Source organism: Microtus oregoni, unplaced genomic scaffold (assembly GCF_018167655.1).
Source record: "Microtus oregoni isolate MIOR12 unplaced genomic scaffold, Mior012 000031F_ref0000149, whole genome shotgun sequence".
Lineage (NCBI taxonomy): Eukaryota > Metazoa > Chordata > Mammalia > Rodentia > Cricetidae > Microtus > Microtus oregoni.
In genome coordinates, this window is record NW_024543090.1 from 23,449,533 (window position 1) to 23,593,070 (window position 143,538).

The 143,538-nt window shown below is 44.7% G+C and overlaps 4 protein-coding genes and 1 long non-coding RNA gene across 5 annotated transcripts in view; 2 read left to right on the forward strand and 3 right to left on the reverse strand.

The window, feature by feature from the left end:
- Positions 1-14,354: 14,354 nt before the first annotated feature.
- LOC121465564 lies at positions 14,355-18,279 on the reverse strand. Its single transcript, XR_005976670.1, has 3 exons — positions 18,196-18,279; positions 14,705-14,796; positions 14,355-14,425 (listed from the first exon to the last, which is right to left on the reverse strand). It is a non-coding gene; the product is annotated as an uncharacterized LOC121465564 (long non-coding RNA).
- A 559-nt stretch (positions 18,280-18,838) lies between these two features.
- On the forward strand, positions 18,839-41,901 carry Eif3j (eukaryotic translation initiation factor 3 subunit J). Its single transcript, XM_041678701.1, has 8 exons — positions 18,839-18,995; positions 19,079-19,182; positions 31,309-31,363; positions 31,729-31,820; positions 36,266-36,380; positions 38,992-39,153; positions 40,328-40,401; positions 40,833-41,901. The coding sequence occupies exons 1-8, from the start codon at positions 18,953-18,955 to the stop codon at positions 40,962-40,964; spliced, it is 777 nt and encodes a 258-aa protein (XP_041534635.1). The 5' UTR covers positions 18,839-18,952; the 3' UTR covers positions 40,965-41,901.
- An 868-nt stretch (positions 41,902-42,769) lies between these two features.
- Spg11 (SPG11 vesicle trafficking associated, spatacsin) lies at positions 42,770-107,297 on the reverse strand. Its single transcript, XM_041678700.1, has 40 exons — positions 107,050-107,297; positions 103,006-103,190; positions 101,380-101,598; positions 99,227-99,419; positions 94,804-94,941; positions 94,067-94,509; positions 89,421-89,566; positions 87,640-87,766; positions 85,211-85,366; positions 84,200-84,375; positions 83,287-83,463; positions 82,162-82,233; positions 81,260-81,387; positions 80,708-80,883; positions 79,882-80,092; positions 75,967-76,170; positions 73,489-73,595; positions 71,545-71,690; positions 70,190-70,351; positions 68,615-68,681; positions 67,984-68,149; positions 63,493-63,698; positions 63,035-63,143; positions 61,597-61,756; positions 60,917-61,186; positions 59,700-59,900; positions 58,497-58,604; positions 57,084-57,246; positions 54,079-54,293; positions 52,818-53,565; positions 50,086-50,225; positions 48,968-49,166; positions 48,504-48,641; positions 48,177-48,310; positions 47,478-47,585; positions 45,370-45,538; positions 44,849-44,937; positions 44,527-44,682; positions 43,703-43,854; positions 42,770-43,014 (listed from the first exon to the last, which is right to left on the reverse strand). Exons 1-40 carry the CDS (start codon positions 107,295-107,297, stop codon positions 42,834-42,836), a joined length of 7,293 nt encoding a protein of 2,430 aa, XP_041534634.1. The 3' UTR covers positions 42,770-42,833.
- Positions 107,298-110,167: 2,870 nt separating this feature from the next.
- On the reverse strand, positions 110,168-118,375 carry Patl2 (PAT1 homolog 2). Its single transcript, XM_041678744.1, is given in 15 exon segments — positions 110,168-110,200; positions 110,202-110,292; positions 110,737-110,831; positions 112,399-112,539; positions 113,012-113,171; positions 113,301-113,434; positions 113,542-113,595; positions 113,781-113,878; positions 113,967-114,087; positions 114,453-114,687; positions 114,822-114,896; positions 115,357-115,466; positions 116,223-116,303; positions 117,423-117,634; positions 118,360-118,375. Coding segments are annotated over 15 exon segments (1,656 nt in total).
- A 21,939-nt stretch (positions 118,376-140,314) lies between these two features.
- The window catches only part of B2m (beta-2-microglobulin), a 5,876-nt gene continuing 2,652 nt past the window's right edge, over positions 140,315-143,538 (forward strand). The window contains exons 1-2 of the mRNA XM_041679040.1: positions 140,315-140,454; positions 142,884-143,162. Coding sequence (XP_041534974.1) covers positions 140,388-140,454; positions 142,884-143,162 — 346 coding nt within the window. The 5' untranslated portion in view covers positions 140,315-140,387. The remainder of the gene's footprint in view (positions 140,455-142,883; positions 143,163-143,538) is intronic.

Genomic DNA, 143,538 nt, shown 5'->3' on the forward strand with positions numbered 1-143,538 from the left:
AGTACAGAAACAAGGTCAAGTCGGGCCTGTGAACCAAAGCCAAACTCACGTAGCACTGCAGTGTGCTGACATTCTTGTGTGGTCATGGTTGTACATAAATACAAAACTTCCTCGTACGTCAGTTTGCCTAGAAGATACTGTTATAAAAAGGAATGTAGAATCATACAAACTGGGCTAAAGGTATCCAGTTTTGAAACGAGAAGAAAACTGCTGCTTCCAAATTAACTCTCCATTATGCAGCTAAAGGTCACAGCTGGGAATAGAATGTATGTCTCATAATATCCACTACTCCATTATAGTCTTAGCTGTTTCTGTGCGCCCAGATGAAAGAAAATATCTGAGGTCAGTACAGATAAAGGAGGTTAGCTTTGGGCGGTGGGCTTGATGAGGACTCTTAAAAGCTGATTAGAGTCTTGATCTGAATTCAGTTTCCTGAGTCTCAATTTTTTATTTGTAAAACTGGTACACTAATACCTACTTTTGAGTAATCGGAAGGTAAACACAAACTACAAAGCAGTCAACAGCAAGAATGGGGATTCCAAAGCAGATGGTCTTCTGAAGGGTGGTATTTTAAATAGTAACTGGTATCTTACCACACATACAGCAGCCTGGGCTATATGCATGCATGGCAAGTGCTAGGAGTTAAAAGGGTACCCATGGTTGTTGGGAGACTTGTTATGAGTGTGCTTGGTTAGGAGGTAGGTGAAGAAAGCGAAGAGGCTGGGGAAACAGCATGGGGTAGTAGGTGCCTAGCATATGTGAGACCCTGGGTTCAATTCTCAGCAGTGTGAACAGGGGGCTGGAGGGGTGGCTCAGAGGTTAAGAGCACTGGCTGCTTTTCCAGAGGTCTTGAGTTCAATTCCCAGCAACCACGTAGTGACTCAAAACCATCTGTAATGAAATCTGGTACTTAAAGGCATACATGCAGTTAGAACCCTGTATATATAATAAGTCTTTTTTTTAAAAGTGTGAACAAAGTAGGTAATACGAAGGGCATTGCCATGCCAGAAGCCATCTTGAAAGCTAAATTGAGCCAGCCCTCAGAGCTTTCAGTAACAACCATATAAACTGATACTTAGCTATTTGATGAATGTACTACCCTTCCTAAAGACAGATTACTTTTAGTGGAGAGAATGCTTACCTTGCATGCACAAAGCTCTGGATTTGGTTTCTGGCTTGGAATAAAGCAGTCATGGTGGCAAACACTTGTAACCTCAGGGTTGTCCTGACTACATAACAGGTTTGAGGCTACTGGGATACTTGAGATTCTGTCTCAAAATACTACTAGTCCTGTACATGTAGCTTATTGTAGTTCTCTTGCTTGAAATGTATAAGACAGGGTTCTATTCCTAGTACCTAAAACTAAGGTGCGCTTTTTTTTTTTAATTACTAAACCAAAGGTTTCTGTCTGCCATAAGCTTAGTGCCTATAAACAGTTCTCAGAGGACAGGAGGGGTCAAGCAAGGGAGGAGGAAGCTGCTCTAATTGCTTACTGCTGGGGAGTGAAAAGTAGCCAGCCAGGAGTTCTGTGACTCCATGCAAAGCTCTGCTTAGTGGTACACGCCTGGAATACCAGCACCTGGAGAGGTGGGAGCAGGAGGTTCCTGTTGTTGAGAGGAGCAGCAGGCTGCATTCCCGGCGCCCAGCCGCCTGGCTAGCTTATACCCTGAAATAACACACAAATTGTATTCATTTAAACACTACCTGGCCCATTAGTTCTAACCTCTTACTGGCTAACTCTTACATACTCATTTAACCCATCTCCATTAATGTCTATCGCCGTTTGACTGGCTTACCGCCATGAGTCTAACCAGCATCTGTCTCAGAGAGGAGAGCCATGACATCTGCCTGACTGCTTTCTTCATCCCAGAATTGTTTTGTCTACTCGACCCACCTAAGGGCTGGCCTATCAAAAAGCCAAGGCAGTTTCTTTACTAACCAGTGAAAGTAACACATAGACATGACCCTCCTACACCAGGTTCTCTTGCTACAGGGAACCTTTTCAAAGCCATATAGAAGTTAAGAAAGAGTATTTCCCTTTCTTCAACTGCTGAAGGCACTGCTAACACCATCAGACTGTTAAGACTGGTCAGAGCATGGTTTACTGTCTGAATCTTGGGTATTTCTTTTTTTTTTTTTTTTTCGAGACAGGGTTTCTCTGTGGCTTTGGAGCCTGTCCTGGAACTAGCTTTGTAGATCAGGCTGGTCTCGAACTCACAGAGATCCGCCTGCCTCTGCCTCCCGAGTGCTGGGATTAAAGGCGTGCGCCACCATCGCCCGGCTCTTGGGTATTTCTTGAAGACAGGCATGTTTATTCCTCTGGCTAGACAGAAATGGAAAGTTAGTCTAGAACTGGAGCTTCCTGGCATCCCCAAAAGGGGGATTTTGAGGCAGATGCTTTTTTTCCTCCACCTTATTTTTGGTGCTGGGACTTGAGCCTTGAGCATGCTAGGCAAGCGTTCTACTAAGTGAGTCCCTCTCCCCCATTCCAGAGGTTAATGTTTATGTCATGATTCTTGAGTGGATTTGGTTTGGGGTTAAAGAGTAAAAAGTCAATTAGCTGTTTATCAAATTATACAAATATTTTTTCAAATGAATCTGTTACTCAGGTCAGCTCTAAACTGGTGATCCTCCTACCTCAGCTTCCAAGTTGCTGGAACTCAGCAAGCAAGAATCACAACTCTGGAGGGAATTCTTAAAAAGTTTAAATTTGGCTGTACTTGTAACCCTTCCTATTTCTTCTTTGTCTGGTATACTCAGAATACTTAAAAGAGCAGCCTAAAGAGGCGTACAGAGCAAGTTCCAGGACAGCTGGGAATAAAACAGAGAAACCCTGTCTGGAAAAACAAAACAAACAGCCAAGAAAACCTGGATTCCTTTCTGCTATCATTTATTCGATAGCTTTAATAACAAGTCTCCTTGAACTGGGAGTTTTGAAACTTGTTTTAATCCTAGCACGGGGGGGGGGGGGGGTAAAAGGCTTATCCTAAATTTGAGGATAGATTGCATTATATAGATATAGCAAGGTTTTGTCTGAAAACAAGGAGAAAAGCCCGAGGGAAGAGTTTCTTTGTTCTGTATTGTTAGAGATCAAGTCCAGCATGCTTGGGAAGTAGTGTCCTACCACTGGGTTACACCCCCAGGCTGAAAGCACAAATTTCAATATGTTCAATACAAATTTATTTTTTTGCTGGGTGTGGTGACATGCCTTTAATCCCAGCTCTCGGGAGGCAGAGGCAGGCAGAGCTCTGTGAGTTGGAGGCCAGCCTGGTCTACAGAGCAAGTTCCAGGACAGCCCGGGTTGTTACACTGTCGAGCAGGAATAGTCAGTCCAAGATTGTTGACTTTTTATTTTCTAAGTTATACATTATAATCACATGGCATTTCATCTTATTGAGTATTAATAATACAGAGGTGATTTGCAGAGTATGGGGGATGGTGTAGTTTTGTACAATTCTATGTCATTTTATATAAAGGACTTGAGAATCCACAGATTTTGCTACCCGTGGGCTGAAGGGCCAAACCAATCTTCCACAGATGAGAAATAATTGAGCTGTTCCTTGTGATTTTAGGGTTCCCCTAGAGCAGTGGATACAGGCTCATGTTGTGGTAACCCCAACCATACGTTTATTTTGTTGCTACTTCATAACTGTAATTTTGCTACTTTTACGAAACAAAATATAAATACGATGTGGGATATCTGATAGATGATCCTGAAAGGGTCATGACCCACAGGTTGAGAAACTGTCCCAGAGAGCACAATGAATAGATCCTTTTTAAGGACTAAACAAAGGGCACAGCAGTTTTAGAAACAGCAACATGTCCACTATGGGACAGTCCTGCACTGAAGAGGTGGCCGGTGGTGCACACACTTTACATAGTACCTCAGGATGGTTAATCCTGCCAACTGGATCTAGAATTGCCCTGGGTGTGCCTGTCAGGGATTAGGCAGGTTAGGTTAACAGAGGTTAGGCAAAATTGAATTTAACTGTAGGAAGTTAAAGTCTACCAGGCCTAGAGGAGCCAACCTGGCGTCTTCCTGGCACAGCCAGAGGTCCTAATAGGTCCTAGCCAACAAGGGGCGATCACGCGATGCCAACAGATTGGAATGCCTGGGTGCTGGGAGGGTATATAAGCTTTTCCCTGTTAAATGAGTCTGCAACATCCCTTTTGCTGGACTCCCGGTGCCTCACCCCCTCCCCAGTGGAAGATGCCCAGCAACATCTGGTACCCGGGACAGGGACTTCCAACATATGTGTTGGGGTCACCTGGTCAGAGTCCTTTATTTTCATTGCAGCTGTAATTTTGGGGTTTTGCCTAGAACAGGTTCTAATCATTCCCCTCTCCTCACTTGCAATGCTAGACAGCACCCCCAATATGGTGTCGTTTCGGTGAGAAGGCTCCTGGGTGCCTTCAGCAGGTAAGAGTTGGGACCCCCAGGCTGGAGAGATGGTCCTGAGTTCAATTCCCAGCAACCACATGGTGGCTCACAACCATCTGTAATGAGATCTGGTGCCCTCTTCTGGTGTGTGAGCACACTTGCAAGCAGAGCACTGTATACATAATAAAAAAAATCTTAAAAAAAAGTTGGGACCCCCATCCTTGCCTCCTTTTGTGTCATCTGTCGTATTTGTCCACCTATTCGGTTAAGAAGGCACTTTTTTCTGTTTCGGTTTGCCCAGCGTCTCCATATAAGGGCTGACCACCCCCAAGAGGGGAAACCAAGACTTGACTCCCTAATGCCATCTGTCACCCAGAGACACTGTGTGGGCATATGCCTGTGACCTAAAGAACCACAAAAATTCCTCACTAGTCACAAAACGTAAAGATCTGATACAATTTCCCACTTTGACTATTGTCTCCCTCTACAAAATGAGTAACCTTTCCACCTCCACCCCTCCATGTCTGGTCTCTCCTCAGCATCCAATGATGAGAAGGCAGACAGTTGGAGCCCCACAAACGTGCTAAGGAGAGCGAGGCTACAGTTAAAACTGAATGTGCTACTCCCTGTCAGCTCCACTCCCGCTGCGGGAGGTTACACCTTTGTACGGTGATCTTGGAGTGCCCCAAGGTGTAGCACGATTAACACAATACTAGAGACAGATAAAGGGATTCAACCTAAAGACCAGAAAAACAAAACAGCCACTGGCTCTTACCTCTACCTCAGTCCAAAAACGGCAATTCTGCCTCCAGGAATCCCAGAATGAGACTGTGTGAGAGCTGTCTCCCCATCATTTATCCTCCTCTCTAGGGCTGGGATTAAAAGCGTGCACCACTACCACCCGGTTTCTATGGCAAATTAGTATGGCTACTGGGATTAAAGGTGTGTGTCACCACTGCCTGGTCTGTGGCTGTTTTACTCTGCGAACATCAGACAAGCCTTATTTATTAAAAACACAAATGAAATATCACTACACCAAGGGTCGCCTGCCCCTGAAGGCAGAAGTTCCCCAGCACTGTGGTATGACCCCCACAACGGCTGCATTCCCTCTGCCTTAGGCCTCAAAGGCTGACGGCAGCCTCCCTGTCAACCTTAACCAGCCCTGGATTCCCATTCTGGAAGGGGGCTGATGAGCCAGGCCCAGACTCACCTCACTTTGAACAGGTCCTCACTCAATGGGCAACCCCAGCCTGACTTCGGTTGGTGCAGTCTGCTGAGCCAGTTGTCTTTCTCAGCTGGCTATCAGCGTGTGAGGATCAAGCAGAAGCGTGAATGAACCTCTTCATTAATGTGTCAGGGACCCTTGACGTGCTCACAGGACGAGGTAACTGTCCGTTCCACCCATCAGGCTCAGATTGGCCAACAAGCCTGTTACCAGCAGCTGTCTAACTTGACCTTCAAAGCTCCCACAGCACGTACCCCGCCGGACCCGTCAGCAGACTTCCACAATCTTCTTCAATAGCCAAGGGAACTTTTTACTGACTTTCTCGCACATACCAATGAGGCAGTGGAGTGGAGAGTAGACCCAGGCCCCACTAGAGAAATGTTAATCAGCGGGCGGTGGTGGCGCAGGCCTGTAATCCCAGCACTCGGGAGGCAGAGGCAGGCGGATCTCTGTGAATTCGAGACCAGCCTGGTCTACAAGAGCTAGTTCCAGGACAGGCTCCAAAACCACAGAGAAACCCTGTCTCGAAAAACAAAAAAAAAGAAAGAAAGAAAATAAAAAGAAAAAAAGAGAAATGTTAATCAAACAATTGGTATGGGAAGGGCTTAGTGCCCCCACCCACAATGCGGTTGCAGCCGTCTGTGACGAGGACATTCATACGTGAGTACTGGCCATAAGAGATCTTGACCCCAGTAATGATCCCATCACTCCATCACTGCCCTCATGGCTTCCCTAGATGCCTTCCTTGAGGACAGGCAGCATGCCGAGGATACACCCAAGTAGACAGACCTTGCTGGGGATGCGGTAAGCCAGGCCATCTGTGGTGTGACTGCCCCTGGGCAAAACCTAGGACCTGATGACCCAGATGCAGTAAGGGATCTCATTGGGCAAAGGATTGCAGATCACAATCTGCCAAAGCACCTGCTCCTTTAAACTCCAGGCAGGGCGCTTCACGGCCCCACCAGTAAGATGAGGCTCTGATAATCCAAAACTCTATTGGACACGGCCCGTTTTTCCACGCTTCCCAGTGCTGACCATCTATCTGTTAGAGGTTTGGTGGACATGGGTGTGGATACCACCATATTGACAGAAATGGAGGCACTCAACTTCTCCCATTAGAAATCTGGGCCTACCATCAGTGGAGTAGGAGGCCAACAGGTTTCAAAACTTACCACCTGTCTGGTCCATTGGAAAGATCTTGATGGCAACAAGGGAGCCATTCACCCTATCCATTCTACAGTACTGAGAAACCTCTGCGGCAGAGACATCCTGGAAGGTATGGGTGCTGTCCTAACTCCTGATGATAGGGTTTTCTTCGCTAATCTTCAGGTCCATGAAAAGAACGGTCTGGGGGCAGTGGTGATGCACACCTTTAATGCCAGCACTCTGGAGGCAGAAGCAAGCAGATCTCTGTGAGTTCGAGGCCAGCCTGGTTTACAAAGAAAGAAAAGAAAAGACACGACAGGTTTGGTACATCGTGATTCTACACATGTGTTGCACCCCCAATTCTAAGGGCCACTGACCCTCAGAGATCCACCATGACTGAGGCTCCTAGCCTAATCCCATTGACGTGGCTCTCGAATTCAGACTTCCGGGTGGAACAGTGGCATGTGATTGAACAAAAGCTATCAGCTCTAAAGGAATCAGCTGCAGACAGCTAAAGATAGGGCACATAGAACCAAGCACAAGAAAACATAATACCCCTATTTGTTATTCCCAGGAGATCAGGACGCTACCGCCTCCTGCAGGATCTCCATGCAGTTAATGATCAAATGGAAAAAATGGGGTACACACAACCAGGCCTCCCCCACCCTAGTGCTATTCCTCCACCTTATTATATTTTAGTTTCAGACATTAAAGATTTCTTTTTTCTTCAACGCAATGCCCATCAAAATACCAGCAAAATTCTTCAAAGACCTCGAAAGAACAGTACTCAACTTCATATGGAAAAGCAAAAAACCCAGGATAGCCAAAACAATTCTGTACAATAAAAGAACTTCTGGAGGCATCACAATCCCTTCAAACTCTATTCTGGGGGAGGCAATCTTTCAGCTACTCATTACTTCACAACGGTCCCACAGAGGTGTTTCGAATAACTTGATTCCCCCACATCTGAAGACTGATAGGTCAGCTGGGCTGTTCTTTTTGTTGTTGTTGTTTTGTTTTTGTTTTTTTTTTTTCGAGACAGGGTTTCTCTGTAGCTTTGGAGCCTGTCCTGGAACTAGCTCTTGTAGACCAGGCTGGTCTTGAACTCACAGAGATCCGCCTGCCTCTGCCTCCCGAGTGCTGGGATTAAAGGCGTGCGCCACCACCGCCCGGCAAGCTGGGCTGTTTTTGCTTGGGATCGTGCATAACTGTGTTCAAATGGTGACGAGCGGTGAAGTAATCTGAGGCTCAGTTAGGACGGTAGATTGGTTCATCACACCCACGTGTGGCCATTCAGCTGAACCAGCCATGGTCTAGCTCAGTATTTCTCCCTGTACAGCTTCTCCAACTCCCTCAAAGCATGGTGGGCTTAAGAATTCTTACATGCTGGGAGGTGGTGGTGCAAACCTTTAATCCTAGCACTTAAGAAGCAGAGGCAGGTAGATCTCTGTGAGTGTGAGGACAACCAGGACTGTTAAACAGAGAAACCTTGTCTCAGAAAACCAATGGGAAAAAAAGAAGACTTCTTACGTGAGTTGGGGTATGGTGGTGCATACATAATACTTGGGACATGAAGGAAGATCAGAATAGTTCAAGGCCATCTTCACCTACATTTAGTGAGTTTGGAGCCAACCTGGTCTACATGAGACCTAGTCCCAGAAAAACAAAAACAACAGACTTTTTTTTTTTTTTAAGATTTATTTATTTACTGCTGGGCAGTGGTGGCGCACACCTTTAATCCCAGCACTCAGGAGGCAGAAGCAGGCAGATCTTTGTGAGTTCGAGGACAGCCTGGTCTACAGAGCAAGTTCCAGGATAGGCTCCAAAGCTACAGAGAAACCCTGTCTTGAAAAAAAAATTGCTATATGTACAGTGTTCTGCCTGCATGTAACCCTGCAGGCCAGAAGAGGGCACCAGATCTCATTACAGATGGTAATGAGCCCACCAAAGAGTTGCTGTGAATTGAACTCAGGACCTCTGGAAGAACAGTCAGTGTTCTTAACTTCTGAGCCATCTCTGCAGCCCAATAACAGACTTCTTAAAGAGCAGTTGGCATCTCCAAGAGCACTCTAAGTAATACAGGTAGGTCCCAGGTCACTTTATGGCTTTGGATTATGTTTCTGTATATTTCAATAATTCAAACAGAAACCATAAGGGTCCAGATTCAAGTAAGACAATGATGTAAAGATTTAACTACTGCTCCCCAGGGAGACAACACTGGAGGGGAGTTGACACACCTTTGATGATGTTACTGGGTTGCTTATACTCCACTTAGGGACAGGTCCCAACTATATCTACCTTGAAGTACACACTATTTGGAAGGCTTTTGGAAATGAGAAGAGGTCCACAGAACAAGGGACCTTGAACTACAGGTCCAAGAGCTTTAGTTAATTTGCTTCTAAGTCTGGTAGGCCTGCTATGTAATCTGGCATGATAAGACAGCAGACATGGCTTTGAGGCGCTCACCAGCTACTGTGTACTACAGCAATTTCCAGGAAAGGAGAGAGCAGCTGCACAGTCTCCCATATGCACAGCACAAGGGACGAGGTCAATAAAAGCAGAGCATCTGAGTCAGTAGAAGAGCATCCATAGCCTATAGTATTGCATATTTACATGCATCGTATATACCCAGAATTGGAATACAAAACTACACAAAGAATATTAGACATTTACTCAATATCTGTATGTTCAAACAATTTGTTCTGTATTCTTTATTGTAAGAGGGATCATTGAATCATTTGTAAGAAAATGTTTTGAGCCGGGCGATGGTGGTGCACGCCTTTAATCCCAGCACTCGGGAGGCAGAGACAGGTGGATCTCTGTAGGTTCGAGACCAGCCTGGTCTACAGAGCTAGTTCCAGGACAGGCTCCAAAGCCACAGAGAAACCCTGTCTCGAAAAAGCAAAAAAAAAAAAAAAATGTTTTGAGCGTTTATTATGTGCCAGGTACTGGGAATTTAACAACAAAGAACACAAAGAGCTCTGTGTGATGGCACAGGAGGCAGAGACAGAAGGATGAATCTGGAGTGGAAATCAACAACTACCTAGCAAGTTCCAGGCTAACCTGAACTCAACAGTCCAAGACCTTGTATAAGCCCCCTCCCCTACCTCAGACAGGAAACAAGATCATCACAGAACACATGCTGTGACAAAACCAGAAAACAGAACGAGGCGATGGAGAGCAAACGGGAAGGTGCTTTGCAGGCGCGCAGCACCCTGCATGGCGCTAGGAACTGAATTCAGGGCCTTCTGCACGCCAGGCAAGCACTCTACTAGCTTAGCGCATGCCCAGCTCCCAGGAGGGATTTCTGCAAAGGTGACGTGCAGCTTCACTGTGAAGGAGGACAGGCCAACCATGCGGAGTGTGGGTAAATAGCAGCGACTTTAAAGCTCCTAGAGAGAAAGAGTAGCCTCGGCTACAGAGGGGAGGGCAGCACAGGGGGAAGTAGAGACAGGAAGGAAAAGGACAAGAGGGAGGAAAGAATGGGCCAGCCTGTGTCTGAAAGGAGGCAGGACAGTCTATGCAAGGGCTTATTGGCCTTGTAACCCAGGCTGGCGTCAAACTCACCGTGCAGTCGAGGATGAGCTTGCTCTTCTGGGCCTCCTGCCTCCATCTCCTGTACACTGCCACATCATTTATGTGGTGTTGGGGATGGAACTCGGGGCCTTGTGCATGCTGGGCAAGCACTCTGCCAACTAAGCTACGTTCCCAGGCCAAGAAGTGGATGCTTTTCTAAAAATAAATAAGAAGTCATTGAAGAGATTTTACTTGGAAGGAAGCAATGTTATTTACTATGTATTCCTTCAGACAGTGTCTTGATATGTAGCCCAGGTTGAGCTGAAACTTGAGCTCTTTTGGCCTCTGCATCAAGATTGCTGGGAGACAGGCCTGGATCACCACAACTGGTAAAAATTAATTTTTTTTGTCATTTGTTTTGTTTGTTTGTTTCAAAACAGGGTTTCTGTGTAGCCCTGGCTGTCCTGGCACTTACTTTGTAGCCCAGGCTGGCTGTAATGGATTAATTAAAAATGCTGCAGGATCCCCAGTGGCTGCAGTGGCAGAAACGCTGCAGGTCACTGAGCAGCAGCAGTGGGCAGTGAACAGCGGTTCTGAGAGCAGCCAGTCCCAGGCAGGGATAGCATGGTTCCCCTAGTGGCTGCAGCAGGCCACGAGGAGAGACAGACAGATGGGCATGCCATGAGGCCACGCTGCAGGTCTCCGAAAGTGGATGGTCCTGGGCAGGGAGACATGTGGCAGCACGAGAGAGAAACCTTGTTTTGAAATTCCCCCTTTTCCCCTAAAAATGCAACCAAAAGCAGCCAAACTGATTAAAGCTTCTGACAATACAATGCCAGGTGCAAATACTTGGTTTATGAGGTACCAGGCTTTTCTGGGTCTTCTCTAAACCAAATTTTTTTTAAAGATTTATTTATTATGTATATAGTGTTCTGCCTGCATTTATCCATGCAGGCCAGAAGAGGGGACCATATCTCATTATGGTCCACCCTTTATTATGATTATGAGCCACCATGTGGTTGCTGGGAATTGAACTCAGGACCTCTGGAAGAGCAGGCAGTGCTCTTAACCTCTGAGCCATCTCTCCTGCCCTCTAAGGGAAGTTTTGCATAGGCTTTGTATCCATGGGAAACTCTCAGTTATGATTCACATAGGTATTCAGAAGGTATTTGTAACACAAAGGAAGGCCTAGAGGCTGTGTGAAAACTCCTGAGCCAGGTCAAGTATAGACTTCATGGCTAGTGGGGGTTACTTGCTATCCCTCTGGCACCAGGTAAGAGGGACATTATACCCCAGATCTCCCCTTCTTCCTTTCTTCAAAATTTAATTTTCGAAGATTATACAGCTTTTTTTCTATCTATCTGACTTACAATTTTATATAAGTAGGCCAAAACACATCTTAAAACATTATTGATAGAACAAGAGCAACACCTGCTCCAATAAGAATTCTGATAAGATGATTCATAGGGTTGAATGAAGCTATGGTATCTAGAAGAATTTCCATAATATCTATTCCTGTCATATCAGGTATTTTTTTTTTTTGTATAAGTCTTCCTGATTTCTTTCTGTAAATCATAGACCATTTGAGAAGAATTAGTGTGACCCATCTGTTTGGTTGAAAGCATCACCCCAGCTCCCTAACACCCCTGTCTACAAAAAGTCCAGATTGTTTGGCTGGGAGCTTCACGTGGCTCCTGGAATAAGACCCCTCCCCAGGGAGTGTGAAGACCACTCCCACAAGCTATTTAAACTGCTCCCCAGAGAATGAACAAATGGTCTCTGGGTTTTGTGTGGTCTCCCCTTTCCTCTCTTCCCCTCTTCATGCTTTCCTGGTGCCACCCAGGAGCTTTCCACTAAACATGGGCATCTTTTTTTTTTTTCATAATACAGAGTGTTTTTTTAAATATTCATTTATTTATTATGTATACAATATTCTGTCTGTGTGCAGGCCTGAAGAGGGCACCAGACCTCATTACAGATGGTTGTCAGCCACCATGTGGTTGCTAGGAATTGAACTCAGGACCTTTGGAAGAGCAGGCAATGCTCTTAACCGCTGAGCCATCTCTCCAGCCCAACATGGGCATCTTTTAATTCAGTTTAATTCTGTTCGACTGGAATTATTTGCGTTGGTGGAGAGGCTCATCTTGAGAAATACCTAACACCATCAAATAAGTCTTAACCTTATCCCGATCATATTTGCTTTCATTAAATCTTAAGAGTATAATACAATAAGAAGAAACATTCCAATCACATTTTAATCTCATCTGCTCCTTAAAAATTTCTAACTGAACCCCTAACAATATAACAGCTTGTCTTAACTCAGCTAATTCACTCACTATCTCATTATCAATTTTATTTTTTTCAGTTCATAGTTCTGATGAATATTTATGCCAGTCTCTAATGAATTCAGTAGTTTTGATTTCTTTTCCTTTTTCTTTTTCTTGGTTTTTCGAGACAGGGTTTCTATGTAGCTTTTGGAGCCTGTCCTGAAACTATCTCTTGTAGACCAGGCTGACCTCGAACTCACAGAGATCCGCCTGCCTCTGTCTCCTGAGTGCTGGGATTAAAGGCATGCGCCAACACTGCCTGGCTAATTTTGATTTCTTTTCTTTTTTTTTTTATAGTCCAGGTCTTTTATTTCTTTTTGTACATCAGGCCATGAATTCGTAGGGAATGGGCTCCAGCAGCTCAGGCTCCTTTCCGTTAGTTCTCATGAAGTGTGCTTCTCTGGGTGGAGCAGGCTGGCGCTTCAGCTGAACCCAGGTGCCCTTCTCTTTGGCTTCCTTTTTCTTCTGGTCATTCTCCTTCACCCGCTTCAGGAAGCTGTCTCTGCTCTTCGAGTGCTTGATGTGTTCAATCCAAACATTAATTCTCTTGGCAAGAATCTTACCCTTAACTTGCTTGTTTACAATGATGCCCACAGCATGCTGGGTGACATTGTAGACTCTTCCGGTTTTGCCATGGTAACATTTATGGGGCATTCCTTTTTGAACAGTGCCCATTCCCTTGATGTCTACAATATCGCCCTTCTTGTAGATTCGCATGTACGTGGCCAAAGGAACAACTCCATGTTTCCTAAAGGGCCTAGAGAACATATAGCGAGTGCCCCTCCTCTTTCCCTTTGTGTTTGTCATCTTGGCGAGTTACTGAATGATGGCTACCGCGGCCGAAAGCTAATTTTGATTTCTTTATGAAGCATCATTACAGCTATTGCTGCTGTAGTTGTCAATATGATGATCCTCAAATCAATTGCGATAACCAGTCTTGATGTGGGATTCCCTTCTGTATGCTGTGAATTTGTTTTGTTACCACTGCTTAAATTAAAGAAAATAAAGATAAAGAAGCTGCTTCAGACTATAGCAGGGCAGAATATAGCCAGGCTGGAAGAGATATAGAAAGGGTAGATGGAGTCACAGAGATGACATGTAGCTGCCAAAGTAGAAGGACATGCTGGATTCTTACTGGTAGGCAGTAGCCTTGTGGTGATACACAGATTAATAGAAATGGGTTAATTCAAGATGTAAGGGGCTGGAGAGATGGCTCAGTGGTTAAGAGCACTGCCTGCTCTTCCAAAGGTCCTGAGTTCAATTCCTAGCAACCACATGGTGGCTCACAACCATCTGTAATGAGGTCTGGTGCCCTCTTCTGGCCTGCAGGCATACAAGCAGACAGAATATTGTATAATAAATAAATAAATATTTAAAAAAATAAAAAAAATTTCAAGATGTAAGAGCTGCTGGGCAGTGGTGGTGCACACCTTTAATGCCAGCACTTGGGAGGCAGAGGCAGGCGGATCTCTGTGAGTTTGAGGCCAGCCTGGTCTACAAGAGCTAGTTTCCAGGACAGGCTCCAAAGCCACAGAGAAACCATGTCTCGAAAAACAAAAAAACAAAACAAAACAAAAAGCCCAGTATGTAAAGTTTGTCCCAGTCATCTGTCTAATTACCACAAATAAGTATAACGAGGAACAGATCTGTAGTATTCTGAGTCATTCGCCTCCCCTCTGTCACACAAACTCTTAAATTGTCCCCAGGTGGTAGGAAACACTGTCTGCTCCAAAGGCCTTGGCTTCCCAGAGGCATCTCAGCAGCTGAAGCATTCCTCTTGGCTGTGCTAGATTTTTATCAGTTTTGATGGGATATGCAATCTTTTATTTCCTGTGGAAACATGAGCATAACCTCAGCCCTGACTTAACACTTTCCCTGGGTTTACATGGACTAACCTAATTCAGCAGCTTTCCCCCATAATCCAATGTCTTTTAGCTGCTGCTATCCCTTTTTCATTAGCATTTAATTTTTTTTAAAATTAGAAGTTAGTAAGTAAAGCATTATGTATTCTATCTCTGGGGCATCCTTATATTCCCCTCTGTTTAACAAGCATCTCTTGTTAGAGTTTTTCTAATCTGTACTTTTGCAGCTGAATTTCTGTTTACTTACTTTAAATCGTAAATAGTTAAGAATCTCCTCTTCGTAGTAATTTTCAATGGGTAAATTTTTCTGTATTGCATCAAACATTCATTCCAAGGTTTCTGTATCAGAAGCAGCCAAGAAAATATCATCCTTACAATGATAAACAATAGACTGAAGAAATTGTTTACATACCACTTCCAGTGGTTAATTTTGTTTTGTTTTTTTGTTTTTTGTTTTGTTTTTCGAGACAGGGTTTCTCTGTAGCTTTGGAGCCTGTCCTGGAACTAGCTCTTGTAGACCAGGCTAGCCTTGAACTCACAAAGATCCGCCTGCCTCTGCCTCCCGAGTGCTGGGACCAGTGGTTAATTTGTAAAATATTGACACAAAGCTGCGCTATTTAACAATCTAAGAAAGTACTTTTATTGCTATCTCTTTATGGACTAGGCATTATTGTAAGTAGGCAGCACGAAGACATTTTTTTCTATTTTGTTTGTGTAAAGGAATTTTAAGCAATAAAGATCCCATAGATTGAATTATCTTATTAATAGCTCTTAGATTGGTTAACATTTTCCATTTTTTCCATTTTTGAGATTCTGTTTTATTACAAACCATAGGAGAATTTTAAGGACTGGTAGTTTCTTCAATGTGCTTAGCATCTAACTGTGCTATTACAAGTTCCTCAATCATTTTTTTCTTAAGTTAAGGGCCACTGTTTTATCTACATAGACTTTAATATCCTTTTCTGTCTTTCAGGTTCTATATGTTTAATCCATTTTACATTTTTTTCCACCTAAGATTTTATTGTCCAAAAGTTGAGTGGAGACCTCTCGAATAGGTCAATTCAGATTTTAGGATTTTGAAAAATTACAGATGTCAACTTTGCATTTAATAGGCCTCAATCTTATTGTTATTTATTTGCAATTTTAACTTGGCCTCTCAGAATTAATAACAGTTTACCAAAACACTTTTTCCCCAGTGATTTAAAACCTTTTACTTCATAATTGGAGCTGTTTTACCTTTAAGATATGGGGGCAACAATAATTGAGCAATTCTATAACCAGTTTTTATCTGCATAATCTTTTATACATAAACCATCTTTAAAAGCATTAAAACAATCTCTATGAAGAACCAAAGTTCCTCCATTTTGTCCTCCACCTCCATCTGTGTCTTGCTTATGCTATTTCTGGTAAAACCTAGTCCTCAGCAATGGCTGGGGGCAAAAGTGACAGGGTAGCCATCTGGAAAGTGCAGATAACCACAGAATGTCCCCACCTGAAGGTCAGCTGATATGAAAGATTGACAAGCAACAGGCAAGGTTTGGAAATAAAATTTGAGAAAAGTCCCTAGACATAAGACATCCAGGATTGAACCTGTCACCCCACACCCTGCTAATGTAACTTTTTTGGCTTTTTCCTTTAAATAATGGCCTCTAGAAGGGCGGGGGACCTCCTCTTGCTGCTGCTGCATCACTTGCATTGACAAAGTCCCTGCCAGCTTGTATTGTGCACATAATAAACCTTGCTTTTGCATTTCAGTGAGTCAGCCTCTCTGGCAAGTCTTTTGGGGTAACTATGGACTGGGCCCAACACTTTATAGGATTTTAAGACTCAGAGTCACATTGAGAATGAACTCAGCCTCTGTGCCTGCAGGGGGCTCAGTCTTGGTGAACTGAAGCCTTCCCTTTGCCTCCCAGCATCTTTATTTTTCCTATATTTATACTTTAGCTAGTAGAATTCCATATCTCAAAACAAACTGATAGAAGCTTCTGACAATACAATGCCAGGTACACATAGCTGATTCATGAAGTACCAGGGTTGTCTGGGTTTCCTTGAAACCAAGTTTTGCATAGGCTTTGTATTCGTGGGAAACTCTCAGTTAAGATTAACATAGGGCAGCAAAAGATATTTGTTGAGACAGAGTTTCTCTGTAGCTTTGGAGCCTGTCCTGGAACCAGCTCTTGTAGACCAGGCTGTTTTCAAACTCACAGAGATCCACCTGCCTCTGCCTCCTGAGTGCTGGGATTAAAGGTCTGAGCACCACACTGGCCAGCAATTATTTGTAACAAAGGAAGGCCAAGGGGGTGTGTGAAAACTCCAGAGCCAGGCCAGGTATAACCCAACAGGGTTTCATGGCTAGTAGAGGTTGCTTGCTATCCCTCCGGTGCCAGGTCAGTGGGACATTATACCACAACCTGGCATAAATCACTTTTTTAAGCAAGCAAACTGTTGTGCGTGGAATGGACTGTGTAGAAAGAGATGAAGAGGGAACACCAGTTTGAAGTTATAAAACTCTCTGATTCGGGTAGTGGTAATTTTTCAATTTCAGTAATGAAAGCAGAGCTACAAAAGTGGGTAGCAAATGGAGTCCTGGGGGGACAGAGAGGGCAAGAAGTAAAGGTTAGCTCTCAGGTTTTGATATGCACCATCACTCAGTCTCCTAAAACATAACCTTTCTTACTCGGAACTTCAATAAATTCAATCACCATATTAGAGCTCTCTGAAGACACAGATCAATGGGATGCGTGTATAAAAAGAGAATTTAAGAAATTTAGATCACACAACTTCAAAATCTTCAGGGCAGGCAAGTAGGATTAAGACCCAAGGGAGATCTGGAGGCACAAGTCTTCCTTCTTGAGGGTCTTACTTTAACTAAATTACGGCTTGAATTCTTCTCACTGAACTAATTCACTGAGGTTAGGGGTTGCATAGCTCCGTGGTAGTGCAAGGCTTGCAGAGGCTCCTGGTTTTATCCTTAGTACAGCAAATAAGTAATACTTATGTATTAGAGACTTTGCCAAGTGTTGAAGATAAAATTTGTGAATGACTGTGTCCTCTTCTTTGTTGCCCTCTCCTTTGCTTAATTTTTAATCCACCTTTACAAATAGATGCGGTGGCCAGGCGGTGGTGGCGCACGCCTTTAATCCCAGCACTCGGGAGGCCGAGGCAGGCGGATCTCTGTGAGTTCGAGGCCAGCCTGGTCTACAAGAGCTAGTTCCAGGACAGGAACCAAAAGCTACAGAGAAACCCTGTCTCGAGAAATCCCCCCAAAAAACAAAACAAAACAAAACAAAAAAAAAACAAATAGATGCGGTGTTTATAGACTGTCGCCTCACGATTTAATAATGCTGTACAACACTTCTTGAAAGTCCACCTTATGAAATATTTATTTTTAGACCAAAAATATGCAAGAAATGGAAACTAATGAGAATGGCTGGTTACTGTATATTTTTTAAAAAGATTTTTAAAACTATGAATATAGCCAGACAGTGGTGGCGCACGCCTTTAATCCCAGCACTTGGGAGGCAGGGGCAGGCGGATGTCTGTGAGTTCCAGAACAGGCTCCAAAAGCTACAGAGAAACCCTGTCTCGAAAAACAAAACAAAACAAAAAAACCCTGAATATATCGGAAAATAAACAACAAAATATCTAAACTAGCTCGTCCCTTAATGTCCTTACAATGGAAGTCCAGTGCCAAATGGGGAAAAAAAATGCTCCTTTTTAGGTTCTTTATCAATTTACCTATTCGATTGCACTCTTTCAGGTGAGAGCCACAAGCCTTTTAAATGCACCCGAGGAGTCACGTGGTTTCTCAAACACGAACTTCACCAGCGCCTACCGCAGGCAGCCTACCGCAGACAGGAAACTGCATCCTCCGCCGTCGTTAATGCTACCTTTTTACATCTAACCTCATAATGCTTCTTTTTGTTGCAGCCAGAGCTCTATGTCGAAATGTGTTTACATAACTATTTTGCTACTGGGTTGAGAACAAACTAGAGCATATGCCTGGCACACACCACGGAATTCCGAAATGTTTTCGTTAAAGAATCACCGTGCCGGCCTCCGGAGGCTCACGGAAAGGGGAAACCCCGAGAGATTGGGGTCAACTTCGATCTCCCGACCCGCACGCTGGAAGACTGCAGGAGGACGCCCCATCTGCTGCCTCCACCCGACGCTCCACGCCGCTCCCAGTCCTTTCGCAGCCGGCGATCTGCAGCAGACGGGCGAGCACCGCCCGACCCACGCGTGCGCACTTGCTTTCCTTCCAGGGGCCCCCGGCTGGGGCTGGCGTCTCCCAGCCAAGCGTCGCCCCGCCCCGCCCCGCCCTGCCCCGCCCGCCGCGCGCGTCGCCCGAAGGGGCGGGGCCTCGGCCGGGCGCCCAGTCAGCCACGGTCCCAGCCTGCCCTGCGCGGGCCAACGAGAACCAGCCGGGTGACTCACCTCTGCCGCGCTAACTCTTCGCAGCTCTTCCCTTCACGCACGCTCATCCCGACTCGAGATGGCGGCGGCGACGGCGGCGGCCGGCGACTCAGACTCTTGGGGTGAGCAGAAGTTCCGGCCCGAGTGCGGGCCGTGATGGCCTCGCTCCCACGCGTGGACTAACGCGACTCCCTCTCTTCCGTAGACGCCGACACGTTCTCTATGGAGGACCCGATGCGGAAGGTCGCGGGCGGCGGCACGGCCGGAGGGGACCGCTGGGAGGGCGAGGACGAGGACGAGGACGTGAAGGTAGGTGCGGGCCGGGGCGCCAGGCCGCTCGGCAGGCGCCGGCTGCGGGCTGGCGGGCAGATCGGGGGGCCCCGAGGCGCCGCCCGGGCCTGCGGGCCGTGGGTCCCGCGTGAGCGTTGGCCCAGCCGTGCCCTGGTTCCCTCGGCCGGCCGGCCATGTGGGCAGCGGGCGGCGGCGTGTCCGGCCGGACTCTGCCGAGGGTGGTGGCAGTCCGAGTCCCAGCCCATCACCGGGGGTCCGCTCCCCGGCCTGGATCCTAACTGGCGACGAGAAGTGACAGCAGCAGTCGGGTCGGCCCACGTGCAAGCTTCGCAGTCCAGAACCTCTCACCGGAACGAGCCGAGCAGATTGGAAACTCGGTTGCAATGTTTGTCCCATATGGAAAGTAGGGAGAGCCGCCTGCCTTGCCCGATTCGCGGCTCCCAGGTGTCAGTAACTTAGATCGGCTCCTTAGTTAGGGTCGGTGGCTCGTTACAGCGGTTGGATGCAAAAAAGAGCTTGGTTTTTCCTAAACTAGAATTGGAACAGTAAAACAACTTTTAGCTCTCCCTTCCCCCATCCTGCAGTAAGAAGGATGACCCCAGCGCCGAGTTAACCAGCAGGCAAGTGGACAGAAACCTAGGCCAGAACTGGGCACTGTGGAAAAGGGAAAGGTAACAGGAATTCATCTGCACAGGGATAGGCCTTGAAAAACACCCAAGATTTGGTAGTTGAAGTAGACCAGGGGCCAGTGGTTTTGTTTTTCTTTGTCTTGTAAGTTCGAATCCTGTTAACCTTCATTGTTTTTGAAAATTCCCACGGCTCATCCTACAGCTTTAGATGTCATTATATTCTGTGTTCATTAAAAAAAAAGTTAGAAAGTCTCAGCTCCATAACTGTATACTAGTGAAGTTTTCTTTTTCTTTTTTTCTTTCTTTTTTTTTTCAAGACAGAGTTTCTCTGTGTAGCCCTGGCTGTCCTGGAACTATCTCTTGTAGACCAGGCTGGCCTCGAACTCACAGATCGCCTGCCTCTGCCTCCCGAGTGCTGGGATTAAAGGTGTGTGCCAGTACTGCCCGGCCACTATTGAAGTTTTCAAAGTCTTCCGATATTTGTGCAGATAAAGTTTTGTATGGACTGGAAAATGCTTTTTCGTCCTTTGATTAATCTAGTACTTTGTAAATCCTGCTGGTGTTCAGAATTTTGAGCTCGGTAGTCATTGTGAATTTAATAGTAGTGTTTGGATTTTTATGTCTTGTCTCTGACTTTTGTCGAGTGTGTGTCCACTTTACCAGACAGCCTGAGTTTGAGGAAAGAGGTGAGGTCTGCATACATTGAAGTTAATAATGACTAATAGTTTTATTGAGTAGCCACTTGCATTTGTGTTTACCTGTTGTGTGTATTGCACTTGGGGATAATTTGTTACCAACCTTCTGTTACCACACAACAGCAGATTTTCAGTTTTGATTTTTCACTTTTTCTAGGAAGTGGAAGTTAAGACGTAAATAAAGAAAGAAGTTAGAAAAAGGAATGGGAGTAAGTTCAAAACAGGAGGGCTGGGGAAATGAGAGGAATTGGAAATAAGTTCCAGAAAGTTGTTTAAGTTTGTCTGTTATGATGCCATGTAGTATCTATCTGGGATTGTGGCATCTAGATGGTGTTGAGCCTGATGTTAATAATTCTCATCACTCACATTGTTTCTTAACCTTCCTAATGTTGTGACCCTTTAACATGTTGTTTTTAACATGTCCTCATGTGTGGTGACCCCCAGTCATAACATTATTTTTGTTGCTATTTCATAATTGCAATTTTGCTACTGTTATGAGTTACAATGTGAATATTTGCTATGCAACCCCTGTAAAAGGGTAATGCGACCCCCAAAGAGACCTCAAAGAAACAGTTGAGAGCTGTTATAAGTCTAAGTCTTAGCGCTAAATTTTAGAGACTTAAAGTAAGGTGTTGAAATGTTTATTTCCATTCTCATGATACAGTATAAGAATAGTTTGACTCCTGGCTTTTAAAATTATACTGATTATAATGTTACCTTGGCATTTTCTAGATTTGTGGCCATAAGCAAGTTATACTTTCTCAATATGTAAATAGTCATAATGAGACCTGCATTACATAGTTACTTTGTTATTTTTGTTTGTTTTGTTTTGAGATAGGGTCTCCCTGGGTAGCCCTGTATGTCTTAGAACTTACTGTGTAGACCAGGCTGGTGTTCAACCTCATAGAAATCTGCCTAGCTCTGCTTTGTAAGTGCTGGGATCAAAGGAGTGCAACACCATGAGAATATGTATTTTAAATGAGCCTTAAGCAGGGTCACCTAAATATTGATAGGTATTTAATAATAAATATTAGTTTTCAGTGATCTTTACTTTTTTTTTAATCCTATGAACATATTTAGGCTGCTAAATGAGATTTATTTTGTGCCACATTTTATTATTTCCTAAGGCCAGAAAGATAAGTATTTTCTGTAGTATTTATTTACTATGAATTTTGTGGTTTTTTTTTTTTTTTAAGATCATGGTTTTTGTTTTTGTTTTTGGAGCCTGTCCTGGCACTCACTCTGTAGACCAGGCTGGCCTCAAACTCACTGAGATCCACCTGTCTCTGCCTCCCAAGCACTGGGATTAAAGGCATGCACAACCACTGTCTGCTTTCAGCATTTAATCTTTTTGTGAGGGTATGCAAACAAGGTTTAATTTTCATGAAACCAAGTAATTGTAGTCCTTAAACAATTCAATGTGTGAATTTTTAAAAAAATATCCGAGTTTTAAAAAAATGCTGAGATGACCAGTGCCTGTAGTTTCAGTACTTTGGGGAAGTTGGGGGAGAATCTCTTGATTCCAGGAGTTTAGGACCAACTTTGGCAGTTGAGTGAAGAGTTCTATAACAAAACTTTAGAAAGCATTATTCATTTTATGTCAGGATAAAGTGACCATTATAAATTGCCAGTTTAATGTTGTTTATTTAGTTACTCGCTCTGATTGACTCTCCTTTTCAGAAGCTATTTTGTGGTGGCAAAAATGGACTTAAGTTGCAGACCTCTTAAAGGATAGAGTTTTTCCCAGTAAAAAGGTGAGAAGTGACTAGAAATGGTGCAGAGGTTAAGAATAGCAGCCTCTTCCTGAGGACCAGAGTTAGATTCCTAGAGCTCCTGTCACAATCCCTGTGGCTTTGCATCTGGAGTCTGTTCTTGTAGACACGTACATACACACTCAGACAGGCAGGCAGATACACATCTATGTATGTATATAAATAAGTGGAGCATACATTTCTGGCATTATTTACTTGAACCTTTCTTACTATTCTGATACACAGAGGTCTGGAGAGAATGTTTTACTTTGTGTATGACTGGAATGATGTGCAGAATGTAGACACAGGATTGAGCACTTAATGGAAGCAGGGACAACACAGCTTTAAAACCATTTTACTGGATTGCCTACATTCCCATTGAACAAGTTACAACTTAGGTTTATTCAAAAGATATACAGATTTTTAGAGGAAGCTTCTGACTGTGTTCAACTCTCTCAAGCATTTGTTTTGTTTTTATCTCTGTATGTTTAGTTTTTTTAGTCAGGATTTCATGTGGCCCTAACCTGGCCCTTGTGTAGCCAGTTGAATTCTGTGACCTTGAATCCTGATCCCCTTGCTTTTACCTTGAATACTAGGATTGCAGGCCTGTACAACTACCCCCAGTTGCTGACTTGGGGATAGAGTCCAGGGCAAACCAACAACTGAGTTACATCTTCAGCCCTCAGCCAGTTCTTTCTCTAGATAAATTGATTTATTACACATAATCTCAAGAGAATTTACCCAGGTAAAAACTGAGCATTAAGCAGTCATGTCCTACTCATTTTCTTTAAGGATCTATCCAAAGTAATAGTTTAAAATTTCCAGAGTAAGGGCATTTTTCAAGTATTCTGAAGAACAGGATTTATGCTTTATTTTAGTGTGTTTTTATATTTTAATTTTGAGCCAGGATCTCCAATTTGGATCTTCCTGCTTCAGCCATCCAAGTTCTTTGATTATATATGCCTGTCTCATGAAGATCTGTGTTTTAGAGAAAACACCTTCTGATACTCAGAAGGTGACCATTTTGCATAAATAGGTATGTTTTTGTTTTCTTTAAATTGGTATCTCCTAAAGCCGAGGATTGTGTCAGATTCATTGTGTACCTAAGGATAGCCTTGGACTCTGATCTCTTGGCTTGGGCTTCCCAAGTGCTGGGATTACAAGTGTGTGCTATGAGGCCTGACTTATGCAGTTCCAGTGATCAAACTCAGGATGTTCTGACTCTACCAATTGGACTATCTCCCCAACCCTGTTTTATTTGGGAAGTGGGAGAGGCAGTCGAGTTATGTAGATGAGACTGGACTTGAATTCTCCAGGTTCTCCAGCCTTAGCCTTCTGAGTGCTGGAATTACAAGTGGTGGCCACCATGCTTTTCTGAAAATTTGTATGTTGGAGAGATTATTTTTCTAAATTTTACAGAAAATTACAAATATGCAGGAGTAGTTTAATAAGTTCTTCACTGTTTCTTGATCCTCAACTGAATGAAGAGAGTGACCATCATTTTTTTCCCCAGCAGCCTGCCTTTTATGGCCAAGGCTGTCCTGACAACCCCTGTCAGTTTCTCCTGCTTTAGCAAGTGCTGAGATTATAGCGTGAAGGAGCCACCATGTCTGACCTTTGAACAGATTACTGTTAAGAAAATTCCAATCATTTCAATATTGTAATACTTTTTGTAAAATATCAGGTTTTTACTTAGCTTTTTATAACTATTGTTGTTGTTATTTTGCAGTTACTGGAGTGTAAACCCAAGTGCTTACACTTAATATGCTATCATTGGACTTCATTTTCAATCCTAAAACATAGTTTAAATTTTTTTTCCTTTTTTGTGTGGGTGCATGTGCCACATTGTATGCCTGGCAATCAGAAGATAACTTCAGAGTCAGTTATCTCAACAAGAATTTTTTGTTCTTGTTTTGTTTTGTTTTTGAGACAGGGTTTCTGTACGTAACAGCTCTGGCTGTCTTGGAACTCACTTTGTAGACTAGGCTGGCCTCAACTCACAGAGATCTATCTGTCTCTGCCTTCCAAGTTCTGGGCTTAAGGACGTGTGCTACCACCGTCCGACTCAGTGTTTAGTTTTTTGATTGTGATACTGCTCAGCCAAGAATGTAGAGTTTGTTAATAATCACTCTGAATGTAAGACAGGTAGGCATTGAGCTAGAACACAACTGAGTGCTGAACCAAACTTAATGAATTGGATTGCATGGAGTAGAATTTACTGAAACAATTACATTGACTTAAGAAAGATGATAGAACATTTATTTAACTTTCTTTCATAAACTGAATTTTTATGAGAAGTCTAGCCCTGTCGGTGCTGAGGCTGTTTAGAGCAGAAACCAACACATAATTTACAGAGTACTAAGAAGTTGTTTTTCCAGTAAGATTATGATGTATTTTGTGGGCTGGAGATATAGCTCAGGTGATAGAGTGCTTGCCTAGGATACATGAAGCTCTGGATTCCATTTCCAGCATTACAAAAACATGATTGTGGTGCCTTCCTATAATCTCAGCGAGGGTAAGAAGTTCAAAGTCATCTACTCATAGGAAGAGTGGGCTACTCTACCTTTAAAAGAAATGCGAATCAGAAAGTTTTGCTGTGTCTTAACTAAATTATTTAAGGAGAAAAGGAGAAAAGTATATGTTAGCTCCTGGGATATTGCTATGAGGCAAAAGCTGTTTAATCGCTCTTTTGAAGCTATTCCTGTTTGACAATCTATAAATATGTCTTCCTTCAGCTGGAAATCATTTTCAGACTTGAATATATTTTCTCATTGCATATGACACTCAACATTTCGGTATTGTAAAAATGGCAGAACCAGCCAACTGCTAAGTACTTTATTATAAATTTAAGTACATATATATAATATGTGTACGTATATACATACATACAAAACAAAATAAAGTATTTGTTTTGATTTTAATACTTGGTTGTGTTTGCTTAGAAAAAAAGATATTGAGGGGCAGCCGTATGCCTTTAATCTAGCACTTGGGAGGCAGGCAGATCTCTGTAAATCCAAGGCCAGCCTGGTCTACAGAGTTCCAGGACAGTCAGGGCTGTTACATAGAGAAAACCTGTCTTTTGTTTTGTTTTTGTTTTTGTTTTTGGAGGCAGGGTTTCTTTGTAGCTTTGGAGCCTGTCCTGGAACTAGCTCTTGTAGACCAGGCTGGCCTCGAACTCACAGAGATCCGCTGCCTCTGCCTCCCTCTGCTGGGATTTAATCCCTCTGCTGGGATTAAAGGCGTGCGCCACTACCATTTGAGAAACTGTGTCTTGAAAAAAAAAAAAAGATTTTTGAACTTGAAAAGCAGCCATCTCTTTGAGACAAATGATTCAATTCGAATGATATTAGGCATAGGGAAATTATAAACAGTCTCTCTTCTAAAGAAGCTGGCCATTACAGGAAGGCAATCAATGTTTTTGTTTTTGTTATAGTCTCATGGTCCCAGCTGGCCTAGAACTCCACGTGTAACAGAGGATGGCCGTGAACTCCTTATCCTCCTGTCTCCACTCTCCAACTGCCGAAATTACAGGCATGAGCCACCAGGATACCTGGATCAGATTTCTGGAGTGTCTGTTGTTTGTTTCAGTAATGGAGATTGAATCCAGGACCTCATTGCGAGTTGTGCGAATGCTGTCTCAATTGAGATATATTTCCAGTTTCTGGGAAAGGTATTTTTAATAGGATATTAATAGATTGTATCTTGAACCAAATAACACTTAGGTCTTTTTTATTTTGAAGTGATAGATAAGCTTACTGTCTATTTTAAGTGTCATGCAACACTTTTGTCATTTTATCTGAAAACTTGCCAGTGTTTACAGAGTTCTTGTGTTTACAGGATAGTCTGCACAGTTGTTTTTTTTTTTTTTTAATAGCAATTGTGGTAGGTATCCTATGCCCTACATTAAATTTTTAGGACTTGCTAATTTCGTAGCTAAAGAGCTAAAGTTTTAAAAATTCCTGTGGAAAGCTACTAAGCCTTCTTTGATAGTTCTGTGTACTCTTAAGAAAATTAATATGATAATTTAGTAGTAACTTCAGGGCAGGTTTGTTGCATGTATTTGAAGGTAATGATGATAGACAGTGACTTGCCTTTCATGGTCCTTTGTGCATTGGGGCGGGGTCACGACTCTACCTAGAATTTGTTTACAGGAACTGCCTCTTTGGCTACTAAAACCCTTTCTGGCCTGGCTTAGTGACATTGCCACAAATCCCAGCATTCTGGAGGTAGAAGTCAGAGGATTATGAGTTCAAGGCCAGCCTGAGCTACACAGCAAGACCCCACCACAATACCCTACACCCCCACTGGAAAAAGAAGGGATTCTGATAAAATGGGGAATTTCTAGGGAGCCTTCTGTTTGCATGGATGGGAGCTGGGTTATCTTTTATAGGAAACCATTTCATAATAGGGACATGGTATATAGAGTTGGTATGGATGAGCTACTAAGGGTGCTTCTCTGTGTTGAAGGTATCACCAGGGTACTGTTTATTTTCAGTGATTGTTCTCTCTTGGCTTTGTGGTACCAGACAGACTTCAAGATTTTTAAATTTCTAAACAAAATAATAGGCACCCTGAGTTTTGAAGGTGTGTAATTAATACAGTTTTATGTATCTGGGCACATTTTACATATTAGCATGTACCTAACTGTGCTTTTTTTTTTTTTTGAGATTTCCCTATGATCTAGGGGAGTTCATTCTAGAACTAATTGAAAGGACAAATATTAATAAGAGAAAGTTACTTTATATTCTGAGTCTCAGGAAGTTCTTTTGTCACTTTAAGCCACTCAATGCAAGTCCCTATATTGTTTCTTACTAAGATCATTTGTTGGCTATATCCGGATCACAGTTTTTTCTGTAAAAAGGGATGCTGCTGCCGTATATTGAGAAGAGTTACGAGAATTAGCCTTAATGTTACAACAAGAAAAAGCTCCTAGCATAATTTTGGGTGTAAAGTAAATGTTCATCAATATGTTCTGTTACTATTATTATCTCGATTTTAAATCTGCACTTACTGGAAATACAGTACCCTCCTATTTGAAGCACTGTCTAAGCAGCATATTACAGACCCTGAAATACTTGATAGTTAACTTCTGTTGGTAGCCTTTGTACTACAGTTTTCATGTGAAAACTAAGGCATAGTAGTAAGGTAATAATACAAACTTTTTTTATTTTTAATTTTTTGTTTGTTTGTTTTTTGATATAGGGTTTCTCTGTGAAAAGTCCTAGCTGACCTGGAACTTGCTTTGTAGAGCAGGCTGGCCTTGAACTCAGAGATCCACTTGCTTCTGCCTCCCCAGTACTGGGATTAAAGGTGTGCACCACCACTGCCTGGCTCTGATTTTTTTATTTCCAATTCTAATATCTTAGTTACTTAAATAATGAATAATTAATTTGTTTTCAGTCTGATAAAACTCGAAACCATGAGTTAAATTGACAAGTGATTGTAAAAATATATTTTTTACTGGTGAGTTAGCTCATTGGGTAAGAGCACTGCACTGGCTGATCTTCCAGAGAACCCAGGTTAGATTTCCCAGCACTCACTTGGTAGCTTACAACTGTAACTCCAGTTCCAGGACATCTGAATCCTCTCTGGACTCCCTGGACACACAAGTGGTACATAGGCATACATGAAGGCTGAACATCCAAACACAGAAAATAGAATGTTTTAGAAACTTATACATACACATACTTACTTGCATATGAAATTATTCCAATAGATTTTTAATTTCTTTGCTGGATGTACAAACTTGTTTTTATTGAGGTTTAGCATATATATATATATATATATATATATATATATATATATCTGCATTGATTTAGACCTGTGGTCTGTAATGCTATAAAACTAGACGCTTGTGTTTGTGTCATAGCTGTGGTATTAGTCAGCTGTTGCCTCTTGTAATGGCATTAGGGCTTCCTGCTTTGCATCTTCCCTCTGATGGCTCATCTTTAAATGACGTGTCATACTGTGCTGGTGGTTGCTGAGACTGTGTTCTACCTATAGATTAAAGCACAATTTAAATTGAGGGCTGTCTCTATCCCTGCTAAACTGGAATCTTGTAAATTCTACAGTGTCTTCAGAAAATTGTTTGACATTAGGTTTATATGTAGCTCAGTATAGAGTTAGGCATAGATAAACAGATTATAGGTCTACCTCAGAGTGCCTTGCCTGGCTTAAGGAGGCAGAGCCATAAAGGGATGAATAGTTCTTCACTTGTCTCTAATACTGTACCTAAAAATACTGTGTAATTTGATTCATTGACTGTGATTGTGTTGTAAGCAATACCGCTGGAAACAACCCATTGATTAGAGAGCAGCATCTGGTGAACGAAACAATTGAAAAGCAATGGGCGGTACACACACATAGGTAATCTCAGAATGTAGTAAGGGAAGGCAAGAGGATCAGTTCAAGGCCATTTTGGGCTATATAGGTAGACTTTGTCAAATTAAAAATAAGATAGCAACTTACTTAAGGCTTATAAATTTGAGCTTGGTTATCTTGTATTTTTAATTGGTAAGCTTTTTATGGCATTAGATAAGTGGATATAAAGGCTTATGGAAAAACAAACATAACAGTAAAAACAAAAATCCTAACAGGGGCTGGCTCACAACCATCTGTAATGAGATCTGGTGCCCTCTTCTGGCCTTCTGATATACATGCAGGCAGAACACTGTATATATAATGAATAAAAAAATCCTAAAATGGGGAATGACATTAAACACACATTATTTTATGTATGCAGACATTAAACATACCATAAAGCTTCTGTAATGAAAGCAGTGTGGTAGTAAATGGGTGTTAGTTCCACTTTAACCTCTGCACTCAGGAGATACAACAGGGTCACTGCAAGCTTTAGTCTATATGATAAGGTCTGTGGTTTTTACTATAGATAGATCAGGGGTCTAAATAAAAAAAAACAATGAAACAATATACATTCTAGAAGAAAACATGGTGAATTCTTTGGTGTGAGATTTTTTTGACTTAATGCAAATCTAATGCAAATATAGAGGTAGCAAAAGCCAGTGACTCATAGATTTTACTGTATTTGGAGGACAGTTTCATTAAGAGAGGAACAGAAAAGGGTGCCTATTGTCTCTGTTCTGTTCACTAGTGTACTGGAGATTAGCAAATACAATTAGAGGAATTAATTTGTCAGGCTGGTGTGGAGGGCCTTCTTCATATCTTCAATCTCATCACTTGGAGGCAGAGGTGGGGAGATCGCTGAGTTGGAGGCCTGCATGGAATATATAGTGAAACCCTGTCTCAAAAGTCAAGAAGTAGTGCGCCCTTTCTGTTGTTTTTAGGTGATGTGTACTGGTTGTATAGTATATCCCTTATCCAGAACACTTGGGGCAGAAATACTGCCATTTGGGGCTTTTTTTTTTTTGCTTCAGATTTTGAGGTGTATATATGTATATGTAATGGTATGGGACCCAAGTAAACATGAAATTCTTTTGTTTTAAATATACCTTATACCCATAACTGGAAGGTAATTTTATACACTATTTTAAGCATTCTGTTTGACAAAAGATCTATCTATCTGGGTCAGATGTGGAATTTTCTGTTGTTATTTTTAATTTTTGGTAGTACTGGGGAGTTAACCTAGGGTCTTGTGCATGCCAAGCAAGCAATTTATTATATAATTTACCTACTTGCTCTCTCTTCTTTTTTTTTTTTTAAATATTTATTTATTATTTATACAATATTCTTTCTGTGTGTATGCTTGCAGGCCAGAAGAGGGCACTAGACCTCATTACAGATGGTTGTGAGCCACCATGTGGTTGCTGGGAATTGAACTGAGGACCCCTGGAAGAGCAGGCAGTGCTCTTAACCTCTGAGCCATCTCTCCAGCCCCTCTCTCTCTCTCTTCTTAATTTGAAACAGGATTACTCCGTAGAGGCAGCCCTTAAACTTTGATTTACCTTTCAAGTAGCTGGGATTATATTCAGGCTTGTGGTACTAGGTCCATTTGTTGTAAGTATGGAATATTTTTCTTTCCTTCTTCGAGACAGCCCTAGCTGTTCTGGAACTCACTCTGTAGGCTGGCCTCAACTCACTGAGATCCGCCTGCCTCTATCTTCCAAATGCTGGGATTAAAGGCATTCAGCGCCCCCACCCCCACCCCAAGTATGGAATATTCTTGTGCCAACATGTTGATGATACTCGAATGTTTTGAATTCTGAAACATTGCAAATTTTTTAATTAGAGAATTATAAGTAAGGAATTGATAATAAATCTTAAGTGGTAAAATTGCTGTACAAAGGCTGGGTGTGGTAACCTGTACTCCAACCACTTGGGAAGTGGAGGCGGAAAGACCAGGAAGGAGTTCAAGGCCAGGCTAGGCTATACTGGACTCTGTCCTTCACTAATGTTCAAAGCCCAGTAACCTTTGCTACATACAAATAACTAATTATAGGGCATGATGGGAGCAAGGGAAACTTAACTTACAAAAGCAACAGAATTTACAGGAATTTACAGAATACTAGGAACAGACCCAAAGAAAAACATGTAACACTTATTATACTCCTGAGATACGAATTAGACTTGAAAAAATGGAAAGATAACCATTGGCTAAGGGCCTTACTGTTACAAAGGCTATAATACCAAAATTACCAACAAACTTGTTTGTGCAGAGTTAACCATAGAGATTCCCCCCCCCCCCCCCACATGGTTTCTCTGTAGCTTTTGGACCCCATCCTGGAACTAGCATGTAGACCAGGCTGACCTCCAACTCAAAGAGATCCACTTGCCTCTGCCTTCTGAGTGCTGGGATTAAAGGCATGCGCCACCACCACCCGGCAAACGTAGAAATCTTGTGGGAAAGAAAATGTGTAAGAATTACTAATGGAGGGGCTAGAGAGATAATGGCTCAGTGGTTAAGAGCATTGCCTGCTCTTCCAAAGGTCCTGAGTTCAATTCCCAGCAACCACATGGTGGCTCACAACCATCTATAATGAGGTCTGGTGCCCTCTTCTGGCCTGCAGACATACACACAGACAGAATATTGTATACATAACAAATAAATAAATATTAAAAAAAAGAATTACTAATGGAGGTTCTTGTCTTCAGGATAACTGGGATGATGATGATGACGAAAATAAAGAGGAAGCAGAAGTAAAACCAGGTGAGCCACTGATGCTGCTTCGTTGTTTTAAACCAAATCTCTCTGTATATTTTCTTTTTCTTGTACTTTTGTACAGCAGATTAAGTACCTACAGGTTTTCTGTTTGATTGCTGGGTCATCTAGGTAGGAGAAAAGAGTAGAGGAAATGGTGTTGTTTGAATAATCTTATTTGTCTATTTGGATCTTTGGGGATAAGATTTGAAAGGAAAAGGAAGAGTACTGGAACTTTTATCGTTTCCAGAATATCACCATAAGACTCTGAAAGCTAGGGAGGTTTTGTCTCTTCAGGTGTTCAAGTATCATATCTGCCTAAGCTACAGACTAGAAAGTATTCAATATAATTGTAAATAAAATATTTCTTTCAGAAGTAAAAATTTCAGAAAAGAAAAAAATAGCAGAAAAGATAAAAGAGAAAGAACGGCAGCAGAAGAAAAGGCAAGAAGAAATTAGAAAGAGGGTAAGTTCTGTCAGTTTCCGTAAAATGCATACAGAATTCATAATGTGTCAGTTGTGGTACAGCGTCTTAACTGGCTGCAAATATTACCTCACAATTTGAAGGGCTCTGTAAAGACAAAGTGGATATACCATAAGATAGGTGCATCCCAGAGCAAAGGGATTTTTGGTGCAAAAATCCAACCCAGAAGTCTTACATCTGAAAATATTTTCAGTTTCATCAGAACAGTTAGATTGTGCAGTGACCACACGTAATGTTTTTGCTAGCACCTGCAGTTTTGCTTTTTTTTTTTTTCTTTCAGTGCTGGGATTGAATTCAGGGCCTCATGCATGTAAGTGATCCCTCTGCCACTGAGCTGTATGCCCAGCCCACCCGCAGCTATTTCTAGTCACAGTCATACACAGAGAATACACTGAGCAAACCTTTGTCATGTCCTAAACTGGTTTTATTCTCGATTATTTGTAGCAGGATCCAGAAGTATTGTTGTATTTATTAATTTTCTTTTTAATAGGAAACATTTCATAATTCAAACTATAAAACACTTCTAATTCCTTATTCTGTCTTTCCCACTATCCCTCATGTAAACACTTGTTCCTTATCTTTCCATCACACCTTTATATTTCTGTGTGTATCATCTCCAGCTCTCTTTGAGACAGACTGACCTTGAGCTTGATTTTTCTCCTGTCTCCACTTCCCAAGTACTGAGATTATAGATATGCACCGCTAACTGGCTGTCCTTTCTTCTGTAGTTTCCACTTCATTTTTATTTACTTTCCTGTAGAAATCTTCCCATACATAACATGGAAATACCTCTAATACTTTACTTTTTGTTGTTGTTGTTTTGTTCTGTTTGAGACAGGGTTTCTCTGTGTAGCCTTTGCTGTCCTGGAACTCACTTTGTAGACCAGGCTGGCCTTAAACTCAGAGATCTGTTTGCATGCCTCTGCTTCCTGAGTGGAATTAAAGGCTGCACCACCACCCCCTTGACTTCTTTACTTTTTGTTAAAAAAAGATCTTCAAATATGAAAGTAGGAAAATAATCAGGCATAGTGGTGTATTCCTGAAATCCCAGTTCTCTGGAAGTGTGAATTACATTACTGTAAGTTCAAGACTAGCCTGGGTTGTATTGTAAGGCCCAGTCCCATAAAGCCAAATGTTGGTGGTATCCATACCTATAATCCTGGCATGTAGGAGGCAGAAAGAGGAGGATTGCTAAAAATTGTAGGCTAGCCTGGTCTATATAGCAAGTTCTAGGTCATCCAGGGCTACGTAGTGTGAGACTGTCTCAAAAAACAACAAATATCACCTAATATTGTTAATGTGTCCCCAGATTTGTTTCAGCTATTTTTGTTTTGCTTAATATAACTAATATACATTTTACCTTTAAACCTCTGAAAGGGGGATTTTTTTCATATCAGGTTGTATTTATGCAATATACCTGATATTTTAGAAAACTATATTTTTAGCTGTGTCTGTATAGCTTGTTTTTACCAGAAAGAGATGTAGCATGGGATCTGCATCTGTGAGATGCAGCTCATTGATGGAGTGCTTGCTCGTGTGAAAGGTGCTATGGTCAGTCTGCTTTATGTGGGGGAGACAGTGTCTCTGTGTAACTCTGTCTCTCCTGGGATTTGCTCTGTAGACCAGGCTGGCCTCAAATTCAGATCCACTTGCCTCTGCCTCCAAGTGCTGGTATTAAAGGTGTGTGCCACCATGTCTGACTCTGCCAAAAAAATAATTCTTTGTTTTCATATAAACTTGTTAATAAGGTTTTTGTAACTTGTGTTTTACTCAAGCACAGTAGTTTATTGTTTGAGACTTTTATACTTGTATATAATGTGTTTAGTTGAAACCCCTAGTTCCTCCTGTCTTCCCCATTACTCTCCTTCCCAACTTCATATGCTGTTTTTAAAAACTAAAGAGTCTACTTGGTGCTTCCAGTGTGTAGATGGGTACAGGACCATCTACAAAACCCTGTGTTCAATCCTTCGCACTTCATAAAACAATGTGGCACTACATGCCTATAACCCCATTGCTTGAGAGATGGAAGCAGGAGGATAAGAAGTTTGAGTAATCCTAAGTTAGGTAGTGAGCTTGAGACCAGCTCGGGGGCAGGGGGCAGGGGAGGCTGTCCTTATGCTTGTTCACACCACCACCACCATCATGTATGGTACACACATATGAATGAAAAAACATTGAAGTTTCAAGCAGGTTGTGGTTCTGCATGCCTATAATCCCACTGAGAGAGTTACAGGTTTGAGGATAGAATAGCCTGGAACAGAAGAGATCATGTCTCAATAAAGAAGCAAACATTTGTAAGAGCTGTGCATGGTGGCGTGTACCTGTACTCTCATCCCTCCTTACTGTATGAGACTATCTCAAAAGAATTTAGGAATCAAAAAACAAAACAACCAGAAACAAAACTATAACGTGTTAAAGAATAAAATTTAAAGCTCTGAAGTGGAGTTTAGGGTTTGTTTTGTTTTCCGAGACAGGGTTTCTCTGCGTAACAGCCCTTTCCGTCCTAGAACTCTGTAGACCAGGCTGGCCTAGAACTCCCAAGTGCTGGGACATGCACCACCACCACCTGGCCAGGTTTTCAGACTTTTATATTAGTCTCCAACTTGAGGAGACCTTGACTTGAGTGTTAGTTTGTCTTAAGCCTGACATTGAGATATTTTCAGTTTTGATCTTTGTCTAGGTCTAAAGACACTTGGAAATATTCCATTTTTCTTTTTTTTAACCTCTTTACATTTCCACTTCATGAACAAGGAAATGTGTTTTCAGGGGCTGGAGAGATGGCTCAGTGGTTAAGAGCATTGCCTGCTCTTCCAAAGGTCCTGAGTTCAATTCCCGGCAACCACATGGTGGCTCATCTGGAATGAGGTCTGGTGCCCTCTTCTGGCCTTCAGACATACACACAGACAGAATATTGTATGAATAATGAATAAATAAATATAAAAAAAAGAAAAAGCAAAAAAGAAATGTGTTTTCAACATGAAAATTTGCATAGGTGGGAACATGCAGGTGCTTGTATTATTCCCCAATAACTGTTATCTCTTGAAAAGACACCAGCTGCTATCTACCCTTTCAGAGTGCTGGGGGGATAAGTGAGAGCTTTACATTACTGAGGTGTCATGTTGGTTTACATTTAGATTACATGTTAGATTACATTTGTAACTCTAAAATAAAACTTTTTCTAATGGTTTGAAAACATCTTTAATGTCTATGTTGCCAAATGAACAGTGTGTTAAATATTCTGTAGTTAATGTCACTAGATTTACTTGCAATTATAAATAGTATTCCAGTGGATATCTTTGTGTTCAGCTCAGGTTTCTCCACCTCCTCCCATCCCATTTTATGTGTATTGGTGTTTAACTTGCATGCTTGCCTGTCTATCTACCACTTAAGTGCCTGGTGCCCTTAGAGGCCAAAAGAGCACATTGGATTCCCTCGAATTGGAGTTGTAGGTGGTTGTGAACCCCCGTATGGGTGCTGGGAAGAATTCTTGGTCTTCTAGAAGAACAGCCAGCGGTAATCTTTGCCACTGAGCCATCTCAGTGCCTCCTCTCTTTAAAAAAAAAAAAAAAGGTTTATTGTTTTTGAGTGTCTTGTGTGTATGTATATTTGTACTGTGTTCATGTGGTACCTGTGTATCTCCTGGAACTAGATTTTTAAGTTACCATGGGGGTGCTGGGATTTGAACCCCTGTTCTATGGAAGAGCAGCTAGTGCTCTTAACCACTGAGCCATCTCTTCAGCCCCCTGCCCCCATCTCAGGTTTCTTAACACAAATATTTATTATAGAATTGATGAAAGCGGGGGCTGGAGAGATGGCTCAGTGGTTAAGAGCACTGGACATTCTTCCAGAGGACCTGGGTTCAATTCCCAGCACCCACATGGCAGCTCACAACTATCTGTAACTCCAGTTCCAGGGGATCTTATGTGATACCTTCACACCAATGCACATAAAATAAAGTTAAATAAATTATTTAAAAAAAAAAAGAATTGATGAAAGCATGTAGAAATACTTTAAGATGCCCGATAGAGGTCTCCATATTCTAGAAAGGTTGCTCAATGTCTGTTGTGGCATCCTGTGAAGAGTGCCGTTTCATCTTACCTATAATTTCATCCACTCATTTTTGACAAGTGGATGGGGAACTAAATAGCCTCTACCTTCCTGGGTTCAAATATTACTCCTATTATTGTGTGTAAGTTGTTTTACCTCTCTGTGTCTCCATGCTTTATTTAATTATCTATATAATTGAGATATGAGTATCCTTTAAAGTGTTTAGAAGAGTGCCAAAATACAGTAATCATTTGTATGATTACAAGTATGTGCTTGCTTCTTTGTGTAAGTGCTGATGACATAAAATCCATACAATATAAAAATATACTCTGTCTGCTATAAACTTGTCTTTTACAAGTGAAACTTGTGTTTCATTTTAGTTAGAAGAGTCTGAAGAACCTAAAGTGCTAACACCTGAAGAGCAATTAGCAGATAAACTTCGGCTAAAGAAGCTACAGGAAGAGTCAGACCTTGAATTAGCAAAAGAAACTTTTGGTAAGATGGTGGTGCAGTGTTGAACCACTCCAGGTGAAAAATTCTGCCAGTCTTACTGCCTTATCTGTGAGAGATCAAAACTGTTTTTAAAGGACGCACACATTCTAATTGAGATTAGAACTCTGTTTTAAGCTCTTGTTTATATATTTAAGATTACTTGACAAAGTATAGACATGTTTTCAAATTTTTTGAGTAATATTTTATAGTATCATAAATATATATAACATCATTTGTAACACATGCCCGTATTCCTAACCCTTGGAAAGCTGAGACAGGAGAGTCAGAAGTAGTGGTTAATTAGGGCTATATAGCAAGAAGGCCTCCCAACGCCCTCCGAAAGATGCCAGTAGACCAGTAAAGTGTACTGTTGCCTAAACTTATGAACTGGATAGATTCTGCTGTCTATGGCTTTGAAATTGAAATACCCAACTGTCTTTGGTGATATCCTATTGCCGTAAGTCCAGATAGGACTTGGACAGAGCAGGTTGGTCCATGTAGAATATTCAGTTTTGGCTTTGCCTTGTGTTCAGGGTTGTTTCTCTTTTTTTGGCCTTCATAATACCCTACCTTTCAGGGCCATCATTTATCTTACAGCTTATATAGTCCATCATCAGGGAAGTCAGGCAGGGCAGGAACTGAAGCAAAAGTCATGGAGGATTGCTGCTTACTAGCTTGTCCCGTAGGGCTTGTTCAGTCTGCTTACTTACAATTCCCAAGACCACCTGCCCAGGGGTAGCATTGCCCACAGTGAGCTGGGCTGTCTCACATAAATCAAAAATCAAGAAAATGTACTGCAGGCCAATCTGGTGGGGGCATTTTCTCAGTTGAGGTTCCCGCTTCTCAGAGGACTCTAGTTTGTCATGTTGCCATAGAACTAGCCAGCATACCTAAGGAAGAGTTAAAAGAAATAGAGAAATACAGACTACTTCATTTGTCAAGTTTGTCCTTATCTGGTGTGAAAAAATTCACCAACCCCTTCTCTAGAACAAAGAGGCTTGCTTGTTCCCCTTTAGGAAAGTGTGTTCATACCCTCAATGGGTTTCTAGCAGTGTTGGCTGTAACTGTGGGTGTTCCTCTCTTCAGGACAGCCCATGTGTGTATACTCAGTGCAGAAAATCTCATGGGGGTACCAGTTGCAAATTAAGAAATGGAAAATGAGCTAACAGTCACTATCTGGTTAATAGGAATTGAATTTGTGGTTTTGCTAGATCATTATTTGACATTGAAAAAGATATGTTAAGAAGCATACATACTTTTAACCTAGAATTTTAGAATTTAGATTATTTTTCTCTCAGGTTTTAACACATGGTTACTTCTGTTTAATTTTTGGAGTTAGCTAATTATTTTTATCATATCCATCTCCTTATCCTTTCCCATCTTTGTAAAAAGTTTTGTTTTTACATTTATTGGGTTTCTGTACCCAAGGATGCTTGTGGAAGCCAGAGGACAGCTTGTGGAGTTGCTGCCATGAGGGTTCAAGGGATTGATTGAATGTAGGTGGTCACACTTGGTGGCCCCCCATCCCTTTTGTCTTTCTTGGACAGATCTTTTGAGAGCATCCTTCTTTGAACAGCTAGTAAATTCTGTGGATTCCTTTTCTAGTTACAGCTTTTGTTTTTGAGACAGGGTCTTTGTAGCTCTGACTGGTGTAGAACTTACTATATAGACCAGGTTGGCATGGAACTCAGAGAAATTTGCCTCTGCTTCCTGAATGCTGGGATTAAAGGTGTTTCTAATACTTCAGTTGGAACAGGAATCAAACCCCAAAACAAATCCATGACACACACAGAATTCAAGATTTTTAGTTTTTAGTGCAGGGGATTGAACTCAGGGCTTCATATAAGTTAGGCAAGCACTATGTGTTGTGAGTAAGCTACATTCTCAGCCCCTATTTAGTAATTTACTGGTTGGTGGTTTTCTTTTTTCAGACAGGTTCTTGCCAGGCTGGCCTTGAATTCTTCATCCTCCCAAATGCTGGGATTATAAATGTTTGTAACTACTCAAATTCATATGTTTTTTTTTTATTGGTAGTAGTTGACAGTATTGTAAGCAGACAGTGATGGGTTTGTTATTAAATATGATTGTTGCCTAAAATAAAAATGGAAGAAAATGCTAAATTGGAGGTCAATAAAATTCAAGATAAAATAAATTTTTTTTAATATTTGAATTTCAGAGGCACCCTTCTGAATTCTGTCCAGGAACTCTCACTGGCCCAGGTTAAAAAGTTCAGTAGTTTAAAAAGCTTCCTAGGGCTGGAGTGGTGGCTCAGTGGCTAATAAGCCTGATAACCTGAGTTTGATTCCCCAGAACCCTCATTGGTGGAAGGAGTGAAAGTTATCCTCTAATTTCACATGCAGATGGTGGCACATGTTTTTATAAAGTTCTGCTTTAGAGTAAAACAGATTGTTTAGATAGCAGCTTGGTTTATGAACTTTAAAGTTTTTGTTACGGGGAGGAACGTGTGGAGATCAGAAGACAGTTTTGTGTCCTCAGTTCTTTCTCCCCATCTTTACATGGGAAGCTCTTACCCTGTGAGCCATTTCTCTAGTCCCCATTGATGAACTTAAAAATGTTTGTATCTTCCTAATGCTTCAGGTCTTCTCTCCTGCAGGTGTTAATAATACAGGTTATGGAATAGATGCTATGAACCCATCTTCAAGAGATGATTTCACAGAGTTTGGAAAGTTACTAAAAGATAAAATTACACAGTATGAAAAATCACTATATTATGCCAGTTTTTTGGAAGCCTTAGTTCGAGATGTCTGTATTTCATGTAAGTGATGCTGATTTCTAGCCCCTTTTGTTAAGATTATATTGTAAACATCATACTTGGGAAAGTTTTTTTTTTTTTTAGATAAGCTTTAATGCCATATAATGTAGACTTTTAGGATTTCCTTTTTAGCAACTATTTTTGGAATGTTATCCAATTTGAGTATTTGGGGGTGGGGCAGGCTGCTTTCATTGTTGTGTAGGAGCTTCTCAAAAGAGATAGCTGATTTATGCCTAGCAAAGCAGGTCACATTGTCTCCTAAAGGACTACAAAGTATCTTTAGAGGGAATGGACTAGGGGCTCTTTGGGACTGTTGATTTTACAAGTAGGGTTTGAGATGCTATCCAAATTGCCCAACAGAACTGGTGCCCTTAATGCTGGGACACCATACCAAGAATGTCTGAGGGGCTTGGGACTGGTTGCAGAGTGTCAAAAGGCTCTTGAATTAGGAGTCATAGTTTGAGGAATGATCAGGAAGCAGGGGTCAATGTAGGTAATGATTACGCACAGGTGGGTTTTCATTTTATATGTATGTATGTACTGTTTTTCCTGTTTCTTTTGTGGGGGGCTTTCTAACCAAACCCTAACATTTTCTGTATCTAAGAACTGATCTACTACTGTTTGTCCACTACTAAAAGGTGTTGTTCCTGGGCTAGAAAACATAGTGGGGGGCAGAGGCCTATCATTTGTGTGTTTAGTTATCATTTCATATTCTATGTAGCTGCTACTCAGTGATTGTAGAGGCTGTGGTTAGTCTCCCCTCTGTTTAGACCGAGGGAAGACAGTAAGAAGCCATGCAAACACTAAGGAATTTACAAACATTGTTCTTTTGTTTTCCAAGACAGGGTTTCACTGTGTTTTGCTGTCCTGGCTATACTGGGTCACACTCTGTAGACCAGGCTGACCTGGAACTCAGATCCACCTGCCTCTGCCTCCCCAGTGCTGGATTTAATGCGTGCATCTGGCTAATTAGAGTTCTTATACTCATTGGGTTGACCATTTTACTTTAGTGTGCTATAGACTGAACAGTTACTTACCTGTTTATTTATGAAGGAGAAACTCATAGTTGTTTTAATAAAGGTACCTAGGTTACAAATGTAGGATATCTATTTTGATTTTATTTTTTAAAATGCTTAAAAATTGAAGTTTATTATTATGTCTCTCTCTTTTTTTAAAGTGGAAATTGATGACTTGAAAAAGATTACCAATTCATTGACTGTGCTTTGCAGTGAAAAACAGAAGCAAGAAAAGGTAAGAGCAAGCTGTACAGAGAAATGCTTTATGTTAGGGTGGGGCTGTGGGCAGAGTTCCCTCAACACAGTAAAGAGCCTGTTGAAATTTTAAGTTAGAACAGAACAGCAGTGTGGTGTCTGTTGTCTCCATTCATAGACATACTTGCTTTCTTTTCTGAGACAATAAAACTTGCTGTAGCCTAGCTGAGCGGTGGTGGCACACACCTTTAATCCCAGCACTCAGGAGGCAGAGGCAGGTGGATCTCTGAGTTTGAGGCCAACCTGGTCTACAGAGCTAGTTCCAGGACAGGCTCCAAAGCTCTGTCTCGAAAAACCACCACCACCAAACCCCCAAAATGCTGTAGCTTTAACATCTCAAGGGTTTGCTGTGACAGGTGAAATGTTCGTAGCATACAGGTTCATGAATTTTAACTCTTCCTTCATTTTTAGCAAAACAAAGCCAAAAAGAAGAAGAAAGGTGTGGTTCCTGGAGGGGGATTAAAGGCCACTATGAAAGACGACCTGGCAGACTATGGTGGATATGATGGAGGATATGTACAAGACTACGAAGACTTCATGTGACATTCTATCTTCTCCTGGTGTCTTCTTTCTGTTGCCCACAATCCCTTCAACATGTAGCACAACTTCCTTTCCTTTCAGTTCTGCCAAATGCTACAATCAGAAGTGCAGTATCTTTCGTGCTGGTTATTTTAACCCCTTGACACTCAGGTGCTAATGAGCAAATGAGGGAACTTGGATCTTGTTGCCAAGGGGTTAAAATTGGGAACTTCAATTGCTACTAAATCATAGTTTAAAAACAAAACAAACCTAATAATGTTGTCATTGTTGCTATCTGACTCCATAGCAGCAGTCACTAAATTGGAAACAAAGGTCGCAACATGACAAAAAATTGTGTAGTATTTACCAGCACCATTCAGTAATACAGCCTTAACCATACCTCCTTGAACTACTTCATAACTTGTCAAGAAGAGCAGTTTGCAGCAAGCAAGGGCATGTGGGATGCACCTAATATTAAAATTGCTTTGTCTAAAATTTGAGCGTGAGGATATTAAAAACATGTTGTGAAGAAGACTGCTTATCTCAGAGTGAAGATACTGTGGCTGAAAAATACTAGTTTGATACTTAAGATTTTAATGACCAAAACCTTTCAACTTTGAAGCTGAAGAAGGTAAACCTCTCCATTGTCACAGTGCCAGTGGTGGACGCTCCAGTGCATTGACTGTCTAGTTATTTATCGGCCTATTTCTACTGATGGAGGACTTCAGATGGGGGAGGGAACTGTTTCTATTTGCCTGATTCAAGTGTCTGAGAAACAAATCTTGTTCTTCTAGGCTGCAACAGAAAAACTTAACAGGGTTTTGGCATTTCCTTTTCTTTATAAAACATACTCAGCAAACTGCACCAGTTAACTACAGTTTGGTAAATTGTTATGTTAACAATTATGACATCTGCAATGTTTTATAAAGCAACTAATTTAATAAAATCACTATTGTGAGGACTTAAATTTTGTGTTACCTCCCAAGAGATAGTTGAGTACAGGATGCAGCTCTTGGGTAGAGTCTCTTTGTACTCACCAAGGCTTAATCAGTGCCTGATGTAGTTACAGTTTTGAAGCAGGAATGTTTGGGGTCTTTAGTAGAGCAACAGATACCACTTTCCTCTTGTTTATTTGGGAAATTATTTTGTTTAGATGCTAGAGGCTCAATTAAGTACCTTAGGACTATTTATTTGGAGTATTGGCGCCTACTACTTATGTTATTGCTGTAAGCATAAGTTGGGTGATCATTTAAGTCATTTAACCAAATTTGTGGGTTTTTTTTTTTGTTGTTGTTGTTCCTCATAATTGTCACTAGGTCAAAAATGTTTTTAAATTCTCTTCCCTAGGCAATAGGAAGCTCAAAGCTCTGTAGAGCACTAGGTGGAGAGCAGGACCGTCTAAATGACTTGAATTAGTGAAAGGGCGTGACTGCACAGCAGTAATCACAATAGATACTGTTGAAGGCAGACCAGGGCTGAGATCTCCTGAGCAACCACAGCAGTAATCACAATAGATACTGTTGAAGGCAGACCAGGGCTGAGATCTCCTGAGCAGTGATGACAGACACTGATTTAAACCTATTTTATTATAAAAAAGATCAGTTTCTAACTCATGAAAATGTATTACCTGTTCCTTAACTGTGTAAATAAGATTAAATTGCTTTGAATCTGGAACTTGCAGGCACAGGTCCTCTTTAATCATGACCGTTCTCCTAATGTGGAAGCCATTCTAACAAGTCTTTGACCTTATACCAGTTTTCCCTTCATTCCTTGTAGTCATGATTGGTGTGATACGCTGTGTTTCTGGGCTTCTCACCTCAAGCGGGGAGAAAGATCTTCAAATACTTTATTGCCATATAGGTACAAAAAGCAATAAGGCATCTTTCAGATCTTCTAAGCTGCGAGCATATCTTTAAGACAGCATCCTGTTTGAGGGTCCTTCAGAAGCACATTTACAATTTCAAAAAATTTGTGTTCATATGCCAACTTGTAATGCAAGTAGATGTCTTCACAATATGAGAGTAACTTCTTCAGGTTTTCTGTGACCTTGTCGGTAGGCTGGTGTTGTTTATATCTACACAAAAATATGTAAAGTACAGGTTAAATACTGTAACAACAACGGGGGGGGGGGATCAGCTCTGCCACCATACAGGAGTGTTGTAGCTTAGGAAATTATTGAACTAGTATTAGATTAGTTAATTAAGAGCAATTATGTTGCTGGGCAATGGTGGCTCACACCTTTAATCTGGGAAGCAGAGGCAGGTGGTGGATCTATGTGAGTTTGAAGCCAGCCTGGTCTGTAGAGTGAGTTCCAGGACAGCCAGGGCTACACAGAGAAACCCTCTCTTGGCAAAAAATAAATATGTCAGCACCTACCTTAATTAAATTTAGTACTACTGCAAGAGACAACTTGCTGGAGTTTCTGGCTCACTATCAACTTTTTCCTTTTTTCCTCTTTTCCTCTTTTTTTTTTAATATTTATTTATTATGTATACAATGTTCTGTATGTATGCCTGCAGGCCAGAAGAGGGCACCAGACCTCATTACAGATGGTTGTGAGCCACCATGTGGTTGCTGGGAATTGAACTCAGGACCTTTGGAAGAGCAGGCAATGCTCTTAACCACTGAGCCATCTCTCCAGCCCTCCTTTTTTCCTCTTTTTTTCCTTTTCAAGACAACATCTCCATATGTAGCCCTGGTTGTCCTGGGACCCACTAGGATTTAAAGCCAGTGCTGGGATTAGGGTCAATTTAAGTACTTACTTTTTGGAAATGTCTTCAAATATACTGGGTCTTAGTAACTTATGCTGCTTAAATTCTTCCAAGTAACCAAAGTCTCCTTTAAGAATCACTTGTTGGTAGAGAACTTCAGCCCAGTCAGGAACAAAGTCATAGGCCTCAGCTACAATAGAAGCCTTAAAAGGACGGAAATGAAGGGAGGGGATGTTAGAGCCTATGCTGCAGAAAACTGAAGGCACAGTGTTAAAGGTATCAGGTTGCCTGGTGTTGCTCTCCTCTCATAAAGCCCTCTCCAGTAACTTGTTTTTAGTCTTCCTCACAATGGACAATAAAACCGCTGATGTGAAAATTTATTTTCATAACTCAACTGTGGGGGAAGCAGGAAAGCACTGATGCTGGGCCATTTGTGCCTTTTGTTGTAAAGGGCAAGACCCAATCTCCGGGCAGTCTTGATTCTCATCGCTAACCCGCAGGCTTCATTCCATGGACACCATCTGAAAGACTGTTAAAAGGACAAGCCAAGGAATTCTCTTCGAACCATAACTGCCAAACATCAAAATTCTCTAGCCTTTGCCCAAATGATGCGCTTGAGATAATATGCCAGAGAGTGCTGGGAGTGTGCCTTAAATGGTGCCCACATTTGTGAAGACCTTGTCTGATCTGAACCACTACAAAACACATGCACATCTATCTCAAATTGCCTCTTCTCGATACTATTAGACAGCTAAATCAGAATAAGTAGTTTGCCCTGGGTCTGTCCCTAATGCTGAGACCAGTTACTCAGCCTCTGGACACCAAGGGGAAGACACCAGGATTACACTGGAGTACCTGTCACAGAGTGTTTGTACCTGGTAGAACCTAGGTAGAGCCATGATACAGTCCATTAGCTTCTGCTGGCCCAAGTTGATTAGCATTGTGTTCTGACCAGTGTTGAGAAAGTGAATCTGCAGTGTTATCAGCTTAGTGAGCCGGTTACAGTGTAGGGCTTGTCGCACACAGGAGTCCTGAGGAACAGGTGGAGGAAGCACAAGAAGAGAATTTTATTACCATCTCTTGTACTCAATAGTGACCTCTGCTTGACCCATTACACACTCCATCTTCACTTGGAAGAGCCCAAGCCAAAGTAATTCCTACTAGTCCGGAGGCTGGGCTAGAATAACTCTTGGTTACCTTGGCGTAACTCTCCGCCGCATCTAACATCAGAGTCAGGGCTTTAAGCAGGAGCTGTTTGAGTTGGGGTCCATCCTTGAGGCTTTCCTCTGTAAAGGATACTTGCTGTAAGCTGGGCGGTGGTGGCGCACGCCTTTAATCCCAGCACTTGGGAGGCAGAGGCAGGCGGATCTCTGTGAGTTTGAGACCAGCCTGGTCTACAAGAGCTAGTTCCAGGACAGGCTCCAAAACCACAGAGAAACCCTGTCTTGAAAAAACCAAAAAAAAAAAAAAAAAAAAAGGATACTTGCTGTAAAGCTGAGTGACCGACCCCTCAGGCCACTCAGTGTGGCAGGCCAGATGAGAGAAACATCCTAAGTATGTGTATCCATAGGTACGTTTCACTTGGGCAAGAAATGTCCTAAGGTTCAAACTCTTCTGTAAACGGCCATCTCCCGCCACCAGGGCTGCTCCCAAGTCTTTCCCCTAAAGAGCTGGCCGGGTTAGTGTGAGCAGGGCCATGAGTGCTGCAGCTCACTCACCCCAGGGCTGGGACTCAATCAGCTTCAGCTGGATACAAGCCGCCGCCTCATGATTCTCCCCTATCTCCCGGCACATGCTGAAGCACAGGGCAATCATATTGTGCTTTTCGCTGTCTCCAGGGCGGCAGCGTTTGATGTAGTCTAGCAAGGCTGTCTTCAGGGTGCCAGTCTGCCCAGGAAAAAAGGATATTTAAGTTCTTAACCAGGGACCACAGGGGAGGATCAACTGAGTCCCTTTGTTTTATACTGCTCAAAATGCCCAAAGAAAGGTAAGTGACGAACAACAATGGACTGTGAGATCTTAGGCTGTCTAGGGGATAAACAAACAGACGCATCCTTTGGGAGGACAGCCAGTTAACCTGACCATGAAGGCAGCCCTGGAAGCACACACTGACCTACTATTGTGTTTGCTAGGACTCTATCCTAAAGACCCAAGTGTGAAGGTGAGTGTAGCAGATTTAACAGCTTTAATTAGAAGCAGTTTGAATGCTCCAAATAAAGGCTAAGAATACCTTGTAGCCATTAAATTGCTGAAGGGAGTCTGTTTTGTTTTGTTTTGCTTTTTTCAGTTAGGGAATTGAACCCAAGGCTAAGCACATGCTTTAAACACTCTAACTGTGGCCAGACTACCTTGACTTGGGAAATAGCCACAGCGGACATTATAAAAGGAGAACCTCAGTCATCTTATTTTCAAGGCATAAAATTTTGCTAAAATGTAAACTATATTTTAAGGTACACGTGCAAAGAAAGGGGTATGTTAGCAGTGGCTCTCTCCAGATGGTGAACACTGAGGACTTTCGTATTGTTTTCTAAATGTCTTATATGGAGTATGTATTACTTTTGTAATCAGAAAAAGTTATTAAAATAATTTTAAATGCAAAATGCTTCAGAAGAACACATTTAAAATCTGGGGATCCTGAATGGACCTGTGTCGGGTCTTGCTCCTTTGCCGGCAGCAGGATTGTCTGGAAACAGCCTAGAAGAGGTTTTTTTTAAAACTTTGTATTTTTTGACAGAGGAAATAAAGACAACCCACCAACCCAAATGCTTTGTAAACAAAAGCTATATGAACGACACCTCGTGTCATAGCATGTAAATGGGGCTGGAGAGGCTGGACCCAGCAAGCCAGGCCTCTGTTTCCAAGGCTTTTTCCTGTTGTCACAAATGGGTCTCTGGTCCAGGTTAATGCACTTGCTTCCTACCTTGGTAATTGCTTTTCTTTTCTTTAGTGTTTTTTCATATGTGTTTTGATCCTGTTCTTTTCTCTCCAACTACTAGATCTTCCCTACCCACCCAACTTTGTTTTCTCTGAAAAACAAGAAAACAAAAACAGGCCAAAAAGAAAGTGCCAAATGAAAAGCATGGAGTTTGTTTTGTGGTGACCAACATTTCTGAGCGTGGATCTGGAATGTGATTGATAGTACCCAGAGACACTCCATAAAAGCAGCTTTTCTCTCTCCTAGAAGGTAGCAGTTACAAATAACTTCTTGTGGGACTTTATGTCCTTTTCCCTTTTGCTGTGCTGGAATTCTGTCTGGTTTGAACTGGGGCTGGGCTGGCGCATGCCGCCAGTCTCCGGTCCCTAAGTGTATCAGCCCTGATGTGTCTGGAAGACACCGGTTCCTTGCAGTCATCTACTCTGCCTGGCTTTTAAAATCATCCTGCCTTCACTTCTGAATTAGATTTCTGAGCCTTTTGTCAGAATAGAGACCTGTTGCAAGGAGACTTGTTTGTCCCGGCCGCTTGGCTAGGCTGCAATGGCTCTCAGCACCATAGTTTGTCTGGAAGAGAAAAACAAACCCCCCAAAAAACCAAACCCTCTAGTGGCACTTCCGCACAGCCTCAGCACCAACAAACCACTTGCAGGGTGGTTCTCGGGGTGTTCTTGTCAGAACAGATGCTTTAAACAACAGGGAGGGGCTGAAGGCTGAGATGAAAGACAAATATTTTCTTCAGTGTTCATCAATATCATGACCTAGTGTGAACTCTAGCTTAAGTCACTGGTGGTAGTGTGTACCCTGACCTCACTGAACATTCTAGAGACCTACACAGATACATTCCCAAGAGCAGGTTAGACTTACATCCTGAGCTCATTACTAAACACGTACCGGATCTAGCTTCTTCCTCATCAGAACTTCAAAATAGTGCTTTTGATGCAGCAAGTCAAATATGTATGTCATCTCATTGTACCTTCCGATGCCGGTGAGGAGGCGTACCTGCGGGAAAGAGCATTGAGCTACTGAAGCCAGACCACTACCATCGCCCAACACAACATGGTGAGAATGGTCAGGCTGTCTGCAATGTTTCATTCCCTTCCAGTCACCCAACTGAGGCTTCTCTGGATAACTGGAAATGAATCTTTGGGATGTCACTGTCACCCCTTCTCGGTCTTTTTTTAACTGACTACCAAGTGCTATAAAACCTCTCTGAGCAGGTGTTTCCTCTTGTTGCTTCTCATCCCCCTGGGATCCATTTTACTTACCCACATGGTCAGAATTTGCAGAGCCGTAAGGGGCTTGAATGCTTCGTTTACACATCATGCCTAAACCCCTGTTTGGGGGAGAAGCAGTTCTTTTTCCTAGAAAAGTTGACTTCCCTGGCAAGAAGCTATAGTAGCCCTGGGGCATGATGGGACGTCTTGCTTTCTGCTCTTTTGGGACACTTCTTTAGACAAATCAACCAGCAACCTGGGGCTGAACTGTCTGGCCAGTGATCAGGAGATGTGGGGCTTCTGACGGCAGAATTCCCTGAGGCCCTATTAGCTGTGAGCTGCCTCAGGGTGAGGTGGGCTTGAGGGGACTACTTACCACCAGCCCGTACTCCTCCTTGGGAGCCAAGTGGTTGTCTGTAAGCATCCGGGCGGCCTGTAGGACTCTGATGATGCCCTCCATGTGGCACGTGGAGGTGAAGCAGTGGTGGGCCAGGATGAGGAGCTCTGTGGCTGGGTAGTAGGGTGTGGAGAAGCTGGGCTTGTAACTACTGTTGACTTTGGCTTGCCAGGAAAGTAAAGGGCCTGGCAGAGTGTCCTGTCTAGAGAGCGCTCATCCTCTGACAGGTTTAAAATTTAACAGCAAAAACTGGAAGCAATCTAAAGGCACTACAACAGTACAAAAGTTTGGATTATAAAGACTTACTGCAGGACAGCTCCCCGTGGGGGACAGACGGAATCCTGTCCAGCAACTTCATGCCTACCAGTGTGCGGTCTTGACACACAGCAGTTAGCTGAACAAGTGTTTGGCTTTCCTCTGCTGGGTTGAGAGGCTGCTTTTCTCCTGCACAGAAAGATGAGGAGACTGTCACTGAGTTTGCCCTAAGAGAGCTGCAGGAGGTCCACTCTGTCCAGGCCCGGCAGCGGGTGAGTATGCTGACAGCTCTGTCCATCTGGCCTTGTGGGTCAGGGGCATTCTTCAGAGGCAGAGCTAGTCTAACCACGGTCATAAAACAGTACGGAGCAGGAAGAGGAATGTAAAGGATTTTTCCCCAAGAATCTGTAATCTTGATAGAGCAACATACAAGCTGTGTATGATTCTAACATTCACATCTTTCTTGCTGGGAAACAGTGCTGTCTGAGAGGCTGGGAGGTCTGCAGAGAAGGCACCTGTTCCCTCCGATGAGGTCAGCAGCTCTCGGGTCACCTCTTCAGCCACCAGTTCAGCCACAGTGTCCGGCTCCAGGCCTTGGGTGCTGATAAAGACCTGGGCTTGTCTGCATCGGTCAGGCCGCTGAGAAGCCAAGATTGTTCGCAGCATGGCTTCACTGTCCCTGGCTGCAACATCAGAATAGGAGCAGCCCAACTCCTAAGTGGAAGATAACAGAGCAAAGTCATTGTGAAACAAAAAGTAAACACACAGAAATGTGCAGACCACTGCTGCCTGAACTTAGCAATTCCAGAAGATCAGAAGCAGCCAGCAGCACGCCTTTGAGTCCTGTCACCTCACCAAGCCAGTCCCTCACCTCGTGTCGAACGCTCATCTTTTCAGTCATACGGTGTAAAGGAGTGGACGTGAAAGAGCCTTTATTGCTCCCGGAGCATGCGCGAGGCCCGAGTTTGCAGGGACCCCGTCTGAGCGAGCGCTGTACTGCTCAGCTTCGCTTCCCTGCTTCGCTTCCCTTAGGTCTTGCACTTGTGGCTGTTTCCCAGCCAGTGCAGGGCCACACACAAATCCTGGCTGCTCTGGGTTGTTTTGGAGTAGGGATGGAGGAGACAGGGTCTCCCTATACAGCCTAGGCTGGCCTCAAACTCCTGGCAATCCACCTGCCTCGGTATCCCAAGTGCTGGGATTAGAGGCTTAAGCCTTCTGTCTTTATATGCATCAAATGTCATATACAATGTTAATTTATAGAGCAAAATCTTACCCCTGAAGTCTAGAAGGAACTCATGTTCAAATCAGTGTTTATAGAGAAGAGCCAGGAGCCCATGGGAGTTAAATATCTTGCCCCACCTTTCTGTTTGCCTGAGCTACAGCAAAGACTCAAAGTGGCCTGGCATCCTCCCCACTAGTCCCCAGATGGGTCACCATCTTGACAAGGGCCTGCCGTACAAGTCATAGTTCTGTTTTCTTGTGGCTCTGGGGTCTAGGGACCCTGCTCATGCTAGGCAAGTACTCTCTCCCTTTCACAATTATCATTTGAAGAACTCCTACTGCAATGTCCAAAGTCTACCCCAGCTTCCCACTTCCCTCTCAGACAGTGCTCTGTGGGCCCCCTGGCACACACCTTGGCAAGTTCATACAGACAGAGGACCTGCCGGCAGTAGTTCTTCCCGCGGAGGCACTTGCTGGTGAGAGCGCGGAGACTCCTCGCCACCTCATCGGTAGAGGGCGCCATCATAAATGACTGACTGTCCAAACTCGAAGCTGAAAGCAAACCCAAGTCTGAAGGGAGCTTTAGGTTGCCCTCTTCCCAGCGCCCCATGACTTCATCACTTTGAAAAGAACCCCGCCCCTCACTGCCCCTGAATTGAGCTTCCATGATGCTCCTGGCTCTGGGGCCACTTCTGACAGAGCCTCACTTAAACTTCCATCACCGCCTTTCAGGAAATCCAACCATGGTTTTTTTCAGTGATCTCACTACCTCAGACTTCAAGCTTCCTGCACGCACTAGAGGTCAGCACCGAGACGCACCAGAGCCCTCTGCTCTCGAGTCCCCCTTGTGTTGCACAGACACATCTACCTATCTCCAGACCACCTCTCGACCCTTGGTTCTCACTTCAGCAGGGCTCTGCCTCCCTTCTCCTTCAAATAACTCCTCCCCAGTCTTATTCCAGGTTTTAGAAAGGAAATCTTGGGGCCAGGCATGTGGTTCAGAAGCAGAGTGCTTGCCTATCTTTTTTTTTTTTTTTTAAAGGCCTTAGGTTGAAACCCAGCACTGTAAAAATGCCAGGCCTTAGCCTGAACTAGGAGAAATGTTTCTTGCTTGGTAGAACATTTTCGTAAGGAAACAAAAGTAGACCGTGTGACACTTTGTCTCTCAGCAGCTCATTCTTAGCACGGGTGGCCCGGGAACTCACTTTGTAGCTCAGGCTGCCTTAACTTTGGAGTGATTTTCCTGCTTCAGCTCCCAAGTGCTAAGATTGTAGATGTGTGCTGCTACCCTGTTTGTGACACAGGGTTTTACTATCAATCAAACCCCACTGAAGTATGGTACATCCATCCAGTAGAACGGTCTTTCCCCATTAGAGAGCCCACTGGTCCATCCTGACAGGGTAAACATGCAGATTACTATGATAGGGTCTAACTTTTGGGGAAATGTGTTGTGTGTGCTTATACTGACATGCAGAAAAGAACACATGCAAGCAAAAGATTGGTGTCCTGGAAGCTCTGAAAAGACAGCACTGAATTTACTCTTCGTGTTCTGCATGACTGCACTCCGTCATTTGTTACACTAAGCATGCTAAACTATACTTAGAATATGAAGTACCATGAACTGAAGAAGTCTAGCATGCCTGTAGCCCTGAGCTCCACTCCCATCACATAAGTCTGCATGGTGGCATTAGCTTGTAACCCCAGCTCTCTAGAAGTGGATGCAGGGAGACTCAGTAAAGAGTGCAAGGCCACCGCTGCCCACATAGTGATACAGCCAAACAGAAAACAGCTTAAATCTAAAAACATACACTTTAAAAGTGAAGCAGGGTGTTGGGGGCATCTCTCTGATCCCCGTACTTGAGGGTAGGAGATCAAGAGTTCAAGGTCATTCTTGGCTACACAGCCAGTTGGAGGCCAGCATGGGCTAAGTCTCAAAACACAACAAACAAAGCTGTAGAAGCCCAGACCTGAGCACGGAGGTGGAGGAGAGACTGCAAGTGTCCGTCCATACATACGAGCACTCAAGCAAGTGCTAGGACCAGTTTTAGGGTAGGGCATAAGCTCCTGTGCCTACCCTCCCTTGCCCTGGCATCTAAGTTACCTCTTGGCAGTGGTGGTAGAGGCTGCCGTGGCAGCTGGAGTGAGCTGGGGGTTGGGAGGAGGTAAATCCATTTTGAATCCAGGTTCAATCCCCAGTACTGACATGGCAGCTCACAACCAACCCCAGCTTTTGTTCCGGGGTTGGATACCCTCCTCTGGCTGCTGAGGGCAATGAATACACATGGCGCACAGACAAACGTGGTCGACATATTGAGTTCTAGGCCAGCTACATAGAGAGACGCTGTGTCAAAAAAGGGTGGGGGCTGAAGGATGGCTCAGCAGTTAAGAACACTGACTGCTCTTCTAGGGAATCCCAGTTTGATTCCCAGAGTCCGCGTGAAGACTATAACTGTATTTTCACACAGTGAAAAACACCCATGCACTTTTCTTTAAAAAGAAAAAACAAAAACATTACACAATAAGGTAGAAAACAGTCCGAATGATCCAAAACACGGGAAAAAGTTTTCCTGAAAAAACCACAAACTACCAAAACTCATCCAAAAGCTAAAAGATAACCTTAATAACTGTATAATAATAAAAGGAATTAATAATTTAAAATATTCTAAAATTAAGCCTCTAGATTCAGACTTGGGGAAATAACATCAAGTCAGCCATGGCGGCTCATGCCTCTAATCCAAGCACTTGAGAGGTGGAGGTAGGAGGATGGGGTTTAACATCATCCTCAGGTACACAGGAAATTAAAGGTTGGTCTGGGCTACATAAGACCTTGGAAGGTGTAGGGTAGGGTGTGGGGGGTAAATTACAACTGGGTAAACCACAGCTGGGTTATAATATTTATATAATTTATATAATTTTAGTCAACTAAACTAGCTATCAGCCAAGCTGAATTCCTCCACTTGATCTACTTGAGCTAGTAAAAAGATGTTACTTTATTGACTAGTTAATAACCTTGTTAACGCATTACTTGGGGGAAGTTAGCGGCTCCTTAGTTTAGTGTAACTAAACATCCTAAGAGGGGGCCCCCTTCTGGAGATAGCACCGCACCATGTGGCAAAGACAGACAGGGTGTCACCCTTTACTTACTGCTATGGACTTTCCGGAGAGGGGCACTAGGGCTCTCTTGGTCGTCAGGCAGCGCAGCACTTGGGAGGAGAGCTCGGATGTCTGAGTGCAGGTCGTCCACGCCGGCCTCTGCGGACGCCAAGGCTCTAGAGTGCAGCACCAGTACCACATCCTGACTGTAGAAGTGGAAATACCGGCACACCCTGCTTGCTTCGTGCACACAGCCGCCATCCAGCAGCTGTCCGATCAGAGCATTCAGTGCTTCCTGCTCCTTCCAATTCAGTCTGTTCTCACACGTCTCTTTGGATGGAAGACCATTAAGGTCTAAGTATTTGGATGTGTTCAGAGCAGCAAGCTTGGAGAAGGAAAACTCATCGGCTAAGATATCAAAGGATAGTTCAGCGCCAGCTGACACTTGTTGAGAGGGGCCGGGCTGGGTTTCCTCCGCGCCCCCTCCACGGGCAAGCCGGGTGATGCGGCAGATCCAGGCCTGTTTCTCCAGCTCTTCCAGCTCTCCCAAGGGGACAGGCTCTTCCCGGGCCAGCCAGTGCCCCCCCAGCGTGAGCAGCAGGTGGCGCTCCTCCAGGCTGCCTGGCTCAGCAGGATGCTCACTCACCACAGGGACCTGGCTGGAGAAGAAGGAAGAGGCCACTCTGTTCGAAATGGAGTTTTTCTTAAAGTTTTCATGGCATTTTTTCCAGAAGTCAATTCTTGTGTGTTTGACGGACCACTTCTGAGTGTGTTTTAGGGTCTCCATTTCCTGGGTTAGCTGTGAAATTGAACAAAGCAGACTTCAGCTTTGCCGGGGTAAGGAAGCATCCTCCAGACATTGATGCGCTAAGGCCATGCTGGCTACAATTATGAGCAAAGTCAGAATGAAAATAGTTCTCAGTGCGTCTAAGTTCTATTTACCCTGTTCAAAGGAAAGCAGCTGAGCTTATTCCAGGGCGTGGTTCTCAACCTTCCTAGTGCTGCGACCCTTGAATGCAGTTCCTCCTGCTCTGCTGACCCCAACCATAAAATTAATTTTGTCACTACTTCCTAACTGTAATTTTGCAATTATTATGAATCATAATATAGATATCTGATATGCGGGCCATCTGACACGTGACTTCCAGGTAGAGAACTGCTGTTCTACAGGCAATGCCTATGTCAAAGAGGCATATTTTTCAGTATATGCAAAGCGTACTCACTTCTGAAGTAAGGCAGAAAGGGCTGCCCCGTCTATGGACTGCATCTCTTGGGTTCTCTGTTAGGAGCGTGAGCATCTTAAATGTTCTACCTGCTCAATGACCAAGCTGTCCACAGGCAACGCTGCTAACTCTGCCACTCTCCTGGCCACAGCAAACTGTCCATCCGCCTTCAGCTTTTCCAAAATAGATCTACACTCGTGCTGGAAATTCTCAGGGCTGTAGCTGGTAATAACCGCAGGGCTGATGGCCACAGGTGTATCCTTCAAGATCTGGCTGAGCACACACAGCTTCTGCACGTCTGGGCCTGTGTGGAAGAGAGGACACAGTCACACAGTACTGAGGAGACACCCCGTGAGGAAAGGAGAAACAGACACAGGACTTTCTTTTTTGGGTTGTTTTTGTTTGATTGATTGTTTTTTGAGTCAGGGTAGCACATAGCTCAAGCTGGTCTTGAGCTTATTAATAGCCAAGGAAAACCTTGAACTCCTGATTCTTTTGACTCTACCTCCAAAGTGCTAAGATTATAGGTGTATGTCCTATAAAAACAAGTCTTTTATTCTGATTGATTAGAGAAGCTGTAAGTTCAGTTACCTACATACTCAAAATGCCAAGTCCCATCTATCTATCTATCTATACACAAACACATATGTATCATGAATATGTATATAAATATACATATATAAATATGTACATCTGTATGTATATATGACATTTAGCATTTCCAGTGTATGTGTGTGTGTGTGTATATATATATATATATATATATATATATATATATTTGTGTGTATATGTATGCATGTATGAGTGTGTGTACATTGCAAAACCCTTAGTCAAAGTCTGGCTGAACTTGCCCAACCTTCTCTAAGAACTGGCAGAGATTAGATTAAGACATGAAATCAACATCTATCATACACATGTGGCTTTTATTAGACAGAATCTCACTTTAGTACAGACTGGCCCCAGTCTCATGGCAATTCTCCTACCTTAGCGCCTCTCTCTCTCTCTCTGTATGTTTCTATCTCATTTGTTCTTATTTCCATCCAATTTGTTTGGTCATTTGCTCAATCAAAACCAGCATCATGGAGACACAGGCTTGCAGGGCAACTACGATTGTACTGGCCGGTCCTCAGGCATGGCTACTGAAACTATATTCAGAGTGGAGCAATATTTGCTCCATCTGGTGTTTGTTTAACACAGCGGACACAGCTGCACTTCCTGTTTCCTGTTGTCCCTGGTAACATTAGGAATCTCAGAGCTGTGAGTACATCTTGATAGTAGAGAGCTTGGCTAGCACACGTGACACCCGGAGTTTGATAGCCAGCACAGCAACACAGACAAACAGACGAGCACGGATTCTCTACCAATGCTTTGTGCGGCTGGGTTTGTTCCTACTTCCAATTAGTATTATGTGAAGCCCATGCATGTCCATTTACACAGGACGATATGAGGTTATTTCTAGTGTTTGCTGCAGAATGACAGTTTGATTTAGGTAGTTCTAAAGATAGGCAACACACCACACAACGGTCACCAGCTTGGTCATGCCTTCTCTCTTTATATTATAGAAAATGCAATAGAAATATAGAAAACACGTTTTTCTTGGTTTTTGAGACATGGTCTTGTTATGTAGCCCACACTGGCCTCAGGTCTTCCTGCATCAGCCTTCCAGTTGCAAGGATTACAGAAGTAAACCACAGGCTTAGAAAAAGCATAGCTGTGCTTATAGACATGTGCTGTGGTCTGCTTTCTGTTGCTGTGCTACAGCATTCTGAGCAAACGAAACTCAGAGAGGAAAGGGTTTCTTTCAGCTCACACTGCCCAGTAGCAGTCTATCACAGAGGGAAGTCAGGGCAGGGACCGGAAGCAGGAACTGAGGCAGAGCCCATGGCAAAGTGCTGCTTACAGGCCTGCTCTTCTGGCTTGGGCTCGGACCAGAACTGCCCACAGTGGGCTGGACCCTCCCGGTCAATCAACAACCAAGACCATTCCTCATAGACATGACCAAGGCCAGTCTGATATGGGCAATTGGTCAACTGAGACAGCTCTTCCCAGGTAAATGTTGCTTGTGTCAGCTTGACAAAACACTAACCAGCACACAGTCACTAGCCCGTGCTGTTCTGGAATGCTACCTCTTAGGAACACTGTTTTCTTTCAGCCACGAGACCCGGAGCCTGGAATGTCTGGTACAGAGCCCAGCATTCTGTCAGTGTTCCGTGGAGCTCTGCTCATCAGCTGAACATCTGTGAGCATCCCGGAACAGTACAACTGGAGGACACTGTCTCTCAACAACTTGAAAGACCCAACAAGCAGAAAAGAGAAAGACAATGTCAGTTTGATATAACTGGCAACAATCTTAGAGAGCCAGTGTCTGGAGGAAAAAAAGAAAGCACAAATTGTCTCTAAAATGTTCACAATTAATTATTATTTCTGAAATAGGGTTTGTGGCCATAAGCAATGAGGACATATTACAGTTATCTGGCAGAGAGGATTACAATGATGTGTCAATATGGAGGCATGCGCACACATGCGTGTGGGACCATGTGCTATGGGATAAACCCTGTGAAGATTTGTCATTCATATTGGTTTCATACAATGCTGATTGGCCAGAAGCCGGGCAGGAAGTATAGGTGGGATGACCAGACTAGGAGAATTCTGGGAAGAGGAAAGGCTCAGTCTACAGTCACCAACTAGATGCAGAGGAAGTAAGATGAGAATCTGCACTGAGGAACAGTACCAAGCCACACGGCTAAACATAGACAAGAATAATGGGTTAATTCAAGTCAAAAGAGCTAGTTAATAAAAAGCCTGAGCTAATAGATCAAACAGTTTATAATTAATAAAAGCCGTTGTGTGTTTTGTGGGGACTGAACGGCATGGGACCGGGTATGACAGAAACTTCCATCTACAACCATGTGACAGCTGTTTAGAAGGACTGGTTGCATCACGGTGGATGGTGCTATGACAGACGACCTCAGTTATGGACATCAGTGTGATGCTATCTCTCGATGCATTCTAAAATTCTGAATGCCCCCCAAAAATAACTCTAAGATATGGGAGCTAACTTCTTGGCAGCAGCTCCAGGGCAACGCTGGCTTACCGTCGGAAAAGAGGTGCTCAGTTCCAACAAGCAGCTGGAGGAGCTTCCCCAGCTCATACTGTGTCTCACACTGCTGTGGCAGGAGTTTCAAAAGGAAACACGCCTGTTCCTTCATCCATGTGGCAGGGAGGACAGGAAGGCCCCTTGCAGGAGCTGTGTCAAGCTACAAGAAACAACAAAGGCTCAAAGACAATGGTTCACGGGAATGAAAAAGCAGAATCCTCAAATTTCGGGACAGGAAAGCCAAAAACTTTTAAGGGTATTCTCTAGTGGTCTATCACACAGGGAGAGTCTGAGCATCCTCGTCGGCCTATCACACACGGAATGTTGATATCGGGGCTATGTGTATGGAAGTTGAGAGACGCCAACACTGGGAACCATCGAGTTCCCTGGCTAAATTCTTCATATTACCAAATTAGTTTCTCGCTTGGGCCTATATCTGAGCACAGGAGATTTCAAATTCATATAATTAAGTTCTTTTAGACAGCCTTTCTTACCTCTGTTGAGAAGAGGAGGAGAATTATAAATTCCAGGTCAGTCTAGGCTACCGAGCAACACAATGTCTCAAAAACCCTCACCTGAGTAGGCATTTCCTTTCTTATTAAAATACAAAAAATCGGGCTGGAGAGATGGCTCAGTGGTTAAGAGCACCGCCTGCTCTTCCAAAGGTCCTGAGTTCAATTCCCGGCAACCACATGGTGGCTCACAGCCATCTGTAATGAGATCTGTGCCCTCTTCTAGCTTGCAAGCAGAGTACTGAGAATACTGTATACACAATAAATAAATAAATAAATCTTAAAAAAAATACGAAATATCTTATTTTATTTAATATTTAATTTTACTCTAATATTTTGAATGCCCTCCAAAAATAATTCTAAGCTATGGGCACTAACTTCGGGGCAACGCTGGACTGAGAGATGCTGAGGCGGCTCACGTGGGACACTTCAGGGAGTTAGGCCTCTCTCCAGCTTTCCACTCTGGCTCTGGGGATGAAACTGAGGTTGTCAAGCTTGCGAGGCGAACCTGCTGAGCCTTCTCAATGGCTCCCGAACCAAAACCTTTGCCTCTCCCAGGAGATAAAGTAGTGTCTCGCCTGGGCCACCCTCAGGGCCATCCCCGATTGAGAAAACGCAGCCACGGGCCACCCCTCTCTTTTTGGCGTCCGCATGCATCTCTGCCCCACTAAATGTGGCTACACCACCAGGACACGAGCGCAGCAGCGTATCATGCGACACGTCTCTGTGGCAACTACAAGTCACTGCATGCCTGCCTGGCTTCCCCGCAAGGACACACGTGACTGTCAGTCACGTGATGCACTCGCTCGCCTGCTGTCTCCCCATGCCAGTCACCAAGCACAAGAGCCAAGCCAACCAACTTCAGACCAGAGGGCGGGGCACTCCCATTCCAGCCTACCGTCTCAAGGCTTTTCTGAAACTCCACAAGCTTGACTTTGGCTTTCTCGTAATTCTTGAAGAACATACACAGTTCGTACATCTCCATAATCAATAGAAGGGGCGAATCCTTTGAAGAAGAGTTGAAATTAGAAAACCCAGAACATCAAATGCTATTAATAACAGCTTCAGAATCAAATTGTTATTTCCTTTTGAAAACAATAACAACAACAACAACAACAACAAAAAAATCCATTTCTGGTTAGTCTATAGACGTCCACTGGGTGGCGCTATGCCCCCACAAGCATTCCTGGAGGCAAAATGCTCCAGTAGCCTATCCTCTTACGGTCTCTGTGGCACCATCCAGGCTAGTAGTGGGGTTGTCAGGTCAGAAGAGAGGAATTTTGGATTAGAAAGGAGTAATCTGAACTGTAAGTGTGCCCACGTACTAGTGCACGTAAGTCTGTGTGGTTTCAGTTCTGTGACTTCAGTTTTTAGTCTGAAAATAAGGGTAATGCGCCTGGCGGTGGTGGCGCACGCCTTTAATCCCAGCACTCGGGAGACAGAGGCAGGCAGATCTCTGTGAGTTCGAGGCCAGCCTGGTCTACAGAGCTAGTTCCAGGACAGGAACCAAAAACCAAAAACCAAAAAAAAAAAAAAAAAAAAAAAGAGTAATGCCACTTCATAACATCTACGTATACATAGTTTTATATTGTGAGAACTTAATACACCAATACATATAAGTCCTCTGCTAAATAAATGTGGTATCTCTCAAAGGCCCTGGGGCTTGATACCTAACACTAAACACCACACAGTAGGTCTAATTATTGTCTCTTGATACCTAACACTAAACACCACACAGTAGGTCTAATTATTGTCTCTTGAGACCTAACACTAAACAACACACAGTAGGTCTAATTATTGTCTCTTGATACCTAACACTAAACACCACACAGTAGGTCTAATTATTGTCTCTTGATACCTAACACTAAACACCACACAGTAGGTCTAATTATTGTCTCTTGATACCTAACACTAAACAACACACAGTAGGTCTAATTATTGTCTCTTGATACCTAACACTAAACAACACACAGTAGGTCTACTATCATTTCTTGTTGATTCCGTAAGAAAAAGCCAAGGGGTGCTATGCCTTGAATGCTGAAGTTCTAGAAACACCTGGAGAGAGAGAGAGAGACAAAGACAGAGACAGCACATAAAATACCTTAATGAAAAGTTGGAAGCCTCGGATGAGGGTGTGGCTCTTCTGCCTTGTCAACACAGTTCTCCAGATAATGGACAGGTCCTCAAGGCTCCATGGATGATCCTCTACAGAGGCCTGGATGTGTCCCATTGCTTCAGCTGCAACCCTGTCCTCCACAGAGGTGACAATCCAAACACACAGACAGGGGACAGCACTGGCACCCTGTCATCGGATAAGAATGTTTCAAAAGGAAAGAACTGGGCCTGATCATACAGATGCACAAAGGCCACAGATGGGCATTCCCTCTCAGAAGAGGTCACTGTTTCTCAGTGCAGGTCACTCAGAGAGCGTCCAAACGTGACACAAACTGACGACTATGCAAGGGACCATCACATACTGTCCTGAAGAATGTGGCGGTCAAAGGCCACCAAGGGGACGAGTTCTCCAGAGAGGGGGAGGTGGATGCCTGCCCAGCAGAGTGCTCTTGTGACAGCCAGCCAGTCAGGGTTTGAGCTCTGACTGCTGGCTTCACTGGTGTCAGGAGATAGGGAGGAACCTCAGTGGATGGGACAGCCTGAGCTGTGGCAGCACGGACACTTTCAGTGAGGCTGGAAGCAGGTGCAGGAGCCTCACTATCGTGCATCCCATCCCCGCCTGTGGCTCGCTTTCCTTTCTTTCCCTTTCTTTTTCTTTCTTCTCTCTCCTATCTTGATTCTCTGTGTGTGCTGATGCCCACAGAAGCTGGAAGGGGACATGGGTGCCCAGAGCTGGAATAACAGGCGGCTCCAGTTTTCTGCAAGAGCAAAAAGCACTCTTAACCACTGAGCCAACTCTCCAACCCTTATCTCCTTCCACCTTGTAAGGCCCAGGAATCAAACTCAGGTTGTCAAGTTTGTGGAAAGTGCCTTCCCACTGGCTGTTTTTATGGTTGTTATTTTAGTTTTTAAAAGACTTAGTTTATTTTAACTACGTGTGTGCTGAGTGTCTGTGTGGGGTGTATGCACGAGCGCCAGTGCCCAAACCCAGGTCCCCAAGAGTGCAGTGTGTGCTCTAAGCCCTGAGTCATCATCTCTCTAATCTTCGTGCTGCTCTTTCGAGGCCCAGGCTAGCCTCAAACTTTCCATCCTCCTAACTTAACCATCCAAGTATGTGGGACTTCAGGCCCCCACCACAATGCTCAGCTCTGTTCTGTCTTACTGCTTTCTGGCCTCTTAACTTAGGCTTCGCGTGCCCCTCACCTGGAGACAAGCGGCCAGGACACTGAGGACAGGAGCCCGTTGTCTCACTGCCTCAGCCAGAAGCCAGCACCAGGAGGCTGACTCCTCCGAGCACTGGTGGAGAATTTCAAAGAAATCCCTTGTCTCTTCTTTGCTTTGTTGGAGTTCCTGGTGGCCCTTGTAGTCTTGGTCCCCGTCCATTTGAGAGATGGATCCTGATGACAGTTTCTCAAAAGCCAGCTTCAAGTGGCTCTGAAGGACAGGGCTGAAGTACTGGAGGAGAGAGTTCACCTAAAGGGCAGATGATTAAAACACACTCACATTCCTTTTTAGCTAGAGGGAGCGCGTGCATCACAGAAAGGCTCAGGATGGATCTTTAGGATGCTGAACTGTCAGAGGTAACCACATGCTGCTTCCAAAGTCATCTGACTTGTCTGTGATAATGTCTGGCTATCTGGCCCAGGGTGGCCTAGAACTTGTGATTCTGCCTCCTCCGTCTCCCTAGTACTGAGATGACAGACCTGAGACACCACAGTTGGTTGCTTTTGAGTGAATCTGAGTGAACTTCCATGTTCAACCTGGAATCCTCAAAACTCTACCTACGAGCACCCTCTTGTCTGATGCCTGTCTAATGAACTTGACAAACATGGCCCTCACAGCAGACAAAAACAGAAAGAACACTGTTCTGGAAGTGGGTTTACCTCTTCTGGTTGGTAGTTATGGAGTTGGCTGTGAACCAGGAACTGCAGCCAATCATTTGCCTTGGCACATTCTCTAAGGTAGGACAGGCTCAGCTTCATATTGTGGACCATGCAGAACTGTAACACTAATGCCCACTGGCTGCTGGATTCACTGGACAACCTAGAATCAGAATTGGGGATGGACAGCAGATGGGAAAATGTTAAAATATAGCTCTGAGGCCAGACATGGCGGTACGTTTCTGCACTCAGGAGGCTGAGGCAGGGAGTATCTATGAGTTTAGAAGCCAGCCTGGTCTACAGAGTGAGCTCCAAGCCAGTCAGGGTTCCATAATGAGACCCTATCTAAAAAACAAAACAAAACAAAAACCATGAAACAAACAAATAATAAATAAATAAGATGGCTAAGTGGTGAGGGGAGCTTATTGCTCCTACAGGGAACCCAGGTTTGGTTCCCAGCACCTGTGTTAGGTGGCTCCCAGCCGCCTGCAATTCTCATTCCAAGGAATCAATACCTTTGGCTTCCATGGGCACCTGCACACATATGCACAAACACACACACATACACACACACACACACACATGAACACACCTATAATATAGATCTAGTTTGAAACTTGGAAATTGGTAAAAATTAACCAGAGCACTTTCTTTTTAAAAAGGGAAAAAAGCAAAACAAACAGAAACCCTTTCAACAGGAGTAAGCATTACCACCCAGTACAGAACAAATGCTTAACATGCATGAGGCTGTGGGTTTGATCTCTGTTGTGGTAAAAATAAAAATAATTAAAATATATGCTTCTCAACACATACCAAATATTTATTAGAATTCCTAAAAACAAAACAAAACAAAAAAACTAGATGAGTGTGATGGTGTACACCTTTAATCCCAGCACTCAGGGGGCAGAGGTAGGTAGGTCTCTGAGTTCTAAGCCAGCCTGGTCTACAGAGTGAGTTCTAGGACAGCCAAGGCTACACAGACACAAGACAGAGAGCCTGTCTTGAAAACAAAACAAACACCCCTCTCTTGGGCTGGAGAGGTGGCTAAGTAGTTAAAACAATTGCTGTTCTGACAGAGGACCCTTGTGCAGCTCTAGCACCCACATGACGGCTCACAACCTTTTGTAACTTTAGTTCCAAGCGGCTGATGCCCTTTTCTAGCCTCTGAGGACACTGAACTTATGTGGTACACAGACATACACGCAGACAAAACACCACAACAACCTTAACAACCCACCACCTCTCTTGCCTACAAGGAGGAGCAGACTTCCTTTTCATCCGCACAGAGGGCATCCACAGGGAAGATGCAACTCTTTGTCTGCTTTCTGCTGGCTGAGGAAGCCCGGGATTTTGAGGAAACAGCACGACACTGGAAGATCAGCCGAACACAGGCTGCCACGGTCAGGTTGACTAGAACAGCCCGAGGCTGCAGCTCACAAACCTGCTGAAACCCTGCTGCCCAACGCTGTTCCACACGCCTTCTTCCAAAAGAACGAGCAGCTCTCTGGTGGTGGCCTTGTCACCGTCAGCAAGCTTAGTCAGCTTCTCAGCTGTGAAAAACACAGGCGAGAAAGACCCAAGTGGGCCCAGTGGCACAGCCCTGCTCGGGTCAGCCTGAGCAAGAGAGAGCACAGTGGGGCCCTATCTCCAAAAAGCCAAAAACCAAAGAAAAGGCTCAATGAGATCAAAGTCATCAAGGGTCCGGGCACGCGTTCAATAGAAAAAGTCAGGACCTGGGCATTTCTGTTCAAGTAATGAGGCTCAGGGTCATTTAAACCCCATTAAAATGACATCTAAGAAAGTGAAATAAATAATACGAACTGTGCAAGAAAGGGGGTAAGTACTGTCTCCACCCTTGCCCACGTGTCCTTTGGGCAAAACGGAACAAAGGCGCTGTACCTAGAGACTCTCTGACAGAACTGGGGTGAACGTCTTCATTTCTGCACTTGTAGCCCAGAATCACATTCACCATTTTCATGTCAACTCTGAGCTTGAGGCTGCTAAGACCAAGCAACTCTAAGAAGCACACACAGGCAGCCGCTACCGAAGGGCTGTGGGAGGAAGTGAGCCCTAAGGTGTAGGCCTCCTTGCCCACTTGCTGGATCCTGAAAAACAAAGATCAACATTACATCAGTCAGAAACATCATTTTCACACTGGCTGGAGCCCTAGCTCAGTGGTTTAAGATCCTGCTGTACAAAAGTGTGAGGACCTGAGTTCACACCTCAGAACTCACAGAACAGTCAGATGAGGGGGGGGGGGGCAGGAAGACGGCTCAGTGGGTAAAGATACTTGGTACTCAGCCTGACAGCTTGGGTTTGGTTCCCCAGACTCACATGGCGCAGGGAACCAGCTCACAGACATTGTCCGCTAGGCTAGAGAGATGGCCCAGTAGTTACAAGCGCTTACATTATTGTCGATGACCCAAGTCAGGCTCCCACACCCATGCCAGGCGGCTCACAGCTACCTGTCACGCCAACTGCAGGGGACCTGGTATCCTCTCCTGGATTCCCACCTGCACGTGTATAACCCCTCCCTACTACAGACACATAACTTAGAATTTTTTGTTTTGTTTGTTTTTTGAGACAGGGTTTCTCTCAGTAACAGCCCTGGCTGTCCTGAAACTAGCTCTTGTAGACCAGGCTGGCCTCAAACTCAGAGATCTATTTGCCTCTGCCTCCCGAGTGCTGGGATTAAAGGCATGTGTCACCACTGCCCATAAAAATAGAATCTTAAAACAAAAACTTATTTTTGATTTCTGTGGGTATCTTGGTGTACACACAGACACAGACATACAAACAGAACACATGCGCTTTTTAAAAACTGCTTCTCACCAGGCAGTGGTGGTACATACCTTTAATGCCAGCACTCAGGAGACAAAGGCAAGTGGAGTTTGTCCTCTGAGTTTGAGGCCAGCCTGATCTACAGTGTGAATTCCAGGACAGTCAGGGCTACACTGACATACCCTATCTTGGAAAAAAAAAAAAAAGAAGGAAAGAAAGAAAATAAAAAACCCATCTGCTTCTCACTAGGACAAGGAAATGAAACGATGTCAATGACAGGCAGAGAGCCTTGTATTTGATGACTTGTTCTCTCCCTTCCCCTTTTGCTCATCTGGGTTCTAGGTTACCTTATTTTGGGTACTATAACCCTATTTTTTTAATTGGGAATTTTTTGTTTTTGTTTTTTGTTTTAGAGACAAGGTTTCTCTGTGCAACAGCCCTGGCTGTCCTGGAACTTGCTCTGTAGACCAGGCTGGTCTCCAACTCAGAGATCTGCCTGCCTCTGCCTCCCGAGTGCTGGGACTAGCGGTGTGCACCCCACTGCCTGGCCTGATTGGAAAAATTTAGTAAGTGTGAAATATACTCACTACACATTGCCAACGGCAACGCCAAGGTTGTGGGATTTTTTATTTTTCTTCAGAAAAGTTGCTTTCTCTGGGGAGAAACGGAGAGCCAACAAGGTGCCAGCGGGACCAGTGCCATCCGGATAGAGGTAACACTGTAACTAGCCAGCTGCCCTGTCCCCTCTGCAAGAAGGAAGACTGCACACTGCTTATATTTCTGAGTTCCAGCAAAAGTTTTATAAGAGAATTCGCAGCAAGGCGTTTTTGTTTCTCCAGACCTGCGTTAGTGTACCCACTGAAAATAGTTTCCTCTCCTAATCCCTTGTATTCTGCAGTAGGTCTTAGTTCTTCTCTGCTGTAAGTGGGCTATTGGTAAGAATATGATAGCTAGTTTTGTGGCTGGTTCCTAACTGATAAGAAGCCACCAGAAGCATCATCTTTTAGAGAAGAGGCCGCAGGAAAAGATGAGGGACACAGCACTTCTCGTCTGCGTCAGCACAAACACTCAAAGCTGTCACTACAGTGCCAACTGTTTCACAAAATATGTCCCCAGTCCACGGGACCAGCGTGAGTCGTACTGCGGCAGCTTGTCGGGCCGATTCAGAGTTCAAAGCCCTAAGACTCCTCCATACAAGGCACAGAGATGCGCTGTTAACAGCGGCTGTGCTCCCATGACCAATGCAGAACGCAATCTCAGAAGCACAAAACAATACCCCATCCTTGCCAAGATGTCTCTGCAAAAACGGATCTTGAAAAGACGTCAGTGCTCAGCACACTGCCACGCGGTCACAGGAAACACGGCCCTGTTTCTATCAATGAGAGTTTAAACAACAAAATGCTCCACGACACCCAGTTGCACTGGTCAAACTGGATTTAGCCAGTCAGCAACATGCTCTAGAGCAGTGTGGTGCTCAGTCTTCCTAATGCTAGGACCTCTTAATCCAGTTCCTCATGTTGTGGTGACCCCAACCATAAAATTATTTTACTTTATAACTATAATTTTGCTACTGTTGTGAATCTTAATGTAAATATTTTTGGAGACAGAGGTTTGTTAATGGGGTTTTAACACACAGGTTGAAAACCACTGCTCTCAGGGTAAACAAAATATCCTGCTCCCCTTGAGCCAGTGCGGCCCATAATGCTGCCAGCTGTGACTTGACAGATGGAGCAGCGTTACTGGTTTGCGTCAGATGTGGCCCAAATCAATACTTGACTCTTCTAGAAAGGTAACTGCTTTCCGAAGCTGTTTCCACAGAATGGCTGAGCACAACTAGAATACAGGCCCGAGTCAGCTGGTTAATCTGCCTGTGGGCTGCTGTGGTACCAGGAGCCCCAGGTCAGCTTATGTGGTCACACAGGCGGAGGGCGGAGGAACAGGCATGCACAGGGCGTGGTGTGAAGGCCAGAGGACTGCAGGAGCTAGCCCTCTTCCTCTGCCATACAGGTCCTAGGGTTCAGCTTGTCGGGCTCCTCACCTGTGGAGCTGTATTGTTGACCCCAGATTCTCTTGGAGCCCCTATTCAAACTCTTCAGCACTGTGGCTTCTACCTTCACCCAGCAGCCACCAAGAATTTTCAAAAGCGCTGACCTGTGCTCTGAGCATGCTACGGGTATGAGCATGAGGTGCCCAGAACATCAACACTGCCTGTCTTTTAAGATTTATTTCTACTTTATATGTACAAGTGTCTGTGCATCATGTGTGCTCAGTGTCCATGGAGAGAAAAAAAGGGCATCAGATCCTCTGGAACCGGAGTCACAGGTCCCCTGGAAGAGTGGCCAGTGCTCTTAACCATCAAGTCAAGCTCCAAGGCACATTTTAGAGGTCTCAGATGTACATTTTATATACGTAGAAAGTTTTCTAGCAAGATGTGCAAGACATTGCCGACCCTTTAATATGAAGAGTTGGAGTCCGGCCTCCTGTCTTTCACTCCCTCCTTCCTGAACTACTGAACTACATCACCAGGAAAACCTGCTACTAAAACAACGCTTAAAATGCATCCCTGTGTTAATCACAAAAAAAAAAAAATCCTGCTGTCAATTATATCAGAAAGTTCCCCCAACTCTGTATGAAGAAGAACACAGAAGACAGCTCATGCATACAAAATGCACCTTGTACAGAATCCCTCTGCTGCAGCTGCTGGTGCCTGAGCAGCTGTCATGTGACTTTAAAACAGGTCTCTCTTCAGAGTTATTGTTTTACTTTTTCCATTAGCAAATATTATGTACAATAAAGCCAAAAACTCGAAATGCAAAAGAAAGGCACAATGGAAAAACAAAGTCACTGTTGTCCCTAGTCACCTCGGTGACCTGGGACTGCTTGGAGTCTGACAGAGTCTAAACCTGAACTTGAGCTCAGCCCTCGTCAGAGAAACTTCTCTTTGCAGTTGGTGGTGATGACCACAGACTCCCAGCTGATTCATTTGCACAGGATAAGGGACGCCAGAGTGCTCAGTCCCCTTTCCTCAAGGTTCAGGGATCTATGTGGAAAGGAGCCAGAGGTGGTGGATGATGTCAAGAAAACCGTGCTCTCCAGACAGAGCAGGGCGGGAGGACATGTGAACTCACAGACTGTGACAGCGTGCCAAGACCACATAAGCTCAAGCCAGACAGAATCCCAGCTCGGAGCAGGGGAGGTGGGCAGAGTCCCATGATAGCTGAGGAGCTGCTAGCATGTGATTGTGCTGGGGGAGGGGAGGGAGAGCCCGTCTTCCTTAGCGGAGTGACACCTAGTGCACTGACCATCTGCAAAGCAGGCCTCAGGCTCAGCTGTGCTCAGTTCACACAAAGTGGGCTCAAGGGGACAGAGGGGACAGGGGAACACACAGAGTATGAAGTTGGGTAAGTAGGGAGGTGGGGACACCTGGGATATAAGGGGATGAATACGGTCAAAATGCATTCTATGAAATTTTCCAAGAATACAAACATTTAAAACAAAACTAAGGCAAACAATCACAGTGCAGGTAATGATCAGTCTCATTACTCTTTAAAATGCACAGTAAACACACATATGCTTTTCTACAGCGGAAATGAAGCTCTCAACACTTACAGTTGTTTGGGAGTCTTACTCTTGATCAACTCCTGGACCAGGAAAGTGCCAAAGGCAAACGATGGGCGTCCATGATGTAAATAATACGCATAATTTAGACGCTCCACTATGGCGTATTTACTCACCAGGTCAGGGCTGGAAAAATGTGGGAGATGGCTGGCTGTATCTGGGGAGAAAGCAAAGTGTATCAACCCTTACGACAGATAGTATGAATTTAACATCACAAGCATGGAGACAGAGGCATGATACATGATATTAAACATTAACCCCAAACTCAAGAGAAGCAGAAGCTGAGTTCCTAAAATGGCACAGAACTCAAAGATTCTTGCATCCTACCCCGGACAGCAGTGTGTGTGAGCCTGGCACATGGTGAAGGGAGAGTGGCAAGCACCTTGCTCTCTGAGCTGAGGCTGCAGCTTGGTTGGTAGAGAGCTTGCCTCACATGCATAAGGACTGGATTTGATCCCCAGAACCACTCCATCAGATGTGGTGGCAAACACAAGAAACCCAGCATTAGGGAGGTAGAGGCAGGAGGATCAGATATCTAAGGTCAGTCTGGACTATACAGCAAGTTCCAGACCAACCCATATGAGGGCTATGTGCTCCCAGAGTAAGAAGTCCCACGTCTTACCTCCTATTGCCAGTGTGTTGGCAGACTGCCAGCCGAACAATCTGCTAGGATCAAAGGGCGGCAAAGACTGAGAAAGAGGAAAAGTTAATCAGACTCAAAAGCTTATTGACCCTAAAACAAATAAGCAAAACGACAGAAAGCCCTCCAGAGGACTCTGGTAGAACCTTTGCCAGCACATGTGGGCCTCTGACTTTGATCCCTAGAACTGAACACAGCTTAACGCTATCTCTCTGAACATAAAATTCATTACAGAAGAGAGCACGAGACAGCCCCTAAGGACCAACACCCAAGGGTGGCCTTTGATCTCTACATGCACGGGCACACGTGTGCACCTGCACACGCATGGAGAGCACAGGAACAGAAAAGTGCACACATACAGAGAGCACAGTGGCATGAGACCGCAGTCCTAGCATTGGGGGGGGGGGGCTGAGGCAAGCGGGTCACTTGAGCAGCACAGTAAGATGCAGCTTTAAATAAACAAATGAATAGCCAGGTGTGGTGCACCTGCTGGCCCAGGTCCTGGGTGGTAGGAGAGGGAGGATCAGGAGCCGAAGGCCATCCTAGATTACATAGTGGGTTTGAGCGCTGCATGAGATCTTGTTTCAAAACAAAACAAAATTATGTACGTCAAGAAGAGAACAAAGAATAACATGATTTGTTTTAGAAGCTGATTCAAATGCTGGAACTCTGTACACCTTTGATCCTAGTACTCGAGACACTGAGACAGGAGGATCACTACATTGAACCAAATCTGGACAAAGCACTGTGTCACTGAAGCGTCTGGTTTACACCAATGCTACACAAAGTGCTGCAACCATGGCAGACATGCCTGCACCAGAATGTGCAGCCAGCACGAGGCTGCCTTCAGGAAATTCTTCTAAGGATTTCTGTATATGAGTGTTTTGCCAGCATGTATGTGTGCCTAGTACCTGTGGAGGCCAGCAGGGGGCAATCGGATTCCCAGAATTAGAGTTACAGATGGTTGTGAGTGGCCATGTGGGTGCTGGGAATCAAACCCAGGTCCTCTGGAAGAGCATCCAGTGCTTTAACCGCTGAGCCATCATCCAGCCCCATTCTTCGGGAAACTACAGAAAACTGATCTCGAGGGCATACCAAGTGGCATGATGGGCTTGTACTCTAGCACAAGCTGCTAACCTCAGGGTATTCCAGAAACAGACAGTTCTGGCATATTTGTGAACCACACTTCCAAGTAGCGTTAGTCCACCGCAAGAATTCCTCACATCTGAGTAGGGCAGATTTCACATCTCTAAAGAACAACAGAACTTAGGCTGGACTGAAGATACTATAAGCATATATGTAAAGAAGAAAGCCTGTTGAACTGAGATATGGGCAAAAGATGCTTCTCCACAGCCTGAGTAGGTCTCAGAGGGTCTGTACATCCTTTGAAACAGAAGCAAAATGATATGTTTCCATGCCATTCTTCTGGGTGTAGGCTCAGCTTTATCCTTCTTTGCCACGATTCCTTACCCTGAGTGTCTACAGGAGGTAGGGTTTTCTGTTTCCTGGCAAAGACCTGACTGACACATCCAAGAACCAGCTCCCTAAACACAGTACCTGAAGGAGGTGGTAGAGTGTGACATCAGAGGGCAGGACACTGGGAGCGGCGCCCTGTGGGAAGAGGGCGGCTTTCAGCTTTGGGTAAGGTGTCAAAGCCACCTTCAGGAGCTGGGGGTCCACCTTCTTCAAACAGTTCTCATTTTCTTCGTTCTGAATGACCTAAGCAAGAAGACACATTACAGATGGGAGTGATGTTTAGCATGTATATTTTAAGATGTGAAAACCAGTCACTATAGGAGATGGCTCGAAGGGAAACAGCACTGGCACTGCGGGCATCGGTTCTCGGGCCGCACGGCTGCATGACCCTGGACTAGATGTTTAACATCCAGCCTCCATTTGCTGCAAGATTAGGAGGACAGCTAGATCTACTGCTCTCAAACCATATGTTGTTTGGGGAAAAAGTCATCCCTACTCCAGTGTTTATAATATTTCTATTTAACATTCATTAATATCTTAAAAGATCTCACAACTATTACTGCTGGACATGGTGGTGCCTGCATATCGTCCAGCATTTGGGAGGCTGAGGCAGAAAAATCACTCAGAATCCAAGACTAGCCTGGGTCACACAGGGGATTACAGGTTTACTTGGCCTAGAGAGTGAGCCTGCTCACAAATAAAAGAGCTGGGCAATAACAGGGCACACCTTTAACCCCAGCACTTGGGAGGCAGAGGCCTGGGCTACACAGTTGAGTTCCAGGGCAGCCAGAGCTACATAGTAAGTAAGACCCTGTGTCAAAAAACCAAAAATAAAAACAAATAAATAAATAAATACCATCAAGCAGATGACTCCACAGTCCTTTCTTGACCTGTACCCTCTGACTGGTGGCTAAAAGTGGGTGCGAGTAGCTTAGCCATTCAAGCACAGCAGCAATCTAAGGGTAACTGCCACCGGGAAGAAACTACTGGAGAGGGGTTGTCTAGCAGCATTCTCGCCCTCTGCCCCGTCACACTGTGTGATCAAAGAGCACAGGAGCACATCCACATGTCCCCCAGAGGAGTTTATAGGGAAAGCTAAAAATTATGCTTTCAAATAAACCTTTCAAAAGGGTAAACGCACAGACACATCACAAGCCACAGACCTAAAATACATTGACTTGCAGAAGTAACCTGATCGTGATTCTGTCCTGGCGTTATAGAAAACACACCAAAGGGACAAAGAATCTCTGTCCATGCCTGAATTCTGTTTCAGCTCAGGACACAGGACCATGAACTCACCCGTTTTGTGCTCACCCACCTATGAGGACACTTGGAAGCATTCTTAGCACCAGCTAAGGTTTAGACAATCCCGGTTGTCTATGCCAAGTTTCAAATCAACCCGATTTCACCATAGTAAGTCTGAGTGTCTCCCGTACCTGGCTGACACCCCCAGGAGCATACATGGTAGTAGCGAGGGCCAGGAGGGTGTGTCCTTCCAAGAGCATACTGCTCACACTGGCCTGATTGGTGGGAATCAAAATTTGAGCATTTGCAAGGCTGGCCTGGAAGATCAGTTTGGGATCTGAAAATAAAAGGGATAATTACCAAATTGAGAGAGATAGAATTCTGAGAAAGATATTTTTAACTCTGTCCACAGTAAGAACAACTTCCTAAGTTTAAAAACAATGAAAAGACAAGTGTGTGTGTCAAACTCAAAAGATTCATCTTCATAAAAATAAAACTGTCAAAGAAAATGTAAAGGTAGCAGAGTCAAACTTCAACGTGTGACATTCTAAAGTAGTAATGCCCTCTGGACAAAGAAAGCAGCAGACATGCCTACACACAGCCCCCCCCCCCCCCCCCCGCAGCAAGGGACTCGGAGGCCTCAGGTAAACCGCATCAGCGGTGCTCCGGGGTGACTGTTTGTTGATCATCACGAATAGGCTGTGCCAGGCAAAGGCCCGACCTCACTGACGGCAACTGGCCTGACAGTAACCCTTTCAGCCAACAGCCTGCGACTCGGTAATTCTATGTGCAGAGGCCTGCGTGTGCTACAGAGCTCATTTGAAACATAAGCGACGGTTCTACGTTAAGATATATTCAAGACAATTATTTACAATCGGGAAAAAATGTAATGACAAATTCATCAAAAAAATAGAGACTGGTAAGTTAGTGGAGGGACTATTTGTCAAAGAGAAATCTTACGCCAACATTAACATGAGCGCTGTCTCATTACACAAAGGCAGTTACAAAGCACAGACGTTTCCTATGCTTCTGCACGGGGCAGGCGCCACGGGAACCAGATGGAGAACGTAAGAGCAGTCATGAAAGAAAGCAGAAAGAAACTGGAAATGTTACCGATGGCCACTTGTGGGCAGTCATCTTCCCATAAGCCCCAGGCTGGGTCTATGCAGGTTTGACCTTGGGGAAGTTGTAGGTGGCTTCCTTTGTTTGTTTATTTGAAACAGGGCCTCACTATATAGCCCTATGGCCTAGAACTCACACGTAGACCAAGCTCGCCTTGAACTCACAGAGATCTGCTGGCCTCTGCCTCCCGCGTGGTGTAAGGATTAAAGGGTGTACACTGCCACCTGTAACCCCAACAAAACTGGACACTGCATAAAAGACTGGTTGTTGACATTGCTTGATGTATAGTTGCTTACCCGGTATCTTTCCCCAGAATTTGGAAAGAACATTACTAGCTAGAATTCTTGGCGGTAAAGGGGATTTTTTTTCTTGTCCAGTCATAACCCCACCAGTTGTTTCAGCAGCTCCCTTCCAAGGACACAACAATCCCACACATACATGAGTTTTTTTCCCTTTCATTTGGAGCTCCAGACTGCAAGATTTATAGGTTCCTAGAACCTGCCTAAGGGTGGAAGGAGAGAACCTGACTCCACAAAGTTGTCTTCTGACCTCCACAGACATGCCTGGGGCATAGGGACTTAGCGTGCCAGAGGCCCTAGCACTGTAAAAGAATAGAAGGGAGGGAGGGAGGGAAGGGAGGGAGGGGAGGAGGGAAAGACTCCTAGCAGGTTTCTAGAAGGCACACCAATTCTTTGTGAGAAAGGGTGTCAATCTACCAAAGCAGGAACTGAGCCTGTGCTGCGGGTGGCATGACAGAGCGGCAGAGCGGAACACAAGGCAGACGTGATGGGAGTTTAACTGCGTAAGCTCTCGGCTCCAATTCTGACTTTTCTTGGCGGGCAAAAACCATGTTTTTTAGTTTTCTATTTCATTAGTAAAATGTGAGCCTGGATCACAGTCAGACATTTGACTACAGTCAAAGGATTAACTTAAAGGTTTGTAAGTTAAATGCCATTCAGTAGACTCACAGTTTACCTAGAGAAGACTTGTGTATTTAATACTGAACGTAATACCTGTTAAGTTACTGGAAACTTGCCGACACTGAACCAAAAATTCAAGCCAAGGATGAGCTTCATGTAGTTCTTTCTTTTCCAAAAAAGGACAATTTCCAGGGCTAAGTCTATATTTAAAGACAAACAAACAATGTGTGGGATTATCACACGGGACATGACTGTCCTGAGCACATTTGCTCAGGTGAGAGCTAGCATTAGAAAACAATTTTGGTGTAGAGTATAAGGTAGCATTTCAGGCCAGCCTGGGCTACACAGCAAAACCTTGTCTCAAAAACCCTGAAAGTTAGCTGTAGTTCAGATGCAGGGCCCTTGCCTGGCAAGTAGAACACCTTGGGCTGGATTCCTGCATGGCCACAAAAAAGAACATAAACTCTAGCACCTGTAATCTCAATGCTCAGGAGGCTAAGGCAGGAGAACTGCTCTAAGTTCAAATCCATCCTGAGCTACAGAGTGAGAAAACAAACACCTCCCTTCCCTATAATGAATACAGGCACACACATGCGCATGCACACACACACACACACGCACACGCACACACACACACACACACACACACGTGCGCGAGGAGAGAGAGAGATAGAGAGACAGAGACAGACAGAGAGGGAGACACATACAAGTATACAAAGGATGGGGCTGAGGAGGTGGCTCAGTGGTCAAAGCACTTGCCATGCGAGCATAGTGAGGACCTGATGGAGGAAGGTCATTGGTTAAATAAAAAGAAACTGCTTGGCCCTCATTGGTTAGAAGATAGGTGGGAGGAGTAAACAGAACAGAACTCTGGGAGGAAGAGGAAGTGAGCTCAGACTCCACAGCTCTCCTCTCGGGAGCAGACGCCTCAGAGAGACGCCATGCTCCCGGCTCCTGGGCAGACACAGGCAATGAAGCTCCGACCCAGGATGGACGTGGGCTAGAATCTTCCTAGTAAGACCGGTGCTCACAGATTATTAGAGATGGGTTGATCGGGATATCAGAATTAGCCAGTAAGGGCTAGAGCTAAAGGGCCAAGCAGTGTTTAAATGAATACAGTTTGTGTGTTGTTATTTCGGGTAAAGCTAGCCGTGCGGGCGGCTGGGGTGCTGGGGACGCAGCCCTGCCACCCCTATTACTACAAGGACCAGAGTCCAGGTTTCTAGAAACCCACATAATTACAGCGTCAGAAGACAGAGACAGGAGATTCCCCAGAGCAAGCTAGCTAGAGAGACGAGTCATATTGGTAACCTCTGCATTTGACTGAGAGACAGTGTCTGCTATACAATAATAAGAATCTGAATTCAGATCTCCAGTGCCCACACAACAATCTAAGTGACTCAGCAATCCAAAGCCTCAGCTCTAGAGAGGTAGAGATGGGGAATTGCCTAGCGTCCATTGGCCGGCTGTCTACCCCACCAGCAAGTTTAAGGTCCAATAAGCGATTGTACCTGAAAAAGTAGGTGGACAATGACTGAGGACATCACTCAGTATCAACATCTGGCCTCCACATGTGCATATGTGCCCACCCATCCACATGCACACACACACTGAATATGTATATATATATATATGTGTGTGTGTGTGTGTATGTATGTATGTATATATATATGTATGTGTATATATATATATATATATATATATATATATATATATATATATCAAAGACTACATCTAATGGTGCTAATACTGATCCAATAACAATTAGCAATGGTCACAGACAGGATTCTACAGTTGGTTTTAAATGAACATATGCTGATTTATGTAAATTTATCTATATAAACCTACCTTTTAAAATTAACTCATTTTATAGTGGCTATGAAATTTAAGGTTTCTTTTTAGAATTCTCTGAAGAGAACCAAGAATTGCTAGTTCAGTCTATCTTTCTGCTAAGGTCTCTCCTTTTAAGCGTTTAAAACGAACATGCTTTTCATTCTATCATTTTTCCATGCAGCGCTGGTGAATGACTCCACGGCCTTGCACACGATACACAAGGGCTTTGCCACTCACTGACGTCCCAGACACACCATTTCATTCTGATCTCAAGTGATCTGAAAGGCTAATAAGATGCTAGACTCATGTCAACAAACACACATGTCTTTAGTTGAATATAATCCTGAGATCACAGATGTGCCAAGTGTGGAAGTGGAAGAAACTACTTCCAAAGGATCAGTTTCTCAACACTTAATGCTTTCTCAAAGCAGTTCAGGAGCCACATGTGACAGCTGCTGCCTTTGACCCCACAATTTAGGAGGTAAAAGCAGGCCTCTGTGATGCTGTGGCCAACTTGGTCTACACAGTGAGTTTCAGGGCTACATGGTGAGACCCTGTCTTAAAAACAAGACCACAGCAGTTCATGTAGGCACACGGTGCAAATTTGTAATCCCACCACTCAGGCAACACAACAGGAAGGCCAAGAGTTCAGGCTTCTCTTGAGACCCTGCCTCAAGCCCCCACTCACCCACCCATGGAAGGAGGACATGGGCACGGGAGCCGGCTCACAGGGCTCACCTGTAGTAGTCAAGATAGACGTAGAGAAGGTGCTGCAGGCTGTGCTCCACACAGTAGAGGATGAAGTGGGCGTGGAAGTCCCACCCTCCCAAGGGGCTGGAGCTTCGCACGGGGAGGGTGTCCTGCATGACGCCCCCAATCCGGCTGAGTCTCAGGAGGAGGAGTTCAAAGTCTTCGAGTTCAGATGCGAGAAAAACCCCGTTCCTGTGGGGCAGGATTGAGAGAGGAGACGTTAAACCCATTCCTGTGGGACAGGGCTGAGAAAGGTTCAAGTTAACATGTGTCCACAAAAGTGGCTAAGAAGCCATAGTGGTTAAATAGACACCAACTACTAAACAAGGATGGAGGTCTGCACTTAAATATCACCTTTCATTAATTCACTACTAAATACATCAAAACTGCCATACAAAAGGATCATGAAACACACGCACAGAGTTAAAAGAAATACTATATAAGGGCCACAGTGATGGCTTGGTGGTTAAAACACGGGCCACTCTTCTGGAGGACCCGGGTTCGATTCCAGCACCCACATGGAGGCTCACAAACATCTGGAACTCTAGTTCCAGAGGATCTCATGCCCTCTTCTGGCCTTCATGAGCACCAGGAACACAGGTGGTGCACAGACACACATACAGGCAGAATACTCATGTACACGCAATAAAAATAAACTAATATTTTTAAAAATTAGATATTTTGAAACTAGAAATACCACATAACTGGCACCCTGATTATAGACAATTGTGCTTTGGAAGCTACTGCTGTATTCCTTCCTGCTGCAAGCCCTACAGCAACCTATCTGACTTTTGTGGTAACTAATTCCTACCTTTTAATTCACAGGTTATAACTACAATCAACCCCAATAATATATGGTTCGATTTTGTCTACTTTGAACTTTACACTAAGAATGAAGCACTGAAAATGTATATTATTCTCTGCCCAATTCTTATTTATTTATTATGTATACAATATTCTGTCTGTGTGTATGTCTGCAGGCCAGAAGAGGGCACCAGACCTCATTACAAATGGTTGTGAGCCACCATGTGGTTGCCGGGAATTGAACTCAGGACCTTTGGAAGAGCAGGCAATGCTCTTAACCACCGAGCCATCTCTCCAGCCCCCCCCCCATTCTTTTTTTAACTCTCTTTTTATTTATTCTTTATGTCTTTCACATCATGCCTCCCGATCCTACCCATCTCCTTCCCTGCCCCAAAATAAAACAATATAAACTTTAAGAGAAAAAAAAAAAAGGAAAGGGACAATTTCATCATGGAAGCTGCAGTGTGACACCGTGAGTCACGCGGTAAACCCCTTTATCCATACAGCTTTACATGCAGGCGAATCACAATCACTGGTCTGGTTCGAGGCCCCGGTCTCTGCTGCACCACTGACACTGGGCCCCCACTCAGACTCTTCCTTTGCTTAGTCGACTTTCTTATAGAACCCAGGGCCACTGCCCAAGAATGACCCCTCCTCCACAACGGGCTGGGTCTGCCCCCATCAATCACTAGTTGAGAATATGCCCTACATGCTCGCCCATAGTCGATCTTACGGAGGGAATTTCTCAAGTGAGGCTCCCTCCTCTCAGATGACTCTACCTTGTGTCAAGTTGACAGAAAACTAGTGGCCATTTGTGCTTCCTTTTAAGTGAAATATCCAAGAATTGGTTCTAGTGGCCTCTCTCCTCAGACCTAAGCTCTGCTCTTTCCCTGCTGTGGTCCTGGACGCTCACCTGTGTGCTGTGATTTGCCCAGTCAGGAGCGAAGAGTCAGGGAGAAGGGACAGAGTTAGCCTGGCTCTGCAGTAGAGACTGCAAGCTGCCCGACACCTCCCTCTGAGGATCCTGACCGACAGTTCTGGTATCAGGTAACTGCTTCTCTGCTGCCTGGGACATTTGGGAAGCAAGCCTCCTCCTTCAGGCTCTTATGCGTTCTGACATAATGTTTGCTAGACGTCTGCTCATTTCTCACAGTGCTGCTCGCGAGAAGACCACCATGCTCTGGGGACCACTCTTGTCGCATATAAACCGGTCGCACATGTCCAAGTCTCTTCTCTGCTCTCACTCTGTCTTCCCTGTTTAGAGTGAACTTTGCTGTCTTTAGGACAACTTCTTTCTACAGGTTTGTGACCCACATTTCCACACATGCATTTAAAATCAGATTGTTCCAACCCAAAGCAAGACCCGCTGGAAGTGCTCCTGAGCCCACAATGTAATGCAATGTGGCCGTGGGCTCTTCTTGTTCCAAATTTAAAGACAATGCTTGTACTTTTTCACCATTTGGACAATGTTGGCTAGAATGGTTATTTTTAGACACCAATATTTTAGGGTAAGGGATTTTGCATCTATTTTTAAATTGCTAATTTTTCTGAATCTAATGAGAATGGTATGCTTTTCCTCTTTAATATAATTACATAATAGGTATTATGATCTTTATTATTATCAATTATTATTATCATTTTGGGTCTTTCTACATAGCTGTTGCTGTCTTCGAAGTCAGTATGTAGACCAGGCTGGGCTCAAACTCAGAGATCTGCCTGTCTCTGCCTCCAGAGTGCTGGGATTGAAGACATGTGTTGCCATGCTCAGCATAAATCAATTTTTCAATTCATATTAAAACAGATAAGTTAGTTTTTTAAACAACCAAATGCTAAGGCAAATATTTTGATCATATAAATTATACAATATCTCATTTTTAGTAAATGAGAAGAACATTAATACAATGAGAACAGAGGCCGGAAAATCAGATGCTCAAGGGCTCCACTCCATAAATGAGAGGTTTAGGCAATGCTCTCCACTTCCTGGATCTGACTGCACCTTCACGCTGTGAGGGCGGAGAGCATCAGGACATCCCCAGCAGGAGTGGAAAGGAACACGAGTGACAGTGGGAGACACATGCTGATGTGCACACCTAGCTCTCCTCATAGGAAGACAGATAAGACTGAACCACGTGAAAGCTGACAGTCAACTACTTTGGACACACACAAACGGCAAGTTCACATGGTTAGATCTAACACAGTTATCTTTATAAATGAGCTAAAATCGCCACTCAGCTCTGTGTGTCTTACTCCCACAGTCCTCTGCAGCCCGCTGGGCTGTGTCTTACTCCCACAGTCCTCTGCAGCCCGCTCGGCTCTGTGTCTTACTCCCACAGTCCTCTGCAGCCCGCTCGGCTCTGTGTCTTACTCCCACAGTCCTCTGTAGCCCTCCTGGGCTCTGTGTCTTACTCCCACAGTCCTCTGCAGCCCGCTCGGCTCTGTGTCTTACTCCCACAGTCCTCTGCAGCCCTCCTGGGCTCTGTGTCTTACTCCCACAGTCCTCTGCAGCTCACTCGGCTCTGTGTCTTACTCCCACAGTCCTCTGCAGCCCGCTCGGCTCTGTGTCTTACTCCCACAGTCCTCTGCAGGTCAAGGCCATGCAGCAGAGGTGGTGACATTATCTTGTATTATTGTGCAAGAAGAGTGGATACAGCCACAGGACACCTCATCTTGGGGTTTCTAACTCTGTCTCCTGCCACTTGCTCCTTAGAGTTCTAATGACAATTCTGCATCAGAGATCACTAAGTAGCAAGTTCCAGGCCAATCTGGGCTACCTCACAAGACCCTGTCTCACAACAAACAAAACAACACAAGGCACAAAATGTTGTAGGGAGAACCTGCAGCCGGAGTTTGAGAATGTCTTCACCACCATGACATTAAACCACACCCTTCAAATGCTACGTTATGAAGCAGCCCCGCACTGACCTGCGGTGATTTAAAGGGGGGAACCACACCTGTGCAATCACACACCTGTGAACATACACACTGGACACAGCCTGCAGGCACCAGGGAAGCATTCTGCCCCTCACCATCATTATTATTTTTTAAAATTTTCCTTTCTTTTGTTTTCCCCATTGGACTTTCGTCTCACAGTTACAGTACCTGGCCAGCTTGTCCAAAATCTTATTCCTCATGTAACTGTTGCAGCAAGTGTTCTGATCAATGACATCAACGCTCAGAGGAGGCCACTTGTTCTGCTGAGGGGGCCCGGTCTCCTGGGTCTGAAATTCTTCAATCCACAGGCTAATGCTTGACCAGTCATGGCGAGCCGTGAGGTATCTCCAGAGAGCGTCCGGAGAATATGCTTTGTATTCTACATGAAGAACAAGACAAGAGCCTTTAAGAGCGCAGTGAACTGTGGTCACTGACTATGTAGTCAAAGCATGGTGTACGCAGGCCTTTACTAATGTAACAGTCTTCTCTGTTAATCTTCTAGTCGACACTACAGATGCGAAGAGGGAAGGTTCCTCCCTGCAGAGTCTGAACGAAACAGGCACCAAAGTTGCCCGCTTTCTCCTCCTCTGCCACACAGAGACTCAAGCTAAAACAGAGGCATGAATCTGACGCTAAGACTTTATCACTGCTCACCTAGTTAGCTACGCTCCAGAGCTCGGTGTGATACTAATTCCCAGCTTATGTAAGAAACTCAGAGGCTGTTTGGACAGAGAGATGTCACTCCAAAGCTGGAGTGATAACACTGCTTTGATAATATCCACTCGCTGAACCTCGTGACTTTTTCACCACCACAGTGTAAATCCATTACAAAAACCTTGTAAACAAGAGGTCTTAACTCATGGCTGAACTTTAAAGAAAGTGAGCCTCCCCCGCCAAAAGGAATTCTCAAGTAGAGACTTCCAAATATTAAAACATTAATGTCTAACTTACTCCCCGTTTAATATGCTCACATTTCAGGGGCTTTTGTACTTACCTTCTGGACTTATCCTGGGGAAAAGGATGCATTCTTGTGTTTGCTGATCCCACCAGCGAGCCCAATTCAGTGCAATCCTATGGTCCTTTTCACTAAACTCATCTATTCGATCACATTTGAGGAATGTATCCAAGACAGATTTGTGCTTCAAATAGTCCTGTTCCTTTATCCAATAACTAAAAACAGTGAAATTTCATTTATTTATTTATTTACACACACACACACACACACACTTTAATTTTTTTTTTTTTTTTGTATTTGTTTTTTCGAGACAGGGTTTCTCTGTGTAGCCCTGGCTGTCCTGGAACTCACTCTGTAGACCAGGCTGGCCTTGAACTCATACTGATCCACCTTTCTCTGCCTCTGAGAACTGGAATTAAAGTCATATGTCACCACTGCCCTGCCTAGCTGATGCCCCTCTTTAAGATACAAATTTTACCTTCTTGAGAAATGACTACTTATTTTCACAAAAGCAAAGTTGCTCACAATTATTACAAACAACGCGCTACCCACAGCCTTCTCCATTGTTACCTAGGGGACTAATGAGCCTACCTGGGGAAGGAGTGCATCTGAACATTTTCTTGGAAATGTCCTGAATAAAACTTCTCAACTTGATGAACAAAGTCTATAGTTCTTCTTTCTTTTTCAGAAAAACATTCTTTTCCTTTTAAAATTTCAACCTTGGATAAAAAGCAATTAGAGCAATTACCACACAAAAATCAAAACCATTGACAAAACAAAAGCCATTTTGTTTTGAGATTAAATGCCATTTAATAACTGCATGCTGGGGTAGAATGTAGCTGGTAGAGTGCTTGTTTGGCATGCCTCAGGCCCTGGGTTTGGTCCACAGCACCACAAAGAAAGAGTGGGGGGAGGGGGAAGAAGAGGAAGAGAGAGGGAGAGAAGGGAGGGGAAAAGGGAGAAAGGAGTGAGGGGAAGAGGAGGAAATTGTATTCCACATTAAAAATTTTTCTTTCCATTATTTGATTTGCATGGCACACCTGTGTGTGTGTGTGTGTGTGTGTGTGTGTGTGTGTGTGTAGGAGCTGGGTTCTCTCCCTCTACCATGTGGGTCCCAGGGACAGAACTCAGGCTGCCAAGCTTGCCAGGAGCCTTTATCTGCAGAGCCGCCCGCCAACCCTCTAAGCTGCATTTTAAAGTTTTTATAAATTTTCCTTTACCATAATGTCAAATATCAAAATACAATCATTAAAAAAGGATTATCATGTTTCCTCAACTCATGTTTCCTAGATATTAAAATTATTTATTTTAAAGTTAAAAAAATTCATCAAGGTGGTCTAATAAGAATGTAATCCACAGCCAGGCATGCCTGTAATCCTAGCATCCAGAGAGCCGAGGGAGAAGGACGAGGAATCAGTGGCCAGCTTGGACTACATACCAACACCCTGTCTCAAAATGAAAAACAAAGGCTACACAGTCACACCTTTACCTACCAAAAGGTCCCGTATATTTTTATCAGTTGTATAAAAGCATATCCTGAGCAACTCATCTTCCACATTGAAGCCCTGAAATGAATGAAATTTAAAAGCTTACATTTGTAATGAACCCATCTGAACGTAAGTATGTTAGACGCAGAAAAGCTCTCCTGTAGACACGTGTTCTGCTACAGCAGCACACGGCTTCTGCTCTTGGGAATATTTACTTTCTCCATCAGTTCTATGTATTGATTGCTTCTCCCCAAAGCCCTTAGTTATTTTCCCAGAGCGAAGGCAACACACAGAACAATTTATGGTAATGCCAGGCAACCAGAGGACCAAGACTACAACAAACTGCTGCAGTGGTTTAGCGGGAACCCAAGGCTGACAGAAACAGCAAACGCATCTGCGCTTTCAGCAGGTTTCCCTGGGAAGACTTCAGCCACACAGACGAGGACCAGATCTTAACTTAGCTCAGAAGCCCTGCTTCTTCTAGGATTTCCCTTCTCAAATGAAGCAAAACTAGGGACTATAAAGCCCTAAGCCAGTGCCTAACCCACCAGAAAGTTCAAATGGACACGTAAGGGGTTACATGAAGAATACAGACTGCCCTCAGCAAAACCGAGGCCCTCTGCATGACATGTCCGAAGTCTTTTTTTTTTTTTAATTTAGTTATTTTTACTTTGTGCACATTTGTTTTGCCATGGGTGTTGGGTCTCCCGGAACTGGAATTACAGACAGTTGTGAGCTGCCGTGTGGGTGCTGGGATTGAACCTGGGTACAACCAGTGTTCTTAACCTCTGAGCCATCTCTCCAGCCCACGTCTGAAGTCTTCTAGGAAAACACTGTCTCAGAGGGTGTGATAGTAAGCGCTTGAGAGAATGAGAAGGAGGACGGTGAGTTCAAGGCCAGCCTGGGCTATACAGCCTCTAAAAACAAATGAAAACAAGAGACGTCAGGTGTGGTGGCTCACGCCTGTAATCCCAGCATGCTGAAGCTGAGCTAGAAGGATCATGAATAAGTCTGAGGCCAGTCCGGGCTGTAGAGTGAGCTCTGGGTCAACCTGGTCCACAGAGACTTTGTCTCAAAACAGAGGGGTGGGGTCAAGCCTTCTTATCTACCAGAGACAGAGTCACCACTCACCATATTCCTCAAGAGCGTGGAGGCTTTATCTACACTGTTCTTTTTCAAACTGTCAAACACCAAATCTAGGCCTATCCTGACCAGCTCCTCCAGTTGTTGAGCAGAATGACCAGTAATCCTGAAGAAAGTCTGCGCCTCTGGTATCTTGTTATTTAAAATGGCATCAGCAATAACTCCCTAAGGAAAAAGAAGAAAAAGTAAGTTTAAGTTCCTTGTAGCTTTCTTACTGTCAACGCAGAATATATGCATGGACTAGACACCTACTAAGGGGCCTTTGAAAACCTACTTCTTGCTGGGCTGTGGTTGGTGCACGTCTTTAATCCTAGCACTTGGGAGGCAGAGGCAGGTGGATCTCTGTGTTTGAGGCCAGCCTGGTCTATAGACAGGCTCCAAAGCTACAGCAAAATCCTGTCTCAAAAAAAGAAAGAAAAGAAAATCTAATCTTGGCAAGGTGTAGTACTGACTGAAGCGGAGAACCTCAACAGCCCAGGACCCCACAACTCGGAGGACATGAAGAAAGTGACAGTTACGGTGCTCACTGACGAGGGCTCTGATAGCTGGGTTATAAAATGAGTTCAAGGAAAGCCTGGGAGAGTAAGACCCTGTCTCCAAAAGAAATAAAAAATAAAACAAAGTGCCAGGCCCAAGCAGTGATGCAGGGCTGCTGGGCGCTGCCACTGGAGATGGGTTAAAGGCTGATCCTGCGGCTGACGTGGCATTCTGAGGGCACAGCATTAAATGGGGAGGACCTGGAGATACGGATTTGATATCATGCCCCGAGAACGCACATCAGCAAAACCTAAGACCCTGGCCAAAGATTCCACAGCACGGGTACAGACTCTAAAGTCCATTTCTTCTGGTGTCCTCTTAGGCTATCCGAATCTGCAGAGCTGTGATGAGTACTCATATTTACCTCAAAGCTGAGTTTTTCCCAAATTTTGCCCTCCTTTACTGTGAGGACATCTTTGTTTATGTCACAGTCCTCAGGGGCGTCTGCTGGCTTCCAAGGAAACTTTATCATGAAAGTCCGAAGTTCATTGATGTAGCTGGTCAAAATGTCCACTCCTTTCTGGTGATGCTCATCTAGCTCTGTAAAACACACCAGTGTGCCAATCTGCGTGTGTGTGAGTGTGTGTGCATCAGTGTGTTTGTTCATGTGTAAATAGGCATGGAAAGAAAAGGAAGGGAAAACACACCACAACTTGTTGAAAGGAATTCTGGGAATTGTCAAATTTGAAAACAAGTATTTTCAAACAATAACCTGAGGTGTTTCTCCCTTTCTACGAGCAGTTGCTTTTAGCACAGTCCACTCCACTCTGCACAGAGATTATCCTTAGATCTTCCTGCTGGTGCTCCTACGTCCAACCCATTCCCCTCACTCCCCTTCACTGCAGTGTGCCTGCTCATCACTGCAGTGTGCCTGCTCATCACTGCAGTGTGCTCCCCTTCACTGCAGTGTGCTCCCCTTCACTGCGGTGTGCTCCCTTCACTGCGGTGTGCTCCCCTTTACTGCGGTGTGCCCCCCTTTACTGCAGTGTGCCTGCTCATCACTGCAGTGTGCCTGCTCATCACTGCGGTGTGCCCCCTTCACTGCGGTGTGCCCCCTTCACTGCAGTGTGCTCCCCTTCACTGCAGTGTGCTCCCCTTCACTGCAGTGTGCCTGCTCATCACTGCAGTGTGCCCCCCTTCACTGCAGTGTGCTCCCCTTTACTGCAGTGTGCCTGCTCATCACTGCGGTGTGCCCCCTTCACTGCGGTGTGCTCCCCTTTACTGTGGTGTGCCCCCCTTCACTGTGGTGTGCCCCTTCACTGCGGGGTGCCCCTTCACTGCGGGGTGCCCCTTCAGTATGGGGTGCCCCTTCACTGAGTTTTCTGTTTCTGTTCTGATAAGGAGTGGCATGGCCCACCCTCACTGCTATTCCTACCTTCAGTGTGCACGAAAAGCTCCCGTATCTGTTTGTTAAGGAAGGAGAGTGTGAGGTGAAGCAGCCGCTCTGCGAAGTGCTTGCTCTGGGTCTCAGAGTCGCTTTCTCTGATTGCCGAGCAGAGCAAATCCAGTGCTGGTCTCATCTCTTCTACCTCTGAGAACAAATGAGGAAATTAACATGGCAACCAGCTCCCCAAATTAGCAATCCAAATGTTAGTTGCAATGTTCTTACATATATGAACAAGGTCCAAGGTCTTGTTTTCACAAGCTCACACACCTTAGGAAGGCTTATGACTTGCAAACCTCAATGACTGCAGCCATTAATAAACTTTTACTGTCAGGACCACAAGGGGTGCACCCACACACTAAGACAATGGGGATGTTCTATTGGGATCTCACCAAGGCCAGCTGGCCTAGGTCTGAAAAAGCATGGGATAAATCCGGACTAGCTGAACATAGCGGACAATGAGGAATACTGAGAATTCAAGAACAATTGCAGTGGGTTTTTGATCCTACTGCACGTACTGGCTTTGTGGGAGCCTAGGCAGTTTGAATGCTCACCTTACGAGACCTGGATAGAGGTGGGCAGTCCTTGGGCTTCCCACAGGTCAGGGAACCCTGATTGCTCTTCGAGCAGATGAGGGAAGGGGACTTGATCGGGGGAGGGGGAGGGAAATGGGAAGCGGTTGTGGGGACGAGGCAGAAATCCTTAATAAATAAATAAATTTAAAAAAAATAAATAAATAAATATTAAAAAAATAAACTTTTACTGGTATTACTACTATTATTTTACAGACTTGGTGTTTTATAAACTCTTTTTTGTTTCTTTTAAACAACCTATTAAGTGTTTACTTCCTTTCCATAGAGAGGAGATTGAGGTTGAGAGAGAATAAGTCAGTACCCAAGCTAATTCTGAAAGTAAATAAAATGGCAGAGGAAGAAAAACCAACCCTATGATCAAGACAAAATCAGGTTGGGAGTGTAGCTCAGTGGCCTAACACGTGTGAAGTCCTAGGCTTGATCCTCAGCACAGAAAGAGGGGTAGAGAGAAGAGAGGAGGGTGAGGGAGGGGGAAGGCTGTCCTTGCATCCCCAGCAATCTGCCTGCTTCTGCCTTTCAAGTTCTCAAATTAAAGTTCTATGTCTGGTTTATTTTGAGACAGGATCTGCTACAATCCCAGGTTCCCTCAGACTTACTAGGTGGCACAGACTAGCTTTGAACTTGCAATCCTCCCTCCTTCAGAAAGGCTGCATCACAGGCATACAATCCATGCCTCGCTTCGCTGACAGAATGCCCATTGTATTTTATTGTATTATTTTATTTTATGTGTATGAGTGTTTTGCCTGCATGTATGTATGTGCACATTGTGTGTAACTAGTAACCAAGGAGGCTAGAAGAGGCATCAGATCCCTTGGAACTGGAGTTACAGACAGTTGAGGGTGCTGGGAATTGAACCCGGGCCCTCTGGAAAAGCTCTGAGTGCTCTTGACCACTGTGCCATCTTTATAAATAAATCCCTCTTTATTTTTAATCAGAGGTAAGAGGTCTTGGATCTCTTGGAGCTAGAGTTGCAGGAGGCTGTGAGACACCTGACATGGGTGCTGGGAATTGAACTCAGGTCCTCTGCAAGAATAATATGCACTTTTCACAGGTGAGCCATCTCTCCAGCCTGAGATAATATTAAGAAGAAAAAAAATTGCTCATATCTCATGAAGAAGATTGCCATTTTCTCCTGTAACTAAAGTGAAAATTCATAAAACTTGCCTGAGGACAGTTTCAACTGCATATTGCAGCCAAGTATGATAACACCCTTAGAGATGAAAATTCTATGTCTAGAATTTATCCCAAGTAAATGACTATACACACACACATAAAGAAAGAGAGAGAGAACATTTATATCATACAGCTAACAGTTTAAACAAAACAGTAGACACTGGAGTCACCCTGGGGTGGCACAGAGCACAGCACAGGGTATGGACAGTAGACACTGGAGTCACCCTGGGTGGCGCTCTCTAGTACTAAGGATTGAACAAGTGCCCCACACATGGCAGACAATGCCGCAGCACTAAGCACCTCCAGTCCCTACAATGAGAACATTACAGACTTCGACAAACTCTCTCAAAGTACATCAGCCCTGTAACTGAGTTACGACAGTAAGAAGCCGTTAGTGGAAAGATGGCTCAGCAGCCAAGAACGCTGGCTGCTCTTTCTCAGGACTGGGGTTCTGTCCCCAGGACTCACATCAGGTAGTCCACAACCATGTGTAACTCTAGTTCCAGGGGATTCTCTTTGGGCCTCCCCAGGCACCTGCACAATTGTGGGCACATACACACAAGCAGGCACACACACATACACATAAATTATAAAGACTGTAATGATTTGAAAATGTCTAAAATGATAGTACGCATGTAGAAATATTTTACTTACGTCTTAAATATAACTGGGATGGAAGCTGATGATCAGAAACGGGAGATTTTGATGACGGAGTAAGAAGATTTTCCTTGCTCTTCAGGAAGAAATCTACTGTATCCAGCTGCCGATTTTCTATGCCAGCCTAAGCACAGAGAGGAAAGAATCCAGAGTTTTACCCTGTGTGTGCTGGGGGTAGGCTGGGGGCAGATTTTAATGAGTTTAAGAGCGGAGACTACAAAACAAATAAAACCATCTTTACTTTGTACAAGTACCTGGGTTCTGGTGAATTCTGATCATTTTTGTCTAACTTGTTCTCTGAGTCATTTGTCTTCCTTAGCTCACGTAAAGTTCTAGGAACAATAGACTATACAGTCAACTGCCCCACGATGGAAGCTCATCAAGCCTGGGTTAGGTCTACTTGGAGCGGGTACATGGCCAGCACCAGTGGTGTCCCCTCTGCCTGCTTTATAGCTCTCTACCCTAGACTCTTAGGCACAACAGCCCCATCCATGGCAGCCCTCAGCTTAACACTGAAAGATTTAACTCGGCACATTCAGGGCACACGCTTGTGTATTTAAAGACAGGTGGATGTGGTACACAAATGCCAGCATTGGGCGGAGGTGGGGGGGGAGTAGTCAAGACAGGAGGATCATGAGTTCCAGGCCAGCTTGGGCTACATAGGAAGACCTCGGCTCAACAAACAAACATAATCATAACAGAAGGAGCCACAGATCTGTGGGATTCATTTTACCACTCAGACTTGTTTTTCTCCCCTCATTTTCTCTGCTTATGCTCTCATTTGAGAGGCTGCCTCTAAAGACTTAGTGACCTCCAGAAACGACACTCACATATAGCTTATGTGTGATCAGTAGAGGGCTATATGTTTTTACATGTACCTGCAACACAATGTCATAAATTGGGTGAGGTGTGGAAGAAAGACTTTGTCAACAGCTCTAGGAGACATGATGCCCTTTTCTGGTCTCCAAGGACACCCGCACTCATGCACACAGACCCCTGCCACTTGCTCTCAGCTCTCAGGAGGTAAAGTAGGAAGAGCAGGAGATCAAGGCCAACCTTGGATAGACAGCGAGTCAGAAACTGGCCTGGGATACTCATCTTAAACCAAACCAAACCAAACAAACAAACAGACAAAAGTCTTTCAGAGGATGTATCGTAAAGCAGAAATGCCCTGACTCTTAATTTTAGCTCCTTTTTCATCAGTATACTGTGGTTACTCAGCTGGCCACTCTGTGTCTATTTCTTAATTTATAAAGAGAGGGAGGAAGGGAAAGAGAGAGAGAGAACAAAAATTACTTAGTCATGGGTAGTTCATGTGACTGTTTCAGGACCAAATTAGATAATACATATGAAAGAACATGTGAACTATAAAATGCTACATAAATTCAGATTATATATTCTAAAGATAGCAAGGAGTACAGAAATAAGAAAATCATTTCTACTCTGTTCTCCACAGCTTGCTTCTCATTATATTAGCTTATTTTTGTCTACATTTCTGTCACATTACCTTTTAAAAATACTGTTATTATCTCCTATCTTTAGAGGCAAAACCAGTAATAAGAGCAAAGGAAATCAACAGTCAGCCCTGGAGAGACGAAGGGTGAAGACGAAGAATATATGAATTCTCTCAGTCACACGAGGGCAGGTGTGTGATCTGCTTTGGAAGTTTCTGTGTATGCATGTATATGTGTATGTATGTCTGTATGTACCTCTATATATCTTTTACTTAGTAATATATATTTATTACTAAGCGAAGTGGGGCAGATTCCTGGCGTTACCTCTAGAGCGTGTATAGGAATGGAGCAGCGTCCCCAGCCGTTGAGATGGCAAAGGGAGTCCACGGTGCTGGCACTGCCATGGATCATCAGTCGGTTCAGAAACTCCTCTTGAGTGAGACCAAACAGAATCAGACAGAGTCCGTTTTCTACGGGGAAAATAAAAGTTAGCATTAATCAATTGACAGGAACTTCGATCTTAGAACGATGACTTAGAAATTCATTTCTAATTACCCAATATTTTCATACTATAGCTAAAATACACATACTGAGCTGAGTATGGTAGAGCATGTCTTTTACTCCAGTACTTGGTGGGTAGAGGCAGGTGAATCGGTAAAATTTAGGCCCATTTGGTTTACAAAGTGAGTTCCAAGCAAGTCAGGACTGTATAGTGAGACCCTATCTTAAAGAAAACATTTAACTATCTGTGTGTGTGCACACACACACACATTACCCTATGTATCAGTTACTATTTTACTGCTGTGATAGAACACCATGACCAAACTTGGAGGAAAAAGGGTTTATTATTTCATATTAAAATGACTGCCCTTCATCTTATGAAGGGAAGGCAGGGCGGGAGTCTGGAGGACTGCCGCAGAGGCCATGGAGGAGGACCTGCTTACCGGCTGGCTCCCCAGGGCTTTGCTCAGCCTGCTTTTGTTTCTCATTTTAATGTTTATTTTATGTGAGTGACATTTTGCTGCATGCATGTGTGTGCATCACATGCCTGCCTGTTGGGATTCCCTGGAATGGAATTAGAGATGACTGTGAGGCACCATGTGGGTGCTGAGAATCGAACCCCGATCTTCTGCAGGAGCAACAAGTGCTCTTAACTGCTGAGCAAACACTCCAAGCCCTCAGCTTACTTTTTATGCAACCCAATCCATCTGCCGAGGGGTGGCACCATCCACAGTGGGCTGGGCTCTCCAAAATCAGTCAATAATTGAGAAAGAAAAGGCCTCCAGCCAGACTGCCTGCAGGGCATTTCCTCAGCTGAGGCTCCTCCTCCCAGAGAACTCTGGCTTGTGCCAAGCTGACAAGAAACACCAGCCAGGACATAGCCCGTATTGTTAGGGGCTAATTACCTGATGCTTTTAAATTTTTTATTGCACTTACTTATTATTGTGTGAGTATGTGTATGTGTGTGGACAGAAGTGTGTCAAGGTGCACATATTTGAAGGTCAATGGACGGCTTATGAGAGTCAGTTCTCTCCGACTATGTGGGTTCCCAGAATGGAAATCAAATTATTAGGTTTGGTGGCAAATGGTTTTACTCAATAGGCTATCTTGCTTGCCCAGGAGTTTTGTATTTAAAACACCAATCATAAATTGAATTTTTATAAGAACAATACATTAGGGCTATAGAAGTAACAACATTTGCTTAGCATGTATGAGACCATGGATTACATTCCCAGCACTACAAGAAATAATATTTAAAAAATAACCAAAAATGCATACTATGAAATGACATTAAAATTGACATTTATATTTTATATATTATCTTACCTGAAAACTTTATTTATAGAGGTGTCAGATTTCTGGTTTACCAAAATAAATCAAGTAACAACATACCCCTGGATACACAAAAACACCAGAATTTGTATTAAGGACTGAGATTGTACCTCAGTAGTAGAGCACTGGTCTAACTGTACAATAGCCTGAGTTCAAGCCATATTACAAAAACAGAAAGGAAAGAAGGAAAGAAGGGAGGGAGAGAGGGAGGAAGGGAGGGAGGAAGGGAGGAAGGGAGGGAGGAAGGGAGGGAGGAAGGAAGGGAGGGAGGAAGGAAGGGAGGAAGGGAGGGAGGAAGGAAGGGAGGGAGGAAGGGAGGGAGGGAGGAAGGAAGGGAGGGAGGGAGGGAGGGAGGAAGGGAGGGAGGAAGGGAGGAAGGAAGCGAGGGAGGAAGGGAGGGAGGAAGGGAGGGAGGAAGGGAGGGAGGGAGGGAGGAAGGGAGGAAGGGAGGGAGGAAGGGAGGAAGGGAGGGAGGAAGGGAGGGAGGAAGGAAGGGAGGAAGGGAGGGAGGGAGGGAGGGAGGAAGGGAGGGAGGGAGGAAGGGAGGGAGGGAGGGAGGAAGGAAGGAAGGAAGGAAGGAAGGAAAGGAAGGAAGGAGGGAGGAAGCATTTCCTGATCATGGGGTACACACCTGAAAGTTTGCCCTTGGTAAACTGAGGCAGGAAAATCATGGACAGTTCCTGGCTGTCCAGGGCTATTATAGAGAGACCTTGTCCAAAACAAAACACACAAAAACCGAGCCAGGTGTGGTAGCACATTCCTATAATCTTGGCACTAGAGAGACAGAGGCAGGAGGATGGCCACAAGTTTTAGACCAGTCTGGTCTACATAGCAAGTTCCTGGCTGGCCAGGACTAAGTAGTGAAATTCTGTCTTTTAAAAATCAAAATAAAACAGAAACAAAAAACTAGGCTGAAGGAGAAACACAGCAGTTGAATCCCATACAACATTCAAACCTGCTACAGCAGGCCTAGCACCTATGCTCAATGAATGCATCTTTTATGTAAATTACTCTATGACTACAGTATAGGGCCAGAGAGGTCAGGGGAAGTGCAAGAAAAGTCCAACCTGAAATACAACAGCCACTGGGGAACCCCAACCAGAAAAAAAAAAACAGCCACTGGGGAACCCCAACCATAAATGCAACAGTCACCGGAGAACCCCAACCATAAATACAACAGCCACTGGAGAACCCCAACCATAAATACAACAGCCACCAGGGAACCCCAACAATAAATATAACAGCCACCGGGGAACCCCAATCAGAAAGACAACAGCCACAGGGGAACCCCAACAATAAATATAACAGCCACCGGGGAACCCCAATCAGAAAGACAACAGCCACAGGGGAACCCCAACCAGAAAGACAACAGCCACCAGGGGAACCCCAACCAGAAAGACAACAGCCACCAGGGAACCCCAACAATAAATATAACAGCCACCAGGGAACCCCAACCAGAAAGACAACAGCCATCAGAGAACCCCAACCATAAATACAACAGCCACCAGGGGAACCCCAACCAGAAAGACAACAGCCATCAGAGAACCCCAACCAGAAAGACAACAGCCACTGGAGAACCCAACTGGAGAGACAGCAGCCACCGGGGAACCCCAACCAGAAAGACAACAGCCATCAGAGAACCCCAACCAGAAAGACAACAGCCACCGGAGAACCCCAACCAGAAAGACAACAGCCACCGGAGAACCCCAACCATAAATAACAGCCACTGGGGGAACCCCAACCATAAATACAAGAGCCACTGGGGGAACCCCAACCAGAAAGACAACAGCCACTGGAGAACCCCAACCATAAATATAACAACCACTGGAGAACCTCAATCAGAAAACAACAGCCACCGGAGAACCCCAACCAGAAATACAACAGCCACTGGAGAACCCCAACCAGAAGAAATACAACAGTTGTTGGAGAACCCCAACCAGAAATACAACAGCCACGAGAGAACATCAGCTTCACCCCAACACTTAAGTTTCTATGCAGAAATGCAGGTCCAGTGTGCTAGAGTGGTAACAGCTACAGGTCCAGATTTTGTAAAATTCTGTCTATTTGAACTTTGTATTTATGTTCTCTTTTTTAAAAGCCTAAGCTAGGTGTGGTGGCATGTACGCCTATAGTTCTAGGAATTGGAAGATATAGATAATAGGATCAATGGTTTCTTTTTGTTTTTTTCGAGAGAGGTTTTCTCTGTATAACAGTCCTTAGCTATCCTGGAATTTACTTCGTAGATCAGACTGGCCTCGAACTCACAGAGATCTGCCTGTCTCTGCCTCCCAAGTACTGGGATCTGGCCTAGGATCAGTGTGTTTAAGACCAGCCTCAGTTACACACACAGCAAGTTTGAGGTCAACTGGGGCTATGTGAGACCCTGCTTTAAAACCAATAAAATAAATCCCTAGTCAGTGCCAACCAAAATGAATACGCAGTACACACACAGTCCATGATTGGCTGGCTTGTAACCTCTGCTGCAGAGACTCCAGTCAGAGGAGGTTTCTCCAAGTTAAAAATCAGCCCATATTACTCTTACTATCTAGTATTAACATTTAGCTCAAGAGAAATTATTTAAATTAAAACAGGGCTGAGGGATGGCTCAGTGGCTAAGAGCACTGGTGCTCTTTCTCTGGAGCCAGGTTTGAGTCCCTGCACCCACATGTCAGCTCCAGGGGGTCTGATGCCCTCTTCTGGCCTCTGCAGGTCCCAAGCATGCATGTCAAAAAACACCCACCCACATAAATTAAGACACATGAGACAATTACAGAGAATAAGGCCAAGTTTCCTCCCAGAATAAGGACCACTTTGCAGTGAGACTGGGCACATGCTGGCACCAAGGCAGCAGAAGGGAAATACACCAAGAAGTCACATCTTGGCTGGCAAGATAGCTCAGTGTAAAATGACCTCCAAGCCTGATGAACCAGAGCTCAATCCCTGGGATCCAAGTGGTGGAAGGAGAGCACCAACTCCCACGAGCTGTCCTTGACATGAGCGCTTTGGCATTTGCGCGCGCGTGCACACACACACACACACACACACACACACACACACGAGAAACAAGTAACTGTAATTTTAAAGAAGCAGTTGCACCTCTAAGCAGTGGATTCTAGCCGGCCATGAGACAAGCTCACCTGTCAGAACAAGGCACAGCTGCTGGTCCCCACTGCTATCGACAGGAGTACACGGCTGGCTGAGAGGAAGACACTGCAGGCCCTGGGTCTCCAGGTCCCAGAGGACAATGGTGCAGCTGCTGGTTCCTACTGCCCAAGCAAACAGTGCAGTAAATCCCGTCACAGACATACACTGGAGCTCCGCGGGCTGCTCTTGTCTGCTCAGCCGCATTGTCTCCCACCATCTTGGGTCACTAGTCTTGATGTGCTCCTTCTGCGGAAAAGCACACTGGCCACACGTGGCATCCCCTGGAATGAAAACGTGGCTTGGCATAACGGGAGTGGGGTTACCAGATTCCAGGGACTCCAAACGCAAAACACCCTGAAACCACGGAGCACAACAGGAAGCCTCTGGCTTGGAGCTCATTGTTTCCTTCAGTGCTGACAGCTGGGCCCTCCAAGACCTGGAAGACAGGGCAACCGTCAACACCCATCACAGTCAGGGCACCAAGTCAGACACCAGCTGGGGTAAAGACACTCAGAACGGCAGCTTCCACCTGCAGTCCCAGCACTTGGGAGGCAAAGGCAGGGGGATCACTCTGAGTTCAAGGCCAACCTGCCCTACACAGCAAGCTGTAAGCCAGCTAGGACTACACTGACTCCAAATAAATAAATAGATGTATCTGCCAGGTGGAGACTTTTCATATGAAAAGGACAAAAATGAAAAGGAAACACACGAGCCCTTAAAGTGTTCATACCTATCAACCCGAAAGGAGACCTTGGTGAGGCTCATGTTGTGGACAGAGTTAGCAAGGTCATCTTCGTCTGTTCCAGTAGGCCCTTCAATAGGAAGGTCTTCCAGTGTTCTTGCATACAGTAGGTGTCCTGGGTGTTGCCTACATTGGAAAAGAATGATAGCTGTATCAAAAAAATGATAAATAACCCCAAATTTGTGTCACAAGTGCCTCTAGGTTTGTGTGCAGGCACTTTTTATTTATGTTTTTGTTCTGTTTTTTTGTTGTAGTTGTTTTTTTTTTTTTTTTTTGAGAGAGAGAGAGAGAGAGAGAGAGAGAACATACAGTGGGGGTGGCCAGGGAGGTGGGGAGAATCTGGGAAGGGTTGGGAAAGGGAAGGAATATTATTAAAATATATTGTCTGAAATTTCAAAATAAAAATAGACATGGGATATGGACAAAAATGGCATAAATTTTATATCCCCAAGATTGTAGTCTCTCTAGCCTCCCTCATAGAACAGTGATAAAGTCAGCATCAAGAATTTGACTCTATGGGCTAGAGAGATGGCTCAGTGGTTAAGAGCACTGACTCTTTCGGGAGACCTGAGTTCAATTCCCAGCACCAACATGGCAGCTCACAGCTGTCTGTAACTCCAGTCTCTCCAAGCACTGTACACACACAGCACACAGACAATGCACAGGCAAGGCACCCTTATATACAAAATAATAAAATAAAAAATTACCAATACCAACAAAAAGCACTTGGCTCCATGGAGCAGTTCCTTTCCCGGAGTGGAAAGAGCAGCCACTGTCTAGCACACTGCAGATGTCAAGCTGACTTACATGGACTCTTAAGCCTTTCAAGACCTTACAGAAACATATAACCCACTTCAGGGTACAGACACTAAGGTTAAGAGAACACGGAACCAGGCTAATGTAACCATAAAACTTGGGGTTTGATTTTTTAAAAACATTTATTTACTTATTTGGGGGTGGGGTAGAGAGGATTCAGGCATTCCACAGAATGCATGTGGAAGTTCATTTCACCAGCTCACAGCTCAGGTTCCTAAAACTCTTTACCATAGCAAAGCAAGGCTTAGGCCAAGGTCAGTAAATAAACAAGAACAGTGTATGTGTGTGTGTGTGTGTGTGTGTGTGTGTGTGTGTGTGTTCGCACGCGCACATGTGTGTGAGTTAAGATGGAACAGCCGTGTGGAAAGAGGGTCATCACATCTGAGAAACAGAGAGGACCGTGGTGCCCGAGCACAGCAACTGAGAAGCAAAATGGAGTGACAGTAACAGAAGGCGGACGAGCTGGCGGGAGAGAGTTCAGAGCCTTCCGTGGGTTGAGGAAGTCTAGCTGTCATCTTTGGGAGAAAAGGCAGCTAAAGGAGGGTTTGGGCAGAGCTACAACACGGTCACATGCAGAGCATAGCTAGGGAGAGGGAAGCATTTACCGTCGTCACACACTTTGGAAGTGTTCAATTCGGAAGGCATTGTGTTGACACTTAGCAAGGAGATGAGAAATGTGAGTGTGCGTGAGTGTGTGTGGTTGGACCACTAATGAGACAGACATTTTACTGATGCCACTTTAACTACCTTGGAGGAAACAGGTTTAGGGGATGAGGACAGACACAAGGAGGCTGAGCAGGCATTTGTTAAAGCGGTTCAGATGAGAAGACAGGCCCGGCTTGGGTGGAGGCAGAGAGGAGGGGAGCCTGGGGAGACACTCAGGAGGGAGATGGCAGCTACTTGTCTGTTAACTGGACACAGATCTAATACTGAAAAGACATTATAAATATGGAAAAGGAAATAGAGAAAGGTTTCTCGAATGGGGTGGGGGAGGAAGGGATGAAACCTCATAAAACAAAGGAACCAAAACGCTAAAGGAGGTCTCACGAGACATCAGATGGCTTCTGTTCCCTTAAAAATGTGGGCGGCAAGGTCACTCAAGAAAAGGGAAGAATAACGAGATGAGCAGTTCTGAGGAAAAATAGAGGATTAAAAATATTTTTGTAAGTCTGGGTATGGTGGTACACATTATAATCTTAGCCTGGGGAGGCAGAGGCTGGCAGATCTTGAGTTTGAGGCCAGTCTGGACTACAGAGCAAAACTCTCTCAAAAAATCACAAAAAGGAGGTTGGCAAAGAGTACTTTTACAGGTTCCGCACAAACGCAAACTTGCTTGGGTGTAGGCAGCAGAAGGCAGAATAAAGATCTCATTCAAGGTTGATGTTTTGGCAGGCAAGTGCTACCATGGAGCAGGAGCAAAAGTTTAGAGCATGTGCAAGAAGCTGGCTAGGACAATGGGTCGCCAAGTCCAGGCTTGCAAGGGGGAAGTGGAGACACGTGGAGGGGAAGCACAGAAGGCCCATTAGCTGGAAATCCCAGTGAGGTCAGCGGGCACGCACTTGGGTAAGCCGGCTAAAACCTTTGGGAAGTTGTGTTGATCCGTGGAGAGTAGTGATTGAATGCTGACAAAGCCCAGAGTTCGGCTCTGACAATGGACAGCTAAGATAAAATGGAAGATGAAGCGAAAGAATGAAACTGAGCTACTGAGGAGGCTGAGCTGGGAAGATCACTGGGGCCCACAGCAAGGGCCCATCTCCAAAGGGAGAAAAAGACTGGAAAAAACCGAACTATTAGACTTTATTGGAAAAAAATGAAAAAATGGGAACTATATAAAACTACAGTTAAGCACGAAGCCCAGCTAGGGAGGGGAAGTGCCACACGCACCACAGAGGAGTCCTGAGTGAGATTCTGGTGGAGAGTGCCCGTGAGCGCATAGCTTCAAGAAAGAGCTGTCATTCCAGTGGATTCCCACGGGATGAAAAGGGCCGAGGAGGAGGACTGATGTTCTGATTGGGGAAAGAAGTTCGCTCAGGGCAGGAATGACGAGATACACCTGGACTTCAGGCAACTCCAGAGAAAAGGCACTAAACAGCATTTATGTGAAGAACAAAAACACAGATCACTTGCTTAGTTGGACAGACTGGTCCCTAAGTTAGTTGTGGGGGACAGGACAGAGCTCTAAAACATCTAGAGCATAGGACAGGCGACTAGGCCTTCCTCTTTTCCCACCATTTACACCGTTTCCAATGAGTGATCAGGGATATGACCAATGAGCGAAACCACCTATGGGCAGACAAGAACAGGCTACAGAAACTAACAGCCCACACTCAAAGATTTAAAAACAAGGCCAGGCATGACGGCCTCTCCTGTAATCCCAGCACTCAGGAGGCTGAAGCAAAAAAGATAGGAGTTTGAGAGAAGTTTGGCCTACATTGTGAGACCTTGTATTAAACAAACAAACAAACAAACAAACAAACAAACCAGGTCAGATCATAGCTCCCTCCCCCCAGCTGAAATTCCATCAACATCTACTCATTTTTAGAGCAAGGTCAAAATGTAAATAAGTAAATAGCCACTTTGAACAAACTGGGGCTTGGAGTCTAGCTCAGCAGTAGGGGGGGGGCTTGCTTGCTGAACATGACTGAGGTTCTGCGTTTGATCCCTAGAAAACATCACAGCTCTAAAGATACTTGGCAGGTACATAAAAATAAACCAAGCCATAGGCAATAAAACTCATCAAAAACATTCCCAACTACTCAGGGATTTGTCTTCTTCATGTCAAGGTGGAATCAAAAGACTAAATGGTTTGAATGGCCCTAAATGTGGTCAGCTCATAAATGTTGAAAGGCCTACTTCCAGATCATCAAGTTACATAAGTTTATAAAGCCAACAGCAGCTAGAAGCTAATGGAAAAGAAATATAAGAAAGCGTTTAGCATTACTGAGGTTCTTAGACAGTCACAAGCACCAGTTCCTCATAAGGAAATACCACGGAAATCCCCAGGCAGGAATAGATCTTGTCATATTCCTTTAAGAGGAACATGAGCTCAGTGCAGCCAGGATCCCAAGCCACAAAAACAGAAAGCCCAACAACAAACAGGTAAATTCCACTCTCCTCTACTCTTAAACGGAACAAGAAGGGGGTGATATATAAAAGTGAGATGAAACACATCTCTCTCTCGGATGTGTTTCAAGACAGGTTTTCTCTGTGCAATAGTCCTGGCTGTCCTGAAACTCGCTCTGTAGATCATATTGGCCTCAAACTACTGAAATCTTCCTGCTTCTACCTCCCAATTGCTGGGATTAGAGGCATGCACCACCACTGCCCGGACAATTCTGCTTCTTTATATGACATAACCATAACCGCCATACAATACCACTTAAGTCAAACCAAACCTTTGCCATACAAGCCAAAAGACAAAGGTGGCCAGCAGTCATTTAGACACATTCTTCACAGTTACAGTCTTACTAATGGAGCCTTAGCAAGATCTAACTGCATAGAAAAGCTGCTTAAAACAACAACAAAAAGCTGAGTATATTTTTAATCTTTTATGGGTCTATTTACCTCAAATGAGAAGTTTTAGTCATCTGCCTACCTGAAATACAAATTTAGGTTCAGAGCAACTGCAGAGTGAGATGAACTGATGATCACCAAAACATCTAAGTCCTGAGACACTTTCAGTGATGTCACGGAGGGAATGCTGGCTGCCTCCTGCTGCTCAGAATCCTCTAGGAGAAGAGCCAAGTCCACACGAGCTACCTGCTTGCCATCTGAAGTGTCAAAAATATCTTTGGGCTAGAGTTAAAGAAGTGTCTTTTCTATCCAGGACCCTTTGAGTCTCAGGATGGGGAAGAGCTATCGTCTGGATCACTACAACCTTGCAGGGCTAGCAGCAGGCACTCCCCGATGTCGGAACCAGATGACTATGGAGCCGGCTGCACAACAGGTGATGTACAGTTCTTCAGTCTGCTGCTCCAGACCCCAAGGCACTGTTTCCCAGGGTAAACCCCAGTTAACATGATACATTAGCTAATCCCCAAATACTATCATCTCAACATGCAACCAACACTAAAAGCTGAGATATTTATTTTCTTGCAAGCCACCAAAATCTAAGTTCCACTTCGATTGCAACTAACTTTGGACACTAACTTTTTTTTCTCACTCTTTGTTTTTTTTTTTTGAGACAGAGTTACTCTATGTAGCCCCAGCTGCCCTGGAACTCGCTCCATAGACCAGGCTGGCCTTAAACTTAGAGACCCACCTGCTTCTGCTTCCTGAGTGCTGGGATTAAAGGTGTGCACCACCACCACTGTGCTTGGATGCTAAATTTTCATCAGAAATATCTCACCCATATTTAGACCCCCACGGAGTTGCAGTTGAAACAGTAAGAGAAACTGGGAAGGAGATGAAATTAAGTAGAGTGCTTATCTAGCTCAATGAAGCCCAAGTTCGAGTCCCCAATACCATTAACCTAAGCATAATGGCTCAAGCCTGCTATCCCAGGACTTGGGAGGCTGAGGCAGAGGATCAGGTGTCAAAGGTCAGCCTTGACTAAATATAGAGTACAAGGTCAGTAATGGTTACATAAGACTCTGTTTTGTTTTTTAAAAAGAGTCCAAAAGAGTAAGTTTATTCTAAATATACTTAAACTCTTTAATAACTGAACCAAGTGTCAGCTTTTAAACCTAAATAATTAATTATCCATACGCCTAGACCATTCCAGATGTTCAGCAGCCTCACGTACCTGACACCCATTGCAGAAGACAACAAATTCAGCAACAAAAATTAAGTCAGTGTAGTATCTTATGACATCCTTGTAAAAAACAATATATCTAAAATAGGAAAATCATCCCTTCTGGAGTCCGAGTCAGAGGCTAGCTACAAAGTAGGCTACAGAGTGAGTTCTAGGCCAGCTTCAGCTACAGAGGCCCTGCTTCAAAAACCCAAAATTTAAGGACGCCTTTAATCTCAATACTCAGGAGTCGGGGCAGGGGATCTCTGTGAGTTAAGAGGCAGTTGGTCTTCACAGTTAGGTCCAGGCTAGCAAGTCTATATAGTAAGACTCTGTCTCAAAAATAAATAAGTAAACAAACCAAGGGCCAGGGATTGTAGCTCAGTGATAGAATATTTGAATACCACCCCCAAAAGCATAAAGAAAGGAAGATATCCCTTTACTTCAGAAATAAAAGTCTCAAAAATCATTTCATAAAAGGTCATTTTTTAAATCTTCAAAATAATTTTACTGCTAGATACAAAGCATAGTACTTTAAAAGAGTATTAATACTTATGCAAACCATTCATTAGAATGATGGGATTATCTGGGTGTGGTAATGCATACTAGTAAGCACAGTATTTGAAGCCTCAAAAAAAAAAAAAGGAAAAAAATGGAAACAATGGAATCATCATTGAGCAAAGTATGTTATATTCATGCGGAAAGGATATATGTCATATATCGTATCAGTAATCATGCATTTTAACAGACACTTAAGAAATGTAGTTGGGTAAATAAGCAAAGAATATAAATATGGGTAAGATTATTATGACAATAGGAATATTTCTATACATTGAAAAATATAACATAATATAGTTGAGTATTTTATGAGAGTATTTCTCCCCTAAAAAGTCTTAACTAAAAACTAACTATTCTCCCTTAGCTCCAGTTCCCCCAATCGAAAGTGCAGAAAGGCTCATCTTTCTACATATTCTTTTCCCCTACACATTAACCAACAAGTTTATGGCCAAGGATACAGATCCAGTGTAATGTACTCAGAACAAAGAGAAATCCCCTGCAGAACTGCACGTCAATAACCGTGTCTGCTGCCGGTGACGGCAAGGGCAGCGGGAAGCAGTCCAGTATACTTCCGGAGTCTCTCCCTGGAAATGCGAAGCGGAGGACGAGACATCTGTTGATGAGCAGTAAGGCCGTCTTATGAAAGGACAGAATTCTCAGAGACTCCAAGGAAATACCTGTGAATCAAGAGGATGTTGTCTCAGACTCTTCACTCACACTTTTACAGTTGGTAAAGGTGACCTTATAAACACAGAAAAAAACAGATAAAACAAAGAAAGGGAATTGCATTTATTCCAACTCCAAGTGGTTACTGTTCACATCTGTGGACACAGGCATTAGGAAGTAGGCGAAGATAAATAAAGATGGCTCACAGTGGCCCAGGGTTCTTTTTGCTTAAGGCTGACATCTCAAAGCACACTGGAAGAAGATTCAAAAGAGCTGAGTTACCCATGAGATCATTCAAAGTCAATCAGACATTTTTTTTTTCCTTAAGGAAAAAGAAGGAACCTTATAGTCAAGGGAAGAAAGGATGTTACTGCCTTAAAATAGAGGCCCAGGAGCTTGGATTTACCTCCCCTCTCCCCCCACAGCTTATCAGGCCAAGACACAGGCAACAGCTCTATAACAAGTTTAGGTCAGCACTGTCCACTATAATACAAGAGTCATCAATCCATGAGAGAGATATGACTCAATATGACCAACAGCCAAAGAAACAGGTGAATTAATTTAATATATATTATTCAGTTTATTACATATAAAATATTCTAATATGTTAGTTTATATAAAAATTATTAATGATCTATTTTACTTTTCTTCTAGTAAGACTTGAAAACCTGGTATGTTAGAACCAGTTTGGTGTGCAGGCCTATAATCCCAGCTTTTCAAGAGGCTGAGGCAGGAGGATTTTAAGTCCAAGGCCAGCCTCTGTAGCTTAGTGATAATCTTTCTCCAAATAAAGGCAAAAAAAAAAAAAAAAAAGCCTGGAGACTTGGGTATGTGGCTCAGTGATTGAGTGACAACCTAGCATGTATAGGCCATAGATAGGTTCAATCCCCATTATCCCCTAAAAAAGAAAGATGTTTGATTTTTTTTTTATTTTTGGATTTTTCTTTTTTCGAGACAGGGTTTCTCTGTAGCTTTTGGTTCCTGTCCTGGAACTAGCTCTTGTAGACCAGGCTGGCCTCGAATTCACAAGAGATCCACCTGCCTCTGCCTCCCGAGTGCTGGGATTAAAGGTGTGCGTGTTTTGAGACAGAGTCTTACTGTTTCCCAGGCTACCATCAACCTGAGATTCTTCTGCCTCCCAAGTGCTAGGATTACAATATTATGGCCACCTCACTTGGCTGGGACATTTAAAGTATATTTTTAGGGTGAGGATGTAGCTCAGGGACCAAGGTCTTGCCTAGCATTTGTGAAACTTTGGGTTTGATTTCCAGCATTGCAAAAACTGAAAGTACAACTTAATTATATTAACCCCATTTCAAGGGCTCAGCAGCCCAGTCTGGACAGTGCAGACTGGTCACGGTGGCACACTCCTGAGTCCCCAGCACTTGGAAGCAGAGTGAACTTAGCAGGACACTCACAGACTCCTCGGTCTTCAACAAGCGTCTGCAGTGTCCGCCCACAGCAGCTGTGTAACAAGGTCGACTCGCATCGCCCGTCCTTCAAATCAAACTCATACATGCGCAGTTCATAATCCTCACGAACGGCGAGCAGCTTGGGCTTGTCTGTGGATATGCTGTGGTCACGACACTCCTCCCATACGAAGCTAAGGAAAAAAGTCTAGGTTTATTATATTTCTACGCCCACAATCCCATTGACCACAAAGGCAGGGATCAAAGGGCAGAACAAGAGAGCTTAGTTCACTCAACAGCACCAGTTCTGCAACCCAACTTAGGAGAATGGAACTGCTTTAGGGTCTCTTCCTTCTCCCCACTTTTCCCTACTCTGTCCCCTACACTGTCTGAGAGTAGGAGATGAAGTGAGCTTAGAGCAGAAAACTGCTTCCTCATCCCTTCAGCTTTCATTAATTAATTAATTCATTCATTTATTTGGTTTTTTGAGACAGGGTTTCTTTGTAGCTTTGAAGCCTGTCCTGGAACTCGCTCTGTAGACCAGGTTGGCCTCGAACTCACAAAGATCTGCCTGCCTCTGCCTCCCGAGTGCTGGGATTATCCTTCAGCTTTTAAAAAAGCCTTATTAAATCCATTTATTTTTTTACCTTGAGCATCAACTGATATTTTTAAACAGATTGTTATCATGAAGAATAAATACCAACAATCAATCTTGGTTGTTTTTTTTTTTTTTTTGACAGAGACTTTCTATGTAATCCTGGCTGTTTTGGTACTTGCTCTGTAGACCAGGCTAGCCTCAAATCTGCCTGCCTCTGCCTTCTGAGTGTTGGGATTAAAGGTGTGTGCCACCAAGCCCAGCTCTAAATTTATTACTTATAAATATATTACTTATCACAATTAATAAAATGGGCTTATAGAGCTGGAGAGATGGCTCAGTGATTAAGAGCTCATTAAGAGCTCACAACTCTCAGTAACTCCAATTCCAGGGAATCTGACGCCCTCTTGTGGTCTCTGCAGGCACCACCAGGCATGTGGCACACATACATGCATGCAGGCAAACACTAGACACATAAAATAAATATTTTAAATGGGCTTTGGCTGAGTTGAATTATTTCGATTTTAAAGATTCTTTACATATAGTCTTTGACTACTCCAGAATGTTATGGTACAGAACAACCCTGTCCAATAGAACCTTGTGATAATGGAAATGTTATTTTTCATTTCAGTGCTGCCCATGACAGCCACAACCAGTGGGCAGATATTGCTACAAAGCACTTCAGCTGTGGGCACTGCAACCAAGGAACTGAATTTCAACATTCATTTTAACAGCCACCGTGGCAAACAACAATTATTCTAGACAGCACAGTCACCAGTGTGGGCTAACAAGGGTGGGGAAAGACCAACTGTCGTAAACTGCATTTAAAATAAACATAAGGGGGCTGGAGAGATGGCTCAGCGATTAAGAGCATTGCATGCTCTACCAAAGGTCCTGAGTTCAATTCCCAGCAACCACATGGTGGCTCACAACCATCTATAATGAGGTCTGGTGCCCTCTTCTGGCCTTCAGGCATACACGCAGAAAGAATATTGTACACATAAATAAATAAATAAATATTAAAAATAAATAAATAAACATAAGGGTTGTAGGTGGCTAAGGGGTTAAGGAGCCGGCTCCACAAGCTTGAGAATGGCAGTCTGGGTACTCAGAACCCACATAAAAGCCTGTCGGGCATGGCAGCCTGGCCACCTGTTAATACCAGCACTCAGAAGGAAGAAGCAAGGGATCCTGGGGACAAGCTAGCGGCTCAGATCAGTCTGATCCTGTGAGCTTCTCCTTTCAGACACAGACTCTGCCTCCGGAAGTGAGGTGGAAGGCCAGCAATGGCTCAGCGGGGAAACGCACCCACATGCAAGTCTGGCAACCTCTGCTGGATCCCTGAAATCCATGCGAAGGAGGACGCAGGGAACCAACTCCACAGAGCTGTTTTCTGACCTCCCCAATTTGTGCGGCGCCACGAGTTCACGAGCATGTGCACACACACCCAAAAACTTATAATAAAATTTAAAAAAACATTGTGGAGAGCAATCTACTAAGATATCTCATGTCAACATCAGGCCTCCACGTGTACATATGCACACATTCGCACACATGTACAAACAAATACAGAGAGGACCCAAGCCAGGCATAGCAATACGGACCTGTTAGTTACTCAGAAGGCTGAGGAAGGAGGGTCTCTGGAGCCCAGGAACTGGACAGCCTAAGTGACATAGCAAGACTATCACTAATACACATGAGCCAGATGTGGTGGCTCAACAATAATCACATTCCTCAGTGGCTGAGACAGGAAGACTGAGACTTTGAGGCCAGCCTAGGCTACAGAAAAAGACCCTTTCTCAAAAGCAGTCAGTAGGGCCCACTCTGAAAACAACGCAATTCGAGGAGATGAGGCACCCTCTGAGAGTTTCAACTTCTTTAAAAGCTTTGTTTTCTACAGAAGTAAGTTTTATATTAAATGGGGCGGCTATTAGGTCCTTAGTAGAAAGACTTTCACTTCAATCCCGGCACTCGGGAGGCAGAGGCAGTCACTGTTGGAGGCCAGCCTGGTCTACAGTGTGAGTTCCAAGACAGCCAGGGTTACAAAGTGAAACCCTGTCTTGCATCATCCCCTCTTCTCCCCCAAAAGGAAAAGACCAACAATTCACATTTCTGCCTTTTAAATAACAGGGATTATTTCTTTTTTACGAACACCTAATTTCTGTTTACACTGAAAATTTGGGAAATAACCTAAATATCAACCCTGGAAAAGGTTAAACAAAGTAAACTATTTAAAGGCACTGCACTATCCCAAAGGGAGATCACTGTGAGACCTTATCAGACAAGGCTTTATTTAAGGGGCGCAGGTAAAATACTTGCTGATTTACCAAACTTGCCTTGTGTGTACAGAGCTGTTACAGAAGTTGGAGGTTCTAAAGTGAGATACCTCTTGGCTCTACAGTCTCATACAGACTGGTCCTAGAATACTTCCCACTATTAGAAAGGTCAGCATATAGTCGGGTCATTTCTAAACTTTATGACGCCGACTGTCTACCCTGGATAGGATTTATGAAAATGGAAAGTAGTACATTATTGTAACTGTCTACCTTCTCGGTTCATGGGAACCTCGTGCCTAAGAAACAGCAGGCATGCAAGTACAGAGATTGGAGGCACTAGAAAGGGTAAAGCAGGAGGATTGAGACTTGCAAACCAGCTACCTGGAGGCTGTGATCAAATACGTTAAAAGTGGGACTGGGCTAGTTCAGTGACCCCAGGGCACTTACGTGCACTGAGTGGGGCTATGTTTGCAAGAAAACATTATTTCCGTAACAAAAATGGATATTTGAAATAAGCCAGATCATCTGGCACTTTTTTTTTTGTCCGTTTGTTTTTCAAGACAAGGTTTCTATGTAGCTTTGGAGCCTGTCCTGGAACTCGCTCTATAGACCAGGCTGGCCTTGAACTCACAGAGAGCCTCCTGTCTTTGCCTCCCAAGTGCTGGGATTAAACACGTGCGCCACCACCGCCTAGCTCATCTGACATCTTTAAACAAGGTCAGGTGTGGTAGTTTAGGCAGAGGCACGTGGATCTCTGTAGGTTCGAGCCCAGCCTAGTCTGTGTACCAAGTTTTAGTGCTGCCTGGGCTACGTAAGGAAGACGGGGGGGGGGGGGGGGGATAGGGGGGAGGTGGGGAAGAGAAAGACAGACTTAGTACTCCTTTCTGTAACAATTTGTTTTAAGTTAAAGAAACAGTTCCTGGACTGGGACCCATCCAGGGTTATCTTCTCTGCCCATCCAGAGAGTGAGTTAGGGAGATGCAACAAGATGAGCATTTCGCTCCGGGATGGGAAAGGTTCCTAGAGGAATGGGGCTCACGCTTTTGGGGTGATTCCCCCACTGTCACCCCTCTCCCACCACCCCGCGCCGCGAGGAGCACGCAGGCTTCCCGCTCAGGAGCGGCCGGAGCAGCTCAAGGTCCAGACGCCTCCCGCACTGCACAGCTGTCCCGCAGCACTTACTGCCCAAAGGGGCCTTGGAGGCAGCAGCTGCTTCCACCCCTGCTGCCCGGCGCAAGGGAGAGCACTCGGAGATTGCCCGCAGCCGTCAGGCTCCCCAGGGCCTCCTGCTCTCGGTGCAGCTGCGCCCGCGCTCCGAGCTGCGCCGTCTCCTCGACAGGGAGCTGCACCAGCAGCACCGGCAGAACCCGCTCCATGGCCCCGGCACAGCCGGGGGAGGCAGCACTTCCGGGCCCCGGTTCAGCGGCCATCCCGGTCCGGGCGCTCCTTCCGGGAGAGACGCCCGCCCGCGTGCGTCACGGGCCTGCGCGGTGTTCTGTGCCTTGTGACTGTCACCTGAACTGCAAGGCGCTCCTACGCCTGTAGTCTTCTTAGCTGGGGGGTGGGGGCGGGCCTAAGCAGACCCCGTGAAACCACACCTGCGCTCCTCTCTCAGCTCAAGTCAATAAACGCCAACTCGTGTCAGTTGCTTCTGCTGTGCTTGCTCATTAAAACCCAGTCGCTGGCCCCTCGTCACTTTTTGTGCAATTGCTTGGAACAACAGTCATGCGGTTCTTGGTAGCAAGGACTCTTTAATAGACTAGAATTAAAAAACCCTTTCCTCTTAAAAACAAAACCAAAACAAAACAGGGGTACAAAACAGAGCCCTGGGCTTCAAGAAATCTGCTCCCACGGAATTTTGCAAAGCTGCCATTCCCATCAGATGCCCTGGAGCCCAGAGTTTGCAAAACCAGGACACCTGATTTATCTCCCACCAGGCAGTTTTGAAGAACATTTTTTACCCGAAAAGCATTTGCCAGCCCCTGCCTACAAAAATTGCTTTTCAGACCCCACATAGTGAGTTTTTCTGTACCCCTGGATACGTAGCTGCACGGTTTGGGGGTGCCGACCTCTCAGACCAATAGACCTCCACTGAGTTTTCTATTCCTTACAAGCATGAAGGTTAGCATGAATATCGGAGTCAAATGATATCCTTTGTAACAGATGGATTGAGTACAGAGTGAAGCGGCTCACTCAGGGACGTACAATCCAGTATAGAAAAGAAAGGCGGAGAGCGCTTAGATGTGCTGGAAAGGCGTTTGGGAGAAATTGAACAGTACCTTGCCAAGTTTTTTATTTGATAAAGGCTCCCTGGTGGCCTTTGGACTCCTGCGGCTCCTTCCCCAGCCATCTAGCTACTCAGGAATTCAGGGGTATGTCTCCATGCTTAGCCTTGGTAACGCGGCCACTTCCACAGAGGATTGACTCAACAGCAACCTGTTAAAGCACCGTCCTAACCAGTCCAATCTAAAGTCTCCTCCACTCCAGTCGCTCTCAAATCATCCTGTTTCCCGACAGTATTTATGACTGATTGATATTTTCTGTCAATTCTTACCCAGCCTCTATGTACATCTGAAAGTAGCAGAGACTTGTGCGCCATTGTTATCCTCCTACCTGCATCCCAGCCTGGTGCATGAAAGGTTCTCCAGTGTTCCTTGACGAATGCAGGACTTCATCTGACAACCAAGCCAAGGAAGATGCTTACATCCAAATCTCTCAGCCTTAGCTCAGCTGTTTGGTTTACATAAAGTCTGGCACACTGAAGCAATGTCCCAGATTACATTTTATTACATATAACAAGGCCTTGCCCCTTATATTGACACACTCACAAAAATGGTCTTCATTGTAATCCTAAACTTACAAACAAGTTTCAACATATCATTTGATGTTTCTCTAATTATACCTAAAGTCATGCCTTAATTTTAGGCAAGTCACTTAGCTATGACAATATGGTAGGGTCCTCCAACATAACAGAGTAGGGGAAATGACTTGGACTGTATCACTGTAGGCAGGTGATGTGATGTAGTTTCATTTCTGAGATTTCAGCTTCTCACACGTAAGTTCAAGAACTCATAAATCAGTAGATACAGGCAAGCCTAAAAAGAGAACAAGAGTTAACTGCAAACAATCCCATATTTACAAATATTTATGGTTTAATTTATGCTTGGCTCATTCTAACAGCTAGTAAAATTCCGACGACAGAGATTATCTGTGTTATTCCTGATATTCTGAAATAATCACTCAACTATTTTTTGAATGAATTATTCAACTTTTCAAATTACTGCTCTGAAACAGTACTTACAAATGACCAAACACTGGGAATAAACCAAAGGTTTGACTGAAGAGTACGAAGGACCCTAATGAGTCCACAAGTACACGAGGGTCTAGATTGACTTTTTAATGTTTTCCTATGCTTACATGCTTGTTCACACGCACACAAGACACACCGTCTCTCTCACACACTCTCACACGCACTCTCTCAAACATGCACTATCACATGAACACACTTTCACACTCACACTCTTGCACATACTCTCACATACACACACATACACACACACTCACACACATACACACTCACACACATACACATACACACACACTCACACACACACTCACACACACACTCACTCACACACACACACACTCACACACACACACACTCACACACACACACACACACTCACACACACACTCACACACACACTCACACACACACACTCACACACACTCACACACATACACACTCACACACACACTCACACACACACACACTCACACACACTCACACATACACACACATACACACACATACACACACACTCACACACACACACACTCACACACACACATACACACACACTCACACACACACTCACACACATACACACTCACACACATACACACTCACACACATACACACTCACACACATACACACTCACACACATACACACTCACACACATACACACTCACACACACACTCACACACTCCATAGTGAACATTTGCAGGTCACAGGACAACTTTTAGGAGTCACTGCCTCCTTCCATGTGTGTCTGCCTGCTCAGCCATCTCACTGGGGCCTCATATCTCACTACGTAGCCCTGGCTGGCCTAAAACTCACCTCTGACCCGAAGTGCTGGGATCAAAGGCATGTGTTACCATGCCCGGCCCATAGAACTCTGTCTAAAGCACATTACTGTCCATGCTCACAGCTTCACTGAGATTGGATCCGCAGACCCAGACGAGGCTGTGACTGTTTCTGTAAGCACTTACTCCATTCTGGCTTCCAGCTGCCGCACTAGCTGTTTGTCCATGTGATGGCAGAAGAGGGGAAGCAGGTTCCTGGGGAAGGCTAGGGGCTCTGCCAGGGATGCTGTGGGCAACTGAGATATCTCCCACGCAACCAGAATCACCAAGTCTGTCCTGAGGGATGGAAGAGAGCTGCTGTACTATTCAGGAAACCGCATCCACCAGCAGCCACTGGTCCCATCCCCGCCAGCAATTGAGAGGTGACGCGCGTACATTTGGTACATACCTGGTAATGCCTATCCGGTCTTAATAACTCTAAGGAGTTAAAAGCACCACGCCCAGATGAAGAAACAGTAACAGGTGAAATGTCTCAAAGTTACATTGCAATAGACAGGTTTGTTTGACTCTAAAATTTAATTACTATGACCCTGTTCCCCATGGGAAACCAACATTGTAGGATACTCTGTGGGGCCAGGAGAAGATACAGTTCTGGGATGTCTTCTTCTCTGCCCAACTTCCTCCCTGGTCCTCTAATGTGCTATTCAGGATCTCTTTGGTCAGGCTTGCCCTGCACACCCAGTAATGTTGGAAAGTTTTGACAAGCCTTTGCCATCTTACCAGGCTGCGCAGTCACTGCTGGATTGGAGGGAAGAATCCAGGGACACCAGCTGCTCTCCATGACTCAGCAGGGCATAAAGCAGAGATATCCCAAACTGTGAGCGATAGAATAGACAGTTCAAGACAAAAGGGGGACAACCTAGCCATTTTGGGCTTCTCTGGTTTTGCTGGCTTCCTCCTGAAGGACAGGCTTGCGTGTGCAGATGGAGACCAATGCCACAAGTGTGGTCAGATTTTACATCTAAAAAAGAACTCACTGCCCTAAACTTTCCACAAGCCTTTGAGAGCTGACTAAATGGGGTTTGGGGGGATGTCAGTCAGTAGATGAGGAATGATTCGGGTAGTCTGTGGGCCACACTTTCAGAAGTACCACCTTCAGCAGAGAGCTACAGAGGAGATTGCACAAGAGAATTCACTAGCTATGAACACAGTCTGTCAAGTCTAAAGCGGCAATACTTACAGACTTGCTGTTGTGGACTGGAGTCAGAGTTCAATGCTATGGGAAGTGCCTAATTTGTCACTTATTTTGGATGCTCAGGACAAAGAAAAAGACTTTTTATCTCTTCTTTAGAAGAAAAACCTAATGTTATAAACGCATGGGATGTCTCCATTTTTTTTTCTCTAAAGGGTACACAATAAAAAGTTTTGAGACTTCTGGTGTGGAAGCGGTTACCACCAACAGTCACAGGGATTCCATCACAAAGATGTGGCACCCCTCCCCTGCCACACAGAGATCTCAGATAGTCCAAGCTAGCCTTGAACTCACCCTAAAGACAAAGGTGACCCTGAAACCCTGATACCCTCGTTTCTATTTTCCTTTTCAAGCATGCACCTCCACTCTCGCTTTGTGTGGTGCTAGAAACCGAAACCAGAACTTTGTGCACACCCCACAAACACTCCACCAACGGAGCCACACCCCCCCAATCAAGATGTGTACTTCTCTTTTCTAAATGCCAGGAGGTAAGAAGTCCTGTACTACACGCCATTCCCACTGTGGCATTCGCCACAAGTCTCACCACATACTGAGAAGCAACAGTGCCAGACGGTGTAGAAACAAAAGGAGAGAAGAGATGGGGAAAGGAAGAGAACAGAGAGGAAATGAGGGGGGGGAACAGCCATCCCCCCCCACACACAGCTCCTTGTTATCTTCCTGGGAGTGGGACCGAGGACCTGGTACTTAATAAGCTATGTCCAGATTATCCTGTGCTCCCTGGAAGGTTTTGAGACAGGTTTAGGGTGTCCTAATCCTCGCTGTGATGCTTAAGCTGATCTTGAACTCATGGTCCTTCTGCCTCAGCCTCCTGCATACTAAAAGTAGACCATGTCCAGTTCTCACTGGACACTGAGAAGTGCTATTGAAGATAAGATTTGTGTAGAGATGAGACTATCCTCTTTACAATTTCTAGTAGGCCACTGAGAAGTCATCTATGGGAGGCCTGTCATGGTGGCACATGCCAACATAAAGGTCATGAATTCAAGGTTATCCTTGGCTAGCTGGAGAGTTCTAGGCTAGCCTAAGCTATATGAGACCCTGTCTCCAAAAAAAAAAAAAAAAAAAGAAAGAAAAAAGAAGAAAGAAAGAAAGAAAAGAAAAAAGAAAAAAAAATCAACAAATCAAACAAAAAGCCATCTATGGAAAGAAAAGTGTCCCGGATATATTACCTGATTCTGAAGCACCACAGAGACTGGCCGCTCTGAGGTGCCAGGGGGCAGCAACATTAGACCCTGAAGTCCATGGAGGAGCTGATGGAAGGTCAAATAATGGATGTATTTTCCCAGAGGTTTGAATAGAATGTGTAGAGCCTACAAGAAAATCACTAAGCATCTCTCCCAACTCTACCACAGCTTCAACCCCTCATCTTTACCTCCAGTTCCTTCCCTGGCTGACGGGCTGTGCACAGCTTCGTGGTCCAGGTCCTCGCCAGGCCTACTACTGCTCATGACTCTCTATTCCTAATGGAGTCCTAGAATACTGACTTATCTTATGGTGGCTTTCTATAGGACGCCGCCGAGACCCGCCCCTCCTCAGAGGACCCTTATCTCCTCTCACGCTCACTCACACCTGCACGGCTGCTCACCTACTTTCCTCTCTCATCATACCTGAAGATGATCTGCTGCCGCTATGGTCGTTCGTTCTGTAACTTCCTTATTTGAGGGGTGGGCAGCACACTACTCTATCTCTTGCTGGCATCTCTATGAAGGGAGGGGAGATAGGGGAGGGGAAAGACCCCAAACCCATCGAGACCACCCTCTTTGCCACTCATTGCCGCAGTACCTGGTCAGCCATGTCCCTCAGGATCAGGAGAGGCAGATGGTAGGTGATATACAGGAGAAGGCTAACGGCTTGATCGTGGGGCAAGAAGGGGAGCAGCCGAGCCACCAGAATTTTCCCTTTCCTCACAGACAGCACCTGCAGAAGGCTATCTGCTGTCTCCCTACAGGGGAGAGAGGAGAGTGTTTTGAGACCTGTGCCAGGGAAGAAGGCTTCGTGCCAGCAGCCAGCCCCCACAGCCACTGAGCCTCCCTCCTCTTCTGAGGCTAAGGTGGGACTCTCTCATACTCACTCCAAGTTGTCCTGTCCCTGGGTCTTTAAGGCCTGAAAGAGCTTCTCCACCTGGTTGCTCTGTTCGCCCGAGTGGTAGAGCTGTGGAAACCCATCATTCTGGCCCTCTTCGATCTCTAGCAACTGAAGGAACACCTGGGAATTCGACAGTGGCGGGGAGGGGGGAGAGGTGGTTAATTGAGCAATAGCCCATCCTTAAAATTTTAGTCAAGAACATCCATCTCTCAGTGAGCTTATCTCACCTTCTCAATCAGGGAGAGTACTCGGAGCCTCTGACTGCTTGCAGCTCCCGTATCCTAGGCACAAGGGGTTCCTGGCCGTCAGTCACACCATCAGTGTGGCTGGAAAAGGCTAGACACAAAGTCTGACCGCGCTGCTTCCTCACCCGTATGTCACGATGTAAGAGTGTTTAAACCTCAAACACAAATGCATTCTAGACAACAGGGGCAGGGAAAATTCTAGGAAGATCACACTCTCCTACCTGCTCTTGAGTTCCATGAGACACAGCATCAATAGCTCGGCGAGGGCTAAAACATGTTGATACAGCTACCTGGCCCAGGGAACCCTCAATTCGTACCACTGCATAAGAGAGCCGGGAGAAGCATGCTTCTCTACAGGAACACCCATGCACCCAGATACCCAGCCCAAGCCAGCAGTCTGGCCCTACCTGACTCATAAATTTCTGCCTTCTGGATGTGAGGCGTGACCACCTTGAGAGACTCAGCCCTGTTCCTCTGCCCAAGCAGCTCTTTGTCTGCCTGTGTCTTCTCTAGCTTCTGATAGTACCCCTGAGGGTCCAGGGAGCAGGCAAAGGGTGTGGGTGTTTATAAGGTATCCTGAAGGCTCACAAAAGTGCACAGACATGGACAGGCCCACATTTCCAGGGTAGAAATGGGAACCTCTCAAAAGGATGGAGAGACCAGCCTTGGGTATTTAGAAAAGAGTCGATAACTCCATTAGACCAAAGCGTAGGAGATGAGGAAGGAAGGGGCTTGGGACACTAACTTTAGGAAGACGGGTTCTTTCTTGGAGTGACTGTGCCGGCACCTAATCAGATGTGGCCCCTAGGAGTTGGAGTGAGGGTCACAAGGCCCAGGAGTCCTAACTCATCTGGACAAGGTCTAAAGGTGGGATGAGGGGGTCGGGAGCTCACCTGGTAGTAATAATCGTCCAGGCGAGGGTTCTCACTCTGCAGCTGAACCATCTGCACCTTTATCACCCAGTCCTTCTCTTTTTGGGTCATGAGGTTAGCATAGGTGTCTGGCTTCAGAGACCAAGGCTTCTTGGCTAGGAGACTTTCAAGCCAGTAGAAACATCCCTTTAGGCAAGCCCTGCCACTGTGGCTTCCCAAGGTGATGTGAGCAGGCAGTGGAGTGTTCTTGGAAGGACTGGAAAAGGTGCAGTGTTGGGCAATGGTGATGGAGTACCATTATGCAGTAGGGGAAGATGGCTAGTCACAAGGAAATACCAGGTATACGTGCAGACTACTTCCCTTCAGCCCTGCTTCTCATCTAGGCCTTACCTCACGGTTTGACTCCTCTGCAGCAGTAGGGTCCTTTGGTGCTGAGGGTGAAGCTGGGTCAGATGACTGGGAAGGCTTAAAAGGAAATCAGCTGAGTGGAAAACTTCTGTCCTGCATCCCAACTGTCCATGCGTTCACCGGGTAAGCTTCAGTGAACATCTAAGGCAGCCTTGTGTACATACCTCCCCCCACAAAAAGCAGAAAACAACGCAATCCTCATTTCCCCATCCCAAGAAATGGTTCTCTGCAATTTGAATGCCGACAATCTGGGCACAATAGGCAACCTTTTGGCATGGTTGTTAGTAAGTCCTAATCTGTCAGGGTAGCCCACCTCTCTTCTTTAATTCCCTCGGGGCTCTGTTTCTTCAGCTGTGAGGGAGCAGAGACTGGACTATGCTTCCGATTTTTATTAGTGTATCTAAGTGTTTTTCTGTGGCAACTGATAGAAGGTAATGAAGGTGGTCCTTGGCCACCATGTCTTATGACCTATGGGAGGAACTCAGCCTGTCCTCATTGTGAAGCCTGTCGCTGATACCTGAGTTTAGGGGGCCACGGGGCCAAAGGGTTGTAGGACAGAAGAGGATCCGGTGAAGGCTGGTGAGGTCCCATGTGGCAGGCTGGGAAGCTGGCTCTTGAGAATGGAGGCTGGAAAGGAATTGGCCACAGATAGTCCAGGGGACAAGCGGGGGTACTCCACTGAGAGAGGCGTGAGCGCTGCCCCTGCTCAGGTCGTTTCCCTCTGGGTTTCTCACCTCCCCTCAGTGATTTCGCCCAGTGTTTTGCAAAACCCTCTAGGCAGCTGTGGAGACCGCGCTTCCTGCCTTTGACAGTTTGCCACCTCCTAGGAGATGCCTTTTCCGTCTTTGAGGATGGGGGAGGAGGATGCTTTTGAGCATCCTTTCTGCTTTTGTGTTCTGTCTTCAGCTACTGAGGGCAGGCTTCTCAGCATTTTTTTTTTCTGCCTCACCCAAGCCCTTAGCAGAGCTCAGTTACCTTATAGCTCTCCCTACGGGGTTTCCCAGTCTTCCATTCTTACACTATTAAGTACTTCATGGGCAGCCAGTGTCTTTCCTGCCCCTGAGTTCAGTACTTGATCATCTGCTGAGATATTTTATAATGGAGTAGGAATCTATTGTGTGTCCCGTTTCGTATGAGTGACAGTTGTTCCCGTAGCACTTATTAAGGTCATCCTGCACCACCTGTCATTGACCAAGCTCTTCTGCCTGGTGTGGCTGTCCACCCCACACCAATGCTTCACTTTGGACGCTTCATCTCCAGGGCAAGGAGAAGGGTAGACTGAACATAAGGAAGCAAGCAAGGGACATTCAACACTTCCAGGAATGGAAATGTTCTGCATCACTCAGTCACCTCCTTACAGGATAGAGACTAGACTCGACTCACCTGGCACAGAAAACGCAAGGAGGCCTGTGACATTCCCAGGGTACCAAGGGCCTCGGCTCCAGAGGGACCGTGCAGGCCTCTCTGGAACAGAAAGGAAGAAATGCCAGATTCGAACAGACCCCGCACTGTCTTTTGCTTTTTGTTTTCATGGGAACAAGGCTGGGGTAGCAAAGTCAGTTTTTCAGCAGCCGGGAGAGTAATAACCTGGCCTTCCCCTTCATCCTCAAGGCCAGGCTCCTTCTTCCTCCTGAGAAGAGGGCTAACGTTTCAGGGATAGGCTGCAGGAGGGCCAAGACACCTGGCTTATACTGGAAGTCCTTGTCTTTTTCCACTGGTTGTGTGAATGTAAGGGATCACATACTAGGCATGGCCTGCCAAGACACAAGGCTATAACAAAAGGGACGCACCAATAGTCAGGTGGCTATCTATGGGAGACACAGGACCCTGTGGGGTTTTGTGTCCACATGAACTCGGAGGCACACATGTGTGTGTGTGACTGTGTGTGGTGTGGAGGGAAGAGGAGGACCTCAGATGTTGGTCTACAGGCTTTTTCTACCTTTTTCTTGAAACAGGATCTCTCATTGGCCTGGAACTTGGCCATATAGGCTGGGCGAACTGAGCAAGCTGGCCTTAAGCTCCTAAGGTCTCTCTTGTCCCTACCTCCCATTGCACTGGTTAGGATTACAGGGACACACTGCTGTATACAGGGTTTACATGTGTTCCCGAGATCTGAACTCAGGTCCTCATATTTGCAAGGCAAGGACTGCAGTTTAGTGGCCTCCTGCCCCAGCCTTGTGGATTTTTGCTTGTTTGATTTTAGGGCACACTTGTGTGTGTGAGAGAGAGTACATGCACGCATGCCTGGTCTGTCTGTCTGTGCCTGGGTCTCTTTATGCAATCCGGACTGAGGACAAGTCATGATCCTTCTGTTTCCACCTCAGGAGTCTTAGTGCTAGGATCGCAGGTGTGGTGTGCACCACGGCACCTGGCTTCGGACCTGATTTAAGGTAAAGTACAGCTGCAGAAGCGTCAATGGGAGACAGGAGGAAGGAGAAGGAGAAAACCCCAGCTCAGCGTCATACCTGAAATAAACACTGGTAACTCAAAATGGGTCTTAAAGCAGCAGAGGTGACAAGAGGATTGTTGAGTGACAGTCTGTGAAGGAATGTGGGTGTTCAGGACCGCTCTCTCTAGCCCTACCTGCCGTGGTACTTGGGTATTTTGGATGACACTCAGGATGGCTGGATCCCCGAGATCATTCCTTTCCTCCTCCACATCTGGGGCCTGATCTGAACACACATCTTCCTCTTCATTCTCTTCTTCCACTTTCTCCAGGTGGAAGGCAGATACTGAGCCTTCTTCAGGAGCCAGGGGAACAGAGAACTTGCTTGGCCCCTGGTGTAAGTGCAGGCCTCGGGAAGAAGATAGCGAGAGACATTGCTGTATTAATGGTGTGAAAACTCTGATCTAGACAAGCTGATGCTAACTAGAAGCTCCATTCAGAAGCCATCTCTAGAATCATTTTTCTTTTCTTTTCCTTTTCTTTCTTTTTTCCCCCCCAGGGTTTCTCAGTGTATTCTTGACTATCCTGGAACTTGCTCTGTAGACCAGGCTGGCCTCGAACTCACAGAGATCCACCTGCCTCTACCACTGGGCTCTAGAACCATTTTTGAACACCACACTGTTTTAGCTCCGCCCCAGGACACTCCCAAATGAGCTGCCATTAGCCCTAGCAGCACTAAACAGATTCCAAACCCCTTCACTGCCCGGGGATCACTTCTAAATGGATACCACAGGCCTCTTTCTCCACCCATTCTTCCTAATCTAACAAGCCCTTCTGTTGCCTCTTTAAATGAGCTCATCTCAGCTGTCCCCATTCAGTGCAACTTAACCCTGTATGCTCCCTACCTTACACTGCACGCCTACATACAGTCATACAGCACTGTTAGAGCATTGCTGATAGTTTTCCCACAGCAGCCAGGAAAACAAAAGCCCAGACAACCCTGTCTCAGAAAGCTAGCCACGGCAGAGCTTTCAGTCACGGTACTGCGCCTGGTCTCTTAGCCACGTTGATGTGTACCTCTTCCCTGCGGCCTTCTGGACTTTTTCTGTAGACACTCGGCCCACGTGGTAAAACCTTCAAGACATTTCATCTCGGCAGCCTGGTGGGATTCCTTGCCAGTCGTGTCCCTCACTGATAGAGAAGCCTCTAGAAGGGAAACCTGGGACGGAGAAGAGACCCAGAGACCCTCTCTTCCTCGATAAGGATGGGCTGGCCCCTAAAACGTCCATGGTCTCCTTTCAGCACGGTGGGCAGAGAATTATTGACCCAAGGCTTCAAGAAGTCAGAGTCTGAGCTCTCTGAGAAGCATAAACCCCTACCCTCCTCCCTCCCACCTGATCAGCTCAGCCCCAAGGAGGGACAGAAGTTAGGGATCTGGCTAGGTCCTGGAAGACTACAACCAGCCACTGTCTGTGTACAGTGACATCCTGTTGCTTGACACCCACCACGTGACTGCTGCTGTCCTTCCCACGTAGGTTAGCCATGGCAGCCGGGGCCTGCTTGTTTCCCCTAGCTTTTGAAGACTCAGCTCTGCCTCCTGCTCACCTGTTAAAGGGCCAGCAGGTGTGGTAGCACAGGCCAGTGGTCCTCACTCTTGAGAGATGGAGACGGGAGGGTTAGGAGTTTAAGGGAAGTGTCAGCTACCTAGGAAACTTGAAGCCAGACTAGACTTCACAAGACTGACCCAAACAACAACAAAATAAGAAGAAACAAACAAGAAAACTCTTAACTGATTATAGGGCCCACACCTGTAATCCCAGCACTTGGGAGGCTTAGATTTAAGGCCAACCTGGGCTACAAAGTGAATTCCAAGTTAGTTTGTTCACCAGATTTTGGCCTTGTCTCAAAAGATAAAACAAAACAAAACAAAAACAAAAACAATAAAAGCAAAACAAAATCCCTCTTGAGTGGGTTAGAGAAATAAACTGTATATTTAACTAAGACTCTGAGTACACTTTGATGAGGCTGGCTGCAATTTTGTGGGCAAATGCTTAAAAAGGTGTCCTTTAAGGAAGGTTTAGGAATTTGTGATGAACTTTGCTTCCATTAGATACTCTAGCCTAAATAGGGAGGAAAGTTCTGGATGCATCCTGAGGAGGCTGCCACTGGGACGAGCATCCAAGGCTCCTCCAAGTCCACCTGAGGGTGCTTGAGCCTCACTGGGTTACAGCAAGCAGCTTACTCACCCAGCTGCCAATGGTGCCCTTAAGGGTGAGCCCGCCTTTGCACAAGACGGCACGGACTTACAGCGTCTTGGCTAGTTTCACAGAAAGAGCTGGGACTGTGGTATGTAGGTATGCATTTTACTGTAGGCAAAACACAATTATGTTTTCATGTCATTTGCTATAGACATGTGTGTGGTCTGGACCAGGGCTTTGTACACGCTAGCCAGGTGCCCAGCCACCTGAGCTCCATGCCCAGCACTTGGGAGGCCGAGGCAGGAAGATTGTCTCCAGTTTGCGGCCAGCTGAGGCTTTAGAGCTGGTTCAGGCCTGGGCTGCATAGTGAGACCCTGTCTCGAAGCAAACAAATGGAGGAGGAGAGGAGAAGGGGGAGAAACTAACTGTACCAAAAGACTCTGAAGGAACCGCAACCTGGCACAGAGATGGTTTTCTCCAGGGATGCCTAACAACTGTCCAACCTAAAAATAGACCAGTGCAGGGCTTGAATGATCCCTGTAGGTGAGGCTTATTTTTTAAGGACACGGGGAGTGACCTGTATTTTGCCTTCGCCTCAACCTCCTTAAATACTCACGTTATTGACTCTAGCATGGATTCCCTATTGCAATGTTACTCCCAGATGATTCGTGGTCTCTGGAGCATCTGTTATTCAGGTTGCAGCTGCCACCCGGGTGTGTCGTACTCCAGCCATGCCTCCCTCCATGTGGTCCCCAGGACATTGCTAAGAACATAATGATGACACCTCATCGTGAAGCTTAAAAAAAAACATAAATTTCACCTCAAAAAGTGAAACGACACTGAAGATATTTATGCCAAATTCCAGATAAAGCCAATAATTTAAGTAAATAAATCATTAAACATACTAAAAAATGGGAGACTGGAAAGACGCTCTGTGAGTAAAGGTGCTGCTGCCAAGCCTGATGACCTGAGTTCAATCCCCGGAGTCCCACGTGGTAAAACTCTTGACTCCTGCAAGTTTTTCCCCATCTCTTCACACATACACCAGGGTGTGAGCATGAACACACGTGTGTGCATATACACACAACAGAAACAAATAAATGTTTAAACATTCTTTTTAAAACTCAACAAGGAGCTGGAGGTGTAGCCCGGTTGTTAGAGCACTTGTCTAGCGTGAACATGGCCTGGATTACAGAAGTCTCCAATCCAGGCATAGTGGTACACACCTCTAACCCTGGCACTTGGAAGGAGGAGGCAAGAGCATTGAGAATTCAAGGTCACCATAGCTACGTAGAGAGTTGAAGAACAGCTTGGGCTACATAAGACAATGTCTCAAAACCAACCAAACAAACAAGCCCCTTCCCCCAAGTCTCAAAGTTCTTATTGTTTCTCTCCATATATGCTTCTGGTTACATTATGAGAAAGGTGACTATATACATAAGAAAAGATACTTTGCTTTTCAAACCTGTATTCAATACCCAGTCAAGTAATTCTCTAGTGATTTATAGCTCAACACATTAAAATTTTCACTGTGTTCACGTGTGTGTGCGTGCGTGTGTGCATGTACTATGCACATGTGTTCAGATGAATGTGCTCAGGGGAGGACAAAGGAAGATATTGGGTGTTTTCTGTCACTCTGTCTTTTTTGAGACACGCTCTCTCACTGAGCCTGGGGCTAGCCATTTCTGCTAGGCTGGTGGGCCATCGAGCTCTTGTGATCTTCCTGTACCGACCTCCAACACTGGGCTTACAGGCACATGCAGCCACAGCCAAATTTTATTTAGATTTGAACTCAGGTGCCCCCGCGTTCCCACACAACGCTCTTACCACGGAGCTGTTTCTTCAGCCCCCACACTTTCTATTATCAATTTTTAACTGCTACATTTGCAAAAGCCCCGGGCAAGTGAATCTTTTGTTTTTGAGAGGTCTTGCTATGGAACTGATTTTGACCTATAATTCCCTATGTAGCCCAGGCTGGCCTCAATCTCAGGATCCTCAGGCCTCAACTTTCCAAATACTTGAATTGTAGGTGGGCACCACCACCACCACCTTGGCTTGGAAGTTTGGCTTTCGGCAGACGTGTAATAGAAATCTAGAAACCCATTTTGCTCTACCTGCAAGCTGGTAACTGATCTCCAGTGAGGCTCGGGGGATCTGGCTGGCGGGAGCAATTGTTCTAGAGCACCACGGCAGGATAACGCTAATCACCGGAACAGGCCAGTTCACACTGCTCATCCTGCCAGGGGATCTCAAGTTGGAAGAGATGGGTGTGCCCAAGTTGACAGAGAACTCACAGTCCACAGTGGCTACTGTACTCAGAGCTAAAACCATAGACCATAATTCCTTCCTCTGCCCCTTAAAGCCTCCCTCCAAGTGTTTAATTCTAAAAGAGAAACTGAATGATCAAAGTAACCTATTTATTAATCTCTTTAATAGTAAGGTTTGAACCCAGGGCCTTGTGCATGTTAGGTAAGTGTTCTACTACTGACCTACCCCCCAGCTTCATCTCTGTGACTTTTTCTTTCGGTGTGTGTACAGGTTGCAGGGGGATGGGGTGGGCACACACCCGTGTACGCATGTGTAGAGGACAGAGACTCATGTCAGGTGTCTTCCTCTATTGTTCTACTCCTCATTTTTGGTGACAGTCCTCCTAGAACCTGCAGCTCTCTATGTTGGCTAGCCTGCCTAGACAGCAGGCATCCTAGATATGACTCACAGATGTTCTATGTCTGTAACCCTCCCAGCCCCGGGGTTATTGACTTGCACTACAGTGCCAAGCATTGATGTAGGTGCTAGGGATCTGAACTCAGGTCCTCGCTTTACCAACTGAGCCGTCTCCCCAGCTCCCACCCCACTTATATCTAATTCTAACAACTGGATGTATTCGGAATACTAGACAGAGCTCACGATACCTGTTACCACAGAAGTCAAGGAGCAAAGACCGGAGAGGAATGTGCAAATTGCTCTTTGCAGTCAGCAGCTTGAGAAGGCATCAAGTCAACATCCTAAAATCTGCTGTGGTGGTTTGGATGAGGTATTATATTTCCGCGAAGTCTTGGACATTTCAATGCTTGGTGTCTGGTTGGTGGCTAGGAGGTGTGGCCTTGTGAGAGACACGAAGCCTTTGTGCTCACAGGTGTGTGCTAGACAGTGTTTCTCAGCTCATAGGTTGAGGCCCATGGCAGAAGGGGGGTGAAGGGGTGGGGGTGATGGGGGTGGAGGTCAAGGTCAAATGACCCTAAGACCATCCTGCATATCAGATATTTACATTATTATTCATAACAATAGCAAAAATAGAGTTATGAAGTAGCAATGAAAACAATTTTATGGTTGGGGGTCACCACGACAGGAGGAACTGTATTAAAGGGTCACAGCCTTAGGAAGGCCAAGAACCTCTGCTCTAGGAGAGCCTGGAATGTTAAACACACAGGGCTGTTCCTTCAGGGGAAGGAATGCAAAAGCTGTGCTCTGCCAGGAAGACTGGAGCAGACATGCTTATTAGTCTAGTGACTTCTGCTTTATCTGTGTGGCTAGAGGTTTTCCAGCCCTGGATCCTCTCTCTCCCAGACCCTCACACATAAATTTGTTTTCCCCAGAAAGTCTTCATGGACTTTACAAAGAGTTTGGATGATTTCACGCATGATCTGTTTCTCAAGGAGATTATGTACGCTTTGTTGTGCACGCTGCATTGAGTTAGTTATCACCACAACAGCTTTCACTAAATTGTGCTGTACTTAACTGTGCTTAAAATAAGCAATTCGGGGTCAGACTTCCAAAGTTGTAGCACGAATAATAAAGACCCATAAACAGATATTGGGTTCAACCTAAAGATCAGAAAAGCAAAGCAGCCAGCCCCTGGCTCTTCCCTCTACATCAGACGGAAAATGGGCGAGATCCTGGCTCCACGAATCCTGAAGACTCCACATCCACTCAGTTCCTGTCTCTATCCCCGTATACTCCTCTCTCTGCCCAGCCATATTGCTCTTGTCTCAACCTCCCTAGTGCTGAGATTAAAGGCGTGTGATCCCAAGTGCTGGGATCGCCTTTATGTGAGCTCTGTTTCTCTTTTAGACAGATTCAATCTTGTATAGCCCAGGGTGGTCTTGAACTCACAGAGATCCGTCTGCCTCTGTCTCCCAAATCCTGGGATTAAAGGTGTGTGCCACCACTCTCTGACATATAATGGCTGACTGGTATGGCTGCTTTGCTCTCTGATCTTCAGGCAAGCTTTATTTATTAAAACACAAATAATATACCACTATACAAAGTCTGAACCAATACCTGCTACTGAATCCTGTTGAACTGAACTGTCTTTTGTTTTGTTTTGTTTTTTTTTTTGAGACAGGGTTTCTCTGTGTAACCTTGGCTGTCCTGAAACTAGCTCTGTAGATCAGGCTGGCCTCAAACTCACAGAGGTCCACCTGCCTCTGCCTCCCGAGTGCCACCGCTGCCCGGCCTGAACTGCCTTTTTGCCTCTGGCAGTTTGTCTCTCTGCTCTCCATGAAGGTCACAGAGATGCCCACAAAGTCTGTCACTGAGAACAGGCTTTGAGCTTTCGAAGGGCTTGGGTCATTCCCAGTGGCTCTCCGCCTCTTGCTTACAGTTTGAGATGTGAGCTCTCGGCCATTCCTGCCTCCATGCCTTAACTCTGCCATCACAGACTCCAACCCTCTAAAACCCAAGCCTAATTAAATGCTTTCCAAGTCGCCTTGGTCATGGCATTTATCACAGCAATGTAAAGGGATTGCTTCCATCCCATCTCCAGGTAGCAGAGTATCCGGGGAGAGGGTGGATGTGTGTGTGTGTGGGGGGTGGGGTGTCACAGAGACAATTGATCTTGTTAGAGTTGTGTCTTGGCTCTGGTAAGGTCACATCCCTTGTGCTCTTCCCTCATTCTGTGGATGTTTGGGCTCAGGCACTATTTGAAATGTGAGTCTATAGTTACTTTTTAACTGGCCCCAACTTTGTACTCCTCTGGCAACATCTGGGCTGGGGAGTAGTTAACTCGGAACAAACATGTAACAGTGTGTAGATGCTAAGCTAGTGACAACATGTATGTATGTATGTATGTATGTATGTACAGATACCGTTTTACCGTGTGCAGTGCAATTAGGTCTTTATAATACAGAAATCAAATCATATTAAATCATATCAGTCCCCCCGTCCCCTAGTCACTTATATCTACAAAGCTCTGTTAGTGGAAAGGCGGCATCCTGTCACCACGCACTCAGCTGAGTATCAGCATCGTTTATTGCCAGTAAGGGAATTCTCCAGCACACCGTGCACATGTCAGAGCACACCGTGCACATCAAGCAGCCATGACTTGGTTGAACATTTCTGAAACACTTCTGTGTCTGAAATAAGCAGAAACAGAATACAAGCAGGGTCAAGGTTAGAAGACACTCAGGGCATGTTAGATAAGCACGTGTGAGAATCGTTTCTCCATAACCTCCAGGCTTCACTGTTTTCCGAACGCCTGGCACAAGAAATTCCACTGGTGTTTGGCTTTGAGACAGGGTCTTTGTGTGTAACCAGGCTGACCTCGAATTCACCATCTTCCTTCTTAGGAACCCATGGACTGAGATTATAAACAGAAGCCATTGTGTCCAGACTGAGTTTGTTCTGACTCTCACAATCCCCCCCCGATCCCTGAAGACATCATTGATTTGACTTGGATTATCCCTTGTTTCTGGTCTGACCTGATCTACACAGGGGGTGGAGAGTGAGTGAAGATGTCAAGAAGTAAACAACAACAACGCAAAAAAGACCCAAGGAAAACAATTTTTATGGCCAGTTTTAAGTAAGAGGTATAAAAGGAACGTCTCTTAGGCTAAGCCCACCTGGGGTCTGTTCTTGAAATTAGTTTTGTCTGTCCTGGGAGTGCTGTCCTAGTATCTTCAGAAGCACAGTCCATGTTCTTTGTCAGGAGCTGGACTTCTGCAGAATGTCAGTACAGAACCCAATCTTATAAGGAGAATACAACACACAATCATAAATTCACAAAGGACCAAGGCTGTGGGTGACAAGAGTCAGAATAGCCATGCTTAGGAGGCTACACAAAGTTTAGCAAGTGGACTTCAGCACAAACAGATACTTAAATAAACTCTGACTTTGTTAAAACTTCGTTTCTTAAATAGTTAAAATGCTGACAAACAACTGAAAACAAGTCAAACATATGTGTGTATATATATATATGTATGTATGTATATACACACAATATATATAGTATCACATCACACTGGTTCTTCCCTCATACCCTTGTCATGAGCGTGTCAATCAATATAATCATGGCTTAAGCTTTATTGTATACATGACATTGAATTATTTGTCACCAGAAAGTTTTCATCAAATGTGTCATGCTTAAAAATTCCTAAAATAAGCCGGGTGGTAGTGGTGCACACCTTTAGTCCCAGCACTCAGGAGGCGGAGACAGGCCGATCTCTGTGAGTTTGAGTCCAGCCTGGTCTACAGAGCGAGTTCCAGAACAGTTAGGGCTGTTACACAGAGAAACCCTGTCTCGAAAAACCAAAAAAGAAAAAGAAAATTCCTAAAATAACATGGTGTGGTGGCACATGCCCCTTAATTGTAGCACTCGTGAGGCAGAGGCAGGCGGATCTCTGTGAGTTTAAGTCCAGCCTGGTCTACAGAGTGAGTTCCAGGACAGCCAGGGCTACACAGAGAAACCCTATCTCAGAAAACAAACAACAACAACATTCCTAAAAGAAACTACTCAGGGTCAGACACAGTTGTGTTGAAAGAACTACCTTGTTGCCTCCCTTGTGTTATTACTCTGCTGACTGTAGTGATCTGAGAGACACCCCCTGGCACACACAAAATGCAGACATACACACACCCACAACCTTCCCCCACAGAGGGAGAGAGAGACAGAGAGACAAAGACAGAGGGAAACAGACAGAATTGAGTTGAATCAAGGAGCATTCATTTTAACAAATTATCTGTCCACATATTGTTAAACTATAAATTTTCGTTTGTTTGTTTGTTTTTGAGACAAGGCTTCACTGGGTAGCCCTGGGTTCTAGAACTCACTGTAGACCAGGCTGGCTTCAAACTCATAGAGATCCATCTCCCTCTGCCTCCCGAGTGCTGGGATTAAGGGAGTGGCCCCCAATTCCCATTTATAAAGTTCTTATCTGTTGCAAGATAAGCAAACTTTATTGTTGTTTGGATTTTTAAAAAGATTCTTCTACATATTTTTTGTTTCATAAAAGTCTTTGGGGTATAAAATGTTACATTTCATCAATGGCTAGCCAAGAGATCAGAACTTCCAGCCACCGTAGACAGTGAACCAGCGAACTGTCTTGTATAAGCAAGAAGACAGAAGAAAAACAGCCAAAAATCAGGCTGGAGAGATTGCTCAATAGATAAAGGGGACCTGTGCAAGTCTAAGGCCCAGAGCCCCAGGCTTCACATAAAAACCTGGCTGTCAAGCAGCAAGTGGGAGGTAGGGGTGAGGGTGCGGCCCCTGGGCCAAGTTTGCTAGAATTTACCACTCTGAAATAGTCAGTCTTAGCTGGAATTGATGAGTTCCAGTCTCAACAAGAAAAATAATAAATAAAAGTAGCCTGGATAAATAACTTGGAGAAAGATCCGTGGAGACATCCCACCACAGCCTCAGGGCTCTATGGTGGTACACTCACATGTATTGTGCATGTACACATTTGATCACATAAACATACACGTGTGGTGGTTGGGGAGCAAAGACAACTTTATAAGCCTGCATTGCTCCAGAGTGGGGCATGGGTGTGTTTTTAATAGCAGCATAAGCACAATGGCCAGTTAGCTCGTCAGAACATGCCTCAAGGGACTGTCCCCAGGAACTGAGGCTGCACCACCATTCTGACAGAGCTTCCTGAAATAAACCAAACAGTACAGAAATGGAGGCCATAGAGACCATAACCCAGGGATGGGAATGGAACAGGAAGGGCTTTTAAACCAGAGGTCAGGCGAGTCTTATCCCTGAAAGAACCAGACTAAAAAGTGCAAAGGTTTAACTGTTCAGAAGGAAGCTGTGTCAAGTGTCAGGGAGCAGAGGAAGGAAAAGTCCTCAAGCGAAATTGTTTGCTAACTTTGCCTCTGCTTCCGGAGTGCTAGGATTAAGGGAGTGGCCCCACCCCACCCCCATTTATAACTCCAGAGGCCCCAAGTCCAGGCGCTGATCAGGACTCCTTGCTAACTCAATGACTTACTGGGGAGTCCCAGAGCCCTCCCAGTCGAGTCTCCAGAATATGCAGACTGGGGCTCATAATCCCTGTTACCACGGAGGCAGATCAGCAGAGGCTGGACTTGAATCTGTAAATTAGGCTCTGTTGAGAATCAGTAATCTGAGAAGGCAGTAGGCTAACAAAACCTTAAAAACTGCCTGTCTCCCATCTCCAGGCAGCAGAGTCCACAGGGAGGAGGTGGGTGGGGGCACAGAGCTTGGTGTTGCCCCTGTTTGGGTGGCTGACCACATTTCTGAGACTTGGGATGTCTCTCTTGTTGTCATTCCCTCAAGCCCTTCTCTCATTCTGGGGATGTTTGGGCCTGGGAACTTGAAAGGCCAAGTTTAGTTTGTTTCCACCTGTATTGAGGGCATCTGGTGGCGAGTATGTGTGTGTGTGTGTAACTCAGAACAAACAATCCATTAACAGTGTGTGTCTTAAGATACAGAGAACAAGTATGTCCTTATAATACAGAATATGAATCTACCTGTTCCACCCCGTCCCTTATCATTACAAATATTCTTTAAATAAACTCTTTTTGTGCTATGTCAATTGGGAGGCAGAGGCAAGTAGGTCTCTGTGAATTTGAGGCCATCCTGGTCTACATAGCAAGTGCTAGGCCAGCCAGGGCTACATAGTGACACCCTTCCTCAAAAATAAACAAACAAATAAATAAATAAAAGTTACTTCAGCCAAATGTGGCATGCACACCTGTAACCCAGCACTTAGAACTTAGGGGCCAGAAGAGCAATTCAAAGCCATTCTGGGCTACATGACACCCTATGTCAAATTTGTACACACACACACACACACACACACACACACACACACACACACACACCAGAGTCCATCTTCAGTAGCCAGGGGTTTTGGCTAATAGTACCATAGATAGGGAATTCGCAAACAGAAGTGCAAAGAGCATACATAAGCTGCCCAACAATCACCTTTTGTTGTGGAATAATCTTTTTATACACTTGTGAAGAAGTGTTACTCTGATTGGTTTAGTAAAAGCTGAATGGCCAGTAGCTAGGCAGGATTTCCAGGCACAGAGGACACTGGGAAGAAGAAAGGTGGAGATACAAGGAGACAGGAAGCAGGATGGACAGTATGGAGGTGAGATATAATATGCAGATGAGGTAAACGAGCCTGCGACAGCACACAGAGGAATAGAAATGGGTTAATCTAAGTTATAGGAGCTAGCTAAAAACAAGTCTAAGCTATGGACTGAGCTTTCATAAGTAATACAAATCTCTGCATCATTTTTTCTGAACTGGTGGCCCAAAGAAAAGCCCAACTACAAATGACACCCCACATGGGGTTCCAAATTAAGCGTTTATCTAATTACTATTTATCAACAAAAACTCGGGAGTCAGCTACTGGGATAAGAACCTAAGTGATCAGAGAAGCAGTGGAGAAGCCACCAATGACCTCCTCTCTCTGTCATTATTTGAACCAAGAGGGCCAAGACCCCTCTCTACACCCTGTCCTGTCTGTCCTCAGTCCTCCAAAACCTCTATGGCTAATTTTGGTCAGCTAGTAGCTAGCTCCAAACAAACAAATAATTGTTAATGCTCTGGACTCTGAACTGAGTTTGTATCTTGGTGGAACCTGTCCCTTGAGGAAGAGACCTGGTCAGTCTGTCCTCAGCAATTCAGACCTTGAAACCCAATAAAAACAGGCTGCCCTGTGCGTGCTTTAGCATTGCTGGGAAGGTTTCACTTTTGTTTCAGTAGCTAGCTCCGCCCTCTGAATCAAAACAAACTTTTACCGGCCGTATTGGGAGTGTCAGAATGAGATCTAAATATCACGCAACAATCTTTAAAGATTTAAAGTAAGGCCATTTTTCAGTGGCAATAACCATCAAGGGAAGGTATAGAAGCTAAGTAGATCTTTTGGTTTAAGGTGGGAAGTATAACTTGCTACAAAGTCTCTGGAAGACAGCTTCATGATACAGAGGATGGGCTAGTAAGGGAAAACTGGAAATGCCCCAACGAAGGATTAGGTTTTAAAAAGCATGGTCTAAACTGGGTGTGGTGTAGAAGCTGATAATCCCAGCATTCAGGAGGCTCAAGCAGGAAGACATCTGAGCATTCACGGCCTTCCATAATGAGAACCCACCTGTTAAAAAAGTATGATGTATTTATATAAGAAAATATTATGAAAGAATAAAGTCACAGTGCATATCTATACTGTCAGAGAAACAGTATCCATGACGGTTACTTAAAAGCCAGTTTGCATAGAAATATACGCAGGAGGATTAGACTTTCGTTAACATGTGTATCCATACACATATCTGTGTGAGCAAAGTCCAGGCAAAAATACACCAGTGTACTGGTGGTGGATATCTTGGAAGGTAGACTAACATGTGATCTTATTATTATCTATACTGTCTGAAATTTTCTTATGGCTGTGTAGTTTATAACTAGAAAAAGGGGGGCTGGGAATGTAGCTCAGGGGTAGAGCTAGCATACCTGACCGCGGAGTCTGACTCACAACACCCCAAAACAAAGAAGGAAAGTCTTAAGGACCAAGGACAGAGGGGAGGAGGTGGGAGGGATGGGGAAACTAAACAAATAAACCTGTCTGTAATCCCAGCACTTGGGAGGCAGAGGGAGGCACATCTCTGAGTGTGAGACCGGCCTGGTCTACACATTAAGTTTCAATCAGGGCTATATAGTGAGGCCTCACTCTGCGACATAGAAATGTCTAGGACTCTAGTTACATAAACATGGTTTCTATGCTTTGATAATTAGTTCCAGGAAGGCTACATAGATAAACCCTGCCTGGGTGTGGAAGGAGCAAGCCTGTCTCTGCTGGCACTGCATCACAGTCCAAAGGGCAAAGTTCGGATTCTTTCCCCTTGTTCCAAGGTCCTCTGTTGACCACCGCTCCTTATTGACTCCCTGGAGAGTGAGTTGCTGTTCTGATATCATGATCTATTTGCAGGTCTATAAACCACAGTTCACAGAGCTCCTCTGGGGAAAAGTTCCCCTGTGCTTAGCAGGTAGCAGAAACCAGTACAGAACTGCTGAGTAACAGAATGATTTTTGTGGGCATTGATGTGTTAGGTGGACAAGCTGGGGCAGATTGTGGAATTTTTTTTTTTTTGGTACAGGCCAAGGAGAAAAAAGGCAAAACTGTGGACACTTCTGTCCTGTTCTAGAAGTCCCCTCTTGTAATTCTCAACCCCCTGTAACACTGTAAACCTCAAGTGGAGCCCAGGTGGTCTGGCCCATCTGGGATGTGGCATCTCTGGAATAACGTATATAAGGCACATATCCAGGACTGGTCCCTCTCTTGCCGTGCTGGGCCCGCATTCCCAGAGCTGACCCAGCTCAGATGAAGGTGGTGAAGGAAGGGGATGGCGCAAGGCTCTAACAAAAATTCCAACTCCCCTCAGCCATAAAACAGGGAACACCCAATATGAGCGTACCCCCAAATGCCCTGTGAAGCCAGAGCCTGCTTCGTCAAAGGCAAACTAGACTTTGGAAAGGCAAACATTTATGTGGAGCTAAGTTTTTGGTAACCAGGTCCAAAGCTGTAGGCTTCTGGAAAGGAGGGCTGGGCTGGTTTTCTGTTGCTGCTGCGATGAGTTTCTCAAAACTCTCTCGCTCAAATCACTTTGTTGTCTTGTACTTCTGTAGATCCAAAGTCTAGCACAAGTCTCCTGGAGCTAAAACAAAGGTGGTGATGGGGCCGCAATGATCTCTGGAGACGCTAGGCCCTGGACTGTAGTGTTCTGTCTCTACAGTCTGCCTTCATTTCTTGATTCACGACCTGTTCCTTTGTCTTAATCTTGCTTATTGAATGCCTCTGCTGAGCTTCTGTAACAGTATTGCCCGAATAACCATAGTCAAAAAAATAGTTCCCAGACTAAAACAATTTAGAGTTGTTTATTTTATGTCTATGAATGTTTTGCCTACATGTATGTATGCATACCAGGTGTGTGTCTGTTGCTTGCAGAGGTCAGAAGAGGGCATCAGATCCCCTAGAACTGGAATTACAGATGGCTGGGATCTACTGTGTGGGTGCTGGGAATTGAGCCTGAGTCCTTTGAAAAGCTGCTGATGCTCTTAACCACTGAGTCATCTCTCGTTGGGATCTACACAGTTAAAATAGATTTGCTCAAAATTTTCCTAGTAATCCAATCCCAAGGTTCTCAGCCTTGATTATATCAGCAACATGCCTTAAAGATAACAAATTCGCAGGTTCCAGAAAAGAGGGTGGCTTCTGGGAATGGGGGAACATTATTCAGTCTGACAAGGTATGATGTGGAGAAAACTCTGAAATGATTGTTCATTAGGATTCAATTATCTATATAAATGATATAGAGGTGAAGCAAGGCTCCTTAAGGGTGTTAGGCTGTTGAAAGTACATGGTGGCCCATACTCTTTTTTTTTTTTTTTTGGTTTTTAGAGACAGGGTTTCTCTGTGGTTTTGGAGCCTGTACTGGAACTAGCTCTTGTAGACCAGGCTGGTCTTGAACTCACAGAGATCCACCTGCCTCTGCCTCCCAAGTGCTGGGATTAAAGGCGTGTGCCACCACCGCCCGGCTGGCCCATACTCTTAATCCCAGCACTTGGGGGGCAGAGACGAGTAGATCTCTGTGAGTTTGAGGCCAGCCTGGTCTACAGAGTGATTACAGGGACAACCAAGGCTACATAGTGAGACTTTGTCTTAAGAAACAAAAACAAGCCGGGCGGTGGTGGTGCACGCCTTTAATCCCAGCACTCGGGAGGCAGAGGCAGGCGGATCTCTGTGAGTTCGAGACCAGCCTGGTCTACAAGAGCTAGTTCCAGGACAGGCTCCAAAACCACAGAGAGGGGGCTGGAGAGATGGCTCAGCAGTTAAGAGCATTGCCTGCTCTTCCAAAGGTCCTGAGTTCAATTCCCAGCAACCACATGGTGGCTCACAACCATCTGTAATGAGGTCTGGTGCCCTCTTCTGGCCTTCAGGCATACACGCTGAAAGAATATTGTATACATAATAAATAAATAAATAAATATTTAAAAAAAAACCACAGAGAAACCCCATCTTGAAAAAAACAAACAAAAAAAAGAAACAAAAACAAAACAAAACCCCCACAAACCACTACCACCAACCCTCACAAAATAAAAGTGCTAACAAGCTATTTTTATTGTTTTTGCTGATGTGTATATGTGTATTTGTGTACTGTGCTTTGTTTTTGTTCTTGTTTTTTTTTTTTTTTTAGACAAGGTCTCACTATGTAGCCTTGGCCTGCCTAAGAACTCATTGTGTAGATCAGGTTGACCTTGAGCTCACAAAGATCTGTGCCTCTGCCTCCATTGTGCTAGGATGGATTAGTGGCAAGGAAATAGTTCTTTGCTGTAAGCACTCTGATGTGTAATTTTTCTATAAAAAAATTAAGTTGTTTTCTGGTATATTAGGGTTCTCCAGAGGAACAGAATTTATAGAATGAATACACACACTGACACACAGACACACACACACACACACACACACATGTTAGAATGACCTACGGACTGTGGTCCAGTTTGTCCAACAATGGCTGTTTACCAAAGGAAGATCCAAGAATCCAGAATTTGTTCAGTCTACAAGGTGGGATGCCGCAGCTTGTCTTCAGTACACACCAGAATTCCAGAGAAGTAGTAGGCTCTAATGTGGGTAAAGGAATGGACTTGCTAGTGAGAACAAGCAGGCAGAGAGAGGGAGCTTGTGTCTTCCCTAGCCTTATACAGGCTGCTGTAAGCAGAAGCCATTTGTTCATTCCTGGCTTCCCAGATCAGAAATTATTACACAGAAACTATATTATTTGGAATACTGTTTGGCCAATAACTTAAGTGTATTTCTGGCTTACTCTTATATCTTAAATTGACCCATTTCTATTATTTTATATTTTATCAGGAGGCTCATGGCCTACCAGCAAGGTCCTGGCACATCTATCTCTGGAAGATGCTTATGGCTTCTCCTTTACCCCACCTTCTTTCTTCCAGCATTCATTTCAGTCTTCCATGCCCAGCTCTGTTCTTCCCTATTGCAGGCCCCAAACAGCTTCTTTATTAATCAGTGGTAATCACAGCATACAGAGGGGAATCCCACATCACCTCCAATTTTCTGTATAAGTAAAAAGGAAGGTTTTAACTTTAACATAGTAAAATTACATATAACAAAACTGTTGTTAAGCAAGAATTATAGTTACAATATTTATATCTACTTTATCTTTTATCATAACTAAGGAAAACTATAACTATCTGTTCTTCAACCATCAAAGACTCCAGAATGAAATAATATTACCTAAGTAAACAGGAAGTGCATTGTAAGCAACTTCCGAAACTTTAGAATTGATAGACACATCTCACTGTCTGGACAGTCACCCAAAGTTCTTCTGTAATGTTGTGGGCACCCATCTTCAGCCTACAGGCCCATAGTATCCAGCAGACTTTTCCATGAAGCAGGAAATTTCAAAGACAGTTCCGTCTTTATTGGCAGTTTGTTAGTCACTTCCTTCTGTGTCCTTCAGAATGTCTGGCAGATTCTTTCATGAAGCAGGAACCCTGAACAGACCGTCTTACCTTCTTTAGGCAGCTTCAGCACTCATTTGTCTGTGGGTCCTGTAGGTCTAGGCAAGAAGTTCAAGCAAGAGCAGTTTCTTGCCCAAATGGCTAGCAAACTCCATGAGGAGCCTTTTTGATGCCCATAATCCTCTTGAAGTAGATTGGTGCAGCCAGGAGCAGATGTGTCTCATGTCATAAAAAGTCTTTAAGTTTTTAAAATATTTTAAATGCCATATTCTGTAGGTCTTTGAAAGGTTTGAAGATTATCTCTCTAACTGAAATACATCTCTATATATCTAGAAGACATAACTAACAAGACTACAAGCTTGACTATTATAGATTACTATTAACCTATATTTCTTAATTGTACATCACATTTCTAAATGATCTGCACAAACACAATACCTTAATGAAGAGCAGAAATATACATATAATGAAATTGACCTTAAATTTGTATCAACAAACCAAGATTCACACCAATGTAAAGCATTTATATCTATAGCATATCCCCTTTAAATGGAAAGAAACATTTATAAACAATATTTGGGAATTTGGGTGTAGTTCTCTTCAAACTTGGGGAGGAAGGGGCTCCTTTCATCTTATACTCCCAGGTAACAGTGCATCGCTGGGCAGAGTCAAGGCAGAAACTGAAGCAGAATGCATGGAGGCATGCTACTTACCTGCTTACTCTTTATGGTTAGCTCAACCTGCTTTCTTATATAAAAACCTGCCTTTGGTGGCACCACCTCCCTGTCCCTAGGCTGAGCCCAACCACAACATTAATCAAGAAAAAGACTTACAGACTTGCAGATAATTTGGTGTCTCATTTTCTCAATTGAGGTTCCTCTTCCCAAATAACTCTAGCTTGTGTTAAGATGATAAGAAACTAACGCAGCCAGAACCTGGAAACAACCTAAATGCCCCTCGACCAAAGAATGGATAAGGAAAATGTGGTACATTTACACAATGGAATACTACATAGCAGAAAAAAATAATAATGACGTCTTGAAATTTGCAGGCAAATGGATGGATCTAGAAAACATCATATTGAGTGAGGTAACTCAGACCCAGAAAGACAATTATCACATGTACTCACTCATAAGTGGTTTTTAAACATAAAGCATAGAAAACCAGCCTACAGCCTACAAATCACAATCCCAGAGAACCTAGACAACAATGAGGACCCTAAGAGAGACATACATCTAATGTATGTCTCTAATCTACATGGGAAGTAGGAAAAGACAAGATCTCCTGAGTAAATTGGGAGAGTGGGGACCATGGGAGTGGATTGAAGGGGAGGAGAGAGGATGGGAGGGGAGCAGAGAAAAATGTAGAGCTCAATAAAATCAATTAAAAAAGAAACCAGCCCAGACAACTATGAAGAGGAGACAGTGGTGGTGCAGCTACAGTGAGGAGGTAGCTAAAGAGTTCCTGAGAGCAACGGGCAGAGATGACAAAGGATGGAGGAAGCATACATGTGCTGGTTTGAATGTGTTTGGCCCCCATAAGCTCATAGGGAGTGGTACTATTAAGAGTAAGTTGGAGGATGTGTGGTCTTGTTGGAGCAGGCTGGATGATACGCACCTTTAATCTGGTCCATACATTCTGGAGGAAATATGTCTGCTGTGGAGCAATCTTTGTACTGTAAATATTATTATTCCCTTTGGTTAACAAACTGGCCTATAGATGGGCTGGAGAGATTGGGCGGGAAAGACAGACTGGGAAGAAGGAGGGCAGAGTCACAGAGTCACCAGCTAGACACAGAAGAAGCAGGACATGTAAAAAAAATGAGCTAACAAGCCATAAGCCATGTGGCAGAATTTAGATAAGAAATCGGGTTAATTTAAGTTGCAAGAGCTAGTTAGTAATAAGCCTGAGCTATCAGATGAGCATTTATAATTTATTTAAGTTTCCGTGTAAGTCATTTGGGAACTGTTGGTTGGGAAAGAAAAGTCCATCTACATGTGTCACTGTGGGGGCTTTGAGGTTTCATGTATTCAGAATACTGCCCAGTAACTCAATTGACTTCTTGTTGTTTGCAAGATGTAAGGACACTTGGCTATTTCTCCAGGACCATGCCTGCCAGCATACTCCCATGCTCTCCACTATGAGGGACTGAACCTCTGTACTGTAAGCAAGCCACTACAATTAAATGTTTCCTTCATAAGAGTTGTCATGGTCATAGTGTCTCTTCACAGCAAAACCCCAACTCAGACAATACAGAAGGTGAAAAGTTGAGCTGCTGAAGATGAAGGATTGGGAGTCATGATCACCAGAAGAGTTCTAGGCTGAAGATCCCCATATCAAAGGTTTAGGAACCTTAACACTGGCTGCTGGGGGCTTTTGGGGCCTGCTGGGGACTGACTGACTAACTGATTGACTCACTGACTGCTGCTGCTGCAAACCAAGGGTTTCATTAGGTGCTGGGTACATGACCTTTGACAATCAAAATGCAGAGCCTTAAGTTCCATCATGACACCCAGAGCTCTCAGCCTCAGATGTATGACTCCAGGCTCTAGAAATAAATCTCTAGTTCTCAGAGCTTGGAGGAATATGTATCTGACCCTGGCAGGCTAGCCCACTAGCCTTTGATAATGGAAATGACATTCCCTGCCTTTGCCTGAACAAAAGGACCCCTGCTAACAGAACAACATGGAAGCTACCTACATTTTGTCAATGTGAAAACAAGCAAATTCAATGGATATACATGAAATTATCCCAATTTTGTAGAACTTCTTCTTCCTACATAATGTGTTATCCCTGTTTCAAGTTTCTTGTTTATAAATAAATATGTCCACCTTCAAAACAGTTGTATGGTTTGGGTCAGCACTTTCACATTTGTGGTGTATGTATGAGTCATCTGGGATGCTGTTAAAGGGGGATTTTGCTACACTTTGTCTGAGATGAACCCAAGAACCAGCATGTCTAAGTGCTCCTAGATGTTGTCGGTGCTGATGTTAGGTCATGTGTTGACTAGCAAGGGACTGAGGACAGCATTGGAAAGATCTCAGCAAAACGCCCTATTGTTTCTAGTGGACCTGCTGTGTAGACAAACCTGTCTCGGAAAACTGCTGGGAGAGGTCCCCTCACATGAACTTAACCTGTTCCTGTCTCTCACTTTGATATCTTACTTTTCTTTCTTTCCAAGCACTTTGTTCTTTTTTTTTTTAAATCTAGCAATAAGTATCTGTGTTTTCACCGCCAACACTTCCTCCTACTTCTGAGGCCCCCTCTGTACCCTGGGAACCACTCACCTGCTTTCGGTCACTACAGACTACTGTATCTTTGTAAGTTAAATAAGCAGACTCATGCAGAGTACATCCTCCTGTCTGGCTTCTTCCAGAATTATTATTTGAACCATGCTCTTGTATCGTTAGTTGATTTCTTGTCTATTCTTGGTAGTATTCCATCGACAGAGCTACACACAAATTTTGTATTTGTTGGTGGTTATCTGGATTATTTCTGGTTTACAGCTTTACTTATTTATTTATTTTAGTTTTTCAAGACAAGGCTTCTCTGTGTAGCCCTGGCTGCCCTGGAACTCACTCTGTGGACCAAGCTGACCTTGAACTCACAGAGATCTCCCTGCCTCTGCCTTGGGGTGCTGAGATTAAGGGTGTGCACTAGCACCACCCAGCTGGTTTACAGGCTTTTTTTCAAACAAAGCTGCTGTGAACGTTCATGTACAAGTCATTGTATAACATATGCTTTTGCTTTCTCCTTGGAAAACACCTGAGTACAGAGACTAGATCTAATAGTCCATTATATTTAATTAAAACCTTTTTAAGACTTACTTTGCTTTGTTTGTATGGACATTTTATCTGCATGCGTGTATGTGTCCCGTGTACATGCCCCTTGGATCCTCTGAAACTGGGGTTACAGAGCACTGTCAGTTATCATATGGGTGCTAGGAACTGAGCCCCAATCGTCTGCAAGAGCAACAATTGCTGTTAACCACTGACCCATCTCCCTAGCCCCAAAATGTTTTGCTTTAAATAAAACTGTTATATTGTTTTCTAAAATACTTATGCCGTTTACATTGCTACCGTAAGGAGTGCATAAAAATTCTAGTTCTTCTGCAAGAATTCTTGCCAATATTTACTTGAAGTATTGATTGCAAAAATCTTTCTTTTAGGCAATCATGTAGCAAGAAAAAGAAGCCACCAGTTAATTAGTCTCCTGAGAGATTATACAATAGATTCTTGTCTTTTCTATTTGTTTGTTGACTGAGTGTGTGAGTGTGTAGATGTGTGTGTGTGTGTGTGTGTGTGTGTGTGTGTGTGAGAGAGAGAGAGAGAGAGAGAGAGAGAGAGAGAGAGAGAGAGAGAGAGAGAGGACAGCTTGCGGAACTGATTCTCTCCCAAGTGGGTCCCGGGGTTGAGCTTGGTTGTCAGGCTTGCCGGCAACCTCCCTAGCGCTCACCTTTTGAGAGACAGTTTTTCTTCCCTTTCAGTCTCACCACCCAGACGTGCCATAAACGGAAGTTTGAGAAAACACAGATCCCCACATGCAGAACACTGAAAATACTTCTCCATCCTCTGACTCTTCTTTGTTTGAGATAAAACCTTATAGTTCAGACTGGTCTCGAACTTCTGGCCTAAGCAATACTTCTGTCAGCTTTTCCAGGACCTGGGACTGGAATGTGTGCACCTCTCTCAGCGTCCCTCCTGAGACTTCTTTCTTTCTACTTTTAAAGTGGGTTTATATGTGAGTAGAAAAGACTCTATCTTCAATGAACTTAAATATAGTAAATTTCTGTGATATAGTAAACTAGAAACGAAACAAAACAAAAAAGCCCTGTAGATTTCTAGCTTCTGAAAGCATCTTCTAGTCAATTAATTCAACACTAATGTGTTTAGTATAATTTAACATTAATAGTTCATGTCTTAAATGTGTTAATGAGTTTTTTAAACTAGATGAAGAAAAGTATCTTAAGTTATGCTTTTATGCATAACAATTATTCTTATATTTCAGACTTACAGAATGGGATGGCAAAATAACTATGATCCTTAAACATTACTGGATAAAAATACTATGTGTTGGGTCGGCACTGTAGGAGTGGGTATCTGTTTATTATTTCATTAAGGTCCGTGGAGAATATTCTGTTTTCTCTAGTTTAGACACGGGCTCCACACTAGAGATTGTTAATGGTTTTAAAAACATGTCAAAGAAATCCAGAAATTATGTGCTCCTTGGGGAAGCCCATCCCAGAGTCGCTACGGTAAATCCCAGAGACCCTATGCTCCACTTCCGCTTCCTACTGCGCGCTCTCTAAGGCTGGTTTAACTTGGCGGCTGCTTGTGGCGGCTGTGTCTCCAGCACCCTGGCGGTTACCGCTTGTCTCTGTCATGCGCGCTGCTGGCCAGGAGTTTAACTTCCTTGATGGGTCCATAGCTGATGTAATAAACATTCTGAATAAAATTGCCTTTGTCTTCCAAGCGGATAAAACAGGACCCCCAAGGGAACGCCTCTCAATTTTATCGACCCCATCCAGAAAAAGAATTTATTCGTGGACTCAGGTCACTTCTTTTTCCACTCAAGTTTACCACACTGTTCTAGGGCGGAACTACTAAGAGAATGGTCTGGAAACTCAGAGCTCTGAGCCGTTGTCTTTCCCCCAAACCTACAAACAGAACTGAAATTTACCTAAATTTAGCAACGGTACCCGAGGATGTGCTCCCAAAACTCTCAAAGGAGAAACCTGGTGGAAGCAAGCGAGAATCTCCGAGCTGCCCTTGGGGCAGGAGGGTCTTTGGCAGGGAATCCTGAAACCTCATTTGAATTCCTGGGCTGGATTTATAACCCAAGGTTTGATTCAGTTCTGCCAGCTAATGCTCTTAAAAGACAGTCTGGCTTTACTTTTCAAGAATGAAAACTTCAGGTCCTAAGCTCTTCTCGGACTGAGATACTGTTGGCATTAGAACGAATAGAGCTGGATCAGCCAGAAATCCCTACACCAAACTCAGAAGCACACCCTGATCGCAGGGTGCGAAGGGTCCAGCCCCGGCTCTTCCAAGCACCACGGGACTTTATAAGAACATGAAACTGAAAATGGGAAAGTCCTTCTTTAACCTAGTTCAGCGTCAAGAGCTAGGAGACTGGTGACGGCCTCCGGATCTGGGTCTTGATTGGCTGCGGTTCTGGGGACTATAAGAGTGCGCGCCCAGCACCGGGCGGCACCCATTCGCTCCAGATCAGCGCGCAGAATGGCTCGCTCTGTGGTCGTGGTCTTTCTGATACTTGGCTACCTAGCCTGCTTGGATGCCATCCAGCGTGAGTGCCTCTTTCCCCTCTCCTGGAGTTAATTTTAACTTCTCCTTAGTTCTCTGTCCCAACGGAATTAGCTAGGGTTGGATCTCCCGGGGAAGGGGTGGGGGTCCCGCCGCCCCCTTGTTGCTGCTTTGAGGCAGCGGTGTGGATGCGGCTGGTTAGCGACTGGGTGGACGAACAGTCAGCGCTGGAGGTAGGAAAACTTTCTCTCCTGCTCTTTACCTGCTGGAACCCTCAGACTCTCTGAGCGCAGGGAGAAGTGTGGGCCTGCTCTGAAGGTGCGGAATAGAGAGCCTTGAATGCCTGGAAGCCAGGGCTGGGACCCGGGGAACCCGGGAAGTCAGACCGCGGCCGTTCAGCTGCTTTTGCACTTTAGGGCGCCTGGGACCCAACGGAGCCAAAGTCTAGAGAGATGGGCGTGGGTCCCAGCTCTGCTGTTTCCAAAGCTTTCTGACCATTAACTGTCTCATTAATGTTTTTAAAATAATCATATAGGCTGCTGGGTATGACAGTTTATTGTAATGCTGAGGACGCTGCTTGGTTTATAACTTTGAAACTGCGCCTACCATGTAAACATTATGGTTCCTCTTTTGGGGAACCCGTGGCATCGAGATTTTAAGTAATTTATTCACACAAGGGATTAATGGCAGTCGGGATTAGGAAGTGAGGTTGATTTATGCCATCTGGGGTAAAAGTAGACCTTTTGGTTGCAACCCTCATTTGTTTCTAGAAGTGCCCCTGGCCTTCCTGGGTCATAGTCCGCTAACTACGCTGGGCTGCCTTGGGCCTTTGGTCCTTCACAAAGGCGTTCCTTTTTGGCACACTGCCTGGTTCTTTCCAAGATACATAGAACATCTACTTTCAGTTTTGAAAACGGAAAGTTTATCAAAGTCAGGGAGCTTGTGAACGCTGGGGTAAAGATAATTCAGTGTAGTTACCGAGACTCTTGAGGATAAACAAATTACGAAGTCACAGACGTAGCAAAGTGGCAGAGCCCAGATTCAAACCTAGCCCAACACTTGTCTTAGTTGTCCAAGAAGAGATCGTTGTTTCCTAGAGGTTTCCAGGAAGGATGGAACTGGCCTCTGACCTCTGTGGCCTTTATTATTCTTGTTACTAAAACCTCAAATGCAAGGAGCTTTCCGGCTTATCTTCACTCTAACTACAGGAAAATTACTCAAAGCTTCACTGAAACCTTAACTCTAGTTCTTGACAGGGCTTCTAGATACATTCAGCTGACCGCAGTTCCCAGAGGCTCCTCCTTCTTCCGGCTGCCTTCTCTATGTGGAAAAACAGCTGTCCTTCAGAGACCATTACTCCGAATATATGTGTATTTGAAAGTATATTATAAGGCAGGTGTCGTGACTCATGCCGGTAATCTCAGTCCTGGGGCGGCAGAGACAAGAGTTTGAGGCCAGTCTGGAGACTCAGTAAGACTTTTTCTCGGAAAGAGAGCTAGAGAACTGGCTGGGGAAAACACAAAAGAGTCAGAGAAATGGTTCAGCAGGTTAGACACTTGCCCAAGCCTGAGTTTGGTCTCAGATTCCAGTTAGTGGGTGGAGAGAACTGACTCTTAAATCCACACAAGAGCTATGATACTCATACACGCACAGTCACACACATGCACACATACATACACACGCGCACACACACACAAATAACAATTAGAACGAGTTTATAGTATTTTCTTTCCATGCCCCTATATTGCCATGTCTAGTTAGGGCAACCATCTGAAAGCACTGACTAGAAATGCATGTCCTACTCCTGTGTCCATTGCTCCACTCAGTTCTAATGGAGTGTGTGTATATATATATATACACATACATATGTATATATATATTTCTGTAGATATTTAAATATCGTTCGTTTTTTAGTTCATGAAATCAGAGCTTTGTTTGGTTTTAAACTCTAGGCTGGAACAGAGAGATTGTATCTTGGCCGGATTGGCCCCTGGACTGAGTCACATAGGAACCTAAAGAGGGAGGAGATAATCCTAACCCTGCTGCCCCGAGGGGCAATGCTCAGCTTTCAGCTCTGTAGCAGACAATATAGGTCAGGAAGTCTAGGGAGGGGCAATAAGCAAAAAAGAAGGCGATAAAAATCGAGAAAGTGAGAGGGGCTGACGCAGCAGACGAGGACACAGGTATGGTGGTGTGGATACAGCCGAGGGTGCGCAGGATGAGGCATGGAATTTTGGAAAGTACGTGCGCCATGGGAATTCTTAAGGGAAGGGATGAGCGCAGTTCTTGAGAGCCTCCAATAGAAGCTTCTTAAAACTCCAGCAGTCTACAAGCCAGGTAGGAAAAACCAAAGGCCTGTACAGGATAAGTCAGAGCAGAAACGGACCCGGGAGGTACAGATGACCAAATGTAGCATGGGGCACAGTATAGATGGAGGTGCAGTTGTCATCTGTCCTTCCCTGCCATCCTTAGGTCCCCCACAAGTACAAGTGTACACACGGTACCCGGCAGAGAACGGGAAACAAAACTACCTGAACTGCTACGTGTCGCAGTTTCATCCACCCCAGATTGAAATTGAGCTGCTGAAGAACGGGGTGAAGATGGACAAGGTCGAGCTGTCAGATCTGTCCTTCAACAAGGACTGGTCTTTCTATCTCCTGGCTCACTCTGAGTTCGTACCCAATGGGAAGGACAAATATGCCTGCAGAGTTTCACATACCACTCTGAAGGAACCCAAGGTCATCAACTGGGGTGAGTCTTCACACTCTTCCTTAGTTTCTGGAAGCTTGATCTGTGTTGAGTCATGGCCTAAAACTGCTTTGCTATTTCAAAAATTTGCATACTGAGATTGTTGGGGAATACCTCCACAGCACTGATCAGTGGAGCATGCTGGGTAGTTCACTGCTGTGGGGGGGGGGGCAGAAGCAGCACCCACTGTCCTAGACTTCTTCCTGTGGCTTCCTCCAGTTTTCCTGGCAGCCTGGTGCACACAAAGTGCCAAAGAGCATAGTGGGGAGGCACAGGCCTTGGCCTGCAATCCCAGCCCTTGCGCATCTACAATTCTGGACTGCTCCAGTACCTTGGCTATGTGTGGCCCTGAAGATTGTAGACAGGGGTGGATCTCTGT

Excerpts from the sequence above, each read along its gene's own strand:
- Spg11 (XM_041678700.1), bottom strand. The coding sequence starts at position 107,297 with ATGGCCGCTGAACCGGGGCCCGGAAGTGCTGCCTCCCCCGGCTGTGCC. Across the intron at positions 70,352-71,544 it reads CTCCTGGGGGTGTCAGCCAG|GTCATTCAGAACGAAGAAAA; the intron begins GTACGGGAGACA and ends CTTCTTGCTTAG. Across the intron at positions 45,539-47,477 it reads TGAGGAAGAAGCTAGATCCG|ACTGGCACCCTGAAGACAGC; the intron begins GTACGTGTTTAG and ends TTTCCTGGGCAG.
- Eif3j (XM_041678701.1), top strand. The coding sequence starts at position 18,953 with ATGGCGGCGGCGACGGCGGCGGCCGGCGACTCAGACTCTTGGG. Across the intron at positions 18,996-19,078 it reads CGGCGACTCAGACTCTTGGG|ACGCCGACACGTTCTCTATG; the intron begins GTGAGCAGAAGT and ends TCTCTTCCGTAG. Across the intron at positions 40,402-40,832 it reads AAAAACAGAAGCAAGAAAAG|CAAAACAAAGCCAAAAAGAA; the intron begins GTAAGAGCAAGC and ends CTTCATTTTTAG.